Source organism: Aethalodelphis obliquidens, unplaced genomic scaffold (genome assembly GCF_003676395.1).
Source record: "Aethalodelphis obliquidens isolate GAN/ISIS:26980383/991018 unplaced genomic scaffold, ASM367639v1 scaffold18, whole genome shotgun sequence".
NCBI classification, from domain to species: Eukaryota; Metazoa; Chordata; class Mammalia; order Artiodactyla; family Delphinidae; genus Aethalodelphis; species Aethalodelphis obliquidens.
This window is the reverse complement of record NW_020837962.1, coordinates 22756598-22900776: the sequence shown is the minus strand read 5'-3', so window position 1 is coordinate 22900776 and position 144179 is coordinate 22756598. Positions and strand designations below refer to the sequence as shown.

The window sequence follows — 144179 nt, the reverse complement described above, 5'->3', positions numbered from 1 at the left end:
AGAACTTTGAGCGTGCTAAGTCTGGCCCATATGCTCCTCAGGATATGAAAAGAGAGGTGGTAGGTTTCTCACCTCTGTGATCTTCACTCTGCCTCTCAAATTGTCACACCTCACTTAGGGACCCTCCTGGGTTTCATTAGTGATGGGGAAAGCCAGCCAACTGGGGATTAGTATAGGTTTGTTTGGGGTTGGTTCTTTTAAAATTCCACTTTCACAGGGGAATAGCCTGGGGTCAGCTCTTCAGTGAAATGCTGGAAACAAGAAAATATGGTGCACTTTATGGCTTGTTTATCCAACTGCATCTTCCCTGGTGCACGTTCCTGGGGTCTCTTCCCTCCTGGGTTATGACCTTTCAGGGTTTTGCAGCTTGTTAAAAGCTATTCTTCAGTGACAGTTTAAGGACGATGAGAGGTAGTCACTAAAAATAACAGCATGCACAGCAATTCATTCCTGCCCCCATCTCTATGCGGTATCCTCCTCCATGTTCACCATTCAGCCTTAAATATGACTATATGTGAGTGATGTGAAAATGGAATTTATATGTGGTAGGTCCTCACCTTGCAGAAGTAAAGGTGGGGTGACAGACTATCAGAAAACACTTGTTCATCAGAATTCCAAGAGCATTCATGTTCAGTTCTTTTAAATTTATACTTCCAAAGTTCATGATGAGACAGATATTCTATAAAAAGGGGAAGGTACTAGAAACAAAAATCTAACAGTGAACTTCACATTTTGAAACTTGCTTTTTTTGCCTCTGGGGAAAAAATTAAAGTTTTAATAAAAAGATGCTTAAAAGGAGAGACAGGCAAGTTGAACAGAGATTCAGTAAACCAAAGAGCTAAGAAATTATTTAAAAGCTATCCTGTGTTCATTATTGTGTTCTTGAATTGTAATATATCCCAGTGAGGACAAACTTTAGTCCTGGCAACATTATGGTCTAAGTAACCAGGCACACTGACAGCTTTCTATTACAAGCATCTGCATCTTTCTGTCTAAGGGTTTTCTGTGGACCCAGGAGTCCCCACCTATAGGAAGTGAGAGTTGATACCCCAAGAGCAACCCTCCTCAGTGAGTGATGGGAGTTGGCAGATGAGAACCTTGAGCTCTTCGCCATCTGGGGGCGTAATTTGAAGACATGTTCTACACAGTCTCTCAGACTGTCCTCAACAGGCTAGAACTCCAGCTGCCCACAGTGGTAACCTGCTGATCAACGAACCCATTATTTGCTGTCTTCTTTTCCACATCTCCCTTCCCCACTCTCTCACCATATTTCTGGAATCATCTCCCAAATAAACTCCTAGCACCCAAATCCTTGTCCCTGTGTCTGCTGTTGGATGAACCCAAGCAAGACACCTTTTCCCTTTGACCCACCAACACCTAATCTTGAGGTCTATGGTCTTATTGGAGTCACAAGAACTTGCCCAGTTGAGTATGACATTGTTACAACCTTCCCCAAGAAACCAAACATTGGCCTTTCCAGAGGACCATCCTTCCAGAGATGCCACCAACTACATCTGCCCAGGCTAGGTCAGCTGTATCTCAGCTCACCCCCAAACAGATGAATGAGAAATAAATGCTTAAGCCACTGAGTTGTCACACCATCAGATGGAAAGACCTATACATTTAAAATAACTGAATGGTAAGAACTAATTTTTTTTTAATTGAGGAAGATTTTTTTTCCTCAAATAGTAATAATATCACAAAGAACCAATACATAAAAGACATGAGATAATAATTTCACATAAATAAATAAAGTACTGAATTTGGACAGCAATAAAAATATAAAATAAATTCCTAAGAAGGCACCATTTCCAGTTTCTACCTATTAAGTATGAGGATGATAGAAATTGAGTTTTGAAGATACTAGTCCACTGCTCTTAAAACAGAGTCCACGCACTCCACAGTGATCACAAGTCCTCCCCTTTGACCACCTCTGTCCTATTCCAACTCCACTGCCATATTTCTTCTTCTTGCGGTACGCGGGCCTCTCACTGCTGTGGCCTCTCCCGTCGCGGAGCACAGGCTCCGGACGCGCAGGCTCAGCGGTCATGGCTCACGGGCCCAGCCGCTCCGTGACATGTGGGATCTTCCCGGACCAGGGCCCAAACCCGTGTCCCCTGCATCAGCAGGCAGACTCTCAACCACTGCGCCACCAGGGAAGCCCTTCACCGCCATGTTTCTTAAATGTTCTTAGCTTCTTCCTGTTTCAGGCAGCCACCCCCCCACCCCCCGCCACAATACATTGCTCCTTCTGCCTAGAAATTTTCCTTCCTCTTCCTCCTCATTCCTACTCCCCAGCTCTTCACTGCTCCTTTCTTCTAATTGACACAAGTGTACTATGATTGACAGACAGAATTGACCACATTATTTAAATTATTTTCTCTCTACTTGTTAATTTTTGTTTTGAGCATGTCTAGTGGATTTCATGTAATATTAAGTGTATGCATGGTTCAACTCCACTTTGTTTCTTTATGACATTGGAATCCTCTCTAAAATTTAAGTATGGAATGCCACTTTATTGATCATCTCCTCTGGGTGCTCCATTACTTTCTTGTAGATTATTATCTCATAAAATCATGGCAATAACGTTGCAAGGTAGCCATAAATATACTCATCTTTGGGCTTCCCAGGTGGCGCAGTGGTTGAGAGTCCGCCTGCCGATATAGGGGACACGGGTTCGTGCCCCGGTGTGGGATGATCCCACATGCCACGGAGCGGCTGGGCCCGTGAGCCATGGCCGCTGAGCCTGTACGTCCGGAGCCTGTGCTCCGCAACGGGAGAGGCCACAGCAGTGAGAGGACCACGTACCGCAAAAAAAAAAAAAAAAAGTACTAATTTTTATAGATGAAGAAAGTGAGATTAAAAGAGTAGACAGGAGGACTTCTGGTTTGGCTCAGATATGTAAAGAACTTGGAAGTTGTCACTCCCACCTTTGCAACAGGAGATAGCTAAACAGATAGAAAATTACTTGTTTTTTTTGGACCCATCAGAGAACTGAGGTGGCAGGGCAAAGAGCCAGTCTGAAATCTGAAGAGACAAGGGCATCCAGAAAGTCACGGTCAAATCTGCTTACCTGAATCACAAGCTGCTGGAGCCATAAAGCAGTAGGAACATTCAAATGGTAATTTTGATGAATTGCTGGAGGCTGAGTGTGGACTAACAAGGGAATGAGAAACTACTGAGGTCCCCAATATTGCAGGGGGCAACTTTCATAGCTTTTTACCCCCATGAATTCCACCAAAATCCTCACAATGAAGATCTGAGAAGGATCTCCTCCTGGCTCTGGCCAGGGAGAGAAAGAGGAATCCTTGTGAAAATACGTCCAGAACATTTTCCACCACAAAGGTGAACCCTCCATGGGAAAAAATATTGCAAGAGCCTTGTCCCATCTGGGGAAGGGGCATGTCTGCTGATCCAGTCCCCTCTAGCCTTCCTGTTCTATCTAAAGTGGGGGAGAGGCAAGGTCAACAGAGGTCAGGGCTCTGAAGAAATAGATTGGGAATGCTACAGCCAGGGAAGGAAGTAGAGGGCAGAGGAAATAGTAGCTGTACCACTAGTAACTCACTTGTGAAGGTCACAGCCCAAAGACATAGGATGACTAAAACATTGAGATGTAATTGCAAGATTATAAAACATTCCCCCTTCTCAACACATTATCAGCACACCAATAAGACTCCCGTATAACAACAGTGGGTTACAGCTGAAAGTGCAGACCCAGAATTTCTCTGAGAAGGAGCACTTAGGGAAACCCAAAGTCAAGACAATAACAAGGACACCAGAGGAATTTAAAACCTCTTGAACCTGTAGCTACAGCAAGCTTTAAACAAATTCAAACTCCTAACCAGAAAAATGTAAATCCTCACAGTAAAGGCTTATTTACCTCAGGTCCTATAATCCAATAAAACATACAAAAAAACCACAAACAAACAAACAAAAAAACAAAAAAACCCCACAGTCTGAAGAAACAAAGCAATCATCAGAACCAGACCTAGATATAACATAGATATTTGAATTATAGGACAGGGAATTTAAAATAACTATGATTAATATATTAAAGGTTCTAATGGAAAAAGTAGAAAATAGGCAAGAAAAGATGGTTAATATAAGCAGAGAGATGAAAACTCTCAGAAAGCATCAAAAGGAAATGTTAGGGAAAAAATTGTAACACAAATAAAGAACAACTTTGATGGGCTCATCAGTAGATTTGACATGACTAAGGAAAGAATGAGTAAGCTTGAAGATAGAAAGTTCCCAGAGCAGAACATCCAAAAACTGCGGGGCAATTTTGAAAGGGTAACATACAGGTAATTAGAGTACCAGAAATAGAAAGAAATGATGAAGCACAAGAAATATTTGAAGTAAGAGTGGCTGACAACTTTCAAAAACTAATGACAAACAGTAAAACACCACAGATCCAGGAAGCTCACAGGTAAAGAATATATACAAACAAACAAATTAAAACCTTATGTATGTCATATTTAAACTGCAGAAAAAGAAAAAGTCTTGAAGAAGCTAGAGGAAAAAAAAAAAAAACACCTTTCTTAGAGAAAAACTAGCATAAGGATTACAGTGGACTTCTCATCAGAAACTATGCAAACAAAGGAGAGTGATATGAAATATTTGAAGTGTTGAAAGAAAACATACCACCAACTTAGACTTCTGTCCAGTGAAATTATCCTTCAAAAATGAAAGAGAAATAAAGACTTTCTCTGACAAACAAAAATTGAGGGAATTCATCACCAGTGGACCTGCTCTGAAAGAAATGTTAAAAGTTCTTCAGACAGAAGGAAAATAATACAGGTAGGAAACTTGGATCTGCATAAAAACAGAAGAGTGTTAGAGAAGGAATAAGTAGAGGTAAAATAAAATATTTTATTCTTATTATTCTGAAACCAGTTTGAATGATAACTTTTTAAAAGTAATAATAGTAACAATGTGTTGCAGTGAGTATAGCATATGGATAAGTGAAATTAATAACAGCAATGTCACAAAGAATAGGAGAGGTGAATTGGGAACATTCTGCTAAAAGGTACTTAGACTTCATGTGAAGTGTTATAGAGTTATTTGAAGATGGATTTAGATTAGCTCTTTTTTAAAAGGTGTATTTTACACTACAGGGAAACCACAAAAAATGTTTTAAGTATAACTAATATGCTAAGAAAGAAGATAAAATAGGATTAATCATGTAAAATGCTCAGTTAAAACAGAGAAGGAAGAAAAAGAGAAGGGGAAAGAGGCAAAAAACAATACAATGAAAAGAAAACAAACATGATAGATGTTAATCCAATTATACCAATAATCACTTTAAATGTGAATGCTCTAATACATCAATTAAAAGACAGAGATTGTCACAGTATTTGAAAGATCAAAGAGGTGGTAAGTGGAAGAGCTCAGATATGCTCCCAAGACTGAATCCACAATAGAGGTTCTTTCTGCTTTACCAGAGCGGGTGTTTCTTTTATAAAAAGAAAAAAAAAAATTTCGGCACTGACATATTTGATACACAAATATCTCCTGAGTTAAGTTACGTCCACCAAAACATTAAAAAAAAAAAAAGAGTAGAAATCCAAAATAAACCTAGATATTCAAAAAGTTGTTAAAGTGACTGCATGTACTAGTTACGAATGCATTAGGCCGAAAGTAAAAAAAATACCCAATAAATACTGGCTTAAACAAATAGGGTTTAGATTTGTCACCTAAAAGAAAGTCCAGAGACAGGCAGTTTCTAGCATGCTCAACAGTGCCATCTGGGAGCCAGATTATTCCTGTCTTTTCAACCCACTTCCCTTGGCTTTTGTCCTCATGTCTGTTGCCTAATTAACACAAAATGGCAACCATAGTTCTGGATTTCACATCATCATTCAAGGCAGGGAACAGAGGAAAGAGGTATGCTGGTAGTCTATGGCCCATTTTAAAAGGAAAGAAAATGTTTTCCCTGAAATTGTCTCGGGAGAACCTGCTTACATCTTTTTGGCTGGAACTGTATCACATAACCACCTGTTGCTGCAAGAGGTAAGAAAATGAGAATTTTGTTTTTCCAAGGTATATAAGTGAGGTAGGTGAGGGAAAAGAAGGTAAACAAACTCCCTTATAGTGGCTACCATTGCATATCCAAATAAAAAAGAGAAAATCTGATTTTCTAGCTATCATTAGGTTTACTTTTTCTTCTTTTGTTTTCTTTAACTTATGATTTCTTGAAAAAAAAAAATGGTTGCATTGAATATTTGCCATATGAGTCACAACTTCACTTAAAACTAAAACATCTTTCTTTTTCATCTGTTTAACTCTTTTGCCCTTCATTCCCTGACATAGAGCTTGTCTCCAAGCTATAACCTGGACTGTATTAATGCTTCCATGGGTTATGATATACACTTCAAGTGAAAAGATATAATTTAGGTGAACATGTTGTGCAAATGGTAAGTAAAATGTCTCTAGGTTCTGAATACATGAGGTTTAACTTATTTCATCCTAAGATGACATGGGGCGTTTGGTGTGGAGAACCGAACCAGGTGCTCTCAGAATATTCTCAACTGCAAGTGTTTGAAAATCCAACTCAGACGGCTTTCTTAAAAAATAGATGGCGTTTCTCAGCTTCAGGAATTTTATCCACTGAATCAAGAATGTCACCATGGACGCTGTTTTTGTTTTTCACTTTGGGGTTTTGTTTTGTTTTTTTAATCTGTCTTTTCTACAATTGATTCCATTGGCTTTACCCTCAGGCTGAGTTGCCTCATGTTCACATGATGGCTGCCAAGAACTACAGGGCAACATATTTTCTGATACATATGTAAAATATAAAAAAGATGGAGTTAAAGATATCTTTCTCTTATCCTGGCCATTTAGTTTGCTACAGTCCTTCACTTTGCTCTGAGTGAAACTGAACCAGTCACTGTATTGATTAAGAACACAAAGATCTGGCTGGCTTCAGCCAATCAAGGCCCATCCCCACAGCTGGGGATGGGGTCAATCCCACACAAAGTGCAAAGTGCATAGTTGCACAGTGGGAGAGAGAGAAGAGAGAAGAGGGGGGGAGCCAACTTGTGGTTGCTGAGGAGGAGGAACCACAAGTTCCACTAGAGCCAGATCCCTGCACTGCTTCCTTACCATCTGTGAACATGGGTCTTCACGAACCTTAGATCCCTCCTCTATAATATATGACAAGTAAAACCTGCTCACCAGCTCAACCCATCCCTCAGGGTCCTTGTAAGGATTGAATAAGATAAGATAAATGAAGGTCTTTGTAAGCAGTAAAGTATTCAATGCTACAACATACACAAATTATTAAGTACTAAAGGTAAGCTTCTGGATGAATTTCCATTATACACGTTGAGCAGCTACTGTAACTGACCTGCTTCTTTTGGCCCTTCCCATTCCTGTTCACACCATCCACCTTCCGACTGGCCACACCTTTGCCTGAGGTTTTTCTCTGGGCACCAGAGCCCTCTCTGTCCATAATGGTTGTCAGGTCACAAGCGCTGGGGAACTAACATCCTTTTCTTCAGCCCAGAAGCAGTCCAGCCTGTGACTGACGAAGTTGGGGAATAAATTCCTTGCTCCTGGGGAGGAAATCTTCTGGGGCGTGTTCTGCACAAATCCCAGAGTGGTGTCTCCAGTTGTCTGCTCTTGTAACTGGCTTGCTGATGCACCTTGTATTGGGTTTCTTCCCTCCCTATCTCATTCCTCCCATGAACCCCTGCTTCCTGGGATCACCTCTCAAATAAACTCCATGCACTCATATCCTTTTCTCCGAGATGCCTTCTAGAGGAATCCAAATGAAGACATACATCAAATTCGTATCACGCAAATACGAGAATGCTTATTTGCCATGAAAAGTATATTCCAGACATTGTATTTTAAAATACATTCCATGATTCTTTTAGAGTGATTTCTGTGTGAGTTTTCATTTTCTATGTATAGTGTACCCTTGTTGCTAATGAATTCATTATGTTGCTAGGCTCACTGAGGGGTCAAACATGGCCTGACTCCAGAGAAAGATGAAACACAAGCAATGGTCCCCAGATGTATTTTTTACAAAGTCCTGTCCTGAAGATAGATAATGCTATTAGAACCCAGAATCTATAATTAGTATATTTATCAGTAAAAGACACACTAGACTGTGATGAATTTGCATGTTTGAAGGCAAAAGAAAAAGAAATATGTTCAATATGCATCCACTTACCCATTACTATTTTTTTGAAAAGTTTTGTTTTGCACTGAGTTCATTTTTATTATAATCAAGTGATTAAACTGAGTTGAACAGACCATTTCATTTAGGCTTGTAAGAAATGATGGCCTGTTGTGTTATGTGAGCATTTTGAAAAAATAACTTGGTTTTAAACCATTTAGCAGGGCTGCATACAAGTGTTATAAATTGAATGTCTAGCTATATTTGTTTTCTTATTTTTCAGTTGAATTCAAATTTGTTTCAAAACTTAACCCTGCCTCAGGGCCTTTGCACTTTCCTTTTTTTTTTTTTTTTTTTTTTTTTGCGGTACGCGGGCCTCTCACTGTTGTGGCCTCTCCCGTTGCGGAGCACAGGATCCGGACGCGTAGATTCAGTAGCCATGGCTCACGGGCCCAGCCTCTCCGCGGCATGTGGGATCCTCCCGGACCGGGGCACGAACCCGCGTCCCCTGCATCGGCAGGTGGACTCTCAACCACTGAGCCACCAGGGAAGCCCCTTTGCACTTTCTGATCCCTCTATCTGGAGTGCATATCTCTGCATGGCTGGCTCTTTCTCCTTATTTAGGTGGTAGAAAGTCCCTCTTCACCCACTATCTAATACTACGCTGTCCCATATAGTAGCCACTAGCCATAGTGGATGCTGAGCACTTCCTAGGTGCCATATACGTGCCATATACAGAAAACATATGCTGGATTTTACAGACTTAGTGTGAAAACAATCTATAAAACATCGCATTAATAATTTTTATATTGATTACTTGTTGAAATGCTATTTTGGATATATTGAGTTAAATGTATATTATTAAAATTAATTTCGCCTGTTTCTTTCTACTTTTCTTAATGTGACCAGAAAATTTTAAATGTCATATGCGGCTTACATTTTGGCCCACATGATATTTCTGCTGTTCAGTGATGACCTGAAGTCAGGCCCACACCGATCTCAGCACTCTGCTTTATTGTCATCACAGCACTTTATCACTCCTACACAAGCCAATTCTAAACTAGTTACTTGTAAATGATGCCATTTGCAGCAACATGGATGGACCAAGAGATCATGATACTAAGTGAAGTAAGTCAGACAGAGAAAGGCATACCACATGATATCACTTATATGTGGAAACTAAAAATGTGATACAAATGAACTTATTTACAAAACAGAAATAGACTCACAGACATAGAAAACAAACTTATGGTTACCAAAGGGGAAAGGCGGGGAGAGATAAATTAAGAGCTTGGGATTAACTGATACTTACTACTATATAAAAAATAGGTAACCAACAAGGACCTACTGTATAGCGCAGGAAACTATATTCAATATCTTGTAATAACCTATAATGGTAAAAAATCTGAAAAAATTATATATATATATATATATATATATATAACTATGTATAGTTATATATGCACTATATAAAGTTATGTGTGTGTGTGTATATATATATATAAATATATATATATAAAACTGAATCATTTTGCTATATACCTGAAGCATTGTAAATCAACTATACTTCAATTTGAAAAATAAACTATTTTCTTGTATACTAAAATTATACAAGTACATTCTAAATTGTTTACTTGTATACTGTAAGCTCCGAGGATTTCTGTCAGCCAAGCTTACCCTACACCAGTGCCTAGAACACAAGAGAGTTGAAAACATACTTTATGAAGTGAATAGATGAAGGAATAAAGGAATGAGTGGACCAGGCACTCTGTTGTCCTGATAGCTCCCCTGTCAATAGCAACCAACTTCATTCAGTCCCTACCAGGTTGATGAGCTAGACCAGATCCCCCTGGAGAAAGAGAAAGGGCAGGCATACAAAAGAAACAGAACTTACTCGCTGGCCATTTCTCAATTCTATTTTGTGGTTTTCTTCATAAAATCGCAATCAGAAATACAAGACCATTTGGCTCATCTGGTAAGAATGACCAACACACCCAAGTTAGACCTAGCTGAGCAGAGGATTTGCTGGTTATTAGGAAACTAATGACTCAGTAACTAAGGCTATTGACTGGGATCAAAAAGACTTTAACTGACCTTCTGCTTAAGGAACAATCATTACAACAATCAAGAAACTGGAGATACTTCGTTGGGCTAGAAGTCACCGTTAATTGCTGGCCTCTAAGTCCCATAACTGCCATTAAATGGCTACCAGTGATATAATTAAACTTCATAGTTGACAACCCCATTAGGATGAATGGGAAAGTTCACATTTTACTCACTACTATTATTTTTAGATTTACCTGTCTAAAGACTCAAAGACTTTGTCCAGACCAAGTCAAACCTACTTATCCTTCGTTCACTGAATTGGCTCTGTCCTGTACAGAAAGTCAAGAGTTAGGCAACCATCATGCAACCATCATGCTCTATAAGTTACATGATAAATTGAACTTTTTCTCCTTATTACCCTAGAATAGAGATTTCTATATTCAAAGAACAGAGAAGGTATGTAGTTTTCAGCTCAGATCCAGAGAGTCTAGGGTTCAAATTTTATCCTGGCCAACGATTTACAGGAAGGTTTTTAACACATTTTGAACCCCTTTCTGTTTCTATTTCCTGATTTTGGATATGCCCACACCAAAATTTGGGTTGGCCAAAAAGTTCGTTAGTGTTTTTGCGTGAGACCTTACTTTAGTTGCCATGGGAAAAAAAAAATTGATTTTCATGTCATAATTATGCCTTTCCTAAGATACAAATTATTTCCAAAAAATTAATTGAAAATATCATCTAGCATGAATATATAAATAGCAAAGCCTGGAAAATTTCAGCCTAATTAATATTTTGATATTATTCTCCATATATCACAAATATTCAGTTGCTTGGGAATGTCTGAATTTTTAAATTTTTCGGTTTTAATTAGATTCTCATTATTAAGTAGACATGACCTAATAAAGTGCAACTCTCTCTTCCTACGTCATACCTAAATGCCTGGAACTTGGCCCCATGCTCTCTTTTTTGGGGGGCAATAACTCCACCTCATCCACAAATCCACAAAGCTACATATTAATTTTCATTCCTTTTCTTGTCATTTTCCTCCACTAGAATGTTCTTCCTTTTCCCATCTGTTTCTCCATCCTGCCATTAGATGATTATTCATCACCTTCCTCTTAGAAACCTGCCCATGTTAACTGGCTTCTATTTGAATAACAACAGCATGGAATGGATAGTTTAACTCATTTTCCTCCTTCCTTCCTTCTTTCCTTCCTTCCTTCTTTCCTTCCTTCCTTCTTTCCTCGCTCTGTTCCTTCATGCATTCAAAAACATATGTATTGAGCTTCTACTATTCACTAAGACGCAAACAGTGAGTGAAACAGAACTGGTTCCTGCCCTCCTAAAGCTCCTCTAGTGGAAGAGACAAACATGAACACGTTTATCTCAACTCCATAGCTCACTCACCAGCCCCTTGAGGCAAGGAACGCTTTTCATGCTGTGGGACAGAGGAGATCCTGAGGAATACCTCTTAAATCCTTTTCATTCCGTGGGACAGAGGAGATTCTGAGGAATGCCTCTTAAATTGACCGAGATCCTGTAAGTGAATTTGATATATATGTTGATAACTGACATGTGTATTTGCCTCTATAACTCTAACTCTGGTTTTCAGTAAACGGTAGCCCACCATCCCCGAGGCAGTGTCCTCAACCTTTCTGGGGGATACAAAGGAAGTGAAGAGGGGAGAGGCTGTCCTCAAGAAGCGGCCAAGATGGTGCCCAGTCTAGGGATTCACAAGTCAAGACATTGCTTGCACTCCAGTTTCCGGGATTCTTCCTCTTCCGAGCGAGGGTGGCCTGTGCTGTAGATTAACTCCTTTAACCAAAGGTGTTAAAGGCCACTCTGTGCACGGCCCAGTCCCGAGGCCCAATTTGAGAACTCTTACACTTAGGTAGCTTTACCGGCAGTGATAAAACCCAGTTTCAAAAGCATGTGAATGTATCCTTACAAGATCCTTTTAAACTCCATTGTCCCTCTTCAAAATGATTGCAAATAAAGCAGCAAGTTTCTCCAACTTGTACAAATATGAGTTGATTTCCCAAAACTCAAATAATAAATCATTTTAAAATAAATTCACAAAGGCACGGTGGCTCCTTCACTGACGTTTTTGCAGTTGCAGCCTTCCTGATCTCCAAAATCAAGCAAAGGAGCTGAGACATAAAGAGAAGAAATGAAGAAGGTAATTTAAAATTTTCATTTGCACCGTAATCTGTGTTAAGGAAACAGGGCTCCTTGTGAATGCTGTTGGTTGTTGAGTTTCCCACTTGGAGATGATGCATCTTTTCCGTTAAACTGTAATTTTCCCAGAGTAGAGACCTACTGAGGGTGTCTTCTCTAGTGCAGTGAGCACTAAATATGTTCCCAGAAGTTGGTCAACCCCAAGACTAAACAATAAACCTCAATATGATAAGAACCATCATTATAAACTCCAAGTCACCTTCTAGTAAAAGCTTCTCTCTCTCTCTGTCTCCGTCTCTCTCTCTCTCTCCCCATCCCCCCTTCTCTTTCTCTCTCTCTGGCTCTTTGGGTCTCATTTCCCAACCAAGGAAACAGTGGAATCACAGGGTCTGAGGCTGGAGAAAAGCACTGCGTTTAGAACATGTTTTGCTTATTTTACCATAAACCCAGTTAGTCCAGCTACATCCAATGCGTACTTAAAAAAAGAAGAAAAAAAAACTGAAAATACTAATAGAGTGACCAAAGAAGGAAAGTGACATTTGAGTTAAATTGCCACCTTCTCTGGATTATGTTACCAGGGCAGCTCTCCACGCCCCCAGTGAGGGGGAGGGGTTGGCATGGAGCTTCATTAGCCATAATGATAATTACATGCACTTTCAAAGAGGCTTTTATCCCCCAAGCTTGAAGTGCTCTATAAACATTAATTAATTTAAGCTCCTGGTAGCTCAGTGTCATTATGTCTTTTGTAAAGAAGAGTAAACAGAAGTGCAGGAAGTTAAGTGGTTTCACTAGGCTCCTTTGGCCAGGGCCAGCCGGTTGCATAGCTGTGAACAAAATCGGGTCTGAACGGCAGCCTCCCAAGCCAGTCTCAGGCAAGGCAGGCTTGGGGCGAGAGGGGGCGGTGTAAGGGGGAGGTAGGAGAGATTCAGCAAAATCAGGGAAAGTGAGGAAACGGCTAAATTTTAAACAAAGTCACGGGTAAGCAGTGCAGCTCAGCTGATAAGATGGACATCGGCATTTAGACCACTGGCCCTCATCCTTTTAAGGCGGGCTTCTCTAAATTTAATGTGCAGACAAATCTCCTGGGGCACCTTGCTGACCTGTGGATCCCGATGCAGCAGGTCCCCGGTGAGGCCTGAGTGTCTTCATGTCTAAACGAGCTCTCAGGGAATGCTGACGGATGCCGCTGGCCTTGGACCCCATTGTGTGATAATTGCCTCTGTAGGTTTTCTTTTTTTTAATTGTTACGTTTTTTTCTTCAGCCCATTCTGTACTACTTGACTATTTTCAGTACCCATGTGTTATCTTTTTTTTCTCCTTTTAAAATTGCTGTATGATATTTGAAGGGGGAAGTACATAGGTCTTGAAGTACTTGATTCTATGAGTTCTAACAAACACGTGCACCTAGGTGATCCACAATCCTATCAGCATGGAGATCATTGCCATCACCCCAGGAAGTTCACAGCCCCGTTCTTTGTAGCCAAGGTATAGGATATTTCTGTAAAAGGTCAAAATAAAAAGGGCTATTGGAACTTCTAAAATGAGAGGCAAGTTACTTTTCCAAGCATTTTAAGTTAAGAAAATGGAGTCACACAACCCCACTCATTTCACGGTGACCTTCTTTGGAATTTGGAGGCAGAGCAGCAAACACATTATGCTGCAAAAATCAGGCTGGAATCTGGGTCACCTGCCCTTTGATCCTGACATGGAGAGACTGCCAGTCCTTTGAGCAGGTCTGCCTTGGCTCTTCCTACAAAATGTGCAAAAGGAATTTCACTTCATGACATTTATTATTCAATATTAGTATTTGTAGTGTTTCTCAGCCTTTCCTTAAAGAGGAAACCCTAAATTTTTTAAAGATGGTTTTTAAAGAGGAAGCACTAGACTGAGGCAAATTTGTGGTCCTGGAGCAAGGGAAACTGAAAAGAAACAAACCAGGGGACTGTGTTTAAACAGCTCTAAACCACCAAGATGAAAAGGAAAGACATCTAATCATTCATTCAGAGTTTTCTTTTTTTCTTGCATGAAGATAAACACCTGGACATTTGGAAACATTTGGGTAATTAACTCAGTTTTTCATCATAAACAAATTAATTGATCAACTTTTACTGAGAGCAGGGTTATTTACAAAGCATGCTGCTAGGTTCCTCAGGGATGTAGGGTTGTTTGAGCTCTGGAAAAGTTTCTGGTCCACTTTACAATTGCATTCAGCAAGGTAAGAGCCTTTAAGAAGGCACCAGAGGGAGGAGGAAGGTTCGATAAAGGGCACACCATCAGGGAAGACCAGGGGAACGCTCGTGGAGGTGAGCTCACGGGAAAGCATTTGCGACGGGACCTTGTGGACAGCAGGGGGTGGAGCGGCAGCCGATAAGTAGAGATATAAAAGTGGGAAGACATGCATGCAAGTGTTGGGAAACAAATTCTTGTTATCTTGTCAGAAGAGAAAAAAGTAAAATGAGGGTTATTTTCATTTGAAAGTGGTAGTTACAGTAACATGTAACTCTGGGCTTAAAGAAATCTTCACACGTGGCCACACTTCCATCTTTCATTCAGGAAGTGTTTCTGAGAGCCCACCGTGCTTCCAGCACTGTGCTCAGCTTTGGGTGGGCTCGGATGGAACGGACGTGGCCCCTGAGCTCACGGGGCTTACAGACTAGTTTGGGAACCATACAAAAGTCAAGTAAGTAAACTAATACACATTGACAAATGATGAAAACTGCTGTAAATGAAGGAGATATAGACTTCTGGTGAAGACATATCAGAGGAGGGACATATTTTATACTGAATGATCAAGGAAGACCCCTCCGAGGAGGTGACATTTCAGCTAAGATCTGCAGGACTTCAGAATTGAGAGTTTGAAGTGTAGTGGCTTTTCATTGGCTGGGTTGTGACAGTCTCATTGGCTGAGCGCTTGCCAGGCAAGGAAAGGAAGTCTTTCTTCTTTCTCTTGGGCTTGGTTACTGTTGTCCTAGGGCATGAGAGCTCCCCCTTCTGGCCTCCAACTCTATTTTAATTGAAGTTTCTGTTTATTAATTTTTACAGCCCCAAGACAGAAGAGAATGGATGTGTTCCAGGAACTGTCAGAAGAACAATGACCCTGGAGGTTAGAAAGCCAGGGGGAGAATGGCCCAAGATGAGGTGGGGCAAACAGGCAAAGATCAGATCTTGTAGAGTCTCGTGGGCCACGGCAAGGAATTTGCCTTTTATTCTAAGTGCAATTCACAAACCCAGTGGGTTTTAAGAGGGGAGTGACATGGTCCGATTGGCATTCCTATAACTAAATCCTAGAGATCTACTATATAGCATAGTGCCTATAGTTACCAATACTGTATTGTAGACTTTAAAGTTTGCTAGAAGGGTAGATCACAAGAGTGTTCTTATCAGACACACACACACACACACACAAATAATAAATAAAGAGGGTGGGAGGAAACTTTTGGAAATGATAAATATGTTTATGGCATAGTTTGTGGTGACGGTTTTACAAATGCATACTTATGCTTTTTTGTATGTCAGTGATTACTCAATACAGTGATTTTTAATGGAAAAAATAGGATTAATGTATTCTGAAAAAATAAAAGGTCATTCCTACTACTATGAGAGAAGGGGATTGGAGAAGGGGAAGAATGAAAATGAGGTCAAGACTGTTGGAGGAGCCTGGATGAGAGCTGATGGAGGTCTGGCTGAGGGTCTGGCACTGGGGGTGAGAAGTCAGTGGATTTCAGATGTATTTTTGGAGGTAAAGAACCAGCAAGGCTTGCTGATGGATAGGCTGTGGAGGGTGAGGGGAAGGATAAATGTGAGTACCTGGGTGGATGGTGGTGTTTAATTCGATGTTATTTTGTATTTTCCATGCCATAGCTCCCTGTATTAGTACACAGCTTTAAACATTATCAATCAATTAAAAAAGAAAGAAATGTAATATCCAATTCTCCTCTGAATTCCTAAAATGCTACTCACATGCTACCAAAAGCTAACTATCTAAATGTTTATGTGCAAAGAAAGAAAATAAGGGAAAATACATGCAGATTTCACTCTGAGTTATCAGAAATATCACGATATGAGTTCAGTTTTCCCTGATGTAATGACCTGTGAAAACTTAAATGTGAAGAAAAATTAGGGATGAAGCAATAAAACATTGTAGACTCTTTTAGATGATAAACTTTTTGAAGATATCCACCCCTCCCAATTCCTCCTGCAGCCCACACAGAGTCAGTGGTGTGCTGATAAATATTTATTTTGGGGGGAGGGAGGCTTGGTGGGGAGAGTACAGAATGGGGGGAGCCCTGACTTGTATATTTGCTGATTTCTATGGTATAAATATGCCCTCCATGGCTGATTTCAGTTACCAACATAAATAATGTCACTGAACACAGAGCTGGGAGGAGATGTACAAAAGCACACCGTTATATAGTATTTCCACCGTATAGCTGCAACAGATAGGAATAAATTCAAGACCATAGGTAACTGTAAAATGGAAAATAATGAGGAAATAAATTTTGAGCATTACCTTTGCTTTTAATATAACCTATTTAATTGTTCATTTATGTAATTAAATTCTTAAAAATGGCCGTGTTTAAAAGCAAGCTTACAAAATTCCTGGAAATTTAACACTTGACTGTCACACGTCAGTCTGTCTTTCTCCAACACAGCACTGATCGTTCACTGTAACTTGTGACACATACCAATGAATGTGTGTTGAATGACCACTGGCCTCCCTGGACTAAGAAAACATCTCACTATCTTCTCATTCAAATTCTAGAAAAGATCTATCCTAACTGAATATTCATTAATAAGCAATTACTAAGCATTAGCTACATGCTCAGTAACTAGGGGATGGAGAATATAAGTGGCATATATTGAATGTTACTGTGCATAGATTTTTAACTGAATTAATACCTGCAACTGTAGTAACTACAAGCAGATACTATTACTGTCCCCATTTTATGAGGAAAATTGGAGCACAGATGTCAGTAGATAGAAAACATGACAGTTTGAACCCTTTCTCTAAAGTTAAGATAAATAAATAAAAATGAAGCGAAATCTCTTCTTCATCCATGTGCATATGTATCTATTTCATATGTAAACACTCATCTTAATGTCCACGGATCAAACTTTCCTATCTTGTTCAGATACTGGAAGTGTTTTTGCATCTTTAACTGTCTCAGCGCTCTTGAAATAGTGGTCTATTTTCATAAAATGTGCCTTTATGGATTGAAAAAACGAATTTAGTTAAATGACAATATGAAAAAACAATTATTGGATTCAGTTAACATGGCCAATACTTGCATTTTTAATCAGCAGCGATTTATCATACATTTTTTATAGCCTTTGACTATTTCTCTTCATGCCACAACTTGTAGAGATTTAGGTTATAAAAATAGTTTATATGCCTATAAAAACCAGAAGCTCTGTTCCATGGAAAACAAAGAAAGTAATTTGTACTGTCAAACCATCCTTTTAAACTTCAGAGTAAGGCTGGGGGCTGGGAGCTTCAGACTAAGAAATGCAAGAACTACAAGGATAAGCTCACCTTTTAAAACAATTTCTGACCCAACTCTTTAAACCCGTTTTGAAACGACAATAAATGGGTCTCTCAGAGGGAAACGTAGTGTTTATCCAAGTGCTTGTCACTTTGGCTCACACCAAAAACAGCTTTGCAAAATCATTTCGCATAAACCTTAACAGCGTCGTAAGGCTTCTCAGAACCCTCATGGATACAATAACTCAAATAATATTACCCCAGCATCTATACGTTTAAAGATAGATTTAATCCATCTTTTGAGTAGTGATTGGTTTTGGATTTCCATAGTTTTATTTTAATTTTGAGACGTCTTATTTCCAAGTCTTGAACGACCTAATTGCTTTCATAACAGAATTCCCCACCTTGGAAGGGAGTGGGGTGACAGAGGCTCCCCTCAGAGCACTAAGTCGGTCTGGGCCACTTTTAGTCAATTATTTTACATCTACAGCTCACAATTCCCCCCTCCGCACCCCCCCCACCCCCGCCATCTCCAGGATCCCTTGTTGGAGTTTTCAAGGGCCCATTCTGTCGACCTTTGTAATAGAATGCTTCCCCTGGGCATGAAAATATGGCCGGAGCCTCCTTTAATAATTTTAACAGGGTGTGGTACAAAAAGATAATTATGTCTTGTGAGGCCTAGCGTGGGGGAAATGCCTTTTTAATCATGGCTCACATTTTCTTCCCCATTGAATTGAGCCCGCTTTGGATTTGGTATGAGGTAGCTTGCAGTTCAAGGGGCTTAAGACAGAAGAGGGCCCAAGGTATCAGGTTAGAAAGCAGTTGGGGTGGCTTTGCCCATCCACGGCCACTTTTACTGCCTATTCTGGCTGGAAGGAGCCCCAGACAGACCGCAGTGAGCATGGCAGACAAGGAACAGGGGGCGGGGGGTGGTCAGTATGTGTGGAGCTGCAAGTGACGGCTGCCTCCCCATCAAAAGGGCCAGTGCCTTGGGTCCCACATCTTCTGGAAAGGTCTGTCACTGAACTTCAGAAACGTAAATCAAGTTAAATGGCTCCTCTGCTTGACCTGAGGAGCTTTGCTGGCTTCCCATCTTTCTTAGGGCACATTCGAACCTCTGTGCAGCAGTCTAGCCCATACCCACCTCTCTCAGAGCTCCCCGCACCGTGCACCCGCTTGCTTCTGCCATACAGGCCTCCTTGCTAGGCCTTGGGTGTGCCAGGCCCTTCCCACCTCCGGGACCGTTTTAAGTGCCTGACACTGTCTCTCCTCAAATTCTCGACTCTGTTCAAAAGTCACCTCCTCTGAGGTGCCTTCCTTCATGCTGTCTGCCATGGCCTGTGGGGAAGTGGGGAGTGAGAGTGAGGGCAGGGCGTGGAGAGTGGTGTTAGAGGGCAGGTACCCCTGGGGGCTGCGGGGGCTCAGCCCCTCTGAACACCCACTGGGACACTGTGTAGAAGAGGCCTCGAAGGAAGGAAGTGGTGGTATTTGCCCACCACCTCCTGTGTGTGCTTTGGTGGACGGCAGCTCCCAGAGACACAGGGGATCAAAGCGGGGAGTCCCCGGCATCTATCAGTGGTACCAAGGAAACACGGGGCGTCGGCAGTGTCAGTGACCGACACCTCCCTAATCCTGAGGGGACTAAATCCATGGACAGCGTTCCTGGAATATATCCAGTCTGTGACTTGAGCTCCTGCTCTAACTCACTCTGCATGCTTGGATGGCACCTTCCCTCTCAGGGGCTCAGTTTCTTTGACTGTCAAAGGGGGATTTGGATCAGAGCGGTGCTTCTAAAGTGGGGCATCTGAATCACAGGTGGCACAGAGGTAAGCTTAGGTGATAGATGGATGGATATGTTCTCATTTTAAGGGTGATGTATTTTTATTAGATAGGTACCTCTAACTGCTAAAACAAATATCTCCTGAATTCCCAGTAGCTTAACACAGTAAGCACTCATTTCTCACTCCTGGATGGTCCAGGGCAGGCTGGTGGGGTTGGAGGAGGGGTGGAAGGGATGTGGGAAGACCTCTGACCTACAAGGTGGTTTAAAAATCAGGGTTCCTTCCCTCTACTGACTCTGCCATTTTCAAGGACCCTAGAGTCTTAAACTACATTCTTTGCATCCGGGCAGTACACAAGAAAAGAGAGAGAGATAGTGCAGGAGATTTCGGGAACTGAGTCTAGAAATGAATAAATCAGTACCGCTGATCCTAACTATTCTTGATCTAAGTATTCTTGGCCAGAATTCAATCACGTGGCCCCAGCTAGCTTGGAAATGCAATCTTTCTATGTGCCCAGGAAAATAACAAATGAGCTTTGATGAATGCACACACAGAATGATAACTGCCACAGTATGTATCAATAGATACATATACGTATACACATATAGATACAAGTACCGATATAGATATGAAAAATTTAACACATCAAACTTTAATTTCATGAATGTTATTGCTTGGATACGGGTAGGTGGAAATACTGATCTAAATGACTGATTTAAAATTAAGTCAAAGAAAGGGATTAGGTTAATACTAATGGAGGAGTTATGTAGATGTGACAAATTGTAAAGATGGGATACCACTATCTTCCAGCTATACAATTTTACATATCATTTGTTTATACAAAAAAAATTTTTTTTTTTTTGCGGTACGTGGGCCTCTTACTGTTGTGGCCTCTCCCGTTGCGGAGCACAGGCTCACGGACGCGCAGGCTCAGCGGCCGTGGCTCACGGGCCCAGCCGCTCCGCGGCATGTGGGATTCTCGCGGACCGAGGCACGAACCCGTGTCCCCTGCATCGGCAGGCGGACTCCCAACCACTGCGCCACCAGGGAAGTCCTATTCAAATTTTGTCTCAGTAATTGTGAACCTGAGTCAAGGACAAACAATTCGGGTCATTTTTCTGGAAATTTTAGGAATCAGGTAACTAGTTCTACGCTAATGCTGGATAACAATCCCCCTAAAATTCAGTGGCTTAAAACAATAATCAACAATTCACATGTCTGCAGAGCAGGTGGGGGGTGCGTGACTTATTCAGGCCTAGCTGGCCCTGGCCCCAGGGCTGCTCTGCTCACATCTCTCACCCTCCTTAGGGCAGTAGCTGCCCCAGGGCAGAAGCACAAGAGGGTGAGAAGAAACACACAGTATCTCTTAAGGCCCAGCCTCAGAACTGACACATCTCTGCTTCTGCCCACATGCCACAAGCCAAGGCAAGTCACCCGGCTAAAGTGTGTGTAATAGAAAAAGAAATTATAGACTTCTAGAAAAAAAAATGCTATTTAATTCAAAATAGGATGTTTTTTAGAAATTATGAGATTACTGTATACTATGGAATTTATAAGAAATGTAGTGCCAACCTATCTTCAAAGATGTATCACACAGTATTTTTTTTCCCTATGTGTGCTAGTAAACCTTTATTGTTTAAGCTATTTATTTATTTATTTATTTATTTGTGCGTGTGCCTGGCCGCACCGCACGGCATGTGGGATCTTAGTTCCCTGACCAGGGATCGAACCCGCGCCGCCTGCAGAGGAAGCGCTGGAGTCTTAACCACTGGACTGCCAGGGAAGTTCCAGTCACACAGTATTTTCATTCTTATTTCTGTTTATAGAGGTACAACTTATCAGCACCCAGATCAAAAAATAGAAGACTTCTAGTATTCTGAAGGTTTCCTCAGGCTCCTTCCCAGTCTACACTCCTCCCAAGACACTATTCTGATCGCTCATCACTTTAGATTAGTTGGACCTATTCTTGAATTTCATATAGATATAGTGATATAGAATGTGTTCTTTTGTATCTATTTTTCCAATTAATCGTCATGTCCGTGAGAATCACCCATATTTTTTACATGCAGCAGCCAGCCACTAATGCTATTCCACTGTATGGATATATTGAAATTCGTTTATCCATTCTAAAATTGATACACATTTGGATTGTTTCCAGTTGCAGATTATTAGGAACAAAGCTGCTATGAATATTCCTACATACGTCTTTTTGTTGATATAAGTGCTTATTTTGTTGAGTATATCTTTCTTAATGAGCATTTTAATTAAGGGGATTTTGTACAACATGTGTCCAAAACTAGAAGTTAGGCTAATTAAATTACAATATATTCATACAAGATAATATGCTGCAGCCATTAAAAGTTTTCTTTTAGAGGATTTTTAATGACCATATGCAATGGTCATTAAATAGTCCCCAAACTATGTAAAAATATCTAAATAGGTATGCGGGCTGTGTATATTTGTGTGTGCATATATATGTATGTGTTTGGTGTGTGTATATGTGTGTGTAAACAGAAAATATCTATACCAGAAGGCTTAACAGTGATCATATTTAGGTGACAGAAATGTACATAATTTCAATTTTCCTTTTTTTATGATTTTCCATATTTTCAGCAGTGAAAATATATTACTTTCATAATTACAGAAATGTTTAATAAAAGAAATGATTAACAGTAAGAACAGAAATCTACTCATTAGTAAAATCTTGTACTACAAACCACATTTTTGCAATGCTCTTTTTTATGTATTACTTTTACTTCATCTAAATGATATATAAAATCTTAGCCGTTATCATACCAGCTAATGAGTCAGAATTGATGTTGTCAAGCCAAGCAGACATCCTCCTCCGTGGCTCTTCCTAGACTATTCTGTGAGTCCAGATTCTCATTATTTATTATACAGTTGTATAATAACCAGGAAAAATAACCATCTTAACACTAGGAGAGAAGGAAGCGCAAGAAGAAAGGCAACATCTGAGTGCTTAATTGAGATCACAGATTAGTAGATGAATCTCAATAAACATAGTCATTACAAAGTGCCTAGAAAATCTTACCATGATATAGCTGTGCATTATGTTACAGAAGCAAACCCTTTTATAATGACCTACAGGTTTACTATATTTTGAAATATAATCGAGTATTTCCTATTATTATCCAGTTTAGAGTAAATTTTTTTTAACTGCTATCTCCTGTAACTGTTGTCACACAAAACTGTTGTTTAATTCTGCCTAATCTTCATAACCTCAATTAAGTCTATGTTCTCCTATAATTTGCCGTAAAAGGTTATCTGAAAAACTCAACCAAAGTCAAAATCAGCTTAGGAAGAATCTGAGAAACAGAAAATCCTGCAGTGCTGAATATTTTAGAAATTATCTAGACCAGGGGTCAGCAAACTATGGCCCACAGGCCACAACAAGTCCACACTGTTTCTTTTTCTACTGTCCCTGAGCTAAGAATGGTTTTCACATTTTTAAGCAGTTACCTTTTAAATGGTTATAAAAGTACATACATAATGTACTTAATATTTCTTCTTTTCCCACAAAGCTGAAAATGTTTAGAATCCAGTGCTTTAAATAAAAATGTTAACCCCTGCTCTATCTAACCCACCCATGACACTACAAGCTTTTGTTCACGTGCTGGTGAAAATGAGTGGTATTTTGGCAGAGATGATTCTGTATGGAAACAGCACCATGCATTCAACATAGCCATTTTATTTTTCTCCTAGACATACAGGAATTCTACATTTCCCAGCTCTTCTTGCAGTTAGGTGGAGCCATGTGACTGAGTTTTGGCCAATGGCATAAGGTCTGGCCTTTAAAGCTTCCTGAGCGATCTTCCATGTATCCTTTCTCTCTTCCCTTGTCTGCTGGATAAAGGTTCTAGAAAACGCATAGCCACCAAATAGAAGGAGCCTGGGCCCTTTAATCAAAGGAAGGTATTCATAGTGTTCATAGTATCGAATACCAAGGTATTCATAGTATTACAGTACAAGCAAGAAAATAAATGTTTATTGTGTTAGGTCATTGAGCTTTGGGGGAATGTTTCTTACAGCAGCCAATGTTACTTTGGCTGGTTATACCTGGCTGGAATACGTAGACTTTTTTTTGTTTTTCAATATTGCTGGGCCTGATATCACTGTATCGACTCACATGCACACACATACAAATGTGAGAATAGTTTATCCTTCAGTCTTTGTGAGTAACCAAAACATCCCTTGAAAAGATTATTTGGCTTTCACGTCCCCAACAAATAAAAGCTTTATTCCCAAATGCTACTTTTGTCGCATGGATAAAACCGAACTACAATTTGAGAACCAAATCAGACACCAGGTAAATAAAGGAAAAATTCTGATCTTTGTAAAATAACAACCGCCCCAAATCTGATCTCCAAAAATGTGTAAACAGCTTTTCCATGCTCATTCCTCCACAGGGCCATTTCATATCTAGCTTTCATCATCCTGTTTACCAAGTGAGAATTTTCAGATTTCAGTTTAGACACATCTGGTTCACAAATGAGCCACAACATCCCCAGTCATTGTGAAATCCTGGCCGCAAGCATCAGTGATGAGCTCTCATGTTTATTAGTAAAGATGTGAGAACCAGTCGGTTGCAAAGCTGTTCTGAGTGGAGAGGCCTCTGATGTGGCTTCTTAGAGGTGTCAGCTTGATCTTTCTCTGCTGAAGAACTGCTGTCATTAAATTCACTTCTAAATGCCAATTAACCAGTTTTAGCTTTCTTGCAGATATAACCTCACCTGAGGCTGTTGAAAAACTATTTCAACTACTCTTTAGTTGTTAAAAAAGAGTTAACATGACCCATCTGTTGGTGTGTTCTTCATTTCTTTTAAACTTCCCTAGGTATTTTTAGATTCCCTGCAATTTTTTAAAAGATGCATCATAAAGCTAAGTCATCACTGAAGTCAAGGGTGATGAATAATAAGTATATTTATTTTTTGCCTTATATCAAGCCTGGCTTACTAACAAAAAGAAAAGGAGAGAGAGGGAGAGAGAGAGAGAGAAGAGAGAGAAAGAGAGAGAGATTGAAGCTAAACTATTAAGAATTAATTGATAATGACTTTTGATCAGAGCAAACAAAAAAATAACTGATTTAAAAATAGATATATCTATCTATATATATATATATGTATAACGGAATCACTGTGCTGTACACCTGCAACTAACACAACTATAAACCAACTATATCTCAATTAAAAAAATCAAACCTGTACCCCTCCCTGCAAAAAAACTCAGTCAACATTACTACATGAAGAAGTTCTTATTTTATGTAGTTTCCAAACAAGCGTCTTTATATTCCACAGAATTTTCAAGATGTTTGATTATGACCGTTAAAGGGCATATTTTGACTAAATAAACAAATACATAAATAACTGAGTCATATAGGAAAGTCACCTTCTAATATGGACACAAGGGGGCTGGACAAGGTTAACAAACAATTTAAAACAAAGTGGACTAGGTTCCCGGGAAATTAGATGAACTCCCTTTCCACATAGGACAAATATAATGCAAGTAACACACCAACAGATTCTCAGTCAGGAACTCTTCCCATTTAATCAAGACCACTGCATCTTGAGAGGGATTCCCCAACAACCAGGCAATTAGGACGTGGACCCTGTGATGTGATGTACAGAGAAGAGGACACCACTGGGGCAGTACTCCTGCCCAAAGTGCAGAATTGGAAATTAATCCTTAAGAAATAACCACACAAGTATAAACTGAAGGTCATTCTGCAAAATCAACTGACCTAGACTTTTTAAAATGTTAATGACATGGGACTTCCCTGATGGCGCAGGGCTTAAGAATCTGCCTGCCATTGCAGGGGACACGGGTTTGAGCCCTGGTCTGGGAAGATCCCACATACCGCCGAGCAACTAAGCCCCTGTGCGCCTCAACTACTGAGGCTGCACTCTAGAGCCCGCGAGCCACAACTACTGAGCCCACGTGCCTAGAGCCTGTGCTCCGCACCAAGAGAAGCCACCACAACGAGAAGCTCGCACACCGCAATGAAGAGTAGCCCCCGCTCGCCACAACTAGAGAAAGCCTGTGCACAGATCCAACACAGCCCAAAATTAATTAATTAATTAATTAATTGATTAATTTTAAAAAATGGTAATGACACAAAAGACCAAAAGAAAAAGGGGGTGGGGAGGAAATGGGGATTGTTCAAGACAGAGATAATGAGACGAAATGGAATAAGGAATTCTCACCTGAGTCCTGAACAGAAAAACATGAGCTATAAAGGCTATTGTAGGAACAATTAGAAAATTTTGAATATGGATGTGAATTAGATAGTATAATTGTATCAATGGTAAATGTCCTGAGCATAATTACATTGCAACGATGTAGGAGAATCTCTATTCTTAGGAGATATGCACTGAAATATCTGCGGTAAAGGGCTGTATTGAGCACCTTTCTGTGTGGCAAACCACCACAACAGCAAACATGTATTTAGTTTATTTTTCCATTTAGACTCACCTCCCCTGGGGGGTTCCTGTGATCTCTATTGGGGTCCCTTATGTGATCAGCAGCCGACCAGTTGGGTGGCTCCGCTTCTGGGACTAGGCTGGCCACTGGCTGCAGTGACTAGGACCCTGTCCCTTTCCCTCCAGCAGGCTCGTCCTGGCTTATTCACATGGCAGAGGCAAATTCCAAGACAGATAGAGAGAAAGAGAGGAAGCCTGCAAGGCTTCTTGAGGCCTGATGGCAGAACAGACATAGCCTCACTCGTACTGTGTTTTCTTAGTCAATGCCAATCACAAGGCCTTCACAGCAGAGTGGGAAAAGCTGAGAAGTCACATTGTAAAGGGCCTGGATATGATGAAGGGAAAACTGTGGTTGTTTGTGCCATCTACCACAAGGATGGACCGGTTGTCCCTTCAATGTTCCTATAGGTTTGAAAGTTTTCAACATAAAAAGTTGGAGAGAGGGACGGAACATAGCACAAGAAGCCAGATACCAAGAGAATATCCTGTAAAACTAAATTTATATTAATTGTCTAAGTCAATTCAAATGTATGGTGATGGAAGTCAGAATACTGGTAACATGTGGGCTTCTGGGGTGCTGGTATTATACTGTTTCTTGATCTGGACAGTAAAAATTCCATGGAGCTACATACACTTAGGATGTGCACCCTTTTCTGTATGTATGTCATACTTTCATTTTTTAAACTTTACTTTGGAAAATAGAAAGAGCAATGGCCTTGGAGCTGGGAAACCTGATGCTGCCACCAAGTCCCTCTGCAATACTGAAAATGTCGATTTAATTCCCTGGGCCTCAGTTTCCTCATCTGTAAAAGGAAGCTGGATGAACTCTCGTTGGCCCCTTCCATCCTCTAGACTCTGAGACTCAACTCTGACTGAATAGTTTGCTCTCTTTTTGCCTGGAAATTATTTGTCAGGATATATAACATCATAATCATACAAATTATATATTTTCTCCTCCAGCTATAACATGTCCCTGAGATTTTATTTTGCTTTCCAGAATTTGTGCAGAAATAATTATAGCAAAGCAGAAGTATTAAAGGGGTCTCTTTTAAGTACAAATGAGAGCTACAAGGACTAGCTATTTGCAGAAGTCAGTGGACAGGCAGGACATCACATTATAATATCACGCTGGAAATGCAGTAAAGGACCCTGCCACATAAGGAAGAACCATCATGAACCCTTTCAAAAAGCAACCCTGTTTTGCCACCACTCCTGCCCGTGCCTGGGAAGGACAGCCCTCACCCGGGAATGCAGCTTCTCCACCTCCTAGGTCATACACTCAGGGGAGTCATGGGTCCTTTGTAAATAGGGGCTCTTATGATGAAGTGAAGAGAGACACAAGCATCCCCTTGGTTCTCACATGTTGTGTGTGTGTGTGCGTGTGTGTGTGTTAGAGCCTTAGAAATTGGAACGATGCTGGAGGTCCAGGTGTCCCACCAGCCTAGCTGTTGCTTTAGCGGGTAGAGTCCCCAGGAGCACCTCTGAGCCTCTGAGGGTGGTGATTTTCTCACTTGTGAGCACTGTGACCCCTGCACAGTTCAAAGGACTCTAATGGAACATTTTGGAGTTTTTGTTTGTGTTTCCTCTAGGGCTTAGAGTTTACCTCTTGGGCTCCTTACAGCTACATTTTTCAGCAGTTTTCTAAAAGTTGCCTCCATGGAACAAATATTTATGAAGTGATGTGACTTCAGAAGTGAATGAGACAGACCAGCTCCCTGCCCTCATGTCCTTCGTCTATTGGAAAGAGAGACCTGGAACCACTCATCCTGTCCTCTGTGGGAGTGATAGTGGAAGTTCACAACAGCCCTAGAGGAGGCATTCTTAGCTCCAATTTACAGATGAGGAAACTGAGACTCAGAGAGCTAAAATAACTTTCCTGAGACATTACACGGCTAGTAAGCAGAATCCATTCAACCCCATTTTGCTACAATTCCTCCATGTATGGCCCCTGAGACGAGGTGGTAAAGCACGCCCATCTCTTAGAACAGGCACTGGCGAACTAAGTCATGTGGTCCAGCTGTCTGTTTGTGTACACAGAGTCTTATTAAAACACAGCCACACCCACTCGTTCACACATTTTCTTTGACTGCTTTCCCACTGCAGCAGCAGAGCTGAGTAGTGGCAACAGAGACCTGACCGCCCACAAAGACAAAAATATTTGCTATCTGGCCCTCCAAAGAAAAGATTTGTCACCCCTCCTTCACAGAACGTATTTGTCAGGGCAACGTAAGCACCTGGAGCAAACCCTCCAATTTTAGTGGCTTAACATATTTTTCTAAAAGTTTATTTCTCCTTAAAAAACTAAAAATAGAGTTGCCATATGATCCCACAGTCCCATTCCTAGGCATATATCTGGAGAAAACTCTAATTCGAAAGAATACATGCACCCCAATGTTCATAGCAGCACTATTCATAATAGCCAAGACATGGAAGCAACCTAAATGTCCATCAACAGATGAATGGTAAAAGAAGATGTGGTACATATAGACAATGGAATACTTCTCAGCCATAAAAAAGAAAGAAAGAATGCCATTTGCAGCAACATGGATGGACCTAGAGATTATCAAATTTAGCAAAGTAAGTCAGAAAGAGAAAGACAAATACTATATTATACCACTTCTATGTAGAATCTAAACTATGATACAAATGAACTTATTTACAAAACAGAAACAGACTCACAGACATAGAAAACAAACTTATGATTACCAAAGGGGAAAGGGGGTAGGGGATAGGAGTTTGGGATTAGCAGATACAAACTACTATATATAAAATAGATAACCAACAAGGTCCTACTGTATAGAAAAGGGAACTATATCCAATATCCTGTAATAAACCATAATGGAAAAGAATATGAAAAAGAATATGTATATAACTGAATCCTTTGCTGTACACCAGAAACTAACACAACATTGTAAATCAACTATACTTCAGTTTGTTTTTTTTTTAAAAAAAGCGTATTTCTAATTACAAAATAGCCTAGATACGGTGTTCTGGGCAGAGTTAGAATGGGATGCCTGTTCCAACTAATCATTCCTCTCAGGTCATCCCGGACAGAAACATCCAGCCAGCAGACAAGGGAAAAAAGAGAGGCTCACACACAGGAGATTTTTATGGGCTACGTATGAAAGTGGCATCCATCACTTCCACCCACATCCTATTGGCCTGAACCCAGTCACATGGCTGTATCTAACTGCAGAGGATATTGGGCAATGTAGTCTACTGTTAGGTCGAGGAAGAAGAGGAAACAGGTTTTGGTGAACACCTAGCAGCCTCCACCACAATCCCTAAATGCTAATTATTCTTACACCCAGAAAAAGTCTCTTGTTTTGACTTTGTAAATCTGTTTTACACCTCACATAGAGTATGCATGTGTTTAACATTTTTTTGATTCAGTCCTTATCTTTTTGGGATACATACTGAAATATGTACCAGTGAAATGATATGATGTCATGGATGTGCTTCCAAATAATCTGAGAATAGAGAGTGAGAATACAAATGAGACAAGAATGGTCATGAGTTTTGTTGAAGCTGGGTTATTTATTATATTCTCTTTAGTTTTGTATATATTTTTAAAATTTTCCATAATAAAAAGGTTTTTTTTTTAAAGAGTACACTAAAACTACTCTTTGCTGTCTTCCAACAGTTTTTAGAAAAAAATACATAGTAAAAACAATAAAATCCTGACCATAATAGACTACAAGATTGTCTTCAATGACATTTACTATAGGTACACTGGCTTATTAATTTCTCTTGCTTTACCCAACTATTCCAGTAAAATAAGCTTGTCTGCAAAAGAAATGGACCGATAATAAAAGATAACGTCTGTGAGATAATAGTATAATCAAGACAGAAGAGTTAATATTCCTAGGTCAGCTACTTATAGTAGGAACAGTTTAAGAAGAGTTAATTTACTGGGTAGGGTCTGTATAAAAACCACATTTGTTACATTCATTAAATAAACATGGATTTAGCATCTACTCCATGCAAGGCACTGTGCTCAGCACTAGAAATATAATGATAAGGAGGCAGCCGTCCCTGTCTTGAGGATTGTACTTGTCAGGACGGGTTGAACTAGCTGCATAGCAAACATCCCCAAATCACAGTGGCCTTGAACAACAAAGCGTATTTCTCACTGTGCAAGGTTAAATGCAGGTATTCCTGGTAGCTCTCTTTTGAGCAGTAACTCAGAGATTTGGGCAGCAGTAACTCAGAGATTTGGGCTCCCTCCACCTCAGAGTCCTCTGCCATGTAGAAAGCAAAGAGAGAGTGTGATAGATGATCACTCGGGTTGTTTTATGGCCAGACCTGAAAGTGACAGAGCTCTCCACAGTCCCATCTAGACCCAGTGTTGCTGGAAAATGTCCTCTAGCTGTGAACACAGGAAGAAGAAAACTGGATACTGGGGTAAGGGGGATGCACTCTGGAATGTTCTACCATAAAGATGACACAGGTTTAGTGAAAACGCAAACATGCAAACAGACCCATTCTACTAGGGCATAGTAAGATCAATAATAAAGATATGAATAAGGTGCTGTGGGAACTCTGTAGAAGGAGGTAGGATTTTAAAACTTTTATCAGCTATTGGTATATGATTTCCTAAATGTGCTTGAAACTTAATTTGCTTGGGCTACTAAATTTGTAATTCTTTTTTCCCAAAAATTACAATCCAGTTTTCCCTAACTCCTCAAAAGTAGAGCACTGCTGGTAGCCTGTTTGGCAATGGTAGTCACAGAGCATGGAGGTTTATCAATACTAGTTATGTGTACTTACTAGAACATAAACTCACCTGGAATCTGGATCTCACAGCATGTAAGAATTTTAATAGGATTCATTCATACATTTGTTCAACATTTTATAAAGACTTCTGTCCCCAAAATTCAATTTACAATTTTTACAACGTTTTACAAAGACTTTGATCTCCAACCCTCCTTTTATAAATTTACAAGAATTTACACTCACTGCAAAGATTTCTCTCCAAGGTTTTTTTAAAAGTTATTTTTCCTTGGGATAGAAAAATGTTAATTTTAGATGAGAGTAGAGGTCGTTGAGGCTCACATGTGGGGACTGTGTGTGATGGAAATGCAGGATAACAGCAGTAGCACCTGGATTCTAGTTTAGACCAGCCTGCCTCAGGCAACAGGAAAGTCATTTGTCCCTGTGTGCCCACATCACAGTCTGGCACAACTGGGGGTTAGAGCCAGCATTAAACTCTCTCTGCATACAGGATTCTAGTTTGCCATCTTAATTTATATATTCCATCCATGTGCTGATTATCCTGCACTCCCCCACCCTTTTCTAAGTGATTCTAATTAGAAAACACGCAGGAGGAACCTTGTGGGATCGCAAAACCGCTGCGATCTCCTCTTTGATCTGCCATCTGAACCAGGGACCGCGTATTGTTTCAAATTCTTCCCCAGCGCTGCAGTTGACAATTATTGGCATCTTAGAGCCTGGGGATTGCAGTAAGATGCCTGACAGGACCGGCTGCCTAAACATTTAAAGCACTCACTCCCTCCAAACATCTCCCCCTTCCCAACGTCCCCCACAAAAAAAAAAATTACTGAAAAGGAAAGAAATCGAATGCTTTAAAAAGCTGTCCATTTCTTAATAAGATGCTAGGGTTGGTTGGGGTTTTAAAGATGCTCACAACGCATCTCTAGAGTAGCAACTAGCCCTTCTTGACCCTGACACAAATAAAACCAACCAGCATACCATACCTTAACCACTGCCACGGTGGCCCGAGGAACTTTCGGAATGATGAAAGTGTATTTTTGTCTTAATTTGGGTAAGACTTGGGTGAGGTGCCTTGCGTAAAGACGTGAACTCGGAAGGTAGTTGACTTAAGAACCTTACTTCAGTTTGTAGGGATGGGGGCGGGGGGAGGGGGCGTGCCGGAGAGAAAGGTTTGTTTATTTATTTAATTTCAGTCCCCAAGGGAGAATGGAGAGGATCCATTCCGGGGACACTGGATTCCAGAATGCGAGATGGGCTTGGAAATTTGCGAAATTTGTGAATGCCTAGGCTGAAGGCTCCGCTCCCGGGGAGGAAAGGACTGGGCGGGCACAGGGGAGGAGGGAAGGAGGAGGGGGAGGCGGAGGAACAGCAGTATAAAAGGCCCCAGCCAGAGCGAGCGCCAGCCACTCCGAGCCTCCTGGAGAAGGCGGGAGCCCGAGCAGGACGCGCCGGTGCCGCTGCGGTGATCTGAGCCCGGCACTGGACCCGGTTCTCTCTTGCATCCGAGGAGAGGACCCCTTGCCCTCTGCTCGACCCTCGAGCCCTTCCACTCGCCGGCTGCCCCCTGCAAGGCATGAGCTGCGCTCGGGAGCCCGAGGCTTCAGCGCGGTCATGAGGCGCTGGCCCGGGAGCGGCGGCTGTGCGACGGCAGCCCCCAGGTCCCCTCCGGGCGCGGCGCCTCCGGGATGAGACCCCCGACACGCGACTGCCTGAGCTGAGATTTACCCCCAGTGCCCCACCTCCGTTCTGCGCGCCTGAGCCCGCGGGCACTCGGCCCCTGCAGCTTCCCGCCGAGACACCTGCGCCCTGGACCAGACGGACGCCCAGCGAATCGGACTCGCCTGCCTTCCCAGGCTCTACCCCGCGCCGCGGGCGCCTGAGCAGAGGTGCTCAGAGAGCGGGCGGCCCACCGTGCGGGAGCGAGTGTCAAGACCTTTCTGGAAAGAAACTCTATCTTCCCCCTCATACATACGCACGCCAGCTTGAGGGAGGGGCGCACAGTCGCAGACAGACACCTGGCTGGTCCGGCACCCTCTCCGTCTCCAACACCACAACTCCCAACTCCACCTTGTCAATAAAGGTTTCTAAACTCGCCCAGGCACCCCCCCCTCCGCCCCGCTACCCACAGCCCCGAGGCGCAGTGAGCACAGGGCTCGGCCCTCGCCGCCCACAGCGACCTCGGCAGCGGTGGCGCACAGCCCAGCAGGCGGACGCGGACTCTGGAGGGGCGCGCAGGTCACCTCCAGACAGTGACAGCCCCCGGGTGCCGGAGCCCCCATCCAGAGCCGGCTCACCCTAGGACTCGGCGGCGGGGCGGCGCGGCCCGCGGCCCGAAGGAGCGCAGGGAGGAGGGGAGGTGGTTCGTCGGGTGAGTGGCTCCGGGCGGCAAGGGCGGGGGAGCCCAGCGTGGAGGTAACTCTGGGCCGCCACTGAAGCCCTCCTCCTCCTCCTTCTCCTCCTCCTCCTTCTCCTCCTCCTCCTCCTCCCCGCGCTCCTCTGGCGGCCGCTCCCGCTCCAGCTGCGGCGCCGCGGCCACATCTGGGGCGCCCATGTGCGCTCGGGGGCTCGGCTGCGCCCGCCCCGCCGTCGCCCCCGCTGCCCCCTGCCCGCAGGGTGGTCCCCAGCCCGGCCCGGGCCCCTGGCGGCCCGTCGTCCCCGCCGCCGCCGCCGGGGAGCGCCGGGGTTTGCTCCGCAGCCAGCTTGGACGCCCCCGGCCCCGCCGTGGCTCCGCCGTGGTGCGGCGGCGGCGGCGGCGGCTCCTGCTCCCCCGGCCCGGCGCGCCCCGGCGCGCCCAGGGCCAGCCCCGCGGGCTCGGGGAGCGGGGCCCCGGCGGGGGCCGAGGCGGGAGCCGCGCCGCCGGGCTCCCGGGCTCCGACTCCTCCTCCCCCGCCGCCGCCGCCCGCCGCGCCGGGTCCTAAAGCCGCGCGCCTCAGGAGGATGGTACGCCTGGCGGCCGAGCTGCTGCTGCTGCTGGGGCTGCTGCTGCTCACGCTGCACATCACGGTGCTGCGCGGTTCGGGAGCCGCCGACGGGCCGACCGCGGCCAACGCCAGCCGGACGCAGCTGCAGGTGAGTGCGCTGCCGGAGAGGGGCGCGCGTGGCAGCGGGGAGCCGGGTGGCGGGGAGCTGACCTAGCTAGCACCTGATGGTAGCGAGGAGGCGGGTCCCCGCCCCACCGAAGAGCATCTGTTTTGGCAGCAGTTTTGCCGGGGCCACAGATCTCCGGCTGAGGCGGAGTGGGGTACGTGCCTGGAGGCTGGACCGCTTTGGAGGTCTGGCAGGCACGCTCCTCCAGGTCGTCTGTCACCAGGTACCTGAGGGTGCTAGCTTGAGATGGGCGGAGGAAGTGTGGAGTATGTCTGTGTTTGCTTTGGGGTGCTGCCACTCTTTGGTTACCCTTTAGAGACTGAGTAACGTTACTCTGGGAGGAGGGGGGAGCGGAAGGAGACTTTAGGATAAATCCCCAAACTGGGTTTGGGAGGAAGAACCCCAGTGAATCTGCCCCCTCACAAAGCTACGCAAAGGTCAGCAAATAATTTCCCCGAAGAGAATGGCCAGACATCCCCTGTTCGCCCACGTGGTCCCCATGCCTCCCTTATACCTCCCCAGCCAGGCGGAGGGCGTGGAGTCAAGCCACCGGTTGTACTTTGGCCCGGCGTTACCTGGGGCTTTTAAACTTACAGCAAAGACTTCTTCCAGCGTTCTGCCCCTGTTGAAGGTCTCCTTAGGAATGGAATTCTGATGGTCTGTGCAGCTCCAAGGCAGGGGAGGGGGTCGCAACTTGGGAGCGGGTAGTGGGCGTCAGACACAAGAGGAATTCTCTGGTTTCCAAATAAAGGATTGTCCAGGTAGGGATTTCCTGCCGTTGTCTTGGGAAGAAGCGCCTTTCCTTGGCTCTGTCAGACGTGTGACAACTGTCAACTTGGGGCATGGGTAGAAGTCAGCAGGGATTTTCCCAGGAAGCAGCGGGAATTCTCTCCTAAAATCTCCTCCTCAAACAAGCCCCTCTAAAACTCTTTATGTCTAGATAAGCATTATTCATTGTTCCCAAAGGGCTTTAAGACCATTGCCCCTATTAGTTCATTTCTCACATCTTTATGTAATTTGTTGCCTGAAAACCGTACTGTTGTAGAGAGAAGGAATTCACTTAAACACTTCCACAGTGCTTACCATGTGCTAGTTTTAAGTGCTTTACAGAACTTAACCGATTTAATGATGTACTATGCTGTTAATATCCTCCCCTGATAGATGCAAAAACTGAGGTACAGAGGTTAAGAAACTTGCAAGGTTTACACATTCCAAACTCTTGATTAGTTACACCATGTTTTCTCTCTGCCAGGATGTTATATAGACTAAAGCAAGGTGATCCTTACACACAAATGCAAAACCAGGAATGAAAAAGTATGCACCCCAGAGCCTAAAGTTCTTTTAAATTGGGAACATTTCCGAAAATGTCCTAACTTTATGAGGCCCTCTTCTCTTCTCCTGTGGGCAAACAGGTACAGTGACAGCCTGACGGGATTCCTTTGGGGAAATTGAAGACACCCCATTCTGTAGATGGTGGTACACCGACACACTCTAACACTGTAAGAACAATTCCTAATATCTTCGAGATTTCCGGAAGTCACATTTTATACATGATGCTTTCTTTTCTCGTGGACTCATGAAAAGCTGTAAAAATGATGTTCTATGGAAAAGTAAATTCGGCAGATTCCTTTATGAGGTGTTTGCTATCATTAGAATAACCTAGGCTTGGCCTTTTCTGTTTGACTGGTAAGGTGATGAGAGAAGCAGCTGGTGGAAGTGGCAACAGCAAAGGGGAAGTGGATTAAATTCTCAAAAGAGCGTGTGGCTGAAGAACTATCCCAAGAGGGCAGAAGAAATGGGGGATTTAGAAAGAGTAACGCTCCTAGGAGTATCTTGGGTCCCAAGTAGCTGCTAATCCATCAGCTTTCAGCTTGTTTTGTAATCGTGTTTGGTTATTCTGTCCACTCAATGAACTTATTCAGGCAGAATGATGAGTTTAACAGTTTAGTTCATAATTTTACTCTCTTTTGTAATTTGTTATTATAAAAGTTTTATATTCTTCCTGACTGAAGTTATTTCTTTGGCCCTCTGACGCTCCAAAGGTATTATGATTCAAATGGAGAGAATATATTCCTTCAAGTGAGGAGGTCTGCAAAAGACATTTATTAGTTTATCGTTCTCAGGGCCCAGGATGTGAATTAGCTAGTAGCAAGTGTATTTCAAAACAAAATTGTGGATGCCGTATTCTTTCTGTTTACCGGTCATGTTTAACCTATCTTTTTTTTTTTTTTTTCCGCTTCATTGGGTCTTTGTTGTGGTGCGCAGGCTGCTCATTGTGGTGGCTTCTCTTGTGGAGCATGGGCTCTAGGCGCATGGGCTTCAGTAGTTGTGGTGCTCAGGCTCAGTAGTTGTGGCCCACGGGCTCGAGAGCACAGGCTCAGTAGTTGTGGCACCCGGGCTTAGTTGCTCCGCGACATGTGGGATTTTCCCGGACCAGGGATTGAACCCGTGTCCCCTGCATTGGCAGGTGGATTCTTAACCACTGCGCCACCAGGGAAGTCATAACCTATCTTAACTAACTACGTTTAAACTTAAGTTTGCTGCCTCTGGGTTATCTTAAGCTGCTAAAATCATTCTTTGTAACCGAAAGTTCATCAATCCTTATATTACATTATTTGTGTTGTTATCTCTGTTTAAAATATTCTGAAATATGAGGTTGGAGTCAGAAATACACAATGGTAGCTTTCTTTTCCCAAATTGTAGTATATTTGGGAACATTTAAAAGAGAATGCACCGGGACTTCCCTGGTGGCTCAGTGGTTAAAGATCCGCCTGCCAATGCAGGGGATACAGGTTCGAGCCCTGGTACGGGAGGATCCCACATGCCGCGGAGCAACTAAGCCCGTGTGCCACAACTACTGAGCTTGCGCTCTGGAGCCCGCAAGCCACAACTGCTGAGCCTGCATGCCACACTACTGAAGCCTGGACACCTAGAGCCTGTGCTCTACAACAGGAGAGGCCACTGCAATGAGAAGCCTGCGCACCACAACCAGGAGTAACCCCCGCTTGCCACAACTAGAGAAAGCCTGTGCGCAGCAACAAAGACCCAACACAGCCAAAAATAAATAATAAATAAATAAATAAATAAAAAGAGAATGCACCTTTATTAGAGATCTGGCATATCAAGGGCACCCAACAGTAAGAATAACAATAGTAGCTAAGATTTGTCAAGTGCCTTTTATGTGTCAGACACTGTTCTTAGCACTTTTCATATATTTTCTTTTTAAATCCTCACAAAAATCTCGTGAATTAGGCATTATCGTTATCCCTGTTTCAAATGAAAAAACTGAGGTTGGGTAACTTGCCCACAGCTGCAGAGCCAGAAGCTGCTTAATTTGTTGTTGTTATTTTATAAGTTTAAAAATCTTTGAAGAATATTTGTATTCCAAGTTCTTGAGCAAGTCATCCTGCTGGCTACAAAAGAGAAAAAGTCTTTTAAGAATTTACATTTTCTTTCTTTCTTTTTTTTTTTTCCAGGGCTTAGGTTTTGGGGGTTTATTTATTTATTTTTATTTTTGGCTGTATTGGGTCTTTGTTGCTGTACTCGGGCTTTCTCTAGTTGCGGCGAGCGGGGGCTTCTCATTTGCGGCGGCTTCTCTTGTTGTGGTGCACGAGCTCTAGGTGAGCGGACTTTAGTAGTTGTGGCTCGCAGGCTCGAGAACGCAGCCTCAGTAGTTGTGGCGCCCGGGCTTAGTTGCTGGGTGGCATATGGGATCTTCCCGGACCAGTCCTCAAACCCGTGTCCCCTGTGTTGGCAGGCGGATTCTAACCACTGCACCACCAGGGAAGTCCCTAACAATTTACATTTTCAAACACATCTTGACAGTCTTATTGTGTCAAATATGAGCATATCTATCTATCTAAATTATATATACATACATAAACACACATATATAAACATGATCTAACATGATTTTTTTGGTAGTTTCAACATAGTAGGAGATATGTTTTTTGACTCTGTAAGTGACTGTCTCTGTACTCTTAGGTACACTGTTGAGGTGGTAGTAAAATGCTTTGAACACACTATTTCTAGTGGTTATGTGGCTCATAAAAATAATAAATAATGATGTTAGTCTTTGTACTGTTTTCAGTATTTTAAAACATCTAATAAGAAATTTTACAGTGGTCAGCAACAGCTGTATAAAAATGCACAGAAAAATCAACTTTTTTCACTTTTGAATGAAATCTTATCTCCTCTGGTGTCATGTTGATCAGATACTCAGCTTAGTTCATATGTCTTTAATTGATAATAGTAAGAAAACAAATATATATATATTAAAAAAGCAGTCTGGAAGACAGAATATCCCAAAATATAGAACCACAGGCAATGATAAGAATAATGATAATAATAGTATCCCTTTTACTTGAAATTCAAATGAGTGTCTCTCTACTAAATCTCAGATTCAGAAGCATGAATTTCTACAGATTTTACATAGTAAAGCTAGAACTCATTAAAACAATGAGATTTAAGGAAGTGTTAGAAATCATCACATTGATCATTTTTACAATAACATTAAAGCAGACCAAACTCTGAAATGTAACTAAATGTCTTTGTTCTCTAATTCCTAACTACCATCTTTATCAGTACATTCCTCCTTCATCCCTCTACTTGCCTTCAACAAAACTGCTCAGCATCTTGTACTCACTGCTTCAGACTCACAAGTTGATCTGAGCTATATTAATAACAGTAAAAGCAAAAGCAACATTTATTTGTACTTAATGCTACTGAGTTTCCTTACAATGACCCTATGAGATAGATAGTATTTATATACCCATTTCACAGATGATGAAATTGAGACCTGGAGAGATTTGAGTAACTTGCCCACGGCCACACAACCAAGGTTGGCAGGGCCAGGATTCAGACCCAGGGAGGCAGGAATTCTTGTTCCAGTTCATCAAAAAGATGCCTCCAGCTCTGATACAAGTCAACAGCCATTGTGTTTCTCATTTCATGACTTGCCTTGCCCATTTTCCAGGCAGGCTGTCTGCTTTTATCTCAGGTATTCTTTATAAATTATGAATAACTGTCCCACTTAGCTATTGCTATATAACAAACCATCCCAAAGCACAGTGGCTTAAAACAATCACATTTTATTTGCTCATGACTTTGTGTGTTAGCATTTACCCTGGGCTCAGCTGGGTGGTTCTTCTGCTGATCTTGCTTAGGATTATTCATGTGGCTATAGCTTTCTGTTGGCTTGACGTGGGCTAGATGGTCTAAAAGGACCTCACTCCAGACACTATAAAACTCTTAGAGGAAAACATAGGCAGAACACTCTATGACATAAATCACAGCAAGATCCTTTTTGACCCACCTCCTAGACAAATGGAAATAAAAACAAAAATACACAAATGGGACCTAATGAAACTTAAAAGCTTTTGCACAGCAAAGGAAACTGTAAACAAGACGAAAAGACAATCCTCAGAATGGGAGAAAGTATTTGCAAATGAAGCTACTGACAAAGGATTAATTTCCAAAATTTACAAGCAGCTCATGCAGCTCAATATCAAAAAAAACAAACAACCCAATCCAAAAATGGGAAGAAGACCTAAATAGACATTTCTCCAAAGAAGACATACAGACTGCCAACAAACACATGAAAGAATGCTCAACATCATTAATCATTAGAGAAATGCAAATCAAAACTACAATGAGATATCATCTCACACCAGTCAGAATGGCCATCATCAAAAAATCTACAAACAATAAATGCTAGAGAGGGTGTGGAGAAAACGGAATCCTCATGCACTGTTTGTGGGAATGTAAATTGACGCAGCCACTATGGAGAACAGGATGGAGGTTCCTTAAAAAACTAAAAATAGAACTACCATATGACCCAGCAAACCCACTACTGGGCATATACTCTGAGAAATCCATAACTCAAAAAGAGATATGTACCACAATGTTCATTGCAGCACTGTTTACAATAGCCAGGACATGGAAGCAACCTAAGTGTCCATCGACAGATGAATGGATAAAGAAGATGTGGCACATATATACAATGGAATATTACTCAGCCATAAAAAGGAATGAACTTGAGTTATTTGTAGTAAAGTGGATGGACCTAGAGTCTGTCCTACAGAGTGAAGTAAGTCAGAAAAACAAATACCTTATGCTAACACATATATATGGATCTAAAAAAAAAAATGGTTCTGACAAACCTAGGGGCAGGACAGGAATAAAGACACAGACGTAGAGAATGCACTTGAGGACAAGGGGAGGGGGAAGGGTAAGCTGGGACAAAGTGAGAGTGGCATGGACATATATACACTACCAAATGTAAAATAGATAGCTAGTGGGAAGCAGCCACATAACACAGGGAGATCAGCTCAGTGCTTTGTGACCACCTAGAGGGGTGGGATAGGGAGGGGAGCGGGAGATGCAAGAGGAAGGAGATATGGGGATATATGTATATGTATAGCTGATTCACTTTGTTATAAAGCAGAAACTAACACACCATTGTAAAGCAATTATACTCCAATAAAGATGTTAAAAAAATAAAATAAAAGGGCCTCACTCATATGTTTGATGGTTGGTGCTGGCTGTCACCTATGCTCTCTCTTCATCCTCAAGGAAGTTATTCCACATGTCTTTACGTGGTGGACTCAGAGCAGCAAGAGAGTAAATCAGAAATTGCAAGGTCTCTTGATGAACTTGGACAACTTCAGCCATATTCTACTGGCCAAACATACCACTTGGTCATCTCACGTTCTAGGGGACCAGAAATAGACTCCTCTTGATGAGAGGACCAGCAAAATAACATTGCAAAAGAGTGTGTATTCAGTGATGGGAGGAGTCATTGTGGCTGTCTTTGCGAAATAGCTACCATATTGACCTTTTATCTCATATACTTTGCAAATGTTGAACCAATCTTTCACTCATTTTTTAACATTGTTTATGCTACTTTTGGCCATGCACAAACTTTCCACTCTAAATATAATCAAATCTGAATCATTTCCATTATGACTTTTTGTTTTCTTGCCTTACTTGAGAAAGGGTTACTCAAATAAGGATTGTCAAAATCTTTAAATATATTTTGTTCTAACAGTTTTATAGTGTTTTTGTTGTTGTTGTTGTTTAGAACTACAATCTACTTTGAAGTTATTAGTGGGTTTTAGGTTTAAGATAAAGATATAACTTTGTTTTTTGTCCAAGTGAGTAGCCACTTCTATCATATTTGGTAAATACTCCATTCTATATTTGTTGGTACAAAATATCAGTTTTATCACATGTTAAACAAATTTTCACATATATGTTAGTCTATTTCTTTACCTTCATTTTTCTATTCATGTACAAACACCACACTTTTATTTCATGTAGCTTCACGGTATTTTTTAATAGGGCAAATGCCCTGTCATTAACATTCTTTTTCTTTTTTTTTTCTTTTTTTTTTTAAGTATTAAAAAACATGTATTCTTGAACAGAAACTTTTTTATTTTTTTAGGATAACAAAGCTATTTTAGTATTATTTAAAATAAGAACAACCTTTAAACCGTATGAAGTGGGCAATAGGGGAGAAACACGCCTTCCTGAGAAGGGTCCTCCGAAAAGGGTCTTCTCAGGGGCAAAGGCAGCAAGGGTGGGTGGGCAGGAGGGAGTGCAGGCCTGGACGTCAGCAGTGCTTCCTCGGGGTGGGCTCTGCAGCTAAGAGAGGTGGCTCTGGGGCTTGGCAGCTCCTGGCTGGAGTGGAGGGAGCTGGCCTGGCGGTCTGTGCCAATGACTCAGGCAGGGGTAGGGCAGGAGTCAGCTGGGTAAAAGAAATGTGGGTTTGAGTGTCAGGAGGAGGTGGCCTTGGCTCTCAGGACTCAAGGGGGACGTCAGGCTGCAGGAGGCCTAGGCCCAGGAGTGCTGATCCGCCCCCATCTCTCCAGCGAGGCTATGTGACTGTGCCCTGGGCGGGTGGGGGGTGGGGGGCCTCACAGCAGGGTGGGCGGCAGACAGGCAAGGCTCAGGCCAGGGCTCAGTGTCCTCTTCTCGGAGGCGCTTGCACCCGGGGCAGATGCTTCTTCTCAGAGGCCCCGGCCTGGGCACAAAGACAGGGACCACTCCATTCCTCATCACGGGCCGGAAGGCCGACAGCCTGGGCTCGGGGCTCTCAGACCTGAGAGGCCCGTCGAGCCGCCTTTGTCCTTCCTCGCATCGGCTGAGGGCCCTCAGCGCGGTCTCCTTGGCACAGGGGTCCGGGGACTCCTGGCTGGGCGGACACGTGGACAAGCTGCTTAGGCTTTCAACGGGGGCGGTATGGATGTCCACCAGGCTCTGCGTGTGGCAGAAGAGGCGGGCGTTCCACTGGGACCTCATCGTGAAACCGTTGCTACATGGCCGGAAAACCCCAGCCCCGAGGAGGTGCGGAGGGGCGGCCCGCTGGGAAGGCGCCTCCAGCCTTGGGGCACCGAGGACCCGCGGACCGGGTAGTACTTCCAGCTGCGCAGGGCGGCGGGGAGCGGCTGCCTGCTGGGGAACCAGAGCCCATGATCCTGGTGGCGGCGGCGGTAGCACAGGATTTGGCACCCGTCCCGGCCCATCGGGAGGCAGGTGCTGCGGGCGGGCCCGGTCCATGGGAACCATGGGGACCAGCGCTTCCGGGCGTGGGCTGGCTACATGGCCTTGGCCGTGCCCAGGTACATGCTCAAGTAGCTGCCCATGCTCGCGGGTCAGCGGGGTCGGACCTTCGACGGGCTTTGGCTTCTGGGCGGCCCCGAAGTCTGTAGACGCGAAGCTTACGGCGCTGAGGCGACCGTTGGCATCGGGGTGTGGGACGGTTCGTGGGGCGTCGGAACCTCTGGGCACGAGGTCCTGCGCGCACTAGGCCAGGGCCTCACGGACTCATTCGGGGCCTCGCGGACCCGGGGCCTCCCGGACCCGGGGCCTCGCGGGGCGCCCCTGTTTTCTGAGCACAGGGGATCCTTCAGCTCCCACTGCTGGCCCAGGCGCTTGGCTCTGGGTGGCGGGGGAGCCCTCCACATTTTGCCCTTGACATTTAAAGGGAGAAAATATAATAATTTGTACCAGGTCCTGAAAATTGACTGAAGGGCACTCTCTTTCATTACTGTAAAAATGAACAAAATGCACTTGAATGCTCCTTTAAGGAAAAAGAGCGAATTTACTTGTATTTCTACAGAGGCTGTGTGCTTCTTCTAGAATGGTTGCTAATGTCACTTTTTGTAATTTTATTCTTTTTTTTTTAACATCTTTATTGGGGTATAATTGCTTTACAATGGTGTGTTAGTTTCTGCTTTATAACAAAGTGAATCAGTTATACATATACATATGTTCCCATATCTCTTCCCTCTTGCGTCTCCCTCCCCCCCACCCTCCCTATCCCACCCCTCTAGGCGGTCACAAAGCACCCAGCCGATATCCCTGTGCCATGCGGCTGCTTCCCACTAGCTATCTACTTTACGTTTGTTAGTGTATATATGTCCATGCCTCTCTCTCGCCCTGTCACAGCTCACCCTTCCCCCTCCCCATATCCTCAAGTCCATTCTCTAGCAGGTCTGTGTCTTTATTCCTGTCTTACTCCTAGGTTCTTCATGACATTTTTTTTCTTAAATTCCATACATATGTGTTAGCATATGGTATTTGTCTTTCTCTTTCTGACTTACTTCACTCTGTATGACAGACTCTAGGTCTATCCACCTCATTACAAATAGCTCAATTTCGTTTCTTTTTATGGCTGAGTAATATTCCATTGTATATATGTGCCACATCTTCTTTATCCATTCATCCGATGATGGGCACTTAGGTTGTTTCCATCTCGGGGCTATTGTAAATAGAGCTGCAATGAATATTTTGGTACATGACTCTTTTTGAATTTTGATTTACTCAGGGTATATGCCCAGTAGTGGGATTGCTGGGTCATATGGTAGTTCTATTTTTAGTTTTTTAAGGAACCTCCATACTGTTCTCCATAGTGGCTGAACCAATTCACATTCCCACCAGCAGTGCAAGAGTGTTCCCTTTTCTCCACACCCTCTCCAGCATTTATTGTTTCTAGATTTTTTGATGATGGCCATTCTGACTGGTGTGAGATGATATCTCATTGTAGTTTTGATTTGCATTTCTCTAATGATTAATGATGTTGAGCATTCTTTCATGTGTTTGTTGGCAGTCTGTATATCTTCTTTGGAGAATTGTCCATTTAGGTCTTCTTCCCATTTTTGGATTGAGTTGTTTGTTTTTTTGTTATTGAGCTGCATGAGCTGCTTGTAAATTTTGAAAATTAATCCTTTGTCAGTTGCTTCATTTGCAAATACTTTCTCCCATTCTGAGGGTTGTCTTTTGGTCTTGTTTATGGTTTCCTTTGCTGTGCAAAAGCTTTTAAGTTTCATTAGGTCCCATTTGTGTATTTTTGTTTTTATTTCCATTTCTCTAGGAAGTGGGTCAAAAAGGATCTTGCTGTGATTTATGTCATAGAGTGTTCTGCCTATGTTTTCCTCTAAGAGTTTGATAGTTTCTGGCCTTACATTTAGGTCTTTAATCCATTTTGAGCTTATTTTTGTGTATGGTGTTAGGGAGTGATCTAATCTCATACTTTTATGTGTACCTGTCCAGTTTTCCCAGCACCACTTATTGAAGAGGCTGTCCTTTCTCCACTGTACATTCCTGCCACCTTTATCAAAGATAAGGTGTCCATATGTGCGTGGGTTTATCTCTGGGCTTTGTATCCTGTTCCATTGTTCTGTCTTTCTGTTTTTGTGCCAGTACCATACTGTCTTGTTACTGTAGCTTTGTAGTATAGTCTGAAGTCAGGGAGCCTGATTCCTCCAGCTCCGTTTTTCGTTCTCAAGATTGCTTTGGCTATTCGGGGTCTTTTGTGTTTCCATACAAATTGTGAAAATTTTTCGTTCTAGTTCTGTGAAAAATGCCAGTGGTAGTTTGATAGGGATTGCATTGAATCTATAGGTTGCTTTGGGTAGTAGAGTCATTTTCACAATGTTGATTCTTCCAATCCAAGAACATGGTATATCTCTCCATCTATTTGTATCATCTTTAATTTCTTTCATCAGTGTCTTATAATTTTCTGCACACAGGTCTTTTGTCTCCTTAGGTAGGTTTATTCCTAGATATTTTATTCTTTTTGTTGCAATGGTAAATGGGAGTGTTTTCTTGACTTCATTTTCAAATTTTTCATCATTAGTATACAGGAATGCCAGAGATTTCTGTGCATTAATTTTGTATCCTGCTACTTTACCAAATTCATTGATTAGCTCTAGTAGTTTTCTGGTAGCATCTTTAGGATTCTCTACGTATAGTATCATGTCATCTGCAAACAGTGACAGCTTTACTTCTTCTTTTCCGATTTGGATTCCTTTTATTTCCTTTTCTTCTCTGATTGCTGTGGCTAAAACTTCCAAAACTATGTGGAATAAGAGTGGTGAGAGTGGGCAGCCTTGTCTTGTTCCTGATCTTAGTGGAAATGCTTTCAGTTTTTCACCATTGAGGATGATGTTGGCTGTGGGCTTGTCATATATGGCCTTTATTATGTTGAGGAAAGTTCCCTCTATGCCTACTTTCTGCAGGGTTTTTATCATAAATGGGTGTTGAATTTTGTTAAAAGCTTTCTCTGCATCTATTGAGATGATCATATGGTTTTTCTCCTTCAAGTTGTTAATATGGTTTATCACATTGATAGATTTGCGTATATTGAAGAATCCTTGCACTCCTGGAATAAATCCCACTTGATCATGGTGTATGATCCTTTTAATGTGCTGTTGGATTCTGTTTGCTAGTATTTTGTTGAGGACTTTTGCATCTATGTTCATCAGTGATATTGGCCTGTAGTTTTTCTTTGTGACATCCTTGTCTGGTTTTGGTATCAAGGTGATGGTGGCCTCGTAGAAGGAATTTGGGAGTGTTCCTCCCTCTGCTATATTTTGGAAGAGTTTGAGAAGGATAGGTGTTAGCTCTTCTCTAAATGTTTGATAGAATTCACCTGTGAAGCCAACTGGTCCTGGGCTTTTGTTTGTTGGAGGATTTTTAGTCACAGTTTCAATTTCAGTGCTTGTGATTGATCTGTTCATATTTTCTATTTCTTCCTGATTCAGTCTTGGCAGGTTGTGCATTTCTAAGAATTTGTCCATTTCTTCCAGATTGTCCATTTTATTGGCATAGAGTTGCTTGTAGTATTCTCTCATGATCTTTTTTATTTCTGCAGTGTCAGTTGTTACTTCTCCTTTTTCATTTCTAATTCTATTGATTTGAGTCTTCTCCCTTTTTTTCTCGATGAGTCTGGCTAATGGTTTATCTATTTTGTTTATCTTCTCAAAGAACCATCTTTTAGTTTTATTGATCTTTGCTATTGTTTCCTTCATTTCTTTTTCATTTATTTCTGATCTGATTTTTATGAATTCTTTCCTTCTGCTAACTTTGGGGTTTTTTTGTTCTTCTTTCTCTAATTGCTTGAGGTGCAAGGTTAGGTTGTTTATTCGAGATGTTTCCTGCTTCTTAAGGTGAGCTTGTATTGCTATAAACTTCCCTCTTAGAACTGCTTTTGCTGCATCCATAGGTTTTGGGTCATTGTGTCTCCATTGTCATTTGTTTCTAGGTATTTTTTGATTTTCTCTTTGATTTCTTCAGTGATCACTTCGTTATTAAGTAGTGTATTGTTTAGCCTCCATGTGTTTGTATTTTTTACAGATCTTTTCCTGTAATTGATATCTAGTCTCATGGCGTTGTGGTCGGAAAAGATACTTGATACAATTTCAATTTTCTTAAATTTACCAAGGCTTGATTTGTGACCCAAGTTATGATCTATCCTGGAGAATGTTCCATGAGCACTAGAGAAAAATGTGTATTCTGTTGTTTTTGGATGGAATGTCCTATAAATATCAATTAAGTCCATCTTGTTTAATGTATCATTTAAAGCTTGTGTTTCCTTATTTACTTTCATTTTGGATGATCTGTCCATTGGTGAAAGTGGGGTGTTAAAGTCCCCTACTATGAATGTGTTACTGTCGATTTCCCCTTTTATGGCTGTTCGTTTTTGCCTTATGTATTGAGGTGCTCCTATGTTGGGTGCATAAATATTTACAATTGTAATATCTTCTTCTTGGATCGATCCCTTGATCATTATGCAGTGTCCTTCTTTGTCTCTTCTAATAGTCTTTATTTTAAAGTCTATTTTGTCTGATATGAGAATTGCTACTCCAGCTTTCTTTTGGTTTCCATTTGCATGGAATATCTTTTTCCATCCCCTCACTTTCGGTCTGTATGTGTCTCTAGGTCTGAAGTGGGTGTCTTGTAGACAGCATATATATGGGTCTTGTTTTTGTATCCATTCAGCCAATCTGTGTCTTTTGGTGGGAGCATTTAATCCATTTACATTTAAGGTAATTATCGATATGTATGTTCCTATTCCCATTTTCTAAATTGTTTTGGGTTCATTATTATAGGTCTTTTCCTTCTCTTGTGTTTCTTGTCTAGAGAAGTTCCTTTAGCATTTGTTGTAAAGCTGGTTTGGTGGTGCTGAACTCTCTCAGCTTTTGCTTGTCTGTAAAGCTTTAAATTTCTCCATCAAATCTGAATGAGATCCTTGCTGGGTAGAGTAATCTTGGTTGCAGGTTTTTCTCCTTCATCACTTTCAGTATGTCCTGCCATTCCCTTCTGGCTTGCAGAGTTTCTGCTGAAAGATCAGCTGTTAACCTTATGGGGATTCCCTTGTGTGTTATTTGTTGTTTTTCCCTTGCTGCTTTTAATATGCTTTCTTTGTATTTAATTTTTGACAGTTTGATTAATATGTGTCTTGGCGTATTTCTCCTTGGATTTATCCTGTATGGGACTCTCTGTGCTTCCTGGCCTTGATTAACTATTTCCTTTCCCATATTAGGGAAGTTTTCAACTGTAATCTCTTCAAATATTTTCTCAGTCCCTTTCTTTTTCTCTTCTTCTTCTGGAACCCCTATAATTCGAATGTTGGTGCATTTAATGTTGTCCCAGAGGTCTCTGAGACTGTCCTCAGTTCTTTTCATTCTTTTTTCTTTATTCTGCTCTGCAGTAGTTATTTCCACTATTTTATCTTCCAGGTCACTTATCCGTTCTCTGCCTCAGTTATTCTGCTATTGATCCCATCTAGAGTATTTTTAATTTCATTTATTGTGTTGTTCATCATTGCTTGTTTCATCTTTATTTCTTCTAGGTCCTTGTTAAATGTCTCTTGCATTTTGTCCATTCTATTTCCAAGATTTTGGATCATCTTTACTATCATTATTCTGAATTCTTTTTCAGGTAGACTGCCTATTTCCTCTTCATTTGTTTGGTCTGGTGCATTTTTATCTTGCTCCTTCATCTGCTGTGGTTTTTTCTGTCTTCTCATTTTGCTTATCTTACTGTGTTTGGGGTCTCCTTTTTGCAGGCTTCAGGTTCCTAGTTCCCATTGTTTTTGGTGTCTGTCTCCAGTGGCTAAGGTTGGTTCAGTGGGTTGTGTAGGCTTCCTGGTGGAGGGGACTAGTGCCTGTGTTGTGGTGGATGAGGCTGGATCTTGTCTCTCTAGTGGGCAGGTCCATGTCTGGTGGTGTGTTTTGGGGTGTCTGTGGACTTATTATGATTTTAGGCAGCCTCTCTGCTAATGGGTGGGGTTGTGTTCCTGTTTTGCTAGTTGTTTGGCATAGGCTATCCAGCACTGTAGCTTGCTGGTCGTTGAGTGAAGCTGGGTGCTCGTGTTAAGATGGAAGTCTCTGGGAGATTTTCCCCGTTTGATATTATGTGGAGCTGGGACGTCTCTTGTTGACCAGTGTCCTGAAGTTGGCTTTCCCACCTCAGAGGCAGAGCCCTGACTCCTGGCTGGAGCACCAAGAGCCTTTCATTCACACGGCTCAGAATAAAAGGGAGAAAAAGTAGAGAGAATTAGTAGAAGTAGGAAGAAAGAAAGAAAGGAGGGAAGGAAGGAAGAAAGAAAGAAAGAAGAAAAGAAGGAAAGAAAGGAGGGAGGGAGGGAGGAAGGAAGGAAGGAAGGAGGGAAGGAAGGAAAAAAGACAGAAAGAAAGAAGATACAGTAAAATAAAATAAAGTTATTGAATTAAAAAATAATTATTTAGAAAAAAAAAAAGGGACGGATAGAACCTTAGGACAAATGGTGGAAGCAAAGCTATACAGACAAAATCTTACACAGAAGCATACACATACACCCTCACAAAAAGAGGTAAAGGGGAAAAAACTATAAATCTTGCTCTCAAAGTCCACCTCCTCAATTTGGGATGATTCGTTGTCTAAAGGAGGGAAGGGAGGAAGGGAGGAAGGAAGGAAGGAAGGAAGGAAGGAAGGAAGGAAAAAGAACGTAAAGTATAATAAAGTTATTAAAATTAATTATTAAGAAAAAAATTTAAAAAAAAAAACAATGGACGGATAGAACCCTAGGACAAATGGTGGAAGCAAAGCTATACAGACAAGATCTCACACAGAAGTATACACATACACATTCACAAAAAGAGGAAAAGGGGAAAAAATCATAGATCTCGCTCTCGAAGTCCGCCTCCTCAATTTGGGATGATTGGTTGTCTATTCATGTATTCCACAGATGCAGGGTACATCAAGTTGATTGTGGAGCTTTAATCCGCTGCTTCTGAGGCTGCTGGGAGAGATTTCCCTTTCTCTTCTTTGTTCTCACAGCTCACAGGGGCTCAGCTTTGGATTTGGCCCTGCCTCTGCGTGTAGGTCACTGGAGGGCGTCTGTTTTTTGCTCAGACAGGACGGGGTTAAAGGAGCCGCTGATTCGGGGGCTCTGGCGCACTCAGGCCGGGGGGAGGGAGGGGTACGGTGTGCGGGGCGAGCCTGCGGTGGCAGAGGCCGGCGTGACATTGCACCAGCCTGAGGCCCGACGTGCGTTCTCCCGGGAAGTTGTCCCTGGATCCCGGGAACCTGGCAGTGGCGGGCTGCACAGGCTCCCCAGCAGGGAGGTATGGAGAGTGACCTGTGCTCGCACACAGGCCCCTTGGTGGTGGCAGCAGCAGCCTTAGCGTCTCCCGCCCGTCTCTGGGGTCCGTGCTTTTAGCCGCGGCTGACGCCCGTCTCTGGGGTTCGCGCTTTTAGCCGCGGCTCGCGCCCGTCTCTGGAGTTCCTTTAAGCAGCGCTCTTAAACCCCTCTCCTCGCGCACCAGGAAACAAAGAGGGCAGAAAAAGTCTCTTGCCTCTTCGGCAGGTGCAGACTTTTCCCCGGACTCCCTCCCGGCTAGCCGTGGTGCACTAACCCCTTCAGGCTGTGTTTAAGCCGCAAACCCCAGTCCTCTCCCTGCGCTCTGACTGAAGCCCAAGGCTCAGCTTGCAGCCCCGCCCGCACCGGCGGGTGAGCAGACAAGCCTCTCGGGCTGGTGAGTGCTGGTCAGCACCGATCCTCTGTGCGGGAATCTCCCCGCTTTGCCCTCCGCACCCCTGTTGCTGTGCTCTCCTCCGCGGCCTCGAAGCTCCCCCCTCCGCCTCCCGCAGTCTCCGCCCGCGAAGGGGCTTCCTAGTGTGTGGAAACCTTTCCTCCTTCACTGCTCCCTCCCGCTGGTGCAGGTACCGCCCCTATCCTTTTGTCTCTGTTTATTCTTTTTTCTTTTGCCCTACCCAGGTACGTGGGGAGTTTCTTGCCTTTTGGGAGGTCTGAGGTCTTCTGCCAGCATTCAGTAGGTGTTCTGTAGGAGTTGTTCCACGTGTAGATGTATTTCTGGTGTATCTGTGGGGAGGAAGATGATCTCCGCGTCGTATTCTTCCGCCATCTTCCCAGCACCCCTCAACATTCTTTTTCTTGGAAATTTTTATAAAATGTTTTCTTTCAAACAGACTTCAGAATTATTTTGTTTAAAAATTCATTGAGCTTTTATTAGGAATTGCTATATATATTGGGGAGTAAGTTTAGAAGAATTGCGAATTTTATAATATTTAATCCTCTCATTAAGGACATGGTTAAGGTATCTATTTCTTGAGTAAAGTTTTAGATTTTCTTCATCTTTTCACATTTCTTTTGACAAGCTCTTTTCTAGGTTTGATTGCTATTGTGAATTTTCTGTTTTATTTTCTGTTATATTCTCCAATTTGTTAGTTCCAGAATCTAGGAAAGCTATACTTAGCAGTATATGCTTACATTTTTCTTGGTGTGTACATGAGAACTAACAGTATCCATTTCAGTAGTGATATCATTATAGTTCCATGGCATTAATTGAAAACCCTTCTTTTTCCACTTTTGCACTTTAAATAATAAGAATTATCTGTTTCTTATAAAATTGTTAGAATTCACTCATTTTAGCTGTCTTGGGCTTGGTACCTCTTTGGTTGAGACCTCTGATTAATGTTCCATGTTATTCCATGGTCAGTAGCCTATTCAGATACTATAACTTTTCTCTAAGTCATTTTTGATAATTTATATCTTCTCAGAAAATCATACATTCTACTGGAGTTTTACTTTATCAGTATAAAGTTTGTATGTAATACAAGCATATTTTAAAACTATTTCATGACTGCATATTGTTTATGATGTACTGTCTTAAATCTCTTTATAATACCTGTCAGATCAAGACGGTTAATTATATTATGAAAACCCTTCAAATCTTGATTTATTTATTGTTTACTTAATCTGCTGATTCCTCAAAAACCTTAATTGCATTCTGACACTACCATTGTGGGTTTGTTTGTTTCTCCTTATTATCCCCTTAATTTTCACTTTACTTGTTTAGAATCCATGGTGTTAGGACATAAAATGTTTTTTTTTTTTGATGGTTATATTTTTATCAAGGTGAAATTCCTTTATATATATCTTTTTATTGACATTTGTCTTGAACACATTTTTTTGTTTGATAGTAATTTTGCATCTCCTGCTTATTTTTTTTCTCTTGCCATTAATTATGTGTCTTTTTCCAACCTTTATTTTCAACTTTTCTCTGCCTTTTTTGTTTGAATATCTCTCTTATTAATAACCAATAGCCAAATTTTCTTTTGCCATGTAATAGGTCAATGAATATAACCCATTTATATTTATTGATTACTAATAGATTTGAAGGTGTATTTTCAATTTTATTTGGTGTTTTCAAATTTCCAATTTTCTTCATTTTGCCTCCCACCTTCCAATTTATTATCTCGTACTTTGACAAGAGAGTTAGCCTATGTCTAAACTTCCTCATCTGTAAAATAGGTACACAAAGACTATTTCCCAGTGTTATTGTAAGGGTTAAAACACTGAATGCATGTAAGTGCTCTGTTAGAACTTGGCACTTAAACATTTAATAAGTATTTAAATATTATTTACTTTGCTCATAACCCCTCAAGTTTGGAAATTGTTCTATTTCTCTAACTCTTAACATTTTAACAAACAGATTTGAACTTACACTTTTCTATCAATGCTGAGAGCCAGTCAGTATTTATAACGTAAACCTCCCCAAAACAAAATTCCAACATGCTTTTTCTTTCTCTTATCTCTATCTCTCAAATTTTAATCACGTTATCTGAACATTTAGTGCTAGATCATTCCTTCTTCTTTGTTTCTTTTTTTCTTCCTTTTTTCTTTCATTCTTTTTCATTATATCTATCTTAGGAACAATTTCTTAGCAGTAGTATATTCTCCCAATAATTATTTAGACTTAACTATAAGATTTATTTATTTATTTATTTATCTGCTGCTGCTTCTGGAATCTCATATTCTCATTTCTATTTTGCTGGAATACATTCTCAATAAGTTCTCTCAGAAAGGTTTTATCAAAGGATAAGCTCTCTGAGATCCTAAATTTTTAAGCACATCTTTATTTACTTCTCACATTTAAATGCTAATTTGGCAGTTGGCTACGTTCTATCTTGTTTCCCCTTAGAATTTTGAAGATATAATGCATTTTTTTTTACACCGTCTCATGTTTCAGTGAAAAGTCTGATGATATTTCTTTGCAGGTGATTTTTTTTTAAGTGGAAGACTTTAGGATTTTTCTCTTTATTCACAATGTTCAGAAATTTTATCTGTTTGTGTTTAGATTTAAGGCTTTAGTTGTTAGTCCTGTTCAGCACTTGGTGGACCCTTTCAATCTGAATCCTCAAGATTGTCTTCAGCCTATGAATATTTCTTCAGTAATTTCTTTGCTTATTTCCAATATCCTTGTCCTCTCCTTCTGGAACTCCTGTTAGACTTTGAAACTAATATTGGGATTTCAAGATCTATCAGTCTTCCATGTCTCAATTTTTTTCTCTTGTAGTTTTATCTCTTTGCATTTTTCTAATGTGTTTTATGTCTTACCTTAATCTTCCAGCTTTTGCCACCCTGGTGCTAGCTTTTTCACTCTTTATCAGTTTCCTGTCCTCATCCTTTTCACCCAGCTTCTATAGCTTCTTCTCTTTTCTTCCCTTCTTTTCTCTTCCTTCACCCCTCCCCCTCCTCTCCTCCTCTTCTTTTTTCTCTCATTACATTTTTTAAAGTTTTTTAATTATGAATAATTTACATACAATAAAATGAATGCATCTTAAAGATTCAGTTCCAGTTTTTCACAATTATATATACCTATGTAGCACCATCAAAATTAGAATATAGAACATCTCTATCATCCCAGAAAGTCTTCTAGTGCACCTTTGTATGCAATTTACTCCTCCCACAGGCAACAAGTCTCTGACTCCTATCACCATGGATTAGTTTGCCTCTTCTAAATCTTCATGTAGATGGAATCATACTGTGTGCATGTGTGTGTGTGTGTGTGTGTGTGTGTGTGTGTCTGGGCTTCTTTTTCTTAATGTAGTATTTTTGACATTCATTCACATTGCTGTGTACATCAGCAGATTTCTCTTCTTTATTGTTGAGTGGTATTCCATTGTATGAGTATGCCACAATTTATTTATCCATTTCCCCATTGATGGACATTTGGGTTGTTTCTAATGGTTTGGATATTATAAATAAGATCATGTTAACTTTCTTGTACAAGCCTTTCTGTGGACATAGGTTTTTATTTCTTGTGAGTAAATACCTGCTAGTGAAACTGACACAGGCTCAGTTCTTTATATTATTATGGGAATTCCTCTAAAGAAACTCATGTTTTTGGTGATCTTTCTCTCACTTTCTCAGCTCTGTAATGTTTCACTTTCAATTGGTTACCGTTGGTTTCATATCTACCAGAAATCATTCCTTCTTCTGTAGATGTTCCCCTCTCAACTTTCCACTTCTGTTGGGGATTTATTTTCATATTTCATCTCCTTTTTCAGCAGAATTTGGAGAAAGAAAAGAAGTAAACAAAAATGCTTAGTCTGCCACCTTGAACAGAAACACTATAATTTTATTCCTTCCTTTTATTTTCCTGTATACAAACCAGAAGAAATTTCTATTATTTGTGCAGCTGCTTCATTCATTCTTTTCCAGCCATGTTCTAAAAGGCATTGATTTTTGAGGCCTGGGGACACCCTCAGAAGTCATGAGAACTGTCCATTCAGTAAAGAAGAATCTATTGTGGTTTTAAACCCTCCAAAGGAAGAATCCCACTTGTATTGATTTGGCCAAAAAATTCATTCGGGATTTCGGAAAAACCCGAGCAAACTTTTTGGCCAAGCCAGTACCTGTACAAGTACTTTTTAACAACCTTCAATGACAGAACATTTTTTTCTCTGATGTGTCCTTTAAATCTTTTATGATACATCTTAATTTCATGTTTGCTTTTTTTCTTCCCACTATTCATTCACTTTTCAAGAAACATCTCATGCAGGACTTGAAGATTATTATTTAATAGTTCCTCTGTCTTCTCCAGATTTAATTATCTCAGTTTTTTAATTTGTCTTCACTGATCTTATTTTACAACGTTTTAATGGTTTCTGTGGTCCTCTTATTTCTCTCTCATCTGAGAACATCTTTCTTCTGCAATCCTTGGCTCAAGATTTTATGATTTATAAAGAAAAGGATGGTGATGAAGCCCCTTTCTTCAGTGACAGCTAAGGGTGTCCCTCTGTCTATACTCATCCCCCAAAAGACAAAAATTATTTAGGGAGTGGGAATGAGGTTGTCCATTTAATTCCTGGGATCGTATGCAACGATGTTAAAGAAATAGCAAGGGAGTGTGTTACTGAAAAAGTCTCATTCTGCATTTTACTTAAACTTTGTCTGTACTCCTCTTCCATAAGAACTTCATAAGGAGCCCTGAACATAAAAGATATAAAGCCTAATTTCTTTCTTTCTGTGGTGTATCAGTGCAAAGGTTGGATGGGGCACAATGCTAATAAAATGAAGTCAACATGCTAGTGCCCGGTGTTCCCCTTGGGATTAAGCACTCACGGCCCACTCTAGTCACAGACTTGATAACATAAACTTATGGCTCTTTACCTTCCCTACCCTCTTTCCCTTTCTCCTACTAGAGCTTCCTGGGGGCATCTCCCAAGTATACCACTTCCTCTTTGTCCCAGGGTTTGATTCTGGGAGAACCCAAACGAAAAAAAGCACTACTCAAACATTTGCCGTGGGAACATGGCCATTTCTCTAGGTAGTGATGACGTAGGAAAGGTACAGGGTGGAGTTTCCATGAGACACCTGCTGCTTCTTGTCGCTGTTAACAAAGCTGAAGTCTGTTAGCCTCAGAAATAGATGTGCTGCAGCAGCAACAGAATCAGGTTATGCCATCTTCTCCCAGAGCAGCTGGGAAGAGAGGAATTCCAAAATTGTAGGAATGGGAAAGTTCAGGCCTAGGGAAAGCCTACGAATTGCTGGTGTTTAGAGAGATGACTGTTGTTTTTCTCCTGAGAGCCTCGTCCGTCCCGTGCTTGTTTGCTATTTTAAGTGGGAGGATGAGCGACGATGGGAAGTCATCAGCGGTGTGTGGGACTGTCTTCTAATGCCTAGAAAAGGCAGAGGCTAGGGTGCTTTGATAAATGTAGCTTTGCATCAACTCCCCAGGCACAGACCAGCATGTGTCACTGGAAAGTTGTTTCTGTAAACTGAGTAGAAGTAAAAACAGTAGGTTAACTATCCCTTCTTCCTGTTGACCTGACCCATGCACATTTTAGTAAACCAAGTCATCTCACAGAGAGCATTGTCTATGGCTGACATACCTCCTTAGAGAGCAACACCCCTGGGCCCCCTGAAAGGAACAGTGCTGCAGGGCCAATGGAATAGGAGAATTCCAGCTTCGAGTATGGGGCTCTGGGCTGCCAGACTCACAGTTTGGGACACCCTGATCCCCAGATGTGCACCAGAAGTGACCTGGAAAAAGGAAGGTCAACTGTGAATTCAAGAGGCTACTTCCTACTGGATACCTCATCTCTATTTTTAAAAATAACAAGGTGTGGCTAGAATCCATATGAAGGATACAGGGAGGCTAGAAATGATGTCATAGGCCACCCAGATGTTACCTTACTCCCACCATCATCCAGAGAGAGTATTCGTGCCAAAGCCAATGAAACAAATAAAACACATGCCTTGGCTCCCAGCCACCTCTTAGAGATAGCGATGGGGAGACAATGAGGGGGAAAATGGCAGTTGTGTTATTATTTTTTAAAATACAGCTTTACTGAGGTATAATTGATACACAATGAACTGTGCATATTTAAAGTGAATAGTCTGAGGAGTTGACACCTGTGAAACCATCACCACCATCAAGATGATGAATAAATCTACCATCTCCAAAAGCTTCCTTGTGCTCCTTGGGGATTTCTCCTTCATTTCCCATAAATCTCTACCACTGATCTGCCTTCTGTCATTATAGATCGGTTTTTGCATTTCCTAGAGTTTTATATAAGTAGACTCACACAGAATGTACAGTACAGTGAGCTCCTTTGCTCACCATAATGGCTTTGGGATTCATCCATGTTGTTCGGTGTGTAAGAGTTTGATCCTTTTATTGCCAGTTATTGTTCCATTGTATGCACATACAATATACTTTTCCATTCACCCAATGAGGCACATTTAGGTTGTTTCCAACTTGGGCCTATTAAAATAAAGATGCTGCCAATGTTCGGGTATAAGTCCATGCATGAATATATGCTTTCATTTCTTTTGTGTGAATACTTAGGAGGAGAATGGCTGGTTGTATGTTTACTTTATTAAAAATTGTGGCAATCTTTTAAAGGTACTCACATAGCATGTTTAGGATCTACGACAACCAGCGACACTGTTAGAAAACTTAAGAGAATTTGGAAGTTGAACCTCAGGATGATATCTTCCTACAGCTAATACATAGGTGTATACTCTATAATATATTATGAAACGCTGAAGGAAGCGGGGAGAAGATACTGTTTCCTTGGAAAGAATTCTCCTATCTTTTCAGGATTCCCCAAGTACAAAACTCTCATGGGGCTCAATTCTCCAGGTGATTGTGGTGCTGGTGGTGGTGATGGTGATGGTGGAAAGAAACGTAGTTGCTGGACTATGTTTGGAACCAGCTGGAAAAGTCTCCCAGCAGAAGACTTGGCTTCCTCCGTAAGCTGCTGTCTGATGTCCCAAGCCCTGCCTGACTGGAAATTAAGAAAACCAGAAATAGATTTTGTATCTCTCCTGCCTAGAGACTCAATTACATTGTGACCTGGAAATCTGGTATTGGTTATGAGCCCAAAATTAATTGGAAGCCAGGTTTATTGCTGGGAACCTTCAAATTCCAGGAGGGGCAAAAATTACAAAGGGGAGACCTCATTAGGTGTTCCTAATCCTTAGCCCATGAAACAGGCTGCAGAAATGTTAACATGAGCTGACCCCCTGACCACACTAGATATGAGGAGAGTGATGATTATTAGAAACCCACAGAGGATTCTCACTGGAGGGCAAGAACTCTCCTTCCCTTACACTTAAGGTGGCTCATCCACTGCCCCGAGTTCACCAGGTGCAGTCGTGACCCACAGGTACAGATGAGAAGCTCGGGGTGACTTCTCCGCACTTGCACCCACGGTGTGGTCCATAGAGTAGCATCGGCAGCATCTCCTGGGAACTTGTTAGAAAATAAGAATCTCAGGCCCCACCCAGAATGACTGAATCAGGATCTGCAATTTAATCAGTGTCCCAGATGAAACATATACACAGGTTAAGAAGCACTGGTTGAGATGCATGCTTTTCTTGCAAGTTACAAGTCCCAGAAAGCACTCAGTACAGATCAGGTATTATTTAGCTATTATCCAATTATGCTTCACAACAAACTATCCCAAAACTCAGTGGCCTGTAACAATAAACACATATTCTCATGCTTGTGGGTCTATGGGTGGCTGGGGTTCAGTAGATCTAGGCGGGCTGGGTTCCAGGCTGAGGTTTGGGTCTGGGTTTCTTCCGTGCATCTCCCAGATTACTGCAACCAGCAGGCTACCTGTCCTGCATTTCTCTCACGGTGATGAAAAAAGGCAGAAAGGCAGAGTCAAGCCTGATGGACAAGCACACCCCAGCCTTTGCTTGGGTCACACCTATTAGCATCCCATCAGCCCAAACTAGTCACAAGGCCCAATAAAGTGGCCAAAGGCATGGGCTTTGGATTTGTTTCAACTCAACGTCTGCTTCTTACGTGTGTGCCCTTAGGCAAAAGTCTCACACTTCTCTGGGCTTCTGTGTCCTATTCAGAAAAATGAGATAATGAAAGTTATGTCCCTGGGACTTTATAATGTTGTAAGGACCATCCTTGGTGCATAGGAATGGTTTAACTCATGGATGCTGGTATTACAGAGCAGTAAAACCTTGGACAAGTCACTTCAACTCTTTGCATTTCATTTTCCTTATCTGAAAATAGACATCCTAAAAAAATAAAATTAAAAGAGACATCCTAATGGGATATTTCTACTGATTTTTGAACTTCACCTTCAAACCTGGTGATAATGATGGTGATGGTGATACAAAAGCTAACGTTGAGCGTTTGTTCTGTGCCAAGCACTGCTGTAAGAACTTTAAATGTATTTGCACCTTTAATTCTCATTATAGCCCAATGAAGATTCTCTTCATTTTGCAGCTGAAGAAACTGAGGCAGAGCAATGTCAGGAAATCAAGGTTTAATGTCTGATTGTTCTGAGCACCTCCTATGCGGGGAAACATATCACAGAAGGGATGCAGTCCAGGCTGGCTCCATGTGCTGACACACATTGTGCCTCATGCCAACCAGCAATGCTTCTAAAAAGGTTATTCCTGGCTTCTTCTCTCATGTGGGAGAAGGAAAGGAAAGAGCAGGGACAGCTAAGGAGAAGAGACTGGGAAAGAGCTGGCCTCCTGGTTAAACAGCCCCTCTTCCCACCCCACCCACCATGTGGCCACGTCCAAGTCCACGTCCCGGGAAGCGGATGCCGGATGGACATGTGAACATGTCCAGTGGGAGCCAACCATTGCCCAAGGCTGTGTTGTGGAGCTGCTTAGCCTGACTCTGGGCTGGAGTCGAGCTGAGGGGAAGGGTGGGGCCCAAAGGACCCTGCCTCTGAGAAATCAGACCCAGAAAGGCCATGGGTTGCTCTGTCAGCACTGGATTCCACCACAGGTTGTTTCTGTGTCAAGATACACACGTCGGGCTTCCCTGGTGGTGCAGTGGTTGAGAGTCCGCCTGCCGATGCAGGGTACAGGGGTTCGTGCCCCGGTCTGGGAAGATCCCATATGCCGCAGAGCGGCTGGGCCCGTGAGTCATGGCCGCTGAGCCTGTGCATCCGGAGCCTGTGCTCCAGCAATGGGAGAGGCCACAACAGTGAGAGGCCCACGTACCGCAAAAACAAACAAAACAAACAAACAAAAAAGATACACACGTCCCTCTCTTTCCATCTTCCTTCTGAATGGTTTCTCTTGTGCAGTGTTACTGCTTAAAAATCGTGTGTTCCATGGTAGGGATGGAACCGTGGCCACAAATATGTTATTCATCACCCACTGAGCTTTAACAATCGAAGCCTGCAACCACTTTCCCTGACGAAGGGGCACCCTTTCCTACCTTCCTTTCCCAGACATAACAAGAGAAACAGGACATGCCTGGGGACAGGAGTTTCACAAGCTCTCTGAGCTGTATATTCTGCTTTCTAATTATGGTTGCTGGACAGGAGAATCTCTTCCTTGTGACTAATCAGATTATCCCTTTCCTCAGTGTGTCACAAAGTCTATTTCCTCAAGGTCTTCTGAGGAACAAGTGGTCAGGGTTTTTTAAATGTTTCCCATAGTTGAGAGGAGTATCATATTTCCTTTTTTGGTTATGGCATTACATTGCTAATATCTGATCAGCTTGTGGGTGCCTCTGGTTCTAGATCTTTCTGTCATTCTTCCCAAGTCTCTGACTGCCCTGTACCCCCAGTGAATTTTATCCTTTCTTTTGCTTTGGTTCTGACAGAACTTGTCTCATACTTTGGATATGTTCTATAACACCCTCTCTCTTCTCCCTTTGCTCCCCATATGTTGAGTTGGGACCAGTCTCATTTCAACGATCTTAATAGCTTATTAATTTTGTGATTGTCACAGGGGTTTGAGCACTGACTGGGTAGGTCGCTAAAATAGAAAAAATAACTTTTAATACCATATGACTGATAGAAATGTGAAATCACTATATTATCCCACCAGAATGGCAAATTGAAAACAAAAACAAAAACTGAAGACACCAGATGTTGGCAAGAATGTGGAGCACCCACAGTGAATATAAACTGATATGAACACTTTAGAAAATTGTTTTTCCAGAGTAACTACTAAGACAGAATATATACATACCCTCTGACCCAGCAATCCAGTCCTGGGTATATACCCAATAGAAATGTATTCATCTGTGGACTTAAAAACTGGAAAAAGAATGCTCACAACAGTGCTAGTTAAAATAGCCCCAAACTAGAAACATCCAAAATGCCAGTCAACAGTAGAATGGATAGTAAGGCAGTAAGTGTAAGCACTGGGAAAGAGCAAACAACTGCACACAGCAAGTACAACTTCACAAATGTAGCGTCGGGTGGAAGAAGCCAGCCACAAGAGTACATGCAGGATAATTCTGTTTATGTTGAATAACCAGGAAAAGCTAATCTACGCTATTGGAAGAGAGGACGCCAGCTTCCTTGCCAAGGAAGTAACTAGAAGGGAGTACAAGGGGGCCATCTGGGTGCTGCTAATGTTCTGTTTCTTGATCTGAGTGTTGGTGACACAGGTGTGTTCAGTTTGTGAAATCTTATTGAGCTCTATGGTTATATATGTGCATTTTTCCGTATGTATATCATACTTCAATTAAAAATACAACAAAGAATGCAGCAGGCAGGGTAGATAGTTGAGAAGAGATGGCCATTTTTCACTGAGAAAGGCACCCGGTAGCCTGGAGTTCACTCCCTGTGCTCCCTCATGTGTGCTACCCCGCAGACTGGTCTCCAAATTTTAATGAGTGTGGACTAGTTTCAGTGTTAGGGGGCATCCTCCTCTGCCTCCGTAGCCCAGGGCTATTGTTATGACATCAAAGACCAACTGCTGGCTAAGATACAGTCCGTATGAAAAGAGTGACCAGCAAATTTACTGCTTGACTTCACTCCCTTTAAATGGAACTGGCCCCACGGTCCTCTTTCAAAGCTCAGTTGTGAACATATATCTTCTTTATAGGACACCATGTACAATAAAGTGAGGCAGTAACTTAAATTTTTTTAAAAAAGAATACCTTTGAGAGCACTGCAAGATGGGCATTCCATCACTGTGGCTACATGTGCCCAAACACTCCCGAAAGTCTAACCATTGGTCTGAGAGCCTTCTATTCAATATGGTGACTTTTTTGACTAATTGAGTTATATTTTTATGCTCCAACCCTTTCCCTAGGGTCTGCAAGGTCTTGGGAAAGTCATTCAAGAGAGGGGATCTGCCTCAAATCAGAGGGCCGCCTCGCCCAACTTGGGCAAAATGGCAAAGTTCATATACCGTTACTCATTAACTTATTTGAAGTTATCCTTCATGGAGTAAACATTTTTCAAGGACTGAGGCCAGACTAAGTTCCTGGATCAGTTCTATGCAGTCCCCCAATATCTACACGGACAGCATTTCTTTATATCACCCTGGTGCGGAAATCTCAGGGAGTTGTTAGCATTCACACATACTAGAACTGGGCGAGGAAGGAATGGAGCTGTTTGTATGACTCTCAGAAAATGAAGCACCTTATTCCCTAAGAGGGAAATATAGAGGGAAAATAACTCCAAGCATACAAGTAAAATGACTTATAATTTAAAGGATGTCTTTGGCTTGACTTGGAGTCTTTCTCCAGGTGGTGGAGACTGAGGCACCTGCAATCAACATTACCAGCCCAAGCGGAACCATCCAGAACGGACCTTCCAATATGCGATCACTTATTACAGCAGCGAATCCGTCCTCGGAGGTTACAGCATTTTAAAGAATGGCCAAGTCAACCTGGCTCGGAGCTTCCCCTTCTGTTTAATCCATTACTCTTGAAAAGTTCAGCACACCACACTTGGCTGGAAAAAGGCTAATGACTGGGCAGAACCTTTGCTTCCTGCTCCCCTGGCTGGCACGTTCCGGAAGACACACCAACCGTATGAATGGCTGCAATCTTCTTGCTGAGATTTTGATGGAGGCCAAATACTCAATTCCAAAGACACCTAGGAAATGAGATCAGTCTCACCTTTAAATAAGAATGAGCATCAACTGGAAGACATTGGAAGTATTTGGAGAGGCCGTGGAATCCCAAGAAAGTGACCGTGATATTGAACTTCAGGTGGGAGTGATGAGAGCCAGGCTCCCTGGAAGGCACCTGCGCAGGCAGCTTTCCTGTTCCAGGTTCTCCCCACTGGCCTCGCCACCCCGAAGCGCCATCCAGTGTGGTCCCCAGGCCCCACAGGGCTTCTGTCACTGCGTATTCTCTGCCCCGTGCTAGGCTCTGCAATAACCCCAAAATGAACGTCAATATCCTTGGCCTTAAACTTGCTCAGAAATGGGGAAGGAGGGGAATAAGAGAAGGGAAGTGGGCCTGCTCAGACCCAGTAAACTCAATTACAGAATGATGTGGCCCTGAGTCAGGGGAGACGTGTGTGCCGCGGGGCCAGGAAGAGCATGATTCACATCATTCTCATGTGAAGGAAGGACGGGGATGTGAACACAGGGGAAAACAAAGAGATAGAATCACAGCTTCAAAGAGCTACCCTCTAATTAAGGAGACGCATCTTCTGCCTGGGCCTCTGAATGGTTGCTCCAAGATTGCTCAAACCACTAACTCAATTTACTTTGCTCGGAGGGCTCCCGGGTGTGTCCATTGTTCCTTTGGGTTGGGGTTCTTCGTGCCACTTAGGATGGGGTATACAAGCGCCGTGGAAACCTGCCAGTGCAGTGGGGGCTGCCTGGATGCCGGGAGCTGCCAGAACACTACACAGACTCCCTTTAAAAGAAAAACTTGGCGCCCATAAAACCCCACGTGTTCAGCCTGGAGTGACCTCGGGGGGCCATCTGTGGGCTCCCCCTGGAGATCCAAGGAAAGCTGGATGCTGGCAGGGAATGGCTATGGCTGTGCCCCTGGAAGTTTCTGTCTTGGTCCTACAATATGACTAGGATGGCTTTTGTGTCAACAGGATATGTGGGCACATGGCAGGTGCTCGTGTATACAAGGGTCACTACACACGGCTGCGCACATGCTCAGTGCCTTGCTCCCTGGGCTGAACGGGCTCCTCTAAGTTCAACGCCAGCCCCACAACCACGGTGAGGCGCTCTGCTTAGGAGGCAGGTTGCAGACACTCACCAAATCCTAGAATTTCGTTGTTGGCAAGAAACCTGGAAAACTGAGTCCTGACATCTCTTACTTACGAGGAATCAAAAACCCAGAGACATGAAAGGACTTGCCCAAGACCATAACACTGATTCCAGGGTGACTGAGCCCGTTCCTCCTTCACAAAGCTGCACAACCCCATTTCTGAACATCTGTAAGAGTTTTCATGGTCTTTTTTTGCCAAAGGGAATTGGAGCAAATGTCCATCTCAGATGCCCAGACTCTGCCATGTTACAGCTGCTGTTTGATTGTTAAGGGTGTTGAAAGGAAATTAAATGAACATGAATTGTGTCTCTTATTTCAGAGACAACCAGGTGGCAGTCAAGTAAATGAAATAATGTACATATAAGTATAGGACACGACCCAACCGTATAGTAAGCATTACATGATTCCGTTCATTCATTCAGGACTCACATACTGAGTGCCTACTGTATGCAGGTGTTGCACCAGACGCTGGAGATTAATAGAGAGCAAGCTTATGTTCCAGATGGGGAGATTGAAAAAAATTAATTCATAAATAAAGTAATTATTATAGATTGTGATAGGTGCTTATCAGGACATAAATGGGAGCAAAGATAGAAAATGCCTGGGGGTACCTACTAAAAGAGGGTGGCCAAGGAAGGACTTGGTTGAAAAGTGACACCTAAGTCCTGAGCTGGGGAATAAGAAAGAGCCAGATCTTCAAAGAACAAGGGGGAGAGCAGGTCAGGCAGGTGGAATCACAGGTACTGAAGCCTTAAGGTGGAAGGGACTTCAACTTGACTAATGGACAGAAAGAGACTGAAGAACACTGTGTTAGGAACTTGCAGAAGAGTATGGGGCCTTGTAGGCCACGGTGAGGAATCTGCCTGTTCTTTTGAGATCAGCAAGAAAGGAGCCATTCAAGAGATTTTGAGTGACGACTCTGTCTGCTTTGTGGAGAAGGGAAGGAAGGATGCAGACATGTCAGTAGGCAAGAGAGGAAGGGACATGGACCAGGGTGGAGAGGAGTCGATGGCTAACAGATGCAAGATACAGTTCTGACGCAGAGCCAGCAGGATGTGATGATGAATCAGGACTTCAGAGTCCCAGACAACTTCCAGTTTTAGGGGGGGCGGGGCGTACATGTCAGTGGATCTATATTGGACATATGGCATTTGAGATATTTGTGGATGTCTAAGTGAAGATGATGAGCAGCGAAGTGGTCAAATGGACCAAGGGATTGAGACTGGGACATCATGACCAAAGTGGTAGGAGGAAAACCAAGGGTTGTGTCACAGAAACCAAGGGAGGAGACTGCCTTCAGGAAAGAGCCCTCCCTTTGAATGCTGTTGTCAGAGCAAAGAAGCTGAGGATAGAGAGGTGTCTGTGGGCAGCATGGCCATGGCTGGTGTCCTTGATGAGAGCGGTTTCAGAGGCATTATGGGACGAGATGTCAGCCTCTCCTGGGTAAAGGAGCACATGGGAAGTGAGGAAGTAAAAATAGAATCTAAAGGAAAGTCTTAGGAAAGTTCTGCTATGAAGGGGAAACATATGGACATGGGATTGAAGGAGGGGGTTTTGGTTCATCTGTTTTAAGATCAGAGATACCAGGGCATCATTGATGCTGATGAAACTGAGCCAGTAGAAAGGGAGAAATTAATGATGCCAGATAGAGAGAGGAGGACTGGGGAGTAAATTCCTCAAGAAGGCAAGATCGTGAGTGTGGGAATTGGCCTTTGATAGAAGCAGCGATGATCATTCCATGTAACAGCTGGGATGAGGGAGAAGGTGAGCGATGCCGCTGGGAGTGCAGACCTAGTGGCGGGAACGTGAGCATTACCATCCAATGGGTGACTGCTGTTCCTTCAATGAATATGCAGTGAGGAAGAGTAGGAAATTTGGAGACAGAAGATACTAAGCAGCCATCTTGGATACTGGAGAAGGCGAGGTTCTGAGGAAAGGGCAGTGGACTTTGGAACAGTCCTGAATGCTCCCTTGAGGTCTGAGAACATGAATCCAAAATGGACCGAGGTTTTCAAGTTGGGCTATTTTATTTTTCCCATCAGCCATCTACTTGCCCACTAACCTAGAGAAGTTGAATAATTGGGTTCAACCAGAACTGAAGTTTTTCTGGTGAATAGATCAGAGGGAGAGAAGGGGGCAAGGAGAGTTGAGGGCAGTTGCAAAAGAATGGTTACAATGAAAGAACATGTGTTGTATAAGCACAAGTAAGAGAAAGCTGAAGGATGGTGAGAAAATGGTAGTGGAATGAGGATCTCATTGAGTTTGAAAACCGGGGAAATGAGCTGATAGAGCCTCTGATGTCTTCTTAACCATATCAGCTCAGAAGGGACACACATCACTTCTGCCCTCATCAATCATACTTGAGGCAAGGTGGCTGGGAAATTCATTCCCTGGGGGTTGGGGCAGGGGGCTGCCTCTACTTTGGAGCAGGAGTGCCTATGTTTGGTGGACAATTGGCCCTCTCTGCCTTATTGCTCATGGTGGCTCGTGCTTTCAGGACTTTGTATGTATACTTCTGGGTACCATACCTGGGCCTGGACTGTCATTGTTTGCCTTCTTCCTGCCTCACCTCTCGGTTCTCTCATCACATGACCAATAACTGACCATTACCTGCCATGCAGCCCATCACTTCTCAGAAAACAAGGCCTGAGTCAAGAAAAAAACCTAGTCCTTCCCCAGTGCCAAAACCCAGGGAAGAAATTAAGCATGCCCAGAATTTGAAGCCATATTCATCACCTGTAAGCATCTATTTGCACCATGAATATTTATCTGGATACTAATCAGCAAAACACAGTTTGGGTAGGACTTGTTATAACCCATTTGATAGGGAGTACAAGACTTAGAAATTCACAGTATTTCTGCAGTTAGAGTAGCAGGTGCAGTTTCCCTGAATTAGTCAGGTGTTTGAAGGAAAGATGGACTTATTTCCTCAATTTTCCAGATAATAGGTTTGCTTTAGTGGAATGGAGCTCAAGGTGTTTGCAGAAGGGAATGTTTATCTGTTACCACAGCTGCAATGGAGGCAGTGCTCATCCCACACAGGTCAGGAAGAGAGATACCCCCTTAGCCAGTTTAAAAAGGTAACACTTATGAACAAGCGCAAACAGGGTGCTTTTCTCTTTTCCTTCACTCACGGACAGGGGAGGTAAACTCAGGCAGAGAGAAAATTGGCCTCAGTCTTGGACTAAATGCAAAGATCTGCTCGCCCTTTCAACGGTTGAAAAGTCTACGTGAGCAGATGATTCAGAACAGCTCACCTCTGACTGCTTTGCAAGTGACAGTCCCTCAGCACATCTAACTGAGGTGTCAAGCTCAAGTACGGAGGCTCTGTTTTCCACTACCATGCAAAACCAGCCTTAGCTGATGAAAAGAGTGTGGTTAATTATTTGGACGTTACATATCTTTAAGTTCTACAAATTATGTGGCAAGACAGTTCTTCAATTTCATTTACTCACAACAAAAAATGGGTGAAAAGAACTTAACTACAACTAATTCTGCTTCATATAAAAAACATAATAGAAAGGTTAGCATGGAGGTTTATCTCACAGTTCACAGGCACGATATTTTCTAAATACGTCTATAATTCAAACATAAATGAAGAGACAATGAGATTTCTTAAAAATCCCTTGGCCAAGTTTTTTTTAACTATCATTCAACTATTTTGGTGCCACTCATGCATTTCTGGAATGAGTCATTTTATATTGAAAGGATGTGTCCCCCTTTCCCAGGCCCCCCAAAACAAATACCAGTGTAAAATCAAAAGAGTGTAAGATGTGTACAAAGGAAAGGTGTGCTTCACCTACGTGTCAGCTTCAGAAGCATCTGCCTTGCCTGGTGTGTATGGCATTAATTTCCTGACGCTTTTCTATTGAATGCCCCTCTGAGTCGCTTGAAATTGAAAATCAAGTCATGTTTCTTTAATCAGCCCTAGGAAACAGTGAAAGAAAGGGGTGGTGGAGAGGTTTCTTTTTATGAAAAGTTTCTAAAATCAACAAAGTCTAGAAGAAAGAGTGTGTACAACTTTGGCCCATGAGTCTGGGATTTTAATCTCAGAGAGCATCTGTTCCTCAACATCCAGGTCAGTTAAGTATCTTCCTCCCTGTATTGGTTGTCCCTTGTTCCAATATTTAGCAGCTTAAAAAACAGACACTTAGAATTTCTGTGGATTGGGGTACAGTTTAGCTGGTCACCCCCAGTCCAGGGTCTCTCCCAGGCTGATCCAGTGTATCAGATGGAGCTGCAGTCATGTCCAGGTGTGGCTGGTGGAAGACTGGCTTCCGAGCTCACTCGTTGGGTGAGGACTCCGTTTTCTCCATTTTCTTGAGGGCTGTTAGCCAGAGGGTACCCTCAGCTCCTTGCCATGTGGGCCTCTCCATGGGGCAGCCCAACTATGGCAGCTGGCTTCATCAGAGCCAGAGAGTACTAGCAAGATGAAATCCATGGATTTCTGCTGCCTAATCTCAGTGACCTCCAATCACTTTTGCCTCGTTCTGTTTGTTAGAAGCAAGTCACTTGCTCCATCCCACACTCAAAGGGAGTGAACTGCACAAAAGTGTGAATTCCAGGAGATGGAATCATACTCCCCTCCAAACAGACATCGGTCCCTACCCATTTCTGTTGTCCCGATAGTGACAATTCCCCTTCGCTCTCTGGCGTGGCGACCTGTGCCTTTACTTTCTCAGATCTCCTTTTCAATTCCAGTGTCTCTCTTCTCATACTCATCAAAATATAATAAATACTCAGCTTCATCTTCTTAAAAGTTGTTGCCCTTCCTGCTTAAGAAGTCCAGTGGTTCCCCCCACCCCATTTCTTGCCTGAAAACATGTATTGAGGAGCTGCGTATCTGGAATTAATCAACTTTTCTTGCCCTTTGCTTTATAGGCTGTATTTGCAGCCAAATTAGACTCCTACTAGACTTTGTGCCCTCCCCATGCTCTGTTGCCTCTCTGCTCAAGCTACAACTAACTTCTCCCTCTTTCCAGCTGCAAAAATTCTGGACAAGCCACAGAAACTTTCCTGTGAACTGTCGACGTAGAAATGGCTCATTTCTGAACACTTACAGCATTGTACATCCATTAAGCGAGGGTTCCATTCCTCCTTATATACAGTTATCTATCTATCTAAATCTATACAATGCAATCATAGATATATGTGTATATATAGTTGTATATATACATATATATGTATATACATACATATATACATATGTATATATACATATATATGTGTATATATAAAAGATACAAAACATCCCTACTCCCCACTCTGCCTTCCAAAATGGAGTAAGGCAACAGGATGGTAACTTACTTCTCTTTCATACCCCACGGCATATACTGTAGCCCCTGGCATATAGCACCTCTTTGGTAAAATCAGATATGTCACTTAGTGTTGTGCTTTCCAAAATGCCTTCCCCACATTTGGGGAGTGGATATTGGTATTTTCATTTTATACATGAAGAAACTGAGACCTGGAAGGTTTACCTATTTGCAGACAGCGGCAGAGCCCTGATTAAATTCCCGAGTTCCAAGGTATCGCCCAATCTCCCAGTGGCCTGGCCTATAAGCAGGAAGTGACTGGTTTGGGCTTCTCTGTTCATATTTGTTTTTTTCTTCTAAATGTAAAACCACCTAACTTGACCTGATTTTTTAATGGAACAATTCAGTCACTCAGCAACCCCTGCACTGTAATGAATATGCTACTCTTTGATTTTTTCACCATTCCAGGGCAAAGGATGGAGTAGAACAGAGATTTTTTTTCAATAAATAAATAAAAGACCATCAGGGCAGGAGGAGGGCCTGGATCTGCAATTCTCGTTCTTCTGTGAATTAACCATTTCAACTTACCCAAAAAAGCAATGTCAGGAAACATCATGTTTTAAAATGTCATTTTGTATGTCTCTTGCTGTCCCCTGATTCACTTCTGACCATGAGATGAAGTAAGGTGTCATGCAGCTCGTAGCCTGCACAGGTCAGGAACGTACTAGTGACTTAGGATCCCTTTGCCAGATGCCTTGGCAGGAACCACAGGCATTTTTGTCAGGAACGTGGTGTGTGTGTGTGTGTGTGTGTCTGTCTGTCTGTTGGTGTGTGTGTGTCTGTATGTGTCTGCTGATGTGTGTGTGTGTGTGTGTGTGTGTGTGTGCACGCATGTGCATGCATGTTCACAGGAGGAAGAATAATTTAAAAGGGGGACTAATGCATGAGGGATAATTATTTCTTTTTTTTTTTTTTTTTGCGGTACACGGGCCTCTCACTGTTGTGGCCTCTCCCGTTGCGGAGCACAGGCTCCGGATGCATAGGCTCAGTGGCCATGGCTCACAGGCCCAGCCGCTCCGCGGCATGTGGGATCTTCCCGGACCGGGGCACGAACCCGTGTCCCCTGCATCGGCAGGCAGACTCTCAACCACTGCGCCACCAGGGAAGCCCAGGGATAATTATTTCTTAAACCCCACTGTCCAGACTCTGTGGGCAACATTCTGAATTCAAAATGACTTTCAGTCAAGTCATCTTTGCACCTGGGAACTGTGAAAAGGATTGAAAGCTTCTAGAGGAAATGAAACTTGACCACGACAGGAAGTGACTTACAGCCCCAGAGGCTCAGATGTATTGACATAAGGTAGTGAAGTAGGAAAGAATTATGGTTTTCAAAAAGAAGTCGCTCTTGGCCTTTCTTTTATTGCAGTATGATGTGTGTGTCCTAGAATAAAACCCTGTAACCACAGTGCAAAGTTGACATTCATGCAGCAGGCGTGGTTTGAATCCCTTGCTTTTGTGCATCTGACACTGAGGAAAGTCAGAATTTCCTCTACGACTTTTTCATCCTGTGTCAGTATTGTGTGAATTCACTGTGTGAATCTGATCTTCCAAGTTGCAGGTGGGCGATGTGTTGCTTATGGCAGTGGCTGAAAGTACTGAAGGAATTATCTCGAGTCGCTGGGTTACTCGGAGACTGAGGCTGTGGCTGCCCAGTCCATATTAGAATCTTTTTTTGTACATGAATCGTCAGAAACCTTTATTCCCTAACATGTCTTCACTCCATTCTCCTTCAAGAACATTTCTTATTGCTCCATTTGAATTAGGGGCCTGATGTCCAGTAGCAGGTGATTATCCAAAAAGCTGAGCATGAACTGTGTAGCTGGTATATGAACTGACTTAGAGTGGCCACGGCCAATTGGCAAATTAGATAGAATTTTGACAAGTGGGTGTATCATTCATCTTAGCAGTGAGACATCTACACGCCATAGGAAGCTATTTTTATGTTACCTTTTGCCTGACATACTGCTGAGGTCTGTTTCAGGAGGATCTCAGGTTTAGCGAAAGTATGCTCCATCATTTCCTGGCAGGTGACTTCATGATACACAACACCGTTGAACTTCACCTCTTGAGCCAGGTCCCGTAACCCTAATAATTTCTACCACTGTTCTTCTCATGCTCCCTGGGTGAACTGCACTGATTCTGTTTCCCCTTTCAGCCCACTTCTTTCCCCCACCTTCACCCAATCCCAGTGCTAGAGGAAAAACTTCTGATATCCTAAAGGGATGTCACATGATGAGTTTTGATGCCATCCCTTAGATCGCACAAGATGTTTTCCTGTTCTGCATTACCAGCTGTTTGGAAGGAAAAGAAAAAAAAACTGTGGAATAAATATATTTTCATCTACAAAGCATAGCACTGGCTTTGAATTTGATGTGAAGATGCAAATGGAAGGCAGGTTAAAAGTATATGATGTAAGGGAGAGGGTTGATAAACACGAAAATGGTAGCAAACCTTGTTATTTCTTAATCTGCTTGTATATGAGAGAAAGCTATTTATATTTGGGTGAGATTGGCTTAACACCATGGGCCAAACTCTGGTCCCAAGTACGTGTGGCAAGCCCATGAGTCCTGGAAAAAAGCTGGCTTTGCCTTTATCCAAATATTAGTCATTTCTGGGTGGATGTTTTTAGGATGATCTTTTTGGAAAAGATCAATAAAATAAGGATGCAAAGACCTGGAAGAAAAGCCAAGTCTCACAGGGAACAGGGCTCCTAAGGCTCTTCCACTCTCCCCACCACTGAGAGGGATGGGAACAGGCCTGAGTGGGAGCCAGCGGTGAACCAGCCCATTTCACAGATAGACCAGAACTTGGGAGTGGGTGCAGCCAGTCGAGGCGCAGCACCTCCTGCTTCCCCGTCCCTGGTTCTGTCCCCTAGACTGCTGCCACCAGACCAGACGTGAAGCAAGAGCGGGCCTGCTTGAACCCCTCCATGCCCCGAGTGGATGGACACGGAGGGACCACACAGAGTCCATTCTTCCCCAGCAAAGCAGTGATGTGTTCCAGGCAAACACCCAATCTGGGATGTTTTGGCCCAAAGGAAACATTTACAACCAAATCATACACCTCAGAAAATAAATGAGCTTTCATTTTGGAAGGAAATCCGGCCAGGCTCTTTATTATTTGCACCACAATCATAAAGTTGGTTTTAATCTCTATAGTGGAATGCTGCTGAGTTAGCCAACTGGCAGCTCTGGTGGCTTGAGTGGAGACCACTTCACCCTTAAGAAGGCGCGATGGGAAGCAGGGGGACGTCCTTCTCCTAAAACATTTTTCTCAAGATCCATATTTGTTTTGTTTTGTTTTATTTTGTTTTCTCGTGTGGTCATTGCAACTTCAAAGCAGACTCCTCTTTTCTTTCTCTTTTCCTTTATTCTCATTTTTGAAAATTCCTGGGGGACTTCCAAAAAAAAAAAAAAAAGACTTATTGTAACATTTCCTTTCTAAATTGATGAAAATCCAGGAGTAGGTCCAAGAAAGTCTATAATGGATTTCCATTGGTCACTTGAAGGATATCAAAGCTCAGAGAGAACGGAAGGCAAAGGCTTAAGAAGCAAGTTCTCTTTTTCAAACTTAACAAAGAAATCATGTGATTTAAGCCTGCTGCGAGTCTGCTCCCAGGATTCATACCATGAAATGACCTTGTCAATACAGCAACCAGGGGACTTAGGGCTTCTGGGATGGCCTGGGTTTCAAATATTTTATACCATGATCAGATCAGGTGCAGGGTAATGTGTCCTGATTTGGGGTTTGGATTAAGGAAGTTTCCCTACCAGCGTGTGAGGATGTGGCTAGTTCTTTCATTTAGGAAACTCCCTAGGAAGAGCTCAGAGAGAATTGAGCTTACAGAGAATTTTTCCCTTGCACTGAAGACGTTAGGATGCAGTCTTTGCGGCACATGTCATTTCACAGAGCTGAGGAGGAGCTGCCGTGGGCCAGGCTTCCTTGCTCACCGATCAGGCCAATCATGTTGACACAGTTAAAACTCCTATGTTGTCCCCAAACTTTGCTGCACATTGGAATCCCCTCGGGATCTTTTAAAAGTGCTAGTACCTGGATCCTTTCCAGACACCTTGATTTAAATAGCATGAGGTGTGACCTGGACATCAGGAGGTGAGCAAAGTTTAAGAACTGCCACTGGAGACTATAAACCCCATGAGGGCAAGGACTGTCCCTGTCTCCCCTCTGTTGTATTCCCAGCACTTGGAACAGAGCAATTGGCTGTCAGTAATTATATGTTGCATGAATAAGTGAGTAAGTGAATAAGGTTTCTGATGCTCATCTGCCCACACACCATCAAAATAAATCCCAGCTAATTAGATGATTTCAGCACGTAAATATTTGACATGGTTGAGGGTGGAGTGTGGCAGAAGTTCAAGGTCTTCCTTGCCTCCATCTATTTCACCCTCTGCTTCTTCCTACTTATAGCATCCTGAGAATGATCGTATAACCTCTTCATGGACCACTTTTAATTTTTGCGATCTCATAACTTAGGACCATTGATGGCTTTGTGTTTTTCATAGGTCAGGAACTTACACCTGAGCTACCCGGCTCCTTGAATGTCCCTGTCTCTCCCTGTAATCCTTTAACTCTCCAGGGGGATCCACGCAGGTCTTTGGCAGCCACACCATGGGGGCATCCTTCACCCAGCAGCTGGACGTTCAGCACTTGTTCTCTTGTTCTGATGCTCAGGGTTTCCACGTCCCCCTCCCACAGACACCGAATGCTGGCAGTGGATAAGTCGGCTTTTGCTGTAACAATGTTTATGGAGACTGTCAGTTCTTAACCTTAAAACTGAACCATGCTGTTTGTATTTTTCCAAGTGATGGAGAGTGTGAAGGACTAATGAGAACGGAGCGTGAAGAGATCAAACGTGTGCCGGGGAATCTTTCTTCAAGACCCGGAACGAGCGAAATTCTGCTTGGGGCGGGGGGGTGAGGATTCCGAGGACAGGAATCTTCTATTCCTGGGGCTTCAGGCCTGAGATCATGATCCGGCAGAGAGAGAGCAAGGTGTGAGGGAGGGAGAGAACCAGGACCGGGCAAAAGATGCTTCCTTTCTCTTTGGAAAAGCTAGAAACTATTTCCTTTGGTCAGAGAGGGAACAGATCCACTTGTAACAAACTGTCTCCTGACCTTCTGGAGGCTGCTTTCAAAATCAGGATTTTGAAAGAAGCCATTCATAAGTTCATGAAATGGGCCACGGTGGAGAACTTTCTGCCGACAGCGTGCCTTTTCTGTAGGCCCTGGGGAGGGTGTTTGGAGCTTTTAGTGACTGAATACCCAGGGCTCTGGTTAAAAATGGGTTTGGCTCTATCTAAAACCAGTGCTTCTATGTGCAGACGTGGAGAGTGAATAGGAAAGATTTGGAGTTCAAGCAGACACATAGCGTTGTCAATGAACGAAGGATAAATTTGCTAGCGGAGAGCAAAGCTCTGGTCACTACATGAGCCTTTCCAGTTGGGGCCTGTGTGGCTTGTTTGAAGAGACCATTTTGTAGGGGTGGATTCCTGGCAGGAGTGGACACTGCCTACAGGGACTTCAGATCCCCAGGGTGAAGGCGTCCATCAGGCTTCTGTTTGCCGGAAGATCACCCTGAGGAACCAGGAACAGGTGTGCAAGTTGGTGAATGAACGCTCTCCCTTCAAGAAGGAACCTTTGGCTTAGATGGTGACTGACGTGGATGTGTTGGGGACAGATAGATTTTGCTTCTTCAACTTCACACGAGTCTTTGCTTAAATCTCCCAGAAAGCTGCAAGTTAGGAGTTGGATGGACTCTGATTGATCCTTGCCAATGGGTTTGCGGGTGGAAGGGCTTGATGGGCACCACGGAGCTCTCAGGTGAAAAAGGAGTCATCTGCAAACCATGGGAACAGGCACGTGGCATCGGGGCACGTGGAGAAACTCTTTGTCCGACTCTATCTCCCACCATCTCTCTTCCACATGTCTCATAAACTGATGGATAACTTCTCTCTCTTAGGCCTGCCTGAGGGCCCACTTCCAGGCCTTGTTTAATCCTCTGCCAGCCCCCTGAGCTAGAAAAGTTTATCCAGTTGCCAATCAGGACACAAGCCTGTCCTTCCCCACGGACCCATGCGGCTTGTTCGGAGACAGACACACAGTGAGGGAGAAATCAGCCAGAAACCCTCTGCTGCCCCATGGGGGGCACTTGCTACCCAAGCGAGCGTGATGAGACAGGAAGGCACGGATGCCGGGGAAAGTGGGAAGCCAGTCGAGTTGAGTGGTTCACCCTCCATCTTCGGGGCTTGGTCTCTTCACTTTGTGTGTTGTTGTCGAATGTCACTTGACTCAGGGACCCTGGAGGGCAAGGGGCTCTGCCCTTCCCCTCACAGTGTCCTCATCGTGGGGGGATCCCTGACTGCTCAGAGGGTCTCCCCAGGCTAGACTTGGTGCTTGGGGCTCATTTGCTGTTTCCCTGCTTACATTTCCCCTAAAAAAAGTACACCAACCCTTTGAGAGCCCTTCGTTTTCTGGAAATCTTTCCCTTTGCCAAAGTGACCCTCAGAAGAACAGCTCCTAACTACTGCTCCGCTGCCCGTTCCTCGTCTTCCCCTGGTTTGAGCTGAGGGTCTCAGATGTTGGCCTGCGTCAGAATCACTGGGAGAACTTGTTAAAACACAGGCTACTGGGCCCTACCCCAGAGACTCTGATTCTGCAGGGTGACGGTGGGTCCTGAGAATCAGCATTTTTAACAAGTGTCCAGGTGCTGCTGTTCTGAGGATGGCACTTTGAGAACCACTACGTTAAAGTGATAATTCTGCATTATTACCATATTTTCTCTGAGCTGGGTTAGGAGAGAATGGGCTACTTGGGATATCTTTAACTTAAAAATTAAAATTAAAGCACACCTATCCATATGTGTATGTATAAATATGTGTGTATATTTATACACATATATGTACTTATATACATGGTTATATACACAAATAGATATTTATGTACACATAAGAACGTGCATTTATAAATAAATACGTATATAGATATACATCTATATAAAGTCTTTGAATTATTTGATATTGAAGAGAAGCAAGTAGATTCAGAGAATGTTCAGGGTCAGAAATGAGTTCCAAAGAGCAAAATACCTGGGTCCCTGTGCTTCGTCTCCTTCAGAGTCTCCTTTTGGCCCCTGCTTCCCAATCCCACTGTCCCCTGACCTCCACCAGGGCTGCTTCTTGCTGCACTGGCTGGGTGTTAAGCGGTGAATCGGTCCCACCCAGGCATCTGTCACCATTGGTTCCCCCCAGAGCAGTCTCCACATTCTCTCTCTGGGCAAAGGGAGGCACCAGGCATTGCTCATGACATGACTTGGGGGGAAGTGACTGTGCCAGGACTTGTAGTCACCACGCAAGTGCAGAGCAATCCAGGAACCAAGCCAGGGAGACCCTCCTCACTCCCACACCCCAGGACCCAGATGTGGTTCAAGACATGTAGGGTGAGTAAAGTGTGCCTAGCCTATCAGACTTTGAAATCCTGTTTGTCCATTTATTCATCCATCCATCCATTCATTCAGAGGGCAGCAGTGAGGTCCTACTCTGTGCCGGGCTCTGGACTAAGTGCCAAGACATGGAAGTGACAGAACAGACACAATCCCTGCTTCAAGGAGGTGACACTCTGAAGGGAGCCGACAACAAAGTAGAAAGCCTATAAATGGAAACGTCTTGGCTTGTGACAAATACTAGAAAGGAAATAAGCAGAATGATGGAAGGGAACTGTCTGGGGGGAGAGACACTACTTAGAAGATTAGGGAAGTCCTCCCTCTCTGGAGGTGATATTTAAGCTGAGATTTGAAAGACAGAGGAGGAAGTGATGATGGTAGCCTGGACTAGGGCGATGGCAGAAGACTTTCAGAAATAGACAAAACACTCTTTGTGATGTCAGCAGGGATGAATGGACTTGAAGAAGCTAACATGGCTAATATAATTTACCCGTTGTGCAGCTGAGTTTGCAGTTCAGTCACTTTTTGTATGCCTTTATTAGCCAGAAACTGGACAAAAATGAAAAAATTCTAATAACGTATAAAAATACAATTTAAAAAAAGTATGTATAAGGTATGGGAAGTAATTCAGAGCAAGGAGAGACTAATTCTGCTGAAGCTCAGAGAAGCTTCACAAAGAAGGCAATATCTAAACAGGGTTTTTAAGGATGCGTAGGAGTTTTCTATATAGCCAAGGGAAAGAAATTCTTTGCAGCTGGAGGAGACAGAGAGGTTTGACCCAAAGGCATCTATGAGCACCTCTTAGCCTCTATATGAGTTACACAACAAGGCACTCTGTCTGGGCAGACAGCACCCCTTCCTCCAGTCTCAATTTCAACCCCTACTTGCCCCCAACCAGACTCTTTTCTTCCACGCACAGATTACACCACTTGCATGGTGGCCCTGAATGAAACCACAGGGAGTCAGCTGTGCCCACACCCATCAGGCTTTGAAATTCTGTTTTTTCATCCATCCATGGATGGATATCCATCCATCCATTCACTCAGAGAGCATTTAGTGAGGTCCAGATTTTTTGGTGTGACTGCAATTCTAAAGGGAAAGGCTAACGTTTTGTAATTCAATCTTGGGAAAGCGTGGAGGGCAATGGGACAGCCGGAGCAGCCAGTTCAATAGGAAGAGCACCAGGCTGGGAGGCAGGAACCCTGTATCCCGGGGCCAGACCAGATACCCTCTCATGTGCCGCCCCTGCCCAACGAACCCCCGCACCATGTTCTGTAAAGATGGGGCATTGAATCCTGGGACCCACCTTGTGTCCTGCTCCTGCCTGGCAGGTCTGGTGTAACTATTCTCAGGACTAGCTGTATTTTAGCATGGATTGTAGAGATGAAAATGGCTTTAAAATTCAAAAGACTAATGCACCGGCCTCCCCATCCTTCCTGAAGTCGGGCCTCTTTGGAGAGAGGCCAGCGTCTAGGTCCTCCCTCTGTATCCTGGCCACTCTTGACACTGGGGTGGTTGAAAGAGGTATCGACATTCTTTCCCGTGGCTTCAGCCAACACAGGCTGCTTTCCCTTGTCTCCACTGGTCCAGCATGAACCCCATCAGCACCTGCCTGTTGGCCAGATTTCACAGTCATGGTCAGTCCCCACTGGACCCTTTAGGAGCTGGTGACTTTGGTAACATTCTCAGCTTTGGTTTTCTCATCTGTACAATGGGGGTGAGGATAATTGTACCCATCTGGTGGGGAGCTTCAGGAGACATTGATTGAGATGATCCATAAAGAGTGTTTGGACAAGACTATGGGACAACACTGGGAAAGATGGTGGAGGTGGAGGTGCAGGTGGAGGTTTGGACTAGGGAAGGTGGGAGCTGGGCCTGAGAAGAAAACATTCAAGAGAAAAGATAACATGGTAAGAGTGAGTCCTAGGAAAGACTAATGGGAGAGAGGATAATAAAGGGGAGAAAAGAAGTGTTTTTATTACAGAGATGCTCCTCATTTTAGAGGTGAGAACACTAGGTCACAGAGAAACAATGGGCGGAGTGGAGGCCCTCGTGTTTCAAATACCATACTTTCCTGCATCGTTTAATTGTTCAGAAAATAGCAGTAACAGAAGCTTGGTGTCTTTAAGAAATCTCTGTGACCTCGCCAACTGCCATTTCTCTGTGATTCCCTTTCTATTTTATTTTCCCTTGTGTTTTTGGTAGTTATATAAGTTACCTAGATAAGTCACCTGCATACAGAAAGGAGCACAAATCATACGTGTACAGCTCAACAAATTCCCCTAAGCGAACACCTCATGTAACCAGCTGCCAGATCAAGAAACAGAATATGGCTACTCCTCCCAGACATCCCCCTCCCCGGGCTCCCCTCTGGTCACCAGCACCCCCAGGGTCACCACTGTCCTGACTCCTAACAACATCGGTTAGTTTTACCTGCTTCTGAACTTTATATAAATAGAATCATATGTTTTATCTGGATTGTTCAACATTTCATTTGAGAACTTCATTGATAACATTTCATTCTATAACTATTGTATGCATACACCTTCCTTATACCTTCTACTGTGGATGGCCATTTGGGTCCCTGTCACTTTCAAAGTTCACCCCAAATGCTTAGCAAATCTCAGGAGGAATGTGATGACCCCAAAAGCTAATATCCAAAGCGATAGTTTGGAGCCTGGCTCTTTGTGACCTACTTTCTCCATTCTCTGGCCCACCGAAATAACTCCCATAATGTTTGCATGAAGTGCTATGTGCCATTTCATTCCTGACTTCTTCCATCATGAGTTTGCTGCCATTATTGTAATTCAGCCTCGTCATACCAACCGTTTTTGCTGACCAGCACTAACTGGACCTGCGAAGTCATCAGCCTGCAGAAGCCAAGCAGCTTTGGGCTGGTCTGGTATCTAGGTAGGAGTTTTCCTAAGAAAATGCGGCCAGGACCCCCCTACCAAACAAAGTAGGGGAGCAGAGTTGAGGATTAAATCAACAGTGCACTGCAGGCCAGTGTGCCTGAACCAGGCCTCTTGGACCTGTTACCTGGGCGAGGGCTGCAGCTGGGGGAAGATGGGAACTCCAAGGGGGCTGCAGGTCCTTTTACTCTAAATAACACCCCCAGGAGAGAAATTAGGACAGCACCGTGCAGTGGAAGGAACGGGGCTGTGGTGCCTACTTGCCATCCAGGGGCCTCTGGGATTCAAGTTCCTTCTCCCTGGAACACGGGTGCTCATGTCTCCTTCAAAGGGATGTTGTGAAGATTAAACTTCCAGTGCCTGGCCTGGGTGATAGTGTGGTTCCTCCCAGACATGTCCTGTGTGCTCAGTATCTTCCATCCACCTCTCTAGATCCACCTTTCACCCTTCTGCATCCTAACTTGTGCCTCAGATGTGTGATTGGAATGTGTCCCATCAATGGGCTCCCTTGCTCTTGAGCTTCTGTTTGGACTTGGCCAATGGTAAAGGTGGCAAGAGAGGAGAGGAAGAGGAGAGGGAGGTTGCAGTATTTAGTAAGGCCCCAATGTGCGTGTGCGTGCACACACACACACAGCCACACCTCTCTTCTCTTTGGGGAACAGTAACCTCTCCCTTTCCTTGCCTCTTCAGGCCTGGGAGTGTAAGATCTCCCTGGCTTTCCTGGCCATACTGTAGCATCTTTGGTGGTTCCCAGCCTCTTTGTCCAGACATCTGTCAATTGTTCCTTCATTAAGCTCCCTTGGTCACCCATACATACCTCAGTGCCATCCATTTGCTGCCCAGATTCAGATGGGTACACCCTAGTACCATGATGTTTATCCTGGGGAGAGTAGTAACATGTAAGCACGTGCTCTATCGTACCCCCTTTCATGACCATCCCCAAAAGAAAGCCCCTGAGAAACTTGCTCTTCTCTTTCCTTGAAGCTCAGCTAACTGAGTTCTAGTGGAAGAATGATCTTTGTTGAGAAAAAAACTAGTAGGTGCTTTGTTTCTCTAAGGTCAGAGTAGGAAATTGTATGGGGGAAGGGAGGTAATAAAATGGTTGAAAGCGGGGAGGGGGGGTGTGCCCTCTGCCATCTGACACTTGGCCTTCTGCCCTCCCCAGTAAAAGGAGAACCCCACAAAAAGTCCTGCTCACAAACCATTCTTCTCCTTACTTATTTCAGCTTGTTAGTGCATTGGACCGGTATCTATTGATAGATATGGGTCTTTTAGAGAAAATGAAAGAAGAATATGTGGTGATTGTTAAAGAGTCAGTAGATGGTGAGTTGTGGAATCATAATTAGAAGTATGGATAATTTCACTTCCTGACGCTGAACTCTTTCACTCCTAGAGAATTTCCCACTTTCTACCTGGCATTTTATATGTAAGCATTTCTTAACTTCCCCACTGGAGTCTGAAGTCCTTCAAGACAAAACCTTCTCCAAATATGATTTTCATAATGTTAAAAATGTCTCATATAAAATGAATACATGTCAAAGCCTTATTTAACTAATTAGTGAGGGAACTAGGGACATGCTAATTCTAGTTCAGAGCATGTGAGGAACAGATATTTATAAAATTAGTGGGGAAAATCATGACAAAGTAAATTTGCAAGTTAGAAGCAAAACTGGTTAATGTCCTATAGGGCAATAAAACAGTAAGCTTTGAGTTATTGTTTCATTTTCTCCCAGTTTTATTGAAATATAATTGATATATAACATTGCATAAGTTCCAGGTGTACAACATAATGATTTGATATATGATATATTTTGAATGATTAGCACAGTACGTTTAGTTAACATCCATCACCTCACATACTTTCAATTTTTTTCCCTTGTGATGAGACCTTTTAATGAGTTATTTTTTCTACCAGACCCCCCCAAAAATTTTATATTTCTACAGGGTGAAAATCACCAAGTTAGCATGTAACTTTTACCCTAGGCCCTAAGCAATAGTAAATAATAAGTGAAACAAAGGTCCATTCTCCTAGAAAAGTAGGACAGTCCTGTCATACTATGTCCTGCTATGAACTAATCAACTTGCAATCATCCTTTTGCTTTATTTCCAAGTTTTGGATCATTTCTCTTAACAAGGTATATGCTGTTGACTGTCTCATCCCAGCAAGGCACCTGGCACAAAGTGTTGTGTTGGTCAAAACATCCGTTTGGTTTTTTCTATAAGATGGCTCTGGTACCGTTTAGTTGTCTTTAACTTCATTCGAAACAATTTTGTTAGATTGTATTGTGACAGCTGTCATATTAGCGTGCATTTTCAAAAAACTTATCAAAAGTGGTGAATTTTTGTGTAGCCATTTTAATATTGAAGATGGAAAAAAAAGCAACATTTTCGGCATATTATGCTTTTTCAAGAAAGGTAAAAACGCAACTGAAACACAAAAAAAGATTTGTGTAGTGTATGGAGAAGGTGCTGTGACTGATCAAACATGTCAAAAGTGGTTTGCGAAGTTTCGTGCTAGAGATTTCTCGCTGGACGAGGCTCCATGGTCGGAAGCTGGTAGAGATCAAATCGAGACATTAATTGAGAACAATCAACGTTACACCACGCGGGAGATAGCCGACATATTCCAAATATCCAAATCAAGCATTAAAAATCATTTGCACCAGCTTGGTTATGTTCATCGCTTTGATGTTTGGGTTCCACATAAGTTAAGCGAGAAAAACCTTCTTGACCGTATTTCCGCATGGAATTCTCTACTGAAACATAATGAAAACGTTCCATTTTTAAAACAAATTGTGACAGGCGATGAAAAGTGGATGCTGTACAATAATGTGGAATGGAAGAGATCGTGGGGCAAGCGAAATGAACCGCCACCAACCACACCAAAGACTGGTCTTCATCCAAAGAAGATGATGTTGTGTATATGGTGGGATTGGAAGGAAGTCCTCTATTATGAGCTCCTTCCAGAAAACCAAACGATTAATTCCAACAAGTACTGCTTCCAATTAGACCAACTGAAAGCAGCACTTGATGAAAAGCGTCCGGAATTAGTCAACAGAAAACACATAATCTTCCATCAGGATAACGCAAGACCGCATGTTTCTTTGATGACCAGGCAAAAACTGTTACAGCTTGGCTGGGAAGTTCTGATTCATCCGCCATATTCACCAGACATTGCATCTTCAGTTTACATTTATTTAGGTCTTTACAAAATTCTTTTAATGGAAAAAATTTCAATTCCTTGGTAGACTGTAAAAGGCAACTGGAACAGTTCTTTGCTCAAAAAGATAAAAAGTTTTGGAAAGATGGAATTATGACGTTGCCTGAAAAATGGCAGAAGGTAGTGGAACAAAACAGTGAATACGTTGTTCAATAATGTCCTTGGTGAAAATGAAGAACGTGTCTTTTATTTTTACTTTAAAACCGAAGGAACTTTTTGGCCAAGCCATAGATGCCCAGAAAGTGTTTGTTGAGTGACTCTATAAACAGAGCAAAACTCCATCCATTTATAAAGAAAGATTAGCCAAGCTAAGTCCAGGGCCCACAATCACATCAGCTGCCAGCTTTCCAAGCAGGGATCAAACAGTTTCCCTGGAGGAGAACAGACAGGAGTCCAAATAAGAACAATCTCTGCGGACAGGTGGGAAAGGGAACCGGGCCTGGTGGTGTACAGCTTTCTCTTCACCCCAGGCTATAGCTGCTCTATGATGGCTCTATAACTGTTTTATAGTGTCAGTAGGGTTTCCCTAATAAATGAGCATTACTAGTTCTGAGAGCCAACAAAGCCATACAGGTGCATCATGAAAGTGTGAGGGAGAATTGTTAAGTCTCAGCTCCGAATCTTTGAAACACTGACCTTGGAGCTGTTAACAGAGCAGCACATGTAAATGATGGAAGCAGTAGGCAGAGGGATGTTTTCCAACAGGTTTGACCCAGCTTTGAGTCAGCAGGTAGAAGGATGGGAGAAAGAAGGAAACGTGCTCGACATTGAAGATAGTATTTGCACTTCATGCATTTAGAACCATCACATTTTTGTTCAATTTCCCCACTCTCAGTTTGATGTTTTTAGCATTTGGTATCAGGTTTTTTTCTTTAATTGTTAGAAAACACTTTCTCCAGGACAAGTGTCTCTTGAGGCTTCCAGTCCTAGGAGGTCATAACTAGATGGATTGAGAGGTTTTCTCTAGTTCCTATCCTATGTCGCCACACCCATTTTACAGAAGAAATAACTGAGGTCCCGTTATCAGTTAGCTTTTGCTAACTGATATCAGTTAGCTTTTGCCATGTAACAAACCACTCTGAATTCATTAGCTTTTTAAAACCACCACTGTTTATCATTTCTCACGATTCCATGGGTCAGCTGGGTGGCTTTCCTAGTCTGGACCGGCTCAGCTGGGTCCAGATGGTCTAGGATGGTCTCCATTTGAGCGATTGGTCATTGGCAGGCTGTTCAGTCTGGGGTAGATCGTCTCTGTTCCACATGTCTGGCCTCATCCCACAGGCTAGCCCAGGCCTTGAGATTGCAAAGAGCAATAAAAAAAAAAAAAAAAAAAAAAAAAGGTAAGCTCTAAGACACACTTATCTCTGCTTATCCAACAGCCAAAGTAAGTCACACAACCAGATGCAAAGGCAGTGTAGGAGACAACTACCCAAAGCATAGATATTTACAGATAGAGGACGTTTTTGCAAACCCTACCAATCTAGGTGCAAAGGTACAGGAAATTGCCTAAGCTTATAAAATTAGGTAGGGGCAATGCTGAGACGTAGACTGGGCCTCATACCTCCTATCCTAGGACCCTTCCTCAACACCTTGAGCCCTTCTCTAGGATTCCAAGGTTAAGGTCCAGTTCCCGTTAAAATCTAGTTTAGAGGTACTTGGAGCAGAAAGATCTGTGGTAGGTTTCAGTGATGGGTCTTAACTTTGCGTGTTGAGAGAAATCCATCTTAATTAAAACAATAAGCTGGGCAAGGGTCCCCAAGGCCACCAACCCCCACCCAGGCCAGTCTGAACTCTGCCAGTCTTTGCCCTTTGACTTGTCTTCCAAGTTCTGCCTCGCGCAGCAGACACCAGCCTTGCCTTGGCCTTGGGTGCCCCCCAGGCCATGTGGGGAGGCGCAGAATCACTGCAGGGGGCATTCACCGCCAGGGTCTCCTTGTCCTGTTTGACACTCTCCCTCTGGTCAAGGGAGGACTTAGATCGTTAGGCCATTTAGGCACGCTAATAATTTGGTACCTCTTCAAACTGGGCTCCAGAAAAGGATCTGGATAGCTACCGCTCTGTTTACTTCCCAGATACGGAGAAAGCACAGTTTGAAAAGTCCACAGTAATCCACACTCATTCAATATTTGCTCAAAGTTGGACTTAGAGGGGAGGCTGAGCTCCACGTGGCTGAAGCCCCCTGGTGGCCACCCTTCACCTGTTCTCTACAGCCCTGAGCAAGTTAGTGCCGCCCTCAAATTCAAATACCCCTCTCAGCAGACAAAATCTTCCCTCAGCTTACTGGGGAGCATGTTTGTCTCACACCCCAAGAGAACTTATACACGCGTCCCTTCTAGGCAGTTCCACCATTTGCCCGGAGAAGGAGTCCGGAAAATACCATTTCTCCATCCCCCTCCGTTGGCAGAGACGGTTTAGATGATGGCTGAAGGTTTCTTTAGCCAAATTGGCTTTCCAGCCTTGGACTCTACTTCTCACATGTTTTCTTAGACTTAAAAGAATAATTTGCGTCTCGTTTCTGTTCATTCTTTAGCCTAACAGGACATAAAGGAAATGGGGCCCGGGTGGTTCTCACTCTGTTTTCTTTGCCAGCAGTGGAGAAAGTACAACTTGAAAAATCACCAATAATCCGCACATTTTCAAGATCAAAGCTGTTTACAGAAGTATCGGAGACGACGAGCTAGTGGGGCATTGACTTCCATTTTGTCAGCCGGCCCCAAGAGACTTCGATCAAGAAGGAAACGCAGGGGTGGGAGACACACACCAGCGGCCCCTTCCCCTGTGGAGCCAGCTCCCTGCCCAAGTGCAAGGAGTCGGCCATTCTTCATTCCTTCCAAAGCATCGCCTGAGATCATAAGCAAGGTCACTCCCAAGCCCTAGAGTAAACAGCCTTCTGATACATTCTGCCCCCATAACAGAAGATTCCTCAGCTATTAGTCAGACTTTCAACAGAGGGCTCCATTCCCAACCAAGATGAAATGCTCCTGCATTCTTGAAACACGACGTGCCTATGTCACTAGCTGCCAGGATTGTCTTCAGGATCCGACAGCAAAGATTGAAGCACAGTTCTGGCCACTTCCCTCTGCCAGGAATTTGTACTTTCCTGCGAAGGGGCATTGCATGTTCATGCTTGCCATAAAATAGAGCCATGGATATTTGCTCTGTTCCTGCTGCCTGAAGGGGTGTGATTACCATCACACACCGCTGGAGAGAAAAGAAGGTGGCTGACCTCATCGGTGTGTTCAACAGTGCGAGGACCTCCCCATGGATCCTGGTTCCTCCTCTCCAACACTGCACTGAACAAGCCTCCGCCACCTCTGCTTCCGTTCCTGTGATCACCATCTCTCTGCCATCTTCCCAAGCCCTAAGAACGAGCGCACCCCCTGAGAAAGCAGGCTTTCCCGTCTGAAATTCACATTGTTCACTCTCCTGGTTTTCTCTTCCTGGGAGCGCTTGCTCCCTAGTCATGTGTAAAGATAATCAGAGTACCCTTTTATTCTTTTTTTCTCTCCAAACAGGGAAATTTTTGCTCTTCCCTTTGAAATACCACCCATGGCATTCTTGAACTTATTTTTAGACGTGTGGAAATATTCCAGACAAAAATCGATGCCCAACACAGATAAAGCCCCAAGTGTGTTTATCGTGGGGAGAAGAATATGGAGTGTTTTAATGTGGAAGGAGTGTGGCCATATGCCTGGGTGCAGCATGGCTGCCTTTAATCTGGAAAAAGGAAACAAGCATTGTCGATAATAATATGCAGATGTCCAGCCCCAAATGAGGACATATTGCTAATTAGCTATATTGTTAATATATTTTAAGGAGAGAGGCTGCAGTGACGTTAATTATAATCTTTGTTGTTTGTTGTTCAAAGTCTATGAGACCAAAAGCATTGCTAATAATATCTTCTTTAATATCTTCAATATAAGAGTCTTGGATTTTTTTTTTTTCTTTAGAATCCCACATAAAAGCCACATTAGGGGTAATGAGGCCTGTAGCCTGAGCCTAATTAAAACAAAATCTAACTAGGCCCATGGCCATCATTATCATCAACTAGTACTTATTGGGTGCCCCCCGAGCTTGTGGAATTGGAGGGTGTGGGGTTTGAGATTGTAGATATGGCCTGTTCTTTGCCCTCCAGAAATTTGCCATCCCATCTGCCTCCAAGAAGTCTGCCTGGTTGTGTTAATCTGGGAATAGTTACCACAGCCTCAAAAAAAAAAAAAAGCACTAAAACTGTCCAAGCCAGCCACAATTTGGTACTAGCTTGTGCCTCTCCTGGAGGTTCTGGAAGTGGTCACATCAGCCCGGTTTTTCATACTCCAACCTTTGGTTGATGTTTGTGGAACAGGGCAGGTGGCTGGCTGCAGACTTGGGACAATGATGCTTAGCACGCTTCTTCCAAAGGTGGACCCATCGCCCATTTTCACACCTTGATTGTCCCCCTCGAGCTGATCGCCCTAATTTCCCCTGTGACTTGGTTCTCCAAAGAACCCCTCCCTCTCTCGCTCGCTCCTATGTCAAATGACCAGCTGGCAACTCTGTCCACTGTGGCCATGCTGACCTTGATGTGGCCGTGGAGATCCACCTTGGTCACAAGGACAGCCAAAATGAGCGAGTCCGCGCCACAGGGGCTAAGGGCGTTTGCTGGGCATCCTTGGTCTTGGGCCAGGGATGTCCTGGGGAGAAAGGACATGAATGACAAAGTGCCTGGGCTTGGTATCTTAGAAACTGTACCTGGTCTGCCGATGAGAGGTTTTCTCTTCTCAGCACATCTTCACAGAGCTTTCCCAGGGGCATCCAGGGCCAGCCGATGAGAGCCAGGGAGACGATCCCCACACATAAAGCTTAGCAAGACTCCAGACGACCCAGAGAATGCCAGTGGGGAAGTGGGGACCTAATGGAAAAGTCACAGTACAGTAGGATAGAAAGCTTTCAGACCGAAGGCTGGTGGGTCCAGACGTCTGGGTTTGGGCCTAGCATTTGTATTATTTACTCAGTGATCGCTTACTAAGACAGCAGACTGGCACTGAGCCTAACACCCACTCCATTCCACCTCTGATAGCCTTTGGGCCTCTGCGCCAGGCCCTGGGAGGCCTCAGGGAGTCTGCACCCACCATATCCTTTGCCAGGATTGCAGTGCTCCCTGGCCCATCTCCCCCTCTGCTCCGTCCTCTTCACCTGCTTCACGGGCTTCATTTTACCTGTGTTTTTCAATCTCAGTTCAAACTTTATTTCCTTAGACAAAACTCTACTTCTTTTTAATACAAATGTTCAAAGTAAGGAGTTTTATGATCCCTACCTCGAACGGGGGTGATGGTTTTTCTGGCTTCCTCTCTTTTATGAGTATCATCATAGGCTCATGGAATGTCACAGATGCAATGTATGGCAGTCAACGACAACCTTTTTTGTTTTAACGCCCAAATTGTCTAATCCTGGTGCAGGGTGGGCCCGTCAATCTGGCTCCTGTGTTCTTTCAAGAGGACACCATTAATCACTGAAGTCTTCCTGGCTTTCTGACACAGCAAAATATCCCAAACTCACCTTGACTTCCCTGCCCAAGTTCTGGGGTCAGCCATTTGTCCAAGGATCTCTGGATCCTTTGAGGGCAAAGTCCTTGAACTTTAATGATAGTATTTTTGGATAAATTAAAGGAAATATTACATTACCCAGTGAGTAATAGATTTGAGAAATGTAAGATATAGATGCTGAAATAATAGAAGATTCTATACGTATACAGAGAAGGGGGTAGAGGGCAGATTTGGAAAAGGATATTATGAAAATCAGCAGCAGAGCTGAGTACCCATAACCTGGCTGCCATTGTGAAGGTCACGGTGATGATTCACTATATGCCCTGTTGGTACTTCATACAGCTGGGGATGGTACACAGTCTTGAGTCACTTTGCTAAACAGGGCTTTTCCCTTTTTATTGGCAGTCACGGCTCTCAAATTAGAATCGTACAGGGAACATTGCTACTAGGGCTGCAGTATTGTCAATACTACTGTTTGTATCAAGGGTACAAGAAGTTCAGAGGGCATCATTCCAGGACTAGTATGAAGGCTCTGCCATGCTATCAGGGACCCCGGTTCCTCTATCTTTCCATTCAGCCACCTTTGGCGTGTATCTTCAACCTCTTGCCAGTGGCATCATTTCACTTCCAACACTACTATCCACAGTTCAGCCAGGAGAAAATGGAAGACGGAAAAGAGGCAAAAGGCAAACTGACTCTGCCTTCTGTCCAATAGTACCATCAGGCACCTTCCACTTACATCTCATTGGGTAGAACCGTGTCACATGGTCATCCCTAGCTGCAGTGGATGCTAGGACATGTAGTTTTAGCCAGGCACGTTGCCACCTGAAATAAGCACTGAGTAAAAAAAAAAAAAAAGTGGGGAATGGATATTGGGGAGGAAACTACAATGTCTGCCACAATAATACTGCCATCTAAGGCAAAACTCCAGGCTGCTTGAGCATGGAGCCTAGTTTATAATTTTATTATTATTGTTAACACTTTACAATATTAGTACTTTATTCCTATTTTAAACAAGAATAAGTTGTAAAACGATGGAGGGACAGGAGCTATGCCCAAAGATGGGGAGCGTTCAGCAGCAGCTGGACAATTTGGCCACCACAGGTCACCTTCCTTGGCAGTGGAACACTGCATGCGTATAAACCGCTAACTAGCTTTAGTTCTTCTCTCTCTATTAGTAGCCACAGCTCGCAGATTAGAGAGAACGTGGCTCCTGGAGCTGCAGCATTGTCACAGATTGAAAGTCAACTCAAAGACACATTGTGGGTAAAGACATATTTTCCCAAACTGAGCAGATGCCCTCATGTCCCTTGAATTTCAACAAAATGAATCCTGCAGCACCTTGGAAAGAATGGTGATATTTCTTTCCTTCAATCCCTGGACTGTCCAAAGCTCACGTCTTCAGAGAATAATGTCTGCTTTTCTGAATAACATACCAACTGTTTAAATCTTCATTCTGAGATCCACCCTTCCTGAGAACCTTTACTCTGCTAGAATAATTAAGTGGATCTCGTGGTGAGTGAGTTCGGCGCATCAGCCATGACCTCCAGTGGGGCCTCTACAAGGAAGCCGTACAGTGGGTCTTTGAGAAAGAATGAAGAAGAGGTGTTTTCCTGCCTTGTTAGCAGACCCTGTCTACTGTCTCCCGCCCCAGATTTAAATTCTTGATTACCAAAATAATGGTGACTCCCTGAATCTTGTCATTGATCGAGTAAAGTGGAGCTTCATTTTATATGATTCACTGTAAGGCACCCTCCCCCTACCGTAGAGCTTCCAGTTTCTGAACAGTCTGGGGGCATGCCACGGTTTCGAGGGAGCCAAGATTTCCAGATAAATATGTTTTTGTAAAAATGCAAGAATAATTCAGATATTCAGAGATCGTGATTAGCATTTTTTATTATTCCCATTCTCATCTTCCAAATGTTGTTGGAGGGGTGGGAGGATGAGGATTGGGGAAAGATGGAGAAATGCCACAACTGTGTCCATAATTCAAGCCAACATGTACTTTAGCCCCCGTCTTCGCGGCAGAGGCACTTGAGGCCTGAATCGTCCAGCCCGGTTGCCCTAACTCTACATTTCTCTTTTCAAGTATAGTCACAACCCACCCTGAGTTCTCTTGACCGTCCTGCTGGGACAGCATGGGATTCTCCTTATCGTCTGCTTTGTTTTACATGGAGAATTATTGAGCCACAGAGAGTTTAAGGGGTTTTCTTGGTCCCTGTCTAAGCCAGGATCACTCTGGGGTAGTGTATCTCCTCTCAGTAGAAAGTCCAGAGTCAGATCAAGAAACCCATCATAGTCAGTCCTTGTTTTTTCAGCCGTCTAAGTGAAATGCCAAATAAGCAGCACAGATACCTTTCCTATCTCTTCTTCTAAAATACAAGTTTTTCTGGAATTCCCTGGCAGTCCAGTGGTTGGGACTCTTCACTTCCACTGCAGGGGGCATGGGTTCAATCCCTGGTTGGGGAACTAAGATCCCACATGCCATGCAGTGTGGCCAAAAAACAAAAGTATCAAATATAAAATAAAATATAAGTTTTCATAGTAGAAAGAGTGCTTCATCACAGGGAAAAGTAAAAAGAGCTCCATCTTTAACACAGTTAAACAGTATGTCCCAGTTGCTATAATGAAGTGAGGGCTGGGTTTGCCGGGGATCCCTCAAGCCATGGACAAGCAAATCCTGGGTCCCTTCTGAGACTTAGATTCCCAAACCCTGTGCAATAAATTCTCCATGAGAAGTCAACTCTCCTTACTAACACTGTTGAGGATCCAGGGAGAAAAACAAGGGAACAGTTGCATTCAGTTATCTTCCCCTGGGCTATGATAGAAAGGTCTTACGTTGAGGAAAGAATTAGCATGTCTCTGTCTCTGTCTCTGTCTCTCTCTATGTGCTGGATAATATAATCTCAGCATAATACATTTGGCCTCTGTTGCATTGAGCAATGCCTGGGGATGGCAGGGCAACTCCCCCTAGGAGGAAGTGTCAGGAGATGAAAACATGGCAGAAAGGTGACAGGAGAGGTGAACAAAGACACTGCCCCTGGCCACATCTCCTGAGCAGAGGAGAAGGGCAAGCAAAGACATGATGAAGAGCAGCCCACTTCCCCTGCCGTAACTGCACATGTTAAGGAAGAGACAGCAGACATGCTTCTTTCTAGCTCAGCCTCTTCTTGGCCTCTGGGAACATTCACATGGTCTCTGCACAAGTGAGTTTATTCCTCACAGCCCCATGTCTGTTCAAAGAGAGAAAAATCCATCCCCTCAGGTCAGCTCTCTAATAAGATCATTACCCACTGCATATGTTTCATCCTCAGGCCATTCTTGGCCTTGGGTACTCAGAGTCGGGAGTGTTTTGATACCAGGTGTAACCCCTTGACTGGGTCAAAGACGCTGCTGTGAGAGGGGGCAGGGAGTGTGTGTGGAGGCAATGTGCTGGAATATTCACTCCAAAACCCCCAAACATGCCCAAGAATAAGAAGAACATTAACCACTGACCCAAACACTGGTGAAATTCTATCTCCACATCTCCCTCCACCAGTAAACATGAAAATGCTATGCCTGAAGGGATGGAGGAAACATCCAACAAGAGGTCCAGGAAGAATGAGAGCAGAAGAAGGACTGCTTTGAGAAAGAAGTCCAGCAACTACTACACTCTTCAGTCACTGGAAAAAATTTCCCCTAGTGACAACTAAACACGGACATTTTTTGCTAGTTTGGAAAAACAACAGACTTGGACTTTTCTTTCCGGGATAAAGACATTCAATTTCAGAATGCCTTTTTGTCACTTTTTCTTGGCCTGTCTCCACCTCTTCATCCCCATCTTGGGTCGTTCTCCCTTCCTTCACTCCATCCCAGCCTCACTGGCCTTCTCTGTGTTTCTCAAATGAGACAAGCCATCCCTACCTCAGGACTGTCTTACTTGCTGTTCCCTCTGCTAGAATGTTCTTCCCCCAGATAATTACAGGTGTTCAGGTTTCACTTCAGATGTCACCTTCTTAGGAAGGTCTTCCCCAGCTACCTATCTAAAGTTGCCCTGACCACTCTATCTCATTTTCTTCTTCCTTTTCTTCTTAGCAATCACCATTCTCTGACCTGATCTTATTTATGTGTGTATTTATTGTTTATTCCCCCCAACTAGACATACTCTCTAAGAGAATAGGACCCGTGTCTGTCTTGTTCATGCCTTTCCTGTGCCTAGTGTGTGGTTGACACTTGTTGACTGTGTGGATGAATGGATGGATAAATGGATGGAAGGATGGATGAGTAGATGAATGAAAGAATTGAAGGAAGGAGGAATGAAAGTTAAATAGGTTAGTGAGTGGATGGATGAAAAAAATGGTTGGATGGATGGATGGATGGATGGTTAGAAATAATCAACGATTTGGCTGAAGTATTTTACCCAGTTTGGTCAGATCTTCTGCTGACCCACACCAAAGAAACAAACACTGGATACTGGGGCTATAACTCAAGCCAGAGTGGTTAATCAATTGAAGCTGTGATAAGGAAACCATAATTTGATTCCAGTTCTAAATGAGCACCTAGTCTCCTTCAGATTAGCACTTTCTGTTGATATGCTTTGATGTTTGATTAATATCCAATCACACATTAGCCCTCAGAAAATTCCCAAGTAGCAGGCTAGGAAAATTTCCGGATGATTTAGCTTTTTGAAGATAGAAAAACTAAGCCATGGAAGGAAAACAAGTTGGGAATACCATCCTGGCTTAATTCCAGCCCCTGAAATTGTCCTTGTCCTGAATTTTTAAGGGTAGCATTTATAAATCATGCTTCTCCTATTTATTTGTTCATTTGCTTGTTTGTTTGTTTTAGAATAACCTCAACATGGAAAGTGCCTCGACATCGGAAACCAGCTCTCCTCTCTCCAAAGAAACACCAGGGGAGCATTCGGACCACCAGTCTGCACACGAACCATTCCCCAGACAGCAATTCCAGCAAGAGGCTGGGCCCCCTTCATTGCAAAGAGATGGCCCCAGATCCTTTCTCCTTGATCTACCAAACTTTCCAGATCTTTCCAAAGCTGATATCAATGGGCAGAATCCAAATATCCAGGTAATGCTTAGCAACTGAAAGGTGAAAGAAAATGAAACAGCCCATGTCTTTGTTTCCTGATCTGATTCCAAAGCAACTGCTGCCTTACCTCACTTTTCTCCTTGACCCCTTAATGAATCCTCCTGACAAGCATGTTATCTCTATAAGAGCAGCGTTGTATTTCATCTGTGTAACACCCTGGATAATGAGATGCATCATTATTTTATCAACCACTGAAAAAAGAAAGCAGTGCTACTTAGAGTATGACACATCAATGATTATAAGATACATCCTGATTTCAGAGCTGTTGAAATGTAAAAACAGGGACTTCCCTGCAGGTCCAGTGGTTAAGACTTCACCTTCCAAGGCAGGGGGTGTGGGTTCAATCCCTGGTCGGGGAGCTAAGATCCTACATGCCTCACAGCCAAAAAAACAAAACATAAAACAGAAGCAGTACTGTAACAAATTCAATAAAGACTTTAAAAATGGTCCACATCAAAAAAAAAAAAAAGAAATGTGAAAACAAAACAAAATAATATGCCCTGAAATTGATGAAATATGTTAGCTATAGGGAAAGGCCAATCAGACACATGAGTAGATGAGGCAGATCACAGTGTGATTTCTAAGATGCGCAGGAAGACACAGTCTCTCAAATGCCTCTCCAGCTTGCCTTCAACACCAGAAATTCCTTTAGGCGCTGACAACACTTCAGTTGCTCCAAAGTGTGAATGACTGATAAAAAATTTTTGATAAGAGGAAAGGAGGTGATAACAGAAGTTTCTAGGGGAGAGAGGACTACATATCACTAAGATGAGCTGGGGTGACGCTGAAGGAAATGGGAGATTAGGAAAGAGGTACCTGGAACTGAAAATAAGAACTCTCATCTGCGCTGAAATAGCACAATTTACTTTACAGAGTAAAGGTGGATCCGATTTGACTCTCCCAATACTCTTATGGAGCCCACGTCATTCCTCCAATATTATCAATAATGCAACTGACTCTCAGGAAGTTCCCATTTGGTTTGCCCAAGGCCACATGGCTAGTAAACAGTAGTTGGGGCTCAAACCCAGTCTCTCAGGCTCCCAAGAATACTCACCCTTCCACTTCATGTTTCAAAAACAAACTCCTCATTTTGAATTTTGCTTGTGCCTCCCACTGTTTCTTCCCAGAGACGGTACCCATGGCGTCCGAGGGCAGCTCATCCCCCTGGGCAGCCTGGCCCTGTGCAGCCCGAGTCCTCAGGTGCCTGCCTCCATACTTTTAAGTTTATCCTCAACTCTTTTCATTGGAGGAAGGGCAGCTTATTCTTTCTCTGCATCAAATTCCAATTAGCTTCCATGGCAGAAAGTTCCTGAACCTGACCTTGGAACAATTGATCCATAATTAGGTTAGTGGTCTCTCTCGCAAGACTAACACTGTCTGTGTGACACGCTTTTAGATCAGATTTCCTTGGCCAGAGTTGTTTTGTTCCTAACACCAGTGTTGTTATGACTACTGAATGTCCCTGAGAATGCACCTCAACGCCGTGTTAGCTTCTGGGAAGTTAAGAAATGCAAGTTGTTCTCCCTCCAGGAAATGACGTAGGTGTAACGATCCCGGCTACCACCCAAGACAGTGCCAGAAGGATTGTGGAGACAGAGGCAGAAAAAGCGCTGAGTTCCATGGAGGACAGACCTGAATAGATGGGATATTTGGGAAGATTAGGGCAGGGCAGCGTTGAGGGTACATAAGTGAAAGATGTTTTGGAGGTCACTCTTTGACAACCCATGTGCCAAAATCACTGCATGGACCAATTAATATTTCCAATAGGTCTTGGACTGTTCTAATTGATTAATGGGGAAAACAGGCCTTTTGATCCACTGCCCTCTCTCCGGGAACTGGCCACATGGCTCTCTGATAAAGAACAAAGGATCCACTTGGGGGAGGTGCAGACTGGCAAAAAAAGGTACAGACATCTCCTTACTGTTGCTCAGAGGCTCCCCATCACGCCTTCATTGACAGGAAGTGATTTTTCCTTGTTGATAGATTTTACGGTTTTAGGACTAAACCACCCTTATCCCAAGGATGCTTAGATCATGCCCACAACAATTTTAGGTTTGCTGTAGCTTGCATTTTTTTTTCAGAGATGGGAAATGTCATTGTGGGGCTTAATGCTGAGGACTGAGCTATTAATATAATCGATTTAAGAGTTACTAATATAAACTTACAAGAAAAGACCTGGATGCACGGGACTGGAAGGCTGCAGTCCCCTCATTAGAAATTTACTAAGCGCATGGAGCTCCACCTAGAACCGAATTTCTAACAAAATTTCTCAGGATCCCCTTTCTCTCTACCAGATAAATCCATCCATCAGGAAGTCCTCAGACCCCACTTGGGCCTTTTTAAAACCTTAACCTGACTGTCAGGGAAGAACAGTGGGGCAAAAGTGGTTGGGATCCTCAGATCTGGGGAACCCAAATGACTTTTCCATAAAAAGAAAAGGGCAGCCATGAAGCGATGGATTTGTGCATGAGCTCAGTAAAACCCCGGAGCTCGCAATACATTTTTCATCAGAATAAGCTGTGTTGTCTAGCCAGACGCGAAGTGAAGAGTGCTTTGGAACAGTTCCGCTGGGCTTCCTGAGGGATGAGAGGGTGGTTGGAGTTTATGGGTGTGGAGAGAACTATAAAGTGAGACAAGGGAACAGAGGATAAGTGGAGGATGAGTTATGAGATCACCACACTTGAGACTCTCCAACAAAGCCTCTTGGACTTTTATAAAACGCAGCTTCCCCTTGTGCCGTCACAAGGATGGCAGCGGAGATGGGACAAAAGGAAATCGTTCGTCCTTGTCCCCTCTGAGCCCACAGTCACCTGTTTGTATAGACTTCTAACAGGTGCAAAGGAATCCCCACTTTGTCTTCACTCTGTCTCAGCACCGCCCCAGCACATACAAGAAGTTTGCCTCCAGGAGCTGCTTCAGAAAGGGATGCTTCGGAGCACAAGGCGGGAAGGGGACCAGGCGACTCCTATGAGGTCCCTATATGTTTCTTGAGTTACCCTTTGGACAGAAGAAATCACTATACCTCTCAAGAGTGTAGGTTTCCCCGTAGCTCCAAATATCAGTGTTTCTGGCAAAATGGACCCGAAACGAATGAGGCTTCAACCCAGATGCCATCAGAATCAAAGACCAGGCCAGTGCTGTCCTGTTGCCCACCAGCCAGTTGGTTCATCCAATTTCTGCCTTGCACAAGCCCTGTGTCTGTTAACCTTCCGCAGGCAGTCGGCGGGGTGGGGTAGGGCAGCCTATGTTTTATTGATCTGATGATGGAACACTGAACTGCATTCCTGTCCTTTCTCTTTCTGGAAGATTATGAAAGGGGAGTGTTAGTGACTCAGAAAGATGCTCGAAGAAAGACTGACTCAGCTGCTACCCCTGGGAGCCCCAGCCCTAGGTCTGAGTGTGAGTGTGTGTGAGGGCACGTACATACACACAAACTCACACACACACACACACACACACGCAGCACTGGCCGCTGTAGCCTCATGCCCCACTGCACTTGAGTAAACCAGCTCCCCGGTGGTCCTTTAAAAGATGAGGTGCTTTCTAAAAGGAGTGATGGTTTTCACGTTGTCAGCCCTCGCCCCTTCCTCAGAGCTCTGGTCTTTTGTTGAAATCCACTGGTTTGACACAGGGCCGATTCAGCCAAGCAGACAGTCCCACCGGTCACCCCGGGCCGTCCAAGCATTGTCTCTCCCTGGGGAGTGGACTGAAAACAGGTGAAGGCATATCAGTGGGTCGGCTTCCGCTGCCGGGGCCCCTGGCCTGGTCTCCCCCCATCCCCTGGCAACCTGCCCCTCACCCCCACTTAGGTAGCCCTCACTGGAGCCGGGAGCTACCCAGGAATCTGATACCCATCTCTCTGAACCTCCCCCCAGCCCCCCTGTGTCTGCAAGCATTTCCCACGCTCCAAGGCTGGGGTCTGCTGTGCCCCCCTGCCAAACCGCCCACACCTTTCCAAAGTGACAACGCTGAGCTCTTGGGCCTCTTGACTTTTAGGAAGGGAAATCCTTTCAAAAGCCCAGCTTTTTAGAGCTTTTTTTTTTTTTAAACCCCTGAAGCCAGGTGGCCTCTGTCCCAAGTGGATTGGGCTCTCCATTTTAAGACTGGCTTCAGGCTGTGGAAGTGAGTGAAGGGAAAGAAAAAAAAAAAAAACAACAATGCACAAAAGAGAAAGAAATAGCCTCAAACTCCTGAACCCAATCTCCATATTAAATTTAAAACAAAACTAGAAGTTGGGGTTTTGGCAACGAATAAATAAATAAATAAATCACTCAGGAAAGAAAGTCAATCTCCCAGGAGAAGTTCAACTTGAACTTCGGTATCCTTGGCTAAGTTTCTGGTCTGCAGCTGATGGTCAGATAGCAAAGACAAAAATCTCTAAAATAAACTCATTATTAAGCTCACTGCATCAATTCATGACCGCAGTGGCTATTCACCACCAAATAGTTCTCTTTTCTGGGTCAATCTGAGATCTGTATTCATTTTAACCAATGTATTTATTTCTTTTCTTCCATTGAGGGAGACACAAAAATAGTCATCTAAAGGCCTTTTTTTTCCCCTCGCACAGACTTATTTACACTGCCGTAGACCTCTTGATACAATCAGATGAGTTGGCCGGGGCTGCAGGTGTTGTACGTGCTTCTACTTCTGATTTCCCCTCCTCCGTTCTTCCTAAAATCCTTTTGGAATGGCAGGCCTGGCCAAGTAAGAACCAAGAAATCTCTGTGCCCAAGAGATGGGCCCACACACTCCAGGGGACAAGCCGGTATTGTTCAGATTCTTATGGGGGCCCTGCAGTCCCTGTCATGAGCTAGAGTCCACCAACCTGCCCTTGGGCTCTGGTACCACAGTTTTGTTGACCAGGCTTGGCCTCTATGGCTGCGTGCAGGTTACTCGACCTCTCTATGCCTCAGTTTCCTTGTCTGTACAATGGGAATGATAACACAACCTGTGAGTAGTACCTCTGCGGTACAATACTCTGTAGTAGTAGGGTTGTTGTGAGGATTAAATGAAATCATCCACGCGAAGCCCTCAGCACAGAGACAGGAATATGGGAAGATTCCCCAGACTGGTGGATGCTGGTTGGTGATGTCAGTGAGCATGAAGATGACAGAGGAAATGTATAAAATAATTAAGAATCAGGAGTTTTGAGTCCAGCTCTCCACCTTCCTTGCTGTTCGCCTCAGGAACGTGAATTCTCTAGGCCAGTTTCTATGCCTGAAGTGTGGGTTTAACTTGTGTAGAACAAGCAATGATATTTGAACGAGCACGTTGCAAATCTCAAAGCATTAACCACACTCACTGGAGCTGCCAGAGTTGTTTTTAGAGCATCAGTGGGTCTGAGAGGGAGGGATTATATATCTACTTAGTCCCTTGTGTTCTTTCTTCGGCAATTGTCAAGGAAGAAGGGGTGCATAATCGGGGGTCTAACCCTTTGCTGGAGACTGTCGTCCTGTCCCCGGATGCTCTGTGCTTTTGAGGAATCATTTCACCTCCCAGGCCTCATTTTCCTCTCTGGGAAATAAATACGAACCCAAATCTGCCTAGTCACCATAGCTCTCAAGGCTTAGAGGACCAAGTTAGAAGCTTCTAGAAGATTCTCCTGAGTTCAGAAAGTCAAGGCTTCTGTATTCCCAGTGTCATTAGTTTATTATCAGTTAAACTAAGAAATGTGTTAGTTTCCCAGTGGAAAGTGCTTTTCAGAGCAAGAGTAAAGAGTTTGTTTCTATAAATGTTTAAACTCTCAAGAGAAAGAAAGAAACAGGTAATATTACAAAGGATTTTATCCTCCTTTACTAATTTTGGATGGAATTCTCCAAATTGGCACCTATTCCAGACTCTCTTTCTTAGAGCTGACAAGATTCTGCCAGAAGTTGGAGTTGGGTCTTTTGGAAAAGTTCTCTTTCTTTTACTGTCTTGATTCATGGTACAGAAAAGTCCAGAAGAAACCAATGTACTAGAGATGCTTCAATTCTGTGTATTAAGGATGCAAAAAGATGGTAAGATCTATCAGCTTGGAAATCTGCTGTGCTCACTACCACACCTTCAGCTCATCACACTTATTATTGTTCAAGACATTTTTAGGAACAGATTCTTTGATGCTAAAGAACATGTAAATATAATAAGAGCAACAGGAAACATAAAACTAATCCGCACCATTCGAGAAGTCCTGATCGTGCTCATTAAGTCTTTTTAATTGGATGCCTATGAAATTTCAGGCTCAAGATTACATTTCTTCATTTGATGTCTGTATGAGGTTTCCATATTCTTAACTGCAGGGAAGGGTGGATCCTAAGGTTTGTGTGTTTTTTATTTTGTGTGTGTGTGTGTTTTTTATTTTTTAATTCAGTTGGAGCAGTGGCTAAAAATGAAAGAGGAAAAAGAAACCTCTAAACTGATGAGATTTAGTCATCAATATAGTTTTTGGAGTAAATTCATATTTTGCTACTCATTGCCTGGCCAGGCAACAAATCTATTTTGTTTGGATCTGAGCAGTAGTTTGCGGGGGGAAAAAAATCATATTGACGGTAATAGCTTAAAACATGAAATTGTTTTGATTCCCAGCTTGGAGAAATTGCAGGGCACGTTTTGTTTAGGCAATCCCTTTGACTCCAGTCTGGATACAAATGGAATACCAAAACTGTCCAGCCCATTCCCCCTTATCTCCTACCCAGAGTCTGATTTCATTACCATAATTGCAGGCTTGCCTGACTCTTGGCGGCTTCTCCCCTCCAAAACCCTTAATAGCCTCGCAGACGATTGTTGCGGCTCAGTTGTTCTGTCTGCAGGCACAGGGGGCCTGGACTGCAGAGGAGAAAGGTTGTCGTCAAAGGCTCGGCATCACCGTGTCACTGCCCAGCTCAGGTCTGCACAGCCCAGCTGTGTATTTCTTCCGCGTTGCCCTTACAGCGTTGCGTGTGGGTCCAGGTCCCCATCCCTTTCCAACAACCTCCCTTCAGCAAACAGCAATGATACAAGGCAAATGCTGTAATTCTTTCTTTTCTTTTTTCCTTTTCGGGGATTACTAAACGTCCCATAATTATTTACAAATACGCAAGGGATGCTTATGAGACTGGGGTAATGGTGGTGGCATGGAAGCAAGCCAGTGGTGCCCTTCTAGGCATCCCACACCAGAGGAAGAGATGCGCTCGGCCTGCCACAGCCCAAGTATAATCTGGGATGGAAGGCCACACCCTTAACTTTGTGTCTAGACCACACAAGGCCACAGCCCAGGCCCACCATGAGCTGGGCAACTTCTTTAATATGTCAAAGCAAGTAGAATTCAAACCTTCCAATTCCTAAGACAAAAGGAAGGGTCTGTTTGTCTCAGGGATTGGCACGACCTGGTGCAATGTGGCAGAGTATGTCAGCAAATCTCTCAGATGTCCAGTTAGGGCAAAACTGGAAAAGCATCTGCCCAGTACATCTTGCGCTGATTACTTGGAGCGCATGTTTCTGATTCATTTGCGCATAACTCATCCAGGGGGTGTTGCAAGAGCTATGCGATGGCCAAAGGAACCCAAGGAGTCTTTTATTATGTTTTTTAAACAAGTTTCTCTATGTTGATTGTCTCTCGAAGCCAAGAAGCTGCATTCCTTCAGCCCCGTGACTTCCAAACTAGGCTCCATAAATCCAAGAGCAAGTTCTGACCTTGACTCTGGAACTATCTGCTCTGACCCTGAGGGTCGGTTAAGGAGTATGTGCTGGGTCTGGACTAGGGATGAGTGAAACTCAAGCTGTGACATCCTGGACCTTGAGGACCTTGTGCTCACATCTCTACACGACTTGTGGCATCCAGCCCCCACCAGCATCAGTGGCCTCTTTGCTCACTTGGTCACAGGAGGGGACACTACCTCGGTGACTGACTTTTTGAGAGGCAGTACGGCAAAGTCGGTAAGAGCGTGGGCTCTGGAGCTAGACTACCCATGGCTGCCAGTTACTAACTAGCTCTGTGACCTTAGGCAAGTTGTTAACTTCTCTGTGTGCCAGTTTCCCTGTCTATAAAAAGCTGTCTAGCAACCATCCCAAAACTTAATAGCTTAAAGCAACCACCACTGGATTGCTCACGGTCCCATGGGTCAGGAGTTTGGGCAGGGCTCAGCCAGGAGAGCTCATCTCTGTTCCACGTGGTATCAGCTAGGGTGACCCAACTGGGCCTGGAGGATCCAAAATGACCCCACACACAAGACCGGGGCCTCAGAGCTGGCCAGTGACTGAGAGGACTCTTTGTCCTCCTCTATGTGGCTCTGTGAGCAGCGGTCTAGGCTGGGCTTCTGTACATAATGGTAGGAACATGCCAAGAGAATGAAAATGGAAATTGCAAGACCTCATAAGGCTTGTCACATTGTCACACCTAACACATTCTACTGGATACAGTGAGTCACAAGGCCAGCCCAGACTGAAAGGGAGGGGAAACAAACTCCACCTCTTGATGAGAGGTGTGGCACACACATACCAGAATGGGAGGAATTGCCGGGGACATCTTTGGAGATCAGCAGCCACGAGGGCCAATCGATAGAACCAACCTTATAAGGCTGTTCTGAGGATTAAATAAATTAATATATGTAGAGCCTTTAAAACAATCCCTGGTGCAGAGTTAGTACTCAGTAAGTGTTCAGTTTTATTATAATTATTCTTGTGCCACTTCAAGAACATACAGGGTACATGTTTACTCCTTGAATTAAAGGCTTCCCAGCAACACAGTCGTCAGTAAATCAGGGACCCTAGGGATGCATTGCTTCCTCCCAACCCGAGGCCCGTGTGCGTCCGTTCCTTTGGGCGTCCCTGGAGGTCTTCCATTCTGTGTCACCGTGCGGCCTCAGCTTTCCTTTGTGAGGGACGCACATTTCCCTCCGTTCTCTCAGACTGTCTTCCAAGGGTCACCCGGCTTAGAGGCTGTTGACTCCTCATTGACCCTGGCCTGTTCTGAATTCTTCAGGTCACCATAGAGGTGGTGGACGGTCCTGACTCTGAAGCAGATAAAGATCAGCATCCGGAGAATAAGCCCAGCTGGTCAGTCCCATCCCCCGACTGGCGGGCCTGGTGGCAGAGGTCCTTGTCCTTGGCAAGGGCCAACGGCGGGGACCAGGACTACAAGTACGACAGTACCTCAGACGACAGCAACTTCCTCAACCCCCCTGGGGGGTGGGACCGTCCGGCCCCAGGCCACCGGACTTTTGAATCCAAAGAACAGCCAGAATATGGTGAGTCTACCACCCAGTAATATAAAATTGGTGCGGAGAATAAATGAGACGATGAGGCCCAGCGGACGTGGAGCCAAACAAAACCCCGTTTACCGTGTGTGGCTTTGGGTCTTCAATGAGGCAGACCTCATACAGACTCTGTCCGCTCTGTCCACAGAAGCCCCAAGAGGCCCCCAAAGCCACATTTTTCTGGAAAGACTATAATTTTAAAATAATACCAATTATCCTAGGAGAGAATTTTTTTTTTTTCAGTTAGGGGTCTTAGAGGTTCTGCCTTCTTTTTCCCAAAAATTTTCTTTTCTTTTTTTCCAAAATGACAGAATCACCAAGTTCACTTCCTCATATGTTTGACTGTAAAAATTCATACTAAAAATCAACTTAGTAAAAGAGATGTACCCCGCTGTCTCCTTTGACCAGGCAACTGTGTTATGTTTACCGTAGGCAGTGGAGTGGCCCTTGGAAACCCTCATGGACATGTATGTCACGAGTTGTCAAAGCGAGGCCTCCCCACCAATAAATCTCAAGACCCCAAATTGGGACTTATAGTTTCCCCTGCTTTTAGAGTAGGATAGTTGAGATAACAAGCAATTTCTAAGTTCAATGACTTAAAATCATGAAAGTTCGTTTCTCACTTAAGCTGGGATGGGAGACAGGGTCGGGGGAATTCTGCTCCACTCAGTCATTCAGGGACCCAGGCTCCTTCCATCTTGAAGCTCCACCAGCTGTGAGGGCCTGCAAATTATCCACTGGATGCGCTGCATCTGGCTGGAAGACAGTAGAGAGCTAGAGCCTAGAAAAGGCACACACTCTCTTAACCCCCTCAGCCTGGAGATGACACACATCACGTCTGCTCAAATTCTATCAGCAAGACCTCATCATATGGCCCCACGCAGATGCAAGGGAGGCTGGGAAATGGTTTTTGTGTGTCCTAGATGAAGAGGAAATAGATTCAGAAAGCATCTGGCCAGGCTTGAGGAGGAATCAGGCAGTGTACCTTGTGTTATAATGAGAGTATTTGATATCTTACAAATGCATCCACCATCGTGATGTTCTTGTGGTTCAGCCTCAGCAGACTTAAGCGAACACTCTATGAGGATGACTTGTCTAGCACTATTTGCATTCTCACCCTTACCCCCATTTTTCAGCAGAAAGACCAGTTGTATATTGGAGAGTCGTTTCTACCTGCTAATAGATGATCCTAGGCAACTTCCAAAAGAGTAAGACCATTTTTTTCCCAGCCACATCATTTAGTTTTTCAACTGACATTGAACACGTCTTATGCCCATCACTGTGCTAGGTTCTGGGAATCCAAAAATGATTAAGACACAGTCCTTCCCTAAAGAGCATCTCACCTATCTATGGACAAAAGGAGAAAAGTTAACTGATAGAGCAAAGGGTGCCACAGCAGAGATATACATCAAATGCTAGGGGAGCAGAAAGAGAGCTCCCAGACCCCACCCAATCAGGAGGCTCGTAAAACCTTCTCCTTTCCCAGAAGTCCAATTTATTTTCCAAGACAAAGGATTGGGAACAGTAGCCAACCTTTCTACAGCACCTGCCTTTCACAGTTCCTCTTCATAGCCGCTCTCACAGATTAGCTCATTTAATCAGCTCACTGAGGCAGGGACCCATTTTACAGATGGGGAAATGGAAGCCTGGAGAAGTTAAACAACTTTGACCTCAAGGGTCAAGACCTAGGATCCATCTCAGACAGTCTGGGTCCAGAGTCTGTCCTCTTAACTACTATGTTATTCTGCCTCTCTGGAAAAATAAATAAATAGCACATCTTTTAGGACAGTAAAGTGTATTTAGAAATGGGACAGTTAGATTGGAAGATAGGAATGGGAGGAAAAGGTCAGGGTGGAACTGAACCTGGGCTCAGGACTAAAGCTGAACCTGTCTGCCCAAACCACATGGAACAAGGTCTCTCTGACTGAGGCTCAGACCCCGGACCTCAGAATCCCTCCTTTGCCTGTTAAAATTTAACACCCATCCTGGGCCCCAGCCCCTTCCCTATATACCAATGGTTTTCCAGGTGTGGCTCCCAAGCCAGTTGATCAGCATCACCCAAGACCATGATAGAAATGCAAATTTTCAGACCCCACTCCAGGCCTGCTGAATCAGACTCTCTGGGGTGGGTCTCCAAAATCTGTTTGAACAAGCCCTCCAGCAGGCTCTGATCTGGAACAGTGGGGGCCAAAGCACCAGTGTTTCTTAGTATGGTTGCTCATACGCACCTAAGCAATTTTTTAAAAATCCCGATGGCTGGACTTCTCTCTAGATCAATTGACTTGGGATCTCTGGGGGTGGGGCCCAAGCATCAGTGTTTTTTAAAGCTCTGTGGGTGACTCCAATGTGCAGTCCAGGTCAAGGGTCACTGCTGTCCTTCTACTGAACCAGAATATGCAGGAGTGAGACCTGGGGTCTTTCTTGGCTTCTTTGTTTGTTTCTTTTTTCAACCAAGGTCACCAGGTGATTCTCATGCTTACTAAAGTTTGGAGACCACTACTTAGAAACAACTTTTTCATCTAAAGCTTTTACAGATTATATTCTGCCAAATGTATGAACATTAAGAATACTCCCTCCACTTCAGTCTTGAGGGTAGAATTTGCTTCTGCTGGGGCAGTTACTGTGGCTACCAGAGCCACCTTCACCCCAGCTTTCTAGATCTATAATACCTGGGGAGTGAGTGCCCTGCATCTGGATCTTACAGCATCCCTGGGTCGTGGAGAAACTCCCATCTTTGATGATTTTAGAGTTTCTTTTAGTAACGTCACCGTCATTAGACTAGACATCAGGATGGCTACTTTACAAAGAAAATCTTGTCCCTTATCATACCTCTAAAGCAGTGCTTCTCAGACTTTTATGTGCACACAAATCACCTGGGGCTCTTGGTAAAGGCAGCTTCTGAAGCCGTAGATGCCAGAAAGGGCCGGGAGCCCTGGTGAAGCTGACACTGCTGGCCCTCGGACCACACTTTTAGAAGCGAGACCATAGGTGTGTAGCTTACACGCTACAGTAACTCAGTAGCATTTGCAACATGGATGAATAATTACTGCTTGTCAGTCTGACTCACAGGGAACATGTGATTTCCAGAATTCTTTACAGCATCAGATGAGCTAAGTCCTCTTTTATTTCAATCAACAAGAAAGTATAGAGCAATTTCTAAGTATTTATCCCTGTGTCGGGTGCTGTGGAGGACACAAGGAGAGAATATACAGCCCAGGAAGGTGAGGTCCATGCAGTGGCAAAGCAGGGCGCGTCACTGAACCTGAGGACTTGCTGCCTCGTCTGAGACCAGGTACAACTGCCACAGGAACTGGGCTTAGTGGAAGATGTCTATCTCAAATATTTGAAGGTAGGATTTTTAATAAGAATGTAAATGTCTGTGGCCAAAGAGTATTTCCAAAAATGCTAGATGAATAAGTAGAACATAACAGCATCTGTAGAATAAATTATAAAATACACAACAGAAGATCGTTAGACCGAATTTGTGATTGAGTCTGCTCAACTTTGGACCGTATGTGTTTGAGATACTTACGGTATCATCCAGGGCAAAGAAAGAGTCCAAATAAATACTTTTCTTTCAAATAGTAGTATACCATTCCCCAGATTGCTCTGAATAACCTGCATAATGAAATCAGATGGGCACGGCTTAGTGTGGGCTGGGACTCAGTCCTTTGCAATTCTCTGATGGGTCATGGTCTTATTTTAAAAGATCCCACAGTGATTTTTTGCAAGGGTTTTTCTTTGTAACATTAAATTATGGCCACATAAGTGAGTATCTTAAGGAAGGGCTGCTGGGGCCGGAATCAAAGTTGCTGGAATATCAGGGTATAGAACAGGATATGGCCAGAGTGGGCAGATCTCAGATCTACTCCCAGCTCTGCCAAGTTTGAGCTGTGTGACCTTAATCAAGTACCTTAACCTCTCTGAGCCTCAGTCTCCTTATCCATAAAAGGAGAGTGTTTCTACCTACCTTGCAGGATTGTTATAGGAGTTCAATCAGGGTGTGTTGACAGAGGAGCTGGTTAAGGACAGGCCCTCAATAACTGGCAGCCACTATCATCTAGGATTAGGGTAGAGGCTTTCCAGCAGCCGAGCCAAGACCCAAGTCACTTCAGTTGCCCAAACACTATAACTGGCCCACAGAACTGTAGTGCCCTGAAAGTATATAATGACCACTTTAAAATTTCAAACATCCCTGTAACCCGGCCCTCAGCCCACTGCCCTGTGGGTTGTTCTCTGCCCTCACAAAGCTCTTTGATGTCACAGATAGGGTCTGTCCAAGCACCACGGAAATGTTCACAGGGACTGTTTTCTGCTTTCTTTGTTGTCATCTTTGTAACTACTGCTGCTCAAGTTCATCTTCTGCTCTGAGTGATGCCCTGGTAGGTGAGCCAATGAGAACAGGCTTATTTTATTATAGCAGAAAGGAATACTGCCCTCAAAGCTTTGTCCCCCAGTCAGAAATTCCCTTTCTTTCCCGCAAACACATTAAACAAATAGAAATCCCCACGAGGAGGGGCTTGGATGGGGTGTTTGTCGGGGGCTGTATGCCACAGACACTTCCAGAGAAAGGGCTGACGTGCCCACTTTTCCCCAAGAGGTTGTTTCAGTTCGTTGCTAGCCCAATAGAAATGATCAGCCGTGTGGCTGTATACATGTTCTGTGCCTAACTTTGGGGGACCAGTATTTTAAAATGTTTGGAAAATAAATGACTTTGTGAGCATTTAAAATAAAGACATGGCCTTGGTGTGGTCTTTTCCATGTTCCTTGTGCTAGGGGTTTGTTGCATTTCTTGGATCTGTGGGTCTGCAGTTTCCATTATATTGGGGAAATTTGGGGCCATTATTTCTTCAAATATTTTTTCTATTACCCCCACTTCCACCCCTGCCCTCCCACTTTGGGGACTATAATTACATGTGTATTCGATGCTTTAGGTTCTTCCACAATTCATCAATGCTCTGTTCATTTTAATCCATCTTTTTCTCCCCGTTTCATTTTGGATAGTTTCTATCGTTACGTCTTAAAGTTTACCAATTTTTTTTTTTTTTTTGGCCGTGTTGAATCTGCCATTAATCCTATCCATTAAAAAAAATAATAAACCTCAGGTTTAGTCGTTTTTAATCTCATTAAATGTGATTAGGATCTTTCAAAAGAAAAAAAAATTAATAAATAAATAAAGACATGGAGACAGCCACTTAGTGAAGTGATAAATCTGTCATGGTTCCAGGGTCTGCTAGCCATCCAGAGAGCATAGCATAGGGAGGGTGGTTATAGTGTATTTGTGACAGTTAGCTTTTGCCGCTTTAGAAACTGCCCCTAAAATTTAGTGGCTTGAAAGAACAAATGTCTTCTCTCTCAAGAGTCTGCAGATCGTCTGGACTGCTGTTCTGCCCAGGGCTGGCTTCGCTGGGGCTGCATGGTTTAGCATGGCTTCGTTCACAATGATGGGGTCCCAGCTGGACAGCGGGGGGTGCTGGGATGATATCTGGGCCTCTCTCCTTCTGGTCCCTCACCCTCCAGGACGCTAGTCCAGGCTAGCGTGGAAGACTGAGGTTTTGGTGGTGGAAGACTTCTCTACAGTGAGAAGGCAAGCCCTAATGCACAAGCACTTTTCTAGCCTCTGTTTGCATTATATTTGCTATTTTCTCATTGGCCAGAGCAAGTCACATGGCCCAGACTGGGGTTGGTGTGAAAAGGTAGTAACCAAGGGGGTGGATACAGGGAGAAGAATTACGGAAGTCATTTTTCACATCATCAGACACAGTATTAGCATTCAGTAATTCAGATCCAAGAAACCAAAACAAGACATTACCTCCGGCAGAGATTCCAAAATGGTGTGTTTAATGCTAAAATCTCAAAGTTCAGGGACGATATTTCCCAAAATTATTGCACCGGGGGGAAAGGTCGCCAGAAATTTCTAGATAGTTGAGGCCCCGTTGCTTCTACTGAGCCAAGCAGGACACCTCTTGGCATCATTGGATCATGTCTTAGGCCGGTACCCACCCCACAGGTGACAGGGACTCTACCTGTGTGATTTAATCAGCTTTTTCCGACTGACCCACTGCCCCCTTCTTATGAGTCTAAGAACAGTACCATCTTTACTGGTGACTTTTTGGTGTGGTGGTTGTTCCCTTTAACAAAATCTGGTACGGGTGATTCACACAGGAGGCTCTGAGTGTGTTCACGTGTGCGTATAACCCGCTACACATGGATACACTGGCTGACAGGAGTGCTATCCTGTGATTGTTCCAGGCACATCCCTCGTGTTCTCGGAGAGTTTACCAAGAGGTCTGGGAGGGAGTAGCCACGGCCCCCTCCTCAGCAGTCTGTCCAGTTCCACTGCGTTGATGCCCAGGAGGAGATGGGAGAGACAGAGGCAGCTGATGGGGGGAAGCAGGCCCACCTCCCTCCCACGAGGCAGTAGTTTCAAACAGATGCTTGTCCCTGTGGTTGGAAAACCATGTCTTAGAAAGAAATCAAAGTTTGGAAAACTCCCTTTTGGGAAGTGGGGAGAAACGGATGGGGCCCCTGGGAGCAGGTGAGGGGTGAGCAGACTCTTGGCTCTGGGTTAGGAAAGAGGACCAGGAATCCCCCCACCAACTTTGCATGATGGTCTGAGACTTGGCGGCCCTGGGTTTGCCTGAGTGGCGTTCAGAGTGATCACCCTGTAAACGACGGGCTGGGAGCCTGGCACGGGGCCCAAGTTTCAGGTAGAAACATGTGTGGACTGCATTCTTGCCAGACCTAAGTAATAACGATCACCGCGACCTGTTCTGAGCAGAGCGGACCCCTTCCCTGCGATGCACATGTCTGGGGCTCTGTGCTTGGCCCTGGCAGAGGCCCCAAGTCTGGAGGAAGATTTGGATAAAGCAGGAAAAAGTAGTTCAGAGGGGAGTTGCTGCAGAAAAGGTCAAGCTTTAGAGATCAAGGATTTAGCACCAGGGCCCAAGCTTTCCTTCCTCTTACCTTTATGGCCTTGAATGGGTCACCCAAGCACTCCAGGACTTAGTTTCCTTACTTTTAAAAAGAGGAAGTTAGTCTAGATAACATACCAACCTCTCTCACGGCTCTCACATTCCCAGGCCCCCATAGTCTGGTCCACTTCTCCTTTTTCCATACCACTCATCGATTTCTGATATATTGTATAATTTACTCATTTTTTTGTGTTTATTGATTATTATCTGAATCTTCTCACAAAAATATTAGTACCACAGGGCAGAGATCTTTGAAAGCTTTATTTAATGATATATTTCACATACACTGATTTGTGCCTGGCACATAATAGGGGCTCAGTATTTGTTGAATGGATGTTGAGTGATGACCTCAAGGACCATTTCTAGCTTTACCATTATGTATCAGTTATCTACTGCTGCATAACAAACCATTCCAAAATTTGGTGACTAAAACATCAATAGTGTATTATTTCTCATGATTCTGTGGCTTAGGAGTTCAGGTGGGGCCCCACTGGGCATCTCTTCTACTGCCAATGGCATCAGCTGTCCACTGAGAAGTGCCTGGAAGGTCCAGGAAGGCTTCATTCCCATGTGTAGTGTTTTGGGGGCCCTTCGTGTGACTCCTCTCTTTGTGTGTGAAGGAACTGATGGTGGTCATTTTGGAAAATCCCTACCATATTATTCCATGGCTCCATACTCTGTGAATGTACACATTCTCAACAAGCACTTACTGGGCACCTTCTAGGGGGCAGGCCCTGGCCATGTGCCCAAAACCTCAGACAGAGTCCCTGCCACTACTAAGCTAATCCTTAAAATGAACCAGGCTTTTGACTCCAGCTGGCATCTGGCCCCCTCTAACAGTGGGAACGTCAGAAATGGACAGTTGGCTGGCAGTTCAATGGGGGAGATTTGGGGACTCTTTGGCGAAGGCTGGTGACCACCTCCCTGGTTCTGTTCCAGATTCCACAGACGGTGAGGGAGACTGGAGTCTCTGGTCTGTTTGCAGCGTCACCTGTGGGAATGGCAACCAGAAACGGACCAGGTCTTGTGGCTATGCGTGCACTGCAACCGAATCTAGGACGTGTGACCGTCCAAACTGCCCAGGTGGGTTTACGCAGGGGTGTGGCTCCACATTAAAGGGCAGCTTTTTTTTATTTTATTGTTTTATCTTTTAATACAATTTTTAAGGGTTACACTCCATTTACAGTTATTACAAAATATTAACTATATTCCGCATGTTGTATACAATATATCCCTGTAGCTTAGCTTATACCCAATAGTTTGTACCTACCACCCTTCAACCCCTATATTGCCCCCCCCCCCACTGGTAACCACTAATTTGTTCTCTATATCTGTGAGTCTGGGGAAGCTTTTAGTTTATATTTAAAAACTTACAGAAATTGACTTCCTACAGGGCAACTATTTTCCTAAGAATTCTGACTGGACTGGGACAAGAGACGAGTAATGAGCTTAGTGGATGAAAAGATGGATTTTCTGAGCCTTATACACAATTGCAGTAACTGTGACTTAGAAGACAATGCCACCATGTACTTAATTTAAAGGAGGGATTCTGGTTAATTTGAGCCTTTGATGTGGGGTGGGTTGTACGTTGAAGAGACACATGAAGACAGGTGTTCACGGTCTAATAAGGAAGCCAGGACCAGAGGCTTAATGGCCGTCTACAGAAAAACCATGTGTTAGCCTGAGAGTTGCCGAAGGCTCCAGAGGGAGCAAATTGGGGCAACTTGGCAGTTAAGTATCACTTTAAACTGCATTGTCAGTGTTTTGAAAACTTAACTAATTACAAACTTGGTGAGAGGCCATATTGGGGTAAAAAATAATTGTGTCTATAGCAGTAGTTATCAAACCACGGCCCATGTCAGTATGGCCCACACATTTTTAAAGGGTTATGAAGAAGGAAGAAGAGGAAGAAGAGAGAGAAGAGGAGGAAGAATATGCAACCAAGACCGTATGTGAAATGAACTTATTTACAAAACAAAAATAGACTCGGAGACATAGAAAGCAAACTTACAGTTACCAACAGGGAGGGATAAATTAGGAATTTGGCATTAACAGATACAAACTACTATATATAAATAGATAAACAACAAGGACCTACTGTATAGCACAGGGAATTATATTCAATATCTTGTAATAACCTATAATGGAAAATTATATATATATATATATATACCTGTATATATATATCTGAATCACTTTGCTACACATCTGAAATTAACACAACATTGTGAATCAACTATACTTCAATAACAAAAGACCATATGTGAACCACAAAGCCTAAAATAATTACTTTCTGACCCTTTACATAAACGTTTACCAACTCCTTGGTCTATAGTTTTCCATCTACCATGTGTTCCCCATGGTCAGGTAGAAAACCAGCCTAAAAAACTATCTCGGGCTCATCCAAGAAATCACACGCTCCAAATGGCTTCCTCCAAAAGAAATTTCAGAGGCAGAACATTTGAACCCCACACCCCAGACTTCCTTTTTCTACCCCTAGAAACTCTGTTCTAAATCTCTCAGGCTGAGATTTAGAACAAAAAAGTGGAAGAGCAAAGGGATTTCTGCGGAGAGAGAAGATCAGATTGGCGATGTGTGTGATAGCAAAGGGGTGTGTGCAGAAAACAGGGCTGATGGTATGAGAAGAGGCATTTCTAGCCCCCGTCAACCATGCAGGTGGATTTCCAAAAGTGGAACACCCATCAAGATGCTTGTCCTGATCTTTCCCGGGTTCATCATAATGAAGCTGAGTTAGAAGTCTGGTGGGATGGGATTTGGATGGGTAGAAATCAATAAATAATAATAATATGAGAAGGGAGAAGAGGAGGAAGGCAGGAAGAAATGAAGAAGAGAAGGAGGAGAAGAAGAAGAAGATGATGATGAAGATAAGATGAAACCAAAGAAAGTGAAGATAAAGATGAAGATTGGGAAGATGAAGACGGGAAAAAGATGATAATGAGGTTCATGAAGAGGAGGACCTTTTGAGTATTTAAGTATCAAGCAAATTCCTAAGGTGTTTGCATGTGTTACTTCATCTAATCCTCACAATAACCTCATGAACTAGCTATTGATGATGGTACTCATTTGGCAGCTGTGGAAACTGGGACACACAGGCTAACTTGCCTAGTCACACAGGCAGCAAGTGGTCCAGCTGGGATTTGAATCCAGGCAGTCTGAACAAGAATCCATGTTCTTAACCATTAGACTCTTACACCTCTGTCAAGGGGAAGGGTATCGGGCTCAGCCACACGTGAATACAGACAGCATTTAATGTCAGGGCTTGAGCGGGCTTGCTTGCTGCTTTCTCTCCCAGAGCTGGCACCCAGACCTAAAGCAGTAGACCTAGATATCTTGATAGCAGGTATCTTCCCTGCCGCCATTTTGAATGTTTCCTTCTCGTTTTCTCTCACTACTGAGAGCAGCGTGGCCAGCAGCCCTGTTCATACATTTTCTTCTCATCTGAACTTGCCCTCCTTCCATCCTTTCTGCCTTTCTGTTCTTGACTCTTCCAGCTTTTCAGGGCTCCCTTGAACATGAAGGATCTCCTTTTGCAGGATCTCTTTCCTTTTTTGGTGTCTTGATTCTCAGCTCTACTGGAAAAACTCATGGGACAGGCCGTCTCCCTGGCCTGGCAGTGATTACACTGTAAAAGTTTGTCCCTTAGGCTGACCACACAAGTTCTAGGGGCCTCACATAAAACCAGAGAGAGCCCCTTAAAGGAAATCAACCCATGCTTAGCAAGACAGTCAAGGTTCTCCAACAAATAGCACGTTCCACTGCTCCTCTCTCTCCTGACTGGCCCCATCTGCAGGAGATTCCTGTTTGCAAAGGAAGCCTGGGTGGGGGTGGTCATTTGAGGAAGGGAGAGAGCCAGGAAGTTTGAGGCAAGCTAGGTTCATTTGCTCAGAGCAAGTAATAACAAGCCCGGGTTATTCTTTTTTTTTTCAACGTTGAATTTGGGTTTTTTAAAAAAATTTATTTCATTCAAGTATAGTTGATTTACAACGTTGTGTTAACTTCTGCTGTACAGCAAAGTGACTCAGTTATACATATACATACACTCTTTTTCATATTCTTTTCCATTATGGTTTATCACAGGATATTGAATATAGTTCCCTGTGCTACACAGTAAGACCTTGCTGTTTATCCATTCTATATATAATAGTTTGCATTTGCTAATCCCAATTCGTCGCTCCCCCAGCTTATTCTTTTTGAAACATCATCAGCAATGCTAAAAGTCCCAGCATATGAGAGATCTGGTCTTTAGCTGCAGACTGCTGTATCCTCAAAATGAGCTAGACAAAAGTTCAAGGGGAAATGTCAGCCAACACTTACCACGTGGTCCTCTATGTGCTTTCTTTACACATAACTCATTTAATTCATTCAGCACTATGAGGTGGGTCATTGGTCCTCCCCATTTACGGATGTGAAAACTGAGTCACACAGATGTTCCAGGGCTTGCCCAAGGTCACACAGCTAGTAATGATTTGGACCCAGTGAGTCAGTCCTTAAGACTGGTATTGACCACGAGACAAGTTGGTAACCACTACGCTCTACAGTCTCTAGTTTAGTTTGCCATCCTGACACCTCTAGATAGACAGCCATCCTGACGCGTATCCCGCGCCGCCCAAAATCCCATTCCTAGGCCCAAGGAATGAGTTCCTTAGGCACATTCAGGCACTTTTGGATCGGATTTCATGCTGCAAATGGTATCTGGAGTTTTAATATATTTTACGCTCTATACCTACTTTTTACTGTTTCCTCTGCTGGCAAGTTTCTGCCCATGAGTAGTAATGGATACAAAAAAGGCTTTATTCAAGTGTATTTGTTTTTTTTATTTGCCAGTGGGGCGGGGGTGGGGTGGGGTGGAGGGCTGACTTTTTCCATGTAACTAGGGAAAATGAGCTCCTGTCTGTGTTTAGGTATCGAAGACACCTTCAGGACAGCTGCCACCGAAGTGAGTCTGCTTGCGGGAAGTGAAGAGTTTAATGCCACCAAACTGTTCGAAGTTGGTAAGGAAAGGTTTTTTTTTTTTTTGCTTTTCCATCCAAATATTGATCTAGCGTTTTGGAGATTCCTCTGCCTTTGCCGTGCCATCCTTGGGTCCATTTAAATGTTTCGTTTTCCTCTTATGGGGTCCAATTTTCTCAGCATACTTCTTGCTCGCTGAATATACACCAAGCAAGAGAGAGCAGCCGCCCCATTCCTCCTGCACCAGATGGAGCCCAGCAGCCCTGCTGTAGCTGCCACGCCAGCCACGCAGCCTCCGTAGCACGTGGGTGGGGCGCCCTGCCCCTAGCTCGGGATCCGTCCACACTCGGGCCTCGAGCCTCAGGGCATCTCTTCTCCCAACTCTCACCCAGTGTCCCCAGTAAAATCAAGAAATGGTGATGTCAGTTTTCCAGCAGAAGGACGGGGGGAGGAAGGAAGAGAACGGGAACTTTCTCAACATTATGCCTCCCCCATCTCACTCCCCGCCATGGGAATCTTTCGTAACCCTTTGGTACACCCTGCTACTCATCTGCTCGAAAACGCTAGCTCAAGTACACTGAACGTGGACCAAACAAAATTGAAAGTGTCTGTTCAGCAAGGGGAAAGCTTGATGAATAAAAATAGCTCCACGTGCTTCTGGATGTAATTCTATATTACAGAACAATAAGACTCCTTCTGCCCCATTTCTTTTTGCCACCCCCGCAAAGCCCTTTCCTCACCTCTTCACTCTGCCCTCCTCAGCCACACTGGAGTCAGTTTGGAAATTCTGTTGCCCGGGGTTTCCATCACAGTCCTTCACATGCAACCAAAACATTAGCAGAAGCCTTCTGCGCACACAATGCATTTGACCAAAGAAAAAAAAAATTAAAGACTACATGCGGGAATTTTGCATAAAATGATAAAAAACCAAGATGGGCTTTTGGGGAAGAGAGCGTCTCAGACCTCCCCATATCTCACCCCACAGGCAGGCAGCTATTTGCCCTTTCACAGGGAATGGGACCAGCTGCACCCAATGGGCAGCTGAGAACACACAGGGATGAGGGGGGATGGTGGGTCAGGCAGGTTCTGGGCAGGAACAGACAAGGCTCACACGCAGATCAGGTAATAGAGGAGCATTTGATGAGGGCCTTTTGGCAAAGGTGTGAGCAGGTAGATGGAAACCAAGAAGGGCTTGTACAGAACCCTGGGGCTGGCAAGCGTGGGGAGCCCTTACCTCCCACTGGCCTGAAGGGACCAGGGGAAGGATTGGTTCCCAGAGCCACTGTGTAGAGAGGGCTGCCTGACAGCACTTCCAGCTTCCAGAAGGAAGTAGCTAACTTGTAACAGTGAGGGAGGAGCCCTGGGAACAATACCCTGACTTCGCTCCTCCCTCCCTCTGGTCCCTCACCCGGTCCTCCCATTGGCTCACCCCAATTAGAAACCAGGGCTCAGGGAGCCCACAGATCTGGTGCATACAGGGCAGCCTTCCATGGCAAGGAAAAATGTGGAATAAGGATGTAGAAGGACAAACGGAAGATGCCCAGCAGAGATGAGAAAAGCTTGACTAGCACAAGGTCAAGTTTCTTAACCTACTTCTGCCTCTGTAAAATGGTCTAAGGTAATGGTGCCTACCTCCTAGACCTATTTTAGAGTGAAATGAGTTAATACTTGTAAAACATTGAGAACATTCACACTGAATACTCCATGTAAATTTGATAAAATATAAGTCGAAGGACCTATGTCCTGTACATGAATTATGATGACCTTCTACTCTGGAGGAAAAATACAAAGCTATTTTCTGGGACCTCGCTGCATTTTGTTTCTGAAAACCCTGCCCTCTGAGGGAGACCCCCACTGGCTTTGCAGACACATACTTCCCAGGATGGACCCTCCAATCTCTATGCAACTGCTCAGTCAGGGACTCTCAGGGGTGGAATCATAGCACTCAGCCCACCCCCGCAGGCAGCATCCTCAACCCCGTTCTGTGTACTCCCTGCTTTCCCTCTGGTTTAATCCTCATTGCACTTTTTGAGATCGGTGTAATTTTTATACGCAGTTTAGAGATGAGAAAACTGAAGCACAGTGAGGTAGAATACCTTGCTCAGGGTCACAGAGCCACTAAATACTTGAGTTGGGATTCGATCCCAGGCAGTCTGGCACGAAAGCCCAGGTGTTTCATCTTAGACCAGGCCTTTCCAAGCTCCTGGGAGGTGCCCCAGCTCTCTCTTTCTCATATCCCTCAAGAGAAACCTGAGCACCCCTGCAAGCTGCCCCGCGAGCCCGATCGTTTGATTTTCACTCATGACACCACCAGCCTCCCAGGCACCTGGGTCAGAGCTGGAGAGTCACTTCTGATCCCTTCCTCCCTTCCCCCCAAGCCCACCAAGGCCTGGCAGCCCTACCTCCCCGACTACTCTTGATCTCACCAGCTGTTCCCTCCCAGAGTATCTCACCCGGACTCTTAAAATTGGCATCAGCACTGAATCTTTCTTCCTACTGCATAGCTCAGTGAAGAGTTCACTGTCACTCAGAAACCTTCAGTGGTTCCCTAGTGCCCTCTGAAACGAGCCTAAACCACACTGAAGACCCCACGACCTGACACTAACAACCTTCCTTCCCTATATCCTCTGCTCCAGGGAAACTGAACATGCACCCTGCCCCCAGACCTCTTCTGCTTAACTGTGGTTTGCACAGTTAATACCAACCTGGATGGCCTTCCCCTCGCCCGGCCCCATCTCTGCTCTTGTGTGTAGTCTGAGTTAGGTCCAGCCTTCTGAGATGGGATTGGACATTCAAGAGATTCACTGGGGAAGCGCCCGGGAAGGATAGAGGGGAAGCAGCAGAAGTAGGCAGGGAAGGCTTTCAGACCAAGATGCAGGCCTGACTCCTGCAAAGGGAGGGAGGGAAGGAAGGAGGACTGGGAAGGAAGGGCCTCAAAGCAGCTTGAGAAAGTCTCGACCATGCCAACGGGCACCCCCCAGCAAAGGCTGCCTGACAAAGGGGTCCCCCGTTGGGCAGCACCCACACCAGGCTCAGTCATCGACTGAGAGCAGCCCCGGGGGAGCACAGCCTGGATGTGGAAACCACAGCAGCTCCACAGCCGCTACAGCTGGAGGCCACCAGGCAGCAAAGTGCCCCCAGCAGGCTTCCTTGCAGGAGCTCTGAGCAGGACACTTGTGGCCACCATGCAGACCTGAAGAGCCACAGGGCCAGCCCAGTGTCACACACTCCTTGAAGAACCCCCTGACTTGCACTGATAGAAATGACACTTTTTAGCACTGGTGGGACTTTTTGCTTTGGCCCCCTTAACGCACCCCACATTCCACCATGGTGGGCAGCCTTAGGTATTGGCTCATCTTACCCGCTGCAGCTTCCTGAGCCACACGCGATGGGAAACCTGCCACTGCCCACACCACGTCCCTACACCCCAGCAGCCCCTGTGGTTCTTTGCCTGACGGCGTGCTCTGGCCCCCAGAGCCACCAGCCCATGAATCCACGGTCATCCAGAAGTCCAGGAGCAGCCCCCTACCAGTGATTGATGGGAACTGGTGGATAATACCCAGATCCCGCCAAATAAAAAAACAACATCTCTCTTCAAAGACTGTATTCAAAGGATTACTGCAAAAGGGAAAGGGCCGATTTGCAATAGAGAAAACACTGTGTCTATAGGCTTGCAAGCCTCTCAAGAGTTAGGCAAAAGGGTTTTCTTTTACAGAGGAGTAAATAAGTCTAGAAGAACCCCACGTGAGGCAGTGGGATTGAAGGCTGGTGAGATCAGATAGGGCATCAGAGAATGTTCTGCCCTGAGACCAGCCTATTTTCGGTAGGGACCCCTAAGGAGAGCCTATATGCTGGCCCAGGCAGAGGGTAGGTCAAAGTTCAGGGGCTTGAGAAATATAATATGATATCGCTTATATGTGGAATCTAAAAAGAAATGATACAAATGAACGTATTTACAAAACAGAAACGGACTCACAGACTTATAGAATGAACTTATGGTTACAGGGACGGAAGGGTGGAGGAAAGGGATAGTTAGGGAGCTTGGGGTTGACATGTACACACTGCTATATCTAAAAAGGGCAACGAGCAAGGACCTTCTGTATAGCACAGGGAACTCTGTTCAATGTTATGTGGCAGCCTGGATGGGAGGGGAGTCTGGGGGAGAATGGATACATGTATATGAAAGGCTGAGTCACTTTGCTGTGCACCTGAAACTGTCACAACATTGTTAATTGGCTATACTTCAATACAAAATAAAAAGTTAAAAAAAAAAGTTCAGAGGCTTGAAAGAAGGGGAGAATATTAACTAAAGTTTAGTTGGGATGAATTTTGTTCTGATTGGGGATGAGCAGTTTAGCTAATCGTTTATGAGACCAAGAAAGGGAATCTGGAGGGTCTGTGTCTGGTTTTGTCATAGGTAAACAAGGCAGCAGCTGTGAGTCTTATCAAGTCCTGTGGGGAAGAGGGTTCTTACAGTAAGTGGTTTTCCAGAATGCACAAGGGCGGGGGAAAGTCTTAACCTTGGCTGTTTCCCAGAATCACGGGCCTTGAGTAAAGTTCCACCCTGTCACTGGGTGGGTTTCCGAGGTCCAAGGGGAAGATGCTGCAGTTTCTACAGTGGTTGCTTGTTTGATCCACATCCCATATTGCCACCCTCCCTTCCCTGTCCCACCTCCATGCTCCCTGCTGGTGTTTCCCAGAATCACTTCCCAAAGAACCATTTTCACTGGCATCTTTGTCTCAGGGTCTGGGAAAATACAAACTGAGACATTCACTAAACCAGAGGTCCTGAACTCTCATGACTAAGGGACCAAGAGCAAACACCCATGAGTGACGGGATCAAGTAGAGACTGTGGGGAACTAGGGACCTCCTGTCTTGACCAAGGAGTGGTCACTGGTTACCTGTTCACAAGGCAATGCAGGACTGATGTCAACCTATCTTTGGAATTTTCAAATGAAACCAGGAATCTACATTAATAAGTGGAATCACATAATTCTTAAACGTTGGCAATTAATTCCATATTTTTTAATACTGTTAAGGCCAAACACTACACACTTCTTGGGGCAGGTTCCGGCTCAAAGTCTGTAGGTCAGTGCCCTCTGGCCTAAATATTAAATTCCCTAAAAGCAGGGACCACCAGCCTCTTCCTCTTTGAGACCTCTTATCACAGGGATTTGCAAGTATCGGTTGTTAACTCTTTCCTGCCTGAGGTTAAGAGGTTAGGCCACTAGCCTAGTTTAAACCAGTCAGTGAGTGGCAGAAATAAAACTTAGTCCTACAAATATCCTTTGAGGCATTCTCCGCCACTCATCGCTTATTTGGAGAGGAGATTCAAAATGGCCCTCTGAATTATTGTTCGTTTTGTTATGGGTGATAATGGGGTTACAGTTATCTAGGAAAACATAGAAAATATGGTTTAATTATCCTCCTATTTTTGTAGATGCCTACTAAAACTTAGGGGTAATAATATCATATCTTTCCAAAAAAAAATTTTAATGAGGGAAATACAATGATTAAGTCTAGGTGATGGCATCTGGGTAGTCATTGTATACGTATATTCTCTCCACTTTTCTATGTATGTGAAAAGTTTTCATAATATAAAGTAAGGAGTTGGTGGGGCTGAGAACAAAGTTCCCAAGTTCAAGGGCCATGATCGTGTTCACCCATGGCCTGGGGGTTCCAGGGGCTGCCCGTCAGGGAAGGGAGAGGTGGACTTTAAAGTCATCAGGCAGCCGGTTTTGCATGCGATCAGAGGGTTTCTCTGGCCCGTTTCAGACACGGACAGCTGTGAGCGCTGGATGAGCTGCAAGAGCGAGTTCCTAAAGAAGTACATGCACAAGGTGATCAACGACCTGCCCAGCTGCCCCTGCTCCTACCCCACCGAGGTGGCCTACAGCACGGCCGACATCTTCGACCGCATCAAACGCAAGGACTTCCGCTGGAAGGATGCCAGCGGGCCCAAGGAGAAGCTGGAGATCTACAAGCCCACGGCCCGGTACTGCATTCGCTCCATGCTGTCCCTGGAGAGCACCACACTGGCCGCCCAGCACTGTTGCTATGGCGACAACATGCAGCTCATCACCAGGGGCAAAGGGGCGGGGACGCCCAATCTCATCAGCACTGAGTTCTCAGCGGAGCTCCACTACAAAGTGGACATCCTGCCCTGGATTATCTGCAAGGGCGACTGGAGCAGGTATAACGAGGCCCGACCTCCCAACAACGGACAGAAGTGCACAGAGAGCCCCTCGGACGAAGATTATATCAAGCAGTTTCAAGAGGCCAGAGAGTATTAAAGAGACACCACCTCTGTTGTTCGTGACACAAACACACTGCACTGATCCGCCACCTGGCCAGAGTCCCTCTTACCCGCATACATGTATATGTACATATACCACGTGAGTATTTGTCATAAGTTACACTAGGGGTGTGCGCCAGGCCCTTGTGACTGCCATCTGAAGCCACCGTTGCCTCTTCAATGTCAACGGCTTCCTTGGAACTCTTCCTAGGGGGCATGTCCTCAGGAGGATGGGGAGAAAGGAGCTGGAAGAAGAACCTGGAGGTCATAGCAGGTGGGATTCAACTCACACCCTGGATCCAGCGTTTCCGAGAGAAGCAAAGGGGCAAAGAAAAGGAAGTTGTAAATGTGATAAGCGGTTTTTATATATAACTTATTTAATATGAATGTGACTTATACGTCACCTTTTCTCTGGAGTTGTCATCGTGAAACTATTTAATCACTTCCATGAGAGTTCAGAAAGGGGCTTAGGGAGATGGAAGAGAGAGGGAATTTTGTAGTAATGACTTCTTTAAAAATAAAGAAGTCAACAGAAAGATATCAAAACAAGAAAACACCCACCTGAAACCAAGTGTTAGTTAGCCAGTGAGGTACCTTGATGAAGTCTCAGCTTCCAAATGCCCTTGCCTCAGCCTGGGTAGGGAGTGGGGGGCAAATGGGTATTTTAGGAGAAAATCTGAGGCCTGGTTTTAAGTGGACTTTAAAACAAAGGCCAGTATTAACACAATGCTATGATTCTATTAAAAGACCCCAGAATAGAACTTCTGCTCATGCCTTAATAGGTTCAGAAGGCTACAGGAAGGTCAGACATAAAAACAAGGAGTAGCACTTTTCCAAAGAAAAAATGCAAAACAGATGGGGGGAGAACATGAACTTCATCTATTTTATTTTAATACCATCGTAACAATTCTTTTCTCCACAATATATTCTCAGTAAATAAATATAAAAACAAGGAGAGGAACTCAAGTCTAAAACCCTAATTTTTTTATGTTTTAAGAAAGAAAAAAATACATTATTTTTGTAAAGTATTTATTGAGTCACTGAGTCTTGTGCATCAAGCAGTTGTAACATGGCCTGGTTCTGTAGGGTGGAACTTAGGACAAATAAAGAGTTGGTTCTTATGCAATCTTTACTTGCAAAACTCCAGGAAAAGAGATTACATAATAAAATCATAATAAAATGTGTTACCTACAGTAAATGTGTTACCTGCAAATGTTTATGATACAAATTCCATAAATAGTCCTAGTAAAGCAGGACTTCAAGGCAGGGGAGAGGAAGGTTCAAACCAGGTAGAATAAAAGGCTCATTGATTGATGTGATGGTGGGTGATATAAGTCATAGCATCTTTGGCACCAAGAATATCAACCCTGCCCCGAGGAGGCTAGAGCTCACTGATACACGTGCAACTTTTTGCCCACCCAGAGCTAAGAAAGAGCTAAGAAATCCAAGCCAGAGCAAAGGCTTAAGACAGCCCAGGTGAGTGGGACTGCTTCCAGACAAAATTCTGCAATTACAGTAATAAGTAGAACTCCTCATTGTGCAAATAATTCCATTTCGAGTTGAGGAAACCAAAGCTCAGAAAAAAATAGATCACGTTGGATCTATCATTCTTTTCCTAGTCCAGTGCTCTATCCACTATATCAGCCTACCCTTAGGTTCTCATAATAAAATCTTGTTTTAATGGAAAAGCTCTTATCAGTCATTTACACTTTAGAATGAGTTATCCATGTATTGCCCACTCTCAGGATATTTATATTTAAGACCTATTTCTAATTATGGAATGAGAATCCTTATTCACACCTGAAGGAAGTTTAGGCAAGTGAACTGGGAAGGAGAAAATCAGTAGGTCCGTGTATCAGGGAAGCAGATTTGGTTCCTAATAACAGGAAAGCCATTTTTGCCAAAAGAATTGGTTGCAATGGAATGCATTGCCTTTGGGATGGTGAGTACCCTGTCAGGACAGGTATTCAAGCAGAGCTGGAGATGAATCACATGAGAAGCTCATTTTAGTGAGCAGGAGAGACAAAAGTGTACAGCAATAACCCCCTCCGATAAGTGTTCTATAAAGGGTAAGTGGAAAGTACTCTGGGAAAATAGAGGCAGGAATCAGGGAAGTACCTGCTAGACCTAATGGAGGAGTGGTATTTCACAAAGTGGAGAAGTGGGGGGGCAAGTAGATGCATTTGGAGTAAGAAAACAGTATGGGCAAAGGCAAGGAACTACGCAAGAGCTTGGTGTTTTCTGAAAACTGGGATGTTTACAGTGATGAGCCAGAGGGACAAGAATGGCAAGTTATGGAGTTGTGTCTAAGGTGTTTTTGTGAAGGATTTAGCGTGGAAACTTAAAGCTGTTTCCTAACACAGTGAGAATGACTGATATGAGCCATGTTTCCAATGGGCTATTTGCCTCTTTATATCAGACCTTCCTGACATAACGAACTGAGAGTTGGAAGGTAGGGTGAATTAGGAGCTGGGGAGGGCTCCTGGGCTCTTTGCCTACTGAGAACACCACTAGTTTCCCATCCATCATCCAGATGGTGCCACCCCTCTGGAAATTTGCTGAACTATAACCTGCCTCTATGCAGTCGTATCTCATTTACTATAGGGCCCCAAGCCAGCCCCAGTGTAACCCTGGGTAATTCCTTCATGGAAAGGGGATCATGTGAGCAAGGGCCAACTTTGCCCACCGCAGAGTAGGCTGTCTGCTCTCTCACCTGCAGCACCTGTTTATAGGACCCCTCAGCAACTGCTCTACAGACGCCTCTCATCGAATGCTTTGCTCCTTTGCTGCTCCTTGGAAAGAGATCCCTTTTTCTAGTGACCCACTGGGCCTCTCATGTGCCACGTCTGAGCAAGCCAATAGTGGCAGACAGAGAAGTCAAGGCCCTCTGGTGGCCGCACATGGGAAGGATGAGGGCAGGGCCCCAGGAGAGCTGGGCAACCTCCTCACCCCATTCAATTATTATCCACCATGATTAGTCTCCAAGCCTTTCCATCTTTGTAGCTCAGTGGGCAGGGGGTAGATTTCCCCACCCTAAGACCCGGGAGCAAGGATCAAAGAATAGGTACGATACCAGCCACCTTCCTGAGCACACACTTTGTGCCTCTGTGCTAATCACTTTACCATGGGAGGCAAGCAGGTTACATCCATTTTACAGATAAGGCAAAAGAAGCCCAACAAGGTCTTCTAACCTGCCTAAGTCATAAGGCTCTGTACATGGCAAAGCTGGTTGAAGACTGTGTTCTTAACCTTAACCTCTACTCAACTGTCTTTCTAACTCTTCCCAACACACAGGATCAGGATTTTGCCTCCGACTCACTCTGCCTTTGCTCCAATTGTTCAAATCCACCAAATGTCCCTGCACCACCATTTACGTGTCTCACGTTGGTGACAGTGGATCTGGCTTTAGCTCTATATAGTCTGCTCAGTTCTCTCATATTCCATAAGAGGATTTGAATCCTGTATCTGTGCCCTTGCTCAGGTTGGCTGAGTAGCAGAGCCTAACTTTCTAGAAGATAGCCTGCTCCATGGATAAGAATGAGACTGGTCTGTTTTCCCTGCTGCACTCAAGCCCCATGTCAACTGTTGCCTGTTGGGTCGACCTGAAGGGCAGGTGCCATGTCTCATGCTTTCTACACCCCCAGCCCCTAGCTCTGTACCTGGCAGATATCATCAGGCAAGGTACAGAGGGCGGAAGAATTTGAGAGTTGAGTCAGACTACCTAGATTCCAATCCTGGCTCCCTCAGTTGCCTGCTGGGTACCACTGGATAAGTTAATCAGCCTGCGTATATTCCAGTGTCCCCATACAGTTTTTCGGAGAATAAAATAAGAGATATGAAGTTCCTAGCATCGGGCCTGTCATGTACCATGTGCGTCGGTGTTGAGTCATTGGAGAAATATTTATTGAGCGTATACTAGTTGCCAGGCATTGTTCTAGATGCCGGAGATACAGCAGTGTACAAATCCAAGTTTTCCTGGTGGAGGGGAGACGGCTGATAAATAAATAAGTACATAATCTGAAATAATGGTAAGTGATATCAAGAAAAATAAATTATTTGATCACACGTGTATGTTGCATTATTTAAAGTAATGCTAGTTGCTGTAATAGATAAGCCTTAAAATCACAATGGCTTAACACAAAAACCTCTAAAGGTATGTTTCCGGTCAAGTGGCTCTCCTCTAAGTGATGACCCAAGGACCCAAACTTTCCATCTTCAAGGCTTGACTCTCTAGGGTGCCCTGCAGGTCATCTCTATTCCAGGAGGCTTAAGGAGTAAAAAGCAGGGAGGATATGGGCAATGACTTATATAGGTGGCCCAGGGAAGTACAGCTGTTTCATGCCACACTCTTCTACAAGGGAGACTGGGAAATGGAGTACAGTCGGGGGCCCAGGAAGCAGAGATCGGCTGTGTGAGCACCCAATCAGTCTCTGCCACGTAGGTAGACCACCAACTAATTAATTACACAAGGCAAGAGAGAAAGCTAGTGAAAGGGGTTCTGGATGGGCCCAAAGTTAGTGATCAAAGGGAGTGATCCTTTTCATCTCATTTAGACCAGCTCAGCTTTCAACTGGCAGCTCCTGCAAGCCCTTACCTGATGGTTTTCTCTAACCAGGGCCCACACAGCTCGCACAGATGGGGCTGAAGTACCAGGGAGTGAACAGTAACCTCCCAGGAGGCTTAACGGGACCTTGGTGGATGAATGCCCCATCTCTCTTCCCTCGAGTGGGGCAATTCTGAAGCGTGTTTTATACCATTCCCGAGCTCCCAGTGAGACTGAGGTCCTGCCACCCTCGGTGGGGACCTGCTTGCTAACATGCCAATTACTGGCCTCCTTCCCTTCCCTGTCTTTCCTCCCCACTCCCCTACTGTCGCTCACTGGAATTGTCTCCCAAATAAGCTACTTGCCCAGATCCTTCTCTCTGGATCTGCTTCTGAGTGGTCCCAAACCAACACATCATTTTGTGCTTTAATATTCAAATATAAGTTCGTTATTCAAATATAAGTGTATCATAATATTATTGCCATCGAGCTCATGTGAGACGAGGTCTTGTGTTGCTGACAGCTCTTCCAAAAAAGAAAACTCACTCTCATCCTGGCCAGAGATAGAAACTCTATTAGATTTCAATTCCATTTAGTTTTTACAAAATGAAGATAAACCCCCAGTTTTTATGATTAGGTCCAACAGGGAGAAAAGGATTCCACCAAATACCTCTAAACATTTAAGAACGTCTTTTCTTAATTTTTTACTTCATCTCCTTGCTGACTAAAGACCAGTCCTGCTCTAAGGACCACACTTTGAGTAGCACTGTTCTAATTACCTGAGCGACAGTGATCAACACCCCAATGAGCATTGAGTTGATTCTGGCCTGATGGACAGACAGAGTCATGAAAAAGCTTCCCAGGAAGGGGCGGGGAGGCCTGGGTTCTTTCGTTGTCATCCATTTACAATTTCCAATGGAAAAATGTGTGGGTTGTCACCATTATGCCTGCACGGTTTCAGACAAATTAAAGGCTTGCCTCAGTAATTACTGGGTGGGTATATACAGAAACATACATCCATGTCTACAGATCCTGAATACAGTAGTGTAAATGAAGGCAAAAAGCTTACAGCCAGTTGATTTTCTGAGGTTTAGCATTGGTTTACTCTATGGGATTAGAAGAAGAGGGACATTTTCCGGGACCAGAAGGTAAGACTTTTCAGGAACAAATTTAAGGGACCAGAAACTTTTTGTTGAACCAGAACAGACTCTTTTTTTTTCCAGACCTTCATGTAGAGATTTAGAAAGCCAACATACAAAGACCAGTGCCTTGCCTGTAATGGCAAAAATAACATCATCCTTAACCATTTCAGTGGCAGGGGAATTGGTGGGAGACTGGATTGAGACACAGCTGCAATAGCAAAGCTGGGTAAAAAGTTTATGACTTTGCTAATTTTCTATCTGTTCTGGGAGTCATAAATGTGCCCTTATAGATATTCATGATTGCCCTTAAAATGAAAAAAAAAAAAAAACAACTTTTAAATGGCACAGAAAAGCCTTTCATTCCCGAGGCATGTAATTCATGGATGATTTTCAAAATGTCATGTTTGAATTGGGAAGGTAACATTTCTTGAACTGATCAGCCAATTGCTTCAAGAATATGACTCAAAGGATATAAAAATTTCAAGGCTGACTTTTAAAAAAGAAAGAGGAATTCTCTTTTCTATGCAAGTTCCTAAGTTATTTTTTCACAAAGGTCATGGCTAAATGTTAGGTTTATTTGCCATGGAAAAGAACAGTCTAAGTGAAGTAAACTTTTAATTCTTTAGTGACAGGGAATGGTAGCAGATCTTGAAAAGCACCATTTTAAAATTTTACACCATTAGCCAGGGAGTTTCTATTTGGTTAGCTGTAACCCCCTTTAGACACCACTTGGCTGTGTTTTTGGTTTGTTTGGGGGGTTGGGTTTTTTTTTTTTTTTTAATCTTTGGAGAGCTGAACAAACGGAGAAGGAGAAAGGCAAGAGAAAAGAAAAGAAAAGCAAAACCCAGGATCTCCCAGGATGAAAGTCTCTTTGGAACCTCTAAAATAACGCACTGTCCCTGTTATTAACGTAACAAAGGTGGGATCTTCACAAACAGTAGATTGGAGAGACCCACACCATTGATGCTCCTGACCCCACAGAGCCTTCCAATCCCCCCTCAGGGATGGCTGGGTCCTGCCCAGACAAGACCAGGAAGAGATTTCCAAAGACCTCGTGACTTAAAGTCACATGACCAGGACTCTTCCAGTCAAAAGAGAGCAAGGTGTCCTATGCTGATTGGCTGTGGAGGGTAGAATTTTCTGAGAGGAACATTTCAAGTCCCCTTTCCTGGGGACTCCTCTGAGTCAGGAAGAAGCCTGCCTCTGAGCCACTGTTGAGTGCTCCCTCCTACTATTACAGTATATTATAAAGAGAAAAAAAAAGGAGGAGGGCAGTGATCCAGTGCTAGAAATATAAAGCCTGGTTCATCACTCACCAGCAGCAAAGGTAAGAAGCTAAAGCTTGAGATAAAACTGCAGACTCACTGTTTCCTTTTCACTGCTTTTTCTACACTGCACAGCCCAGTCACCTTCCTGACTGCTCCTCTCCCATCCCCTCTGCCACCCAGTTGGCCATCTTGCAGCCAATTGCCATTTTTGTAGCCAATCTTTTGTTAAAGATGCTTTTCGAACACAATTACAATTAAGCATGCATTCAGAAAAAAATGCACACATATCATAAGTGCACAGCTCAGTGAATTTTCACAAAGTGAACAACCACGTGTAACCAACACCCATGAAAAATGTCAAGAAATGGAGCATAAGGCTCATGAGAGGCTTTCGGGGATGATAGAAATGTTCTAAGTGTTGACTATGGTGATGGCTACACAACCGTATGCATTTGTCAAAACTCACTGAATTGTGCACTAAAGAAAATTGAATTTCATTGTATGTAAATATTACCCCAATATAAAGTAAATAAATAAAACATTACCAGCACTCTGTCCCCTTCCAGTCAGTACCCACTTCCCACCAAAAGTAATAAGTATCACAACTTCTGCACTAGATTAATTTTGCCTGATTTTTTTTTTTTTTTTTTTTGTGGTACGCGGGCCTCTCACTGTTGTGGCCTCTCCCGTTTCGGAGCACAGGCTCCGGACGCGCAGGCTCAGCGGCCATGGCTCGTGGGTGCAGCCGCTCCGCGGCATGTGGGATCTTCCCGGACCGGGGCACGAACCCGTGTCCCCTGCATCGGCAGGCGGACTCTCAACCACTGCGCCACCAGGGAAGCCCTTGCCTGATTTTGAACTTCAAGTCAGTGGAATCACACAGCATGTGCTCCTTGAGATCTGTCACCTTTTGCTCCACATCATATCGTGAGATTTTCCCACATTGCTCCTTGCAGCTATAGGTCCTGCCTGCCCATCGCTGCCAAGTATGGCCCATGTCTATTTAACCGTTCTACCATGGGTGGGCATGTGGGCGGTTGCTGGCTTGGAGCTTTTACAAATAGTGCTGCTATGAACAGTCCAGGGTGTGTCTTTGGGGCTCATACACACAACATTTCTATTGGAAGTGAAATTGGTAGGTCAGAGGACATGCTCAGTCTAGCAGATACTGCCCCCAGGGTTTTCCAAAGTGGTTACATTGGTTGACACTCTATCCAGGAGTGTTTGAAGGTTCTGATTCTTGGATCAATCCCGGTTCTACCCCTTTCACTAAGTCTTCCCTGACTGTTCTGTTCTTTGATCTCTTTATTCTTATATTTAAGTCAACATATGTGTACTGAACACTAAGTAAGTGTGTGCCAGTCACTATTTACATGCTGGGTACCTACTGGATATACAAAAAAAAGGTGGACAGGAACCCTGTCCCGTGGGGGTGACTAACTCAGATGACTATAATACATTGTGAGAGGTGCTATGGGAACAGATGAGGACATGATTAACCAGGGCAATTGTAACTAACAAGCCTGAGTTGCCACATTTTATTTAGGAAAACAAGTCTGATAATACCAAGTGTTGGCAAGAGGGTGTGAAAACAGAAACTCTTTATCACCTCTGCTTGTGGTGATGTAAACTGGAGAATAATTTGACTATACCTAGTAGAGTTGAAGCTGAAATGTAGCAAAATTCACTAATTTCCCTCCTGAGGGTCTTTTTTCTATTATCAAAAATAAGAGGGACTTCCCTGGTGGCACAGTGGTTAAGAATCCGCCTGCCAATGCAGGGGACATAGGTTCAAGCCTTGGTCCAGGAAGATCCCACATGCTGTGGTGCAACTAAGCCCGTGTGCCACAACTACAGAGCCTACACTCTAGGGCCCAGGAACCACAACTACTGAGTCCGTGTGCCACAACTACTGAAGCCCACATGCCTAGAGCCCATGCTCTGCAACAAGAGAAGCCACAGCAATGAGAAGCCCATGCACCGCAATGAAGAGTAGCTCCCACTCACCACAACTAGCGAAAGCCCTCACGCAGCAACGAAGACCCAATGCAACCAAAAATAATAATAAATTTTTTTAAAAAATTAGAAATAAGTAAAATGTTCACCAACAGAGGAATGAACAAACACACCATGTTACATTCATAGGATAGAATACCATCCAGCTATTAAATGATCTAGAGCTAGGCATAGGCTCACAGATGTGTCACAAAAATATAATGTGTATAAAAGAAAATTGCAAATGGATATGAAAGTATTATACAGTCTTCAACCATTTAAAAATTCACAAAACAATACTGTATTATGACTGGACACTGACATAGGGAATTAAAGTTTTAATTATGCATGGGAGGATTAACAGCCAACCTCAAGATAACAGTTACCTCTGGGTATGGCTGACAGTGAGTGGGTGGGGAAGCAGAGAAACTTTACAGATAATATTTTATTTCTTTTTTTAAAAAGAGACCTAATATAAAACTATATATATAACATAAAACTTGTATATGTACATATGGCAAAATGTTAATATTGGTTAAATCTGAGTATTGGGTAAAGTTCAACTGTTACATTATTTTCTGTATATGTGACATATTTAAAACTAATTACTGAGATTGGTTCAAGACGGCAGAGTAGAAGGACGTGCTCTCACTCCCTCTTACAAGAGCACCGGAATCACAACTAACTACTGAACAATCATCGACAGGAAGACACTGGAACTCACCAAAAAAGATACCCCACATCCAAAGACAAAGGAGAAGCCACAATGAGACGATGGGGGGGGCACAATCACAATAAAATCAAATCCCATAACTGCTGTGTGGGTGACTCACAAATTGGACAAAACTTATACCACAGAAGTCCACCCACTGGAATGAAGGTTCTGAGCGCCACATCAGGCTTCCCAACCTGGGGCTCTGGCAATGGGAGGAGGAATTCCTAGACAATCAGACTTTGAAGACTAGTGGGATTTGATTGCAGGACTTTGACAGGACAGAGGGAAACAGAGACTCCACTCCTGCAGGACACACACAAAGTAGTGTGTGCCTCGGGATCCAGGGGAAGGAGCAGTGACCCCATAGGAGACTGAAGCAGACCTACCTGCTAGTGTTGGAGGGTATCCTGCAGAGCTGGGGGGTGGCTGTGTCTCATGGTGAGGACAAGGACACAGGCAGCAGAAGTTCTGGGAAGTACTCCTTGGCGTGAGCCCTCCCAGAGTCTGCCATTAGCCCCACCAAAGAGCCCGTGTAGGGTCCAGTGTTGGGTTGCCTCAGGCCAAACACCAACAGGAAGGGAACCCAGCCACACACATCAGCAGACAAGTGGATTAAAGTTTACTGAGCTCTGCCCACAAGAGCAACAGCCAGCTCTACCCACCACCAGTCCCTCCCATCAGGAAAATTTCACAAGCCTCTTAGATAACCTCATCTACCAGAGAGCAGACAGCAGAAGCAAGAAGAACTACAATCCTGCAGCCTGTGGAACAAAAAACACATTCACAGAAAGACAGACAAAATGAAAAGGCAGAGGACTCTGTACCAGATGAAGGAACAAGATAAAACCCCAGAAAAACAACTAAATGAAGTGGAGATAGGCAACCTTCCAGAAAAAGAATTCAGAATAATGATAGTGAAGATGATCCAGGACCTCGGAAAAAGAATGGAGGCAAAGATCGAGAAGATGCAAGAAATGTTTAAAAAAGATCTAGAAGAATTAAAGAACAAACAAACATAGATGAACAATACAATAACTGAAATGAAAACTACACTAGAAGGAATCAATAGCAGAATAACTGAGGTAGAAGAACGGATAAGTGACCTGGAAGACAGAATGGTAGACTTCACTGCCGTGAAACAGAATAAAGAAAAAAGAATGAAAAGAAATGAAGACAGCCTAAGAGGCCTCTGGGACAACATGAAACGCAACAACATTCGCATTCTCGTGGTCCCAGAAGGAGAAGAGAGAGAGAAAGGACCCGAGAAAGTATTCGAAGAGATTATAGTTGAAAACCTCCCTAACATGGGAAAGGAAATAGTTATCCAAGTCCAGGAAGCGCAGAGAGTCCCATATAGGATAAACCAAAGAAAAAACATAACGAGGCACATAGTAATCAAAATGGCAAAAATTACAGACAAAGAAAAATTATTGAAAGCAACAAGGGAAAAACGACAAATAACATACAATGAAACTACCATAACGTTAACAGCTGATTTATCAGAAAAAGCTCTACAAGCCAGAAGGGAGTGGCATGACATATTTAAAATGATGAAAGGGAAGAACCTACAACCAAGATTACTCTAACCGGCAAGGATCTCATTCAGATTCAATGGAGAAATCAAAAGCTTTACAGACAAGCAAAAGCTAAGAGAATTCAGCACCACCAAACCAGCTCTACAACAAATGCTAAAGGAACTTCTCTAAGTGGGAAACACAAGAGAAGAAAAGGACTTACAAAAACAAACCCAAAACAATTAAGAAAATGGTCATAGGAACATACATATAGATAATTAACTGAAACATGAATGGATTAAATGTTCCAAAAAAACATAGAGGCTCACAGAATGGATAAAAAATAAGACCTCTATATATGATGACTACAAGAGAACCACTTTAGACCTAGGGACACCTACAGACTGAAAGTGAGGGGATGGAAAAAGATATTCCATGCAAATGGAAATCAAAAGAAAGCTGGAGGAGCAATACTCATATCAGATAAAATAAGCTTTAAAATAAAGAATGTTACAAGAGACAAGGAAGGACACTACATAATGATCAAGGGATCAATCCAATAAGAAGATATAACAATTATAAATATATATGCACCCAGCATAGGAGCACCTCAATACCTATGGCAACTGCTAACAGCTATAAAAGAGGAAATCGACAGCAACACAATCATAGTGGGGGACTTTCACACCTCACTTACACCAATGGACACATCATCCAAACAGAAAATTAATAAGGAAACAGAAGCTTTAAATGACACAATAGACCAGATACATTTAATTGATATTTGTAGGACATTCCATCCAAAAACAGCAGATTACACTTTCTTCTCAAGTGCGCATGGAACATTCTCCAGGATAGATCACATCTTGGGTCACAAATCAAACCTCAGCATATTTAAGAAAATTGAAATCATATCAAGCATCTTTTCTGACCACAACGCTATGAGATCAGAAATGAATTACAGGGAAAAAAACGTAAAAAACACAAACACATGGAGGCTAAACAATACGTTACTAAATAAACAAGAGATCACTGAAGAAATCAAAGAGGAAATCAAAAAATACCTAGAGAGAAATGACAATGAAAACACGACGATCCAAAACCTATGGGATGCAGCAAAAGCAGTTATAAGGGGGAAGTTTATAGTAATACAAGCCTACCTCAAGAAACAAGAAAAATCTCAAATAACAATCTAACCTTACATGTAACAGAACCTGAGAAAGAAGAACAAACAAAACCCAAAGTTAGTAGAAGGAAACAAATCATAAAGATCAGAGCAGAAATAAATGAAATAGAAACAAAGAAAACAGTTGTAAAGGTCAATAAAACTAAAAGCTGGTTCCCTGAGAAGACAAACAAAATGGATAAACCTTTAGCCAGCCTCATCAAGAAAAAGAGGGAAAGGACTCAAGTCAATAAAATTACAAATGAAAAAGAAGTTACAATGGGCACCGCAGAAGCACAAAGCATAATAAGAGACTACTACAAGCAATTCTATGCCAATAAAATGGACAACCTGGAAGAAATGGACAAATTCTTAGAAAGGTATGACCTTCCAAGACTGAACCAGGAAGAAATAGAAAATATGAACAGACCAATCACAAGCACTGAAATTGAAACAGTGATTAAAAACTTCCAACAAACAAAAGTCCATGACCAGATGGCTTCACAGGTGAATTCTATCAAACATTTAGAGAAGAGCTAACACCCATCCTTCTCAAACTCTTCCAAAAATTGCAGAGGAAGGAACACTCCCAAACTCATTCAATGAGGCCACCATCACCCTGACACGAAAACCAGACAAAGATACTACAAAACAAGAAAACTACAGACCAATATCACTGATGAACATAGATGCAAAAGTCCTCAACAAAATACTAGCAAACAGAATCCAGCAACACATTAAAAGGATCATAGACCATGATCGAGTGGGATTTATCCCAGGGATGCAAGGATTCTTCAATATATGCAAATCAATCAATGTGATACACCATATTAACAAGTTGAAGAAGAAAAAACATATGATCATCTCAATAGATGCAGAAAAAGATTTTGACAAAATTCAACACCGATTTATGATAAAAAACTCTTCAGAAAGTGGGCATAGAGGGAACTTACCTCAACATAACAAAGGCCATATATGACACACCCAGAGCAAACATCATTCTCAATGGTGAAAAACTGGAACCATTTCCTCTAAGACCAGGACGAAGACAAGGATGTCCACTCTTGCCACTGTTATTCAACCTAGTGTTGGAAGTCCTATCCATGGCAATCAGAGAAGAAAAAGAAATAAAAGGAATACAAACTGGAAAAGAAGTAAAACTGTCACTGTTTGCAGATGACATGATACTATACATAGAGAATCCTAACAATGCCACCAGAGAACTACTATAGCTAAGCAATGAATTTGGTAAAGTTGCAAGATACAAAATTAATGCACAGAAATCTCTTGCATTCTTATGCACTAAGATGAAAAATCTGGATACAAAATTAATGCACAGAAATCTCTTGCATTCTTATGCACTAATGATGAAAAATCTGAAAGAGAAATTAAGGAAACACTCCCATTTACCATTGAAACAAAAAGAATAAAATACCTAGAAATAAACCTACCTAAGGAGACAAAAGACCTGTATGCAGAAAGCTATAAGACACTAATGAAAAAAATTAAAGATGCATAAACAGATGGAGAGATATGCCATGTACTTGGACTGGAAGAATCAATATTGTGAAAATGACTATACTATCTAAAGGAATCTACAGATTCAATGCAATCCCTATCAAATTACCAATGGCATTTTTTACAGAACTAGAACAAAAGAATCTTAAAATTTGTATGGAGACACAAAAGACCCCGAATAGCCAAAGCAGACTTGAGGGGAAAAACCAGAGCTGGAGGAATCAGACTCCCTGACTTCAGACTATACTATAAAGCTACAGTAATCAAGACAATATGGAACTGGCACAAAAACAGAAATATAGATCAATGGAACAAGATAGAAAGCCCAGAGATAAACCCACTCACCTATGGTCAACTAATCTATGACGAAAGAGGCAAGGATATACAATGGAGAAAAGGCAGTCTCTTCAATAAGTGGTGCTGGGAAAACTGGACAGCTACATGTAAAAGAATGAAATTAGAACTCTCCTAAACACCATACACAAAAATAAACTCAAAATGGATTAGAGACCTAAATGTAAGACAAGACACTATAAAACTCTTAGAGGAAAACATAGGAAGCACTCTCTTTGACATAAATCACAGCAAGATCTTTTTTGATCCACCTACTAGAGTAATGCAAATCAAAACAAAAATAAACAAATGGGATCTAATGAAACTTAAAAGTTTTTGCACAGCAAAGGAAACTACAAACAAGTCGAGAAGCCAACCCTCAGAATGGGAGAAAATATTTGCAAAAGAATCAACAGACAAAGGATTAATCTCCAAAATATATAAACAGCTCATGCAGCTCAATATTAAAGAAACAAACAACCCAGTCCAAAAGTGGGCAGAAGACCTAAATAGACATTTCTCCAAAGAAGACATACAGATGGCCAAGAAGCACATGAAAAGCTGTTCAACATCACTGATTATTAGAGAAATGCAAATCAAAACTACAATGAGGTATCACCTCACACCAGTTAGAATGGACATCATCAGAAAATCTACAAACAAGAAATGCTGGAGAGGGTGTGGAGAAAAGGGAACCCTCTTGCACTGTTGGTGGGAATGTAAATTGATACAGCCACTATGGAGAACAGCATGGAGGTTTCTTAAAAAACTAAAAATAGAATTACCATATGACCCAGCAATCCTACTACTGGGCATATAGCCACAGAAAACCATAATTCCAAAAGACACATGCACCCCAATGTTCACTTCAGCGCTATTTACAATAGCCAAGTCATGGAAGCAACCTAAATGCCCATTGACAGATGAATGGATAAAGAAGATGTGGCACATATATACAATGGAATATTACTCAGCCATAAAAAGAAACGAAATTGGGTCATTTGCAGAGATGCGGATGGATCTAGAGACTGTCATACAGAGTGAAGTAAGTCAGAAAGAGTAAAGCAAATATCGTATACTAATGCATATATGTGGAACCTAGAAAAATGGTACAGATGAACCGGTTTGCAGGGCAGAAATTGAGACACAGATGTAGAGAACAAACCTATGGACACCAAGGGGGAAAAGTGGCGGGGTGGTGCTGGTGGGATGAATTGGGAGATTGGGATTGACATATATACACTAATATGTATAAAATGGATAACTAATAAGAACCTGCTGTATAAAAACATAATAAAATAAATTTCAAAAATTCAAAGAAAAAAAATTACTAAAGAGGAGCAAAAACCTGAGAAGGAAAACTAAATGAAGTGGTGAGGTTAGAAGACTTCCTACAAGTTCATGACTCTAACATCCCTTGGCATCTATGGTGTATACACGTAGCAGGAGGTGGCCAGCTGTGCGGGTTGACGGCAATGATGCTGAGGCTGGGACGCTGCATTCACCTGCTCTCACTTTCCTTCCTCTGCCGACTTTTCCCTTCCTCTCTCACCCGTGCGTTCTGGGGTAAACAGAGCCCTGCACTGGGAACCTGGTCCCAAATCCAGCATTTTCTGGATGGAGGCCTCGAGCCTGTCCCACGTTGTTGAGCCCCCTTTCCACTCCCCCTGCTGTCCTGCTCCAGGAGGAGCCTGGAGACAATAAAATCGCCAACGCTGGAGCCATGGAATCCCACCTGAGCCTGAAACGCCCGGTTACTGAGCATCTATTTCGTGTTGGTTACCAGAGTGGGAAATCACCTCCACCACCTTTTACAAATGTCACAGATGAGGATCCTGAGGACCCTGGAGAGATGCACCCTCAATCTCACACGTAGATCCATATTTAAACCTAGGTGTGTTGCTCCAAAGCCATCGTTCTTCTCACCATTTGGGCTTCAGACTTGGAGATGGTATCTCTTCCCCATCCTGCCTGCACCAAACAAACCTCTGGCTGGAGTGTGAGCCAGTGAGATTTGATTCTCATTGGAGCAACTTTCAAGTTCAAGCAGAGGCCCCTGGCCCCCATGGTCCTTCCTGCCGCCCATCCCACAGGTCACCGTGGCCTCAGCACTCAAGTCTGCCCACAGATTTCTCCCACAGGCTGCTCCCCTGAAAATCAAACTGCAGAAAGGCAAACAGGGTAAGAACTAGACTATGGGCACCTTCTGGCTTCTGCTGGGTGAACCAGACATGAGCCCCGCACGGCAGGTGTTCCTGCTTCTAGTCAGAAACTGGAAGTTATAGGAATACCAGGCACTGCCAGTCCACATCATGTCTGGGTCTCCCAGAGGTCAAGGGCTGAGGACTGAGCCTCACTTAATCCTAACAGGGAACAGTCCCTCGGAGAGTGGGAGAGGAGAAATGGACAAGGCACAGAGTAGAGAAGAGAGAACTAAAGGGGAAAAAAAGTTGAAACATGCCTTGAAAAAAACATCCCACATTCTAGCTCGTCTATTTGTCAAAGAAAAAAAAAAAAAGAGGGATGGTTTTCAGAGTTCTAAGCATGCCATAATGCCTGAAGATATGAAGGGGTTTAGTGTTATCTACAGGAAACTGATCACCACAAGTTAACCCCCTCCCTACCACACACGTGCACGTGTGCACGCGCTCACACACACACACACACAGATGTGGGAGAGGCCCACAAGGGCATCAAGGCCTGTGGTCCCCTGGCCTGTGCCCCAGCAGGGCGCCTGGCACAGGCCTGGCTGGAGTCGGCTGAGAGGAAGGGGCTCTCTGACCAGCATTGTTCACATGGAGGTGGTTCAGGGCTCTTCCAGTGAAAGCACTGGCTGTTCTAAAAACCCCACCTAAGGATTGGGGGCTAGAAAATCTGCCCAGCCTGCTGTGAGGAGGTGACCCAAGTCCCCAAAGTCAGAGGCTGGTGGGGTAGCAGTAGGTGGCGCTGCAGGGAAAGGGCTCGGGGCTCCCCTTCCCGTGGGAAGTGACCCATACTTGGACCACTAGCCCCACTAATCCGGTCCTGCAGTGAGAGCCCTCACCCCACTCACCCACACCACTGCTGAGGGGCTCAGGGGCCCTTGAAAGCACAGTTGTCTTTTTTCTAGGAGCGAAGACAAATCCTTGGAAAGGATGATAGAGCAAAACTACTTTCCAAATTCCCAAGAGAGTTCAGACTTCACTAGCAGAGTTGTGTGTGGTACACTGGCTTTGTGTTTAAGGAGGTGTTTTAACCCTAAAAGCATTGGCATCATCCTGTGTTTGCAAACCCTGAGGCAGAACTTAGAGACAGATGGTACCAGTCGGGGCTCAAGGCTGAAAACGAGAACTTAACTCTGTTAATTTAAACAGAATGAAAGCATATTGGACAGATACTACGTAGCTTTAGAAAGATTCAAATGAATAAAATCACATCACATGTTAATGAAGAGGGAAGCTATATCATTCAGGATTAGGTTTAGCTCATTAGGTTAGAGAGAAACAAGGTAATCATGGCTTAAATAAGATAGAATTTTATTCCTCTCTTGTGAAAAATACATCTGGAGGAAAATAGTCCCAGGTAGGTGTGGGGTCCAGGGTCCCTCAATCTCACTGTTTTGCATTTCTATGCCAGCAGTCTCACTTCATGGTCTAAGATGACGCCCCAAGCTCCAGCCATCACGTCCATATTCCTGTCAGCAAAAAAGAGGAAGAAGTAAAACAGGACTTCAAGGAAGTTGCAGACACCATTTCTCTTTGCATCCCATTGACCAGAACTTAGTCATCCAGCCACACCTACTTGCAAGAGACAATGGGGAATAAATACCACCTTCATGTGTGGCAGCCATGTGCCCCAGCTAATGCACAGGGATTCTATGATGAATAAAGAAGATGTTGAAGAGAAAATTAGCAGTTTCTGCCACAGGGGCATTAACCATATGAACCCTGAAGGTGACAATTGTAGGTAAAGGGTCCCTCTGCAGCACACCACCAGGAACTGGGCTTCTCCCTGGGGAAGTGATGATGGCTGCTTGCAAGGAGAGAAACGCTCTGTTCCAGGAAGTTCCAGAACCCTGGCCCACAGCACCTAAAGCCCTCAGTAATGTTGCAGCGTAAACGTGATGCTTGTCTCTTGGCCCAGACCTGGTGTCTTGAAGCCTAAGTTAAACACAGGGACCTACCACGTTCCAGTCCCCATTCAAACCCCAACACCGAGCCCGGGGCCTGGTTGGCTCTCAAAGAAATGTTTGTGAAGCCGATGAATAAATCGCTACATTCAACTGCCTCCCACATAAAAATGTGACTATTTTTCATATGTATGTAAATATTTTAAAATATTCTTGAATTCATAAATTCATAACTTTTTTACCCATGTGTGTTTTCTTAGTGAATTTCTAAGTGTGTGTGTGTTGGGGGGTAGGGGGGTGTGAGCAGGCAGCAGAGTCAGATTCTTGGACCTGACTGCCTGAGTTTGAATCCTTAATCTGCTGCCCCACTATCTGTCTGACTTTGAGTAAGATATTTAACTTCTCTGTGCCTTAGTTTCCTAGTTTATCACATATGATTAGCAAATGGAACTGTTGGCAAATGCTAATAGCAAATGCTCATTGGGTTGCCATGAAGGTTTAATGAGTTAATATTTATATTATGTAAACTGTGTGTGTGTGTGTGTGTGTGTGTGTGTCACTTAAAACAGTGATCAGCACAGATGGTTAAGTAAAATAAAATATTAGAAGTGCAAATCCTCTTGTGCAAAGTCTCATTTTTTAATGTCATAAAGAGATTCTCCTCTGAACAAAGCTAAAAAGCTATGATCCAGCCTAGAAGATTTTCAACCTGGTAGGTTTTAGGTTCAAGCATTTCTTAAAATTGCCCGACTCCTAAGAGCAATTTACTTCATCATCATCAAAGATGGTTTCTGTTGCATCTCCTGGGTGACCAGCTCTAGGTTAAAGAATCACAGATGGGCCTCCCTGGTGACACAGTGGTTGGGAGTCCGCCTGCCGATGCAGGGGACACGGGTTCGTGCCCTGGTCCGGGAGGATGCCACGTGCCGCGGAGCGGCTGGGCCCGTGAGCCATGGCCGCTGAGCATGCGCGTCCGGAGCCTGTGCTCCGCAACGGGAGAGGCCGCAACGGTGAGAGGCCCGCATACCGCAAAAAAAAGAGTCACAGAGAAGACACTCGCCTCCACACCCCTCACAGCCTGTTGTCTCAGCTGATGAACCCAGTGCAGGGACTGATGGTATTTCTCTCTCCAAACCCTCCACCTGCCAACTCACTCTCTCCATAGCCTCCCAGCAGCTGACCATGTTGCACACAGAGACCAATTCCCTTTGATGCCCAGGACCAGACGAGGTCCATATGAGGCTCTCGAACAAAGCTTTTGCTTTGTTTCTAGACAACTTAAGAGGAATTAAAGGAGAAGAAGTGCTCTATTTTCTCAGCCTCCTTTTCCTGCTCAAACAGAAAGAAAAACCCAAGACCCAGGAAGGAACCCACTGAGACAGAGAGAGACATACTTTGAGAAAGAGACAGGAGCCCAGGACAAGGAATGGCTTCAGAGCTTAGATTACTGCCTAAAAGATGATGGGGGTGGGGCTGGAGACGTGATCTTTATCTAATCAGACAGTCTACCCAGGAAGTCCCTGAGATCAAAGCCAGGGGGCTTTTTATTTAGCCCTGTGTCAACTTAAAAACAGTTCTGGCAAAGCCACAGATCTGGACAAGCTCACACCTCGCCCTACCCCCACCGCCCTGACCTGTCTCTCCACATCTGAACCCTCTTAACATTCCACTTGGAATAAAACCCTGGGATGAAAAGAGTCCCAGGGATTACTGTAGGAAGAGACAACATTTGATAAAGCCAGGGCAGAAAGACGCTTAGCGAAGCCACAGTCCTTCCTGGCTCCCCGGAACAGCTAGGTGTACACTCTGGGAAAAGGCGGCACCATTTCATTTCTCTGCATAGATTCCCTGCCACCCACCATCAAAGTCCTCAAAGGTACATGGCTACTTGTCACAAGCATTTTCCCCAACCTGCCAGACGTTGTGTCAGGACAACTCTGAGGAAAAGCAGGCACTAAGGGGGAGCAATCGGACTGTGACATGGGAAGCACAGCTATGGTCCCCAAATCTTCCTTGGTCAAAAGGAGGAGGGGATGGGCATGGTCGAGGGGAGGTGTATTCACATAAAGCAGGAGACGCACTAAGACTTGCCTGCTGAAAAGGTAGGTGCTGAGGAGACTGGGGACTGGTCCAAAGGGAATGGGGTCACTTCTCAGAAATACAGTGGCTCAAACAGGACAGGAAAGTTGGAATCACACTACAAAGGTAGAAAGAGCTTATTATTCTTATACATGCTGTGGACTGCTCCTAAAGTTGATTATTAAAATAAATATTTTAGAGGAGAATTTAACATTCATCTTGAGAGAAAACCTTGTTCTTCAACCACAGTAGCATGAATTGGAGGCTTCCTCATAAAAGAATGGAAAAAGCTTTTTCTGTCCCCTCCTCTGGACAAAATTTATTTTTTAATAGCCAACTTGATGAGAAATGCATTATTTCTTGTGAGCCTTTCTGGGTTTCTATGTGGTCAGCTCATCACTTTTAGGATGAGTTTTTCTCTAAGCAATGTCTTCTGTTTCTTCCTTCTAACAAGGACCACAATTTGCACTGAAGAGGAATTAGTTTTAAGCTAAGAAACATGTGGAGTAATTGACTGATGTTCTGTAGGAAAACAGTGCAACTTTCAAGCACCATCTCTAGGATCTGGCTGTGAAATCAGCTTTAAAATCACTCCCAAAGCTTGTGTAACACTTTACAAAGCATGTACCCATGGGCCATCTCTGACTTCCACGGCCCCAACTCACAGGTAAGGAGATGAAAGGTGAGAGCGATTAAGTGACTGGATTAAAAATACACTGGGCATTGTAGGGATCAATTGCCTCGCTCTCTGTGAAATGTAAGTAAATGTGAGGTATGTTTGTAAAATATAACTTCTAACTTCAGGACTTATGAAGACTTAAAATGATGGGCAGGACCCAAAGTTGTGAAAAGAGGGCCTTGTCTACATTTTTTTGCAGGAGCATAGTATTTAGACTCACATCCTCAGTTCTCTCTGAAGACTAGTGTGTTTTCATCATGACTGGATGAGAGCCTTTTGGAAGAAAGTAAACTAAGTTTCAATTGGCTTTAGTTATGTATTTCAAATCATCAGAAAGTGTGAGCTGCCACAAATAGAAAGGGCTGGATGTTGGAGGTCAAAGAGATATCTACAAGATGTCTTTCCATTTTCTTCAATTTTCCAGGCACTGATCTCTTGGCTGGTGCCAAGTCAGGTGGCGGAAATGGCATCCAACACCTCTGCAGAAGACACCTCCTAAACACATATATACATATGTTAGTTAATAGATAATTTAAAGCCGGAAGCACCCTTAGAAATCACCTAGTTTAAATTTCCTATTTTCCAGATGAGAAAACTAAAGTACAAGGGCAGGGGGTGGCCAAGAGTCCTGCTCATGGAGCTGAAGAAAACGCAAGGACTCCTAGCTCTGATGATCAGAGTTAACACCATTTGGTCAGATGATACTTTGTTTTTTTCCACTGCTTCTTCTCTTGGTGGTCAGCTATTTCTTTCTTGCTACTCCAAAGAAATAAATCGGAATGTTTCTCTTTGTTTTATACCAGGGTTCCAGCCTGAGAGCGGCTAGAGGCGAGGAAGAGAGAGACACTCCATCCAAGTGACCACCAGGGGGTGCGCACAGGACAGCCCCGCCACTGGGGGGGTGACCCTAGTGAGTCTCCCTTCTCATGGGAAACACATGTGATACCACAACTGAGACTATTATCTTTTGTTCTTAGCGAGGGGTTAGAGGTCTCAGGTCCCTTCTGAAAAGCAAGGTTGCACATCTGTACTGGGAACGCAAATCTGCAACATATGTAAACCTTGTGCTTGAGGTTTAGAGCTCTTGTTTGCTTGCTTGCTCTTCTGATATCTGTCTCCATAAATAAAATGGGGAGAAGCCTGTCACTTTGTTTCCAAAACAAGGCAGAAGAGAGCTGTGATTAGATGCCATAAGAGGGCTCACAGGTCTGCTATGGGAAAAGGGATGGGATGGGAGGGCTCCAATGGAACTCACCACTCCCCAAGCTGTTTCCTGAAGTAGTCATCTTGTTGTCCCCAGAGACATGTCGGTGGACAAAACCCCTCTGCTGCCATCAAAGGACAAAACTCCCTCCGGGAGAAGCCAGATCCAAAATAATCAGCCCTTCAATGAATCCCACCTGCATCAAAACACTGAAATGTGGTGAATATGTATTTATTCATAATTCATTTGATGAACTGGGAATTTGGGCATGTTTTTTCTCCTACCTGCCATGAGCTATTCATATAGCTGCTTATTAAAAGAAGTTTTTAAAAGACAAATATTTAACACTCACCTTCAAAGAAAACCCAGAAGTTTGAAATGGAGGCTTCTTTATGGATAAAAAAGTTTCATCAACCCCACAAAAACTCTCTTACTACCTGTTGTGGTCACTTCCTCCACCCCCACCCTACCAGCCCCTGGCAACAACTGATCACTATAGTTTTGTCTTTTTGAAGTGTCTTGTAAATAGAAACACAAAGCATGTTGCCATTTGCAACTGGCTTCTTTCATTGGGCATAATGCTTTGAGATTCCTCCAAGTGGTTTTGTGTGTGTGTGAGCGTGTCATTCGCTTCTATTGTTGAGTAGTATTCCATTGCATGAATATTTCACAGTTTATCCATCACCCATTAAAGGACATTTAAGTTATTTTCAGTTCTTGGAAATTATGAAAAAAACTGCTATAAACAATTATGTAAAGTTTTTTGTGGACACATAAGATTTCATTTCTTGACACCCTCTGGCGAGAGCACCAGAACCACAACTAACTGCTGGACAATCATCGACAGGAAGACACTGGAACTCACCAAAAAAGATACCCCACATCCAAAGACAAAGGAGACGCCACAATGAGATGATGGGGGGGGGCACAATCACAATAAAATCAACTCCCATAACTGCTAGGTAGATGACTCACAAGCTGGAGAACATGTATACCCCAGAAGTCCACCCACTGGAGTAAAGGTTCTTAGCCCCACATCAGGCTTCCCAACCTGGGGGTCCAGCAATGAGAGTAGGAATTCCTAGAGAATCAGATTTTGAAATCTAGTGGGATTTGATTGCAGGACTTTGATAGGGCAAAGAGAAACAGAGACTCCACTCCTGGAGGGCACACACAAAGTAGTGTGAGCATCGGGACCCAGGGGAAGGAGCAGTGACCCCATAGGAGACGGAAGCAGACCTACCCGCTAGTGTTGGAGGGTCTCCTGCAGAGGTGGGGGGCAGCTGTGGCTCACCATGGGGACAAGGACACTAGTGGCAGAAGTTCTGGGAAGTACTCCTTGGGGTGATCACTCTCAAGGTCCACCATTAGCCCCACCAAAGAGCCAGGTAGGATCCAGTGTTGGGTTGCCTCGGGCCAAACAACCAGCAGGGAGGGAACCCAGCCTCACCAATGACCAGACAA

At 43.8% G+C, this 144179-nt stretch overlaps 1 protein-coding gene across 1 annotated transcript; it reads left to right on the top strand.

The window, feature by feature from the left end:
* Positions 1-33664: 33664 nt before the first annotated feature.
* ISM1 (isthmin 1) lies at positions 33665-124518 on the top strand. The gene is made up of 6 exons (XM_027118171.1): positions 33665-33912; positions 92740-92979; positions 101939-102203; positions 110126-110269; positions 114109-114198; positions 119934-124518. Exons 1-6 carry the CDS (start codon positions 33781-33783, stop codon positions 120449-120451), a joined length of 1389 nt encoding a protein of 462 aa, XP_026973972.1. The 5' UTR covers positions 33665-33780; the 3' UTR covers positions 120452-124518.
* The last annotated feature ends 19661 nt before the right edge of the window (positions 124519-144179 follow it).

Excerpts from the sequence above, each read along its gene's own strand:
- ISM1 (XM_027118171.1), top strand. The coding sequence starts at position 33,781 with ATGGTACGCCTGGCGGCCGAGCTGCTGCTGCTGCTGGGGCTGCTGCTG. Across the intron at positions 102,204-110,125 it reads CAAAGAACAGCCAGAATATG|ATTCCACAGACGGTGAGGGA; the intron begins GTGAGTCTACCA and ends GTTCTGTTCCAG. Across the intron at positions 114,199-119,933 it reads CACCAAACTGTTCGAAGTTG|ACACGGACAGCTGTGAGCGC; the intron begins GTAAGGAAAGGT and ends GGCCCGTTTCAG.